This window comes from Lithobates pipiens, unplaced genomic scaffold (genome assembly GCF_037356315.1).
Source record: "Lithobates pipiens isolate NorthernLeopardFrog02 unplaced genomic scaffold, aLitPip1_a1.2 Scaffold_8, whole genome shotgun sequence".
NCBI lineage: Eukaryota > Metazoa > Chordata > Amphibia > Anura > Ranidae > Lithobates > Lithobates pipiens.
The window spans coordinates 596,678,911-596,823,089 of record NW_027507903.1 but is presented as its reverse complement, the minus strand read 5'-3'; the positions used below and the strand labels follow the sequence as shown (position 1 = coordinate 596,823,089).

Here is a 144,179-nt window from a genome sequence, read left to right as displayed (position 1 = left end):
CATACAGGTATAGTTACACTGATCCTTTCCTAACCCATCTTATGTCAAAACACACCTTTCGCTTTTCGTCCAAAGACCACTAAACTGAAAGTAGGCCTGTATTTAAAACTGATATTGGAAATACACCAACAATCTTGCTGCTTTTGTATAAGCGTTATGGAACTAAACAAGGACACCCACACAGATACAGACGTGAAGCTTTGTTGTTAGGCTTTTATCTCACTTAAAGAGGCAACAATTCCAACAATTTATGACAACATATATTGGCAGAGGTGGAACTATGATAAACTAACTGGTGCATGCAAAAATAGGCTGTATTTGGCAATGTGCACACTGGCTTGGCTGTGATTGTCTGTCACATGTGTTGGTGTGCTGGGGGTGCAATTACTTTTCGAGAGGCATCTTAAGACTTCTGCACTGGAGCACAACAAACAACACACTACCAAGCTCTACATTCCCCAAAAAAATGGTCAGCTGTGGCTTTGACCGCGATTCTGTGTTTTGGCAGCACCTTAAAAATGAATGTACATTAACGTCCAGTGTAACAACCCTTTATTTTGCCTCTAAATCAGTGTTTCTCAACCAAGGTTCTATCGAACCCCAGGGATCCTCTAGCGCAGTGATGGCGAACCTTGGCACCCCGGATGTTTTGGAACTACATTTTCCATGATGCTCAACTACACTGAAGAGTGCATGAGCATCATGGGAAATGTAGTTCCAAAACATCTGGGGTGCCAAGGTTCGCCATCACTGCTCTAGAGGTTGCTAGGCGTTGCTTGTGCAATGGGCAATTTCTGCCTCTCAGATAAGTTCCCACTGGCACCATTGATCTTTTTAGCTATCTGTAAGGGGGTAGTTCTCCCCTCCATAAATGTAAGGAGCATCTTCCCACTGACCATCACACTAATGTATCATAGATATATAAATATAGTACTTTTTAGCAGGGGGTGTTCCTGGGATCGGAAAGTTATTTCAAGTGTTCCTCTGTGTTGAATAGGTTGAGAAAGGGTGCTCTAAATGATCACATAGTTATTCTGAAAAGTTGATACAAGAAGAGGTTGTAGTGAAAAAAAAAACTTAAAGTAGAACTAAAGGCTAGGGTTTACAACGTCAGTTTTTTTTTGCCATTTGTATGGCATTTGTATTTCCCTTTCACTTCCTGTACCATGATCAAAACAGAAAGTGTGAGGAAATCCTCCCAGAGCGAATAAATCCAGAAGTGTAACCATTGCCCCCCTTGGGAGATTTCCAATCCACTCCTGTTCTGGTGTAAACCCAAATTTTGTGATTTTCTTTTATTTTCACTTTCAATGAAAATGGTAAACAGGACAAATCGAGAGGATGAAGTTCCCGTTACCTCCCTGGCTGTATGATTCAGTCTAGATTTAGGTGCTGAAAGCGGTACAATTATTTTGCATGGAAATTTGGCGTTTTATATTGTAGTCCTGTAATTCTTAGGAATAACTCTCTTAAATCTGTTCAAACCCGAGTCTAGCAGACATCCCGGGTATGATAACGTTTATAATATAATAAAGAATAATAAAAAAATATTCAATAATGTAATCAAATCCTAAAACACTGAAAAAGGGACACGTTTTGGTTGCTATGGACAATCTCCAAATTCCAGGCAGAAAAAACAGTATTTATAATATAAAAGTGCATGCAGGGCATTGCACAGACCACTACGGACAAAGGAGGTGTGTAATTTTTAATACAGCACTGTAATCTGTAAGATTACAGTGCTGTGTGTGTTTTGTGTCTTTTAACTTTTTTGAATTTGCCGCCGTTCTCCGCTCCTGTGCGTCGTAACGTCGCAGGGAGTGGAGCTCGGCGGCATTCGGCACTGTGAATCGAGCGGAGGACAGCTCGATCACACAGCGCGGGGGACATCGCTGGATCCAGGGGACAAGGTAAGTAACTCTCACTGTGTCCTTCCCTGCATCCAGCGATGCGATCCCGAGTCTGGCTCGGGGTTACCGCTCCTGTTAGTGAAATCCCAACCTGAGCCAGACTCGGGATTACCGCTAGGGGGGTTAATGGGGGCACCAGCAGCAATAACAACCTGACCAGCGTTCTAAAAACTCTCCACTCTGTCCAAAATGAAATAAAACGTTTTTTCTTTGGTTATACTTAAGCCCATAATTTTCTGCATAAAAATTCTTCATGTTCTATGTACCTAAGGAGTATGGCAGGGAATGTCCTTTGCCTACATGCTTTGTGCTAAAAAGAATCCTTCTTTCTCAGAAAGTGGAGAAGTATGTTATTTGGGTTTGATCTTCACTGGAGATCTCAGCGCTCACTCTGTCCCACACCTGATAGTGATACCAACACCAAATTTTACTTAGTAAAAATTGCCCAAAAAAATATTTACAAACATGAGAAGATACAAGCACATCAAATATTAAGTCCAGCTCAGGCGGTGCCCAAATCGTTGTGGTTGGAAAGCTGCCCCATTTCAGGGGACAAGCCCCCTTCCTCAGAGCTGAAAAGGCTGAGAACAGTGCTCGAGAAGTGAATTGGCAGCTATGAGTTAGTTATTGCATAAGCATGATAATGCAATATACAAATATATTCTTATTAGTACATGCAATGATAGCACTTTGTTGATCATGGAAGCCAAAAGCTATGTTGCTCCTTTGGTGCTTTGGCAAATGATACATTACAAGTTTAAACACCCTTGGCTCTGGGTTCCTGAGTTTGAATCTCACTTGGTATACCATGTATGTATGGATCTTGCTTAAACTGTGTTTGTGTGAGTCTCCTCTTGATTATGAAAATATACAGGTAGGTAAATCGGAGGTATGGAACACAAGGCAACGTTGGTTGGAACTAGGGCCAAATACGTGAAGGACCATAGTAGAACATGACAAAGGGTCCATTTGTGAGAAGCAGAGGAGAGAGGAAACAGAGTAAAATGGAGCTGTTGGCCATAGTGACCATTTGTATTCCATTTATTTTTTCTCACAGAATGTGGGAATTTTTGTTTCCCCTAGATAATATAAACAGGCCACAACCAAATACCCAGTACCACACTGAGATATAATACAATAAAAAAAAATTGGAAAGTAAATATGAAATAAATATTTAATAAATACACATTACAATAAATATAATAAGAATACATTTCATTTAACACAATATTAAATGCATATTATCTAGTACACACAATGACCTAAAATACATCATAAATAAATACATTAATATATTGTTTAAGGTGTCGGATTTCTCAAAAAAAGAAATGGAAAAAAAAGGAAAAAGAGAGAAGAATAGATGAAGAGGGGAAGAGAAGTATGTTGAGGAAAAGGATAGAATGCCATGGACATGTTGAGGAAAAAGGGTAGATGATACAACAGAAAGATATTCAAATACATTCTGGAAATATTCCTATATTTTCATTTTGAGAAAGTGCCACCTTTACTGAAATGTGAAGCAGCATGCTTTACTTAACTGAGCTATAGTCTTCTTCATTCTTTGTAGAAGACTAAATGTGTTTTTGGATACTCAACCAACTCTAGATGCTAGAGTGAGGCTCCAAATCTACACCAAACATTTTAAAGGTATCACGTAGTGATCAAATAGTCTTTGGTCAAAGTACATTTACTTAATGGAGGAAGCTCTTGGCCACCTCTCCAGCTTGTGTACTCAACACAATTCTCAGCGCAACATCCTCAAGGTATGAAACCAGAGGAAAGGTAATAACACGTACAGCATTCTCGTGTCTGTAAGTAGTCTAGTAGTGCTTTATGCATCTTCTAATGAACATCTCCAATTTATTCTCTTGGGATTTAAGCACTTTGCAATTCATCTAGTGAATATTCACTGAACAAAAAAAGGCCCATGAAGCTGTTTTCGTCCAGCTGCCAATCTGTGATTTCTCCACTGGTCTCAAACTGTGTATTGAGTTTTGTATTAGCAGAAATATATCGGATATTTGCAGAGAAGGTGGAAAGTTTAATATTCTCGCCAACGTTGATATGTAACTTTAGGACTGAATCTTGATTGTTCTTCAAGACTGAGAGGGACACATGTTTATTAGAACAACTGTTCTTGCTGACACATTTCAAAGTTATCTGTGAATATATGTAGTAATAGCCCTCATTTTTCACCAAAAGTTCTTGAGTTGCGTTGTCATATGAGAAGTCTTGGCCAAGAAATGTGCCCTGCAAATTATTTGTATTCCAGCGGATGTCCTTGTCAGCTATTTGTGCTGAAAAACAAAAACAGAAAATGGTGACTTTTAGAGGTTTGAGACAGTATAAAAATATTTCTCTAGATTTCTAGTGTGGCTTTCCGCAGGTACATTCCTGTGACCTTCCTCTAAATAGAAAACATGGAATTGCTTTTCAAGAGCTGTCACTGCTCGGGTGTTCATTGACTAGCAAATCAGCAAAGAGTACTGTGAATGTGTTCTCGATTTTAAACAAAAAATGAATCCCTGAGAAAGACTGTTCATATTACTAAGGGTGGGGTGGGGGGGTAATATCTATATCCCTAAGTTTAGTTGTACAGGAATGGCAGACGTGGACTAGTTGGACTAGTGAATTCTTAAAAGACAAGCTAGCCTTAGGGCTCTTGTCGATAGGTGTTGTTTTCCTACATTTGGAACAATGTGCAGTTAAAAAAAAAATACCATTGATTTAAAATGAGCGGTGCTCTTTGTGTATGTTGTATTGGGTTTCTTTGGCTAAAAAGAACGCCCAACAGCATGAGCACTTAAAGTGGATCTGTCATAAGAAAAGTATGATGACTTCTATTGCTTACCCTCTTTTAAAAATTATAGTGTACAGAACCGTGTCTGGCTTTTTTTTTTTTAGTTTTGGAGAGTGTAGGGAATAGTTAAAAAAACTAGCAGATTTTTTTTTTTTTGCGGTGTCTCAAAGTGATGGGAAGTCCCCTCTTTGACAGCTGTCGCCGAGACAGGTATGTGCATTTCCTATTATGTCCTGTTTTGGTAACAACTGTAAAATTTTGACTTCTCATCCCTTTCTGCCCTGGTGATAATGCAGAACAGAAAGAATAAAGTTGATTTATCTCCCCAGTGGGGAAACAAACTGCCATAGAGACATTAATACATTTCTAAAACTTCTATACTAAATCTAAATTTAAAAATAAAAATGTTTTGCCTAGAGATAGACTGTCAATGTACATCTAAAGAGACACCTCGATTAATTAGCTAAAGCTGGAGCGTGCAAAATCTGGTGCAGCGCTGCATAGAAACCAATCAGTTTCCAGGTATTTGTGTCAAAGCTTGACGTAACAAGCTGAAGTTAGAAGCTGATTGGCTACCATGCACAGCTACACAAGATTTTGCACTCTCTAGTTTTAGTAAATCAACCCCACTGTCACCTTGTCCTCGGAGGGTAAAGTGACAATGCCACAAAGGGTACCCCCTGAACCCCAAATGCTCCCTTGAAGTTCCTTGATTCTCTAGTGCTGGCACTGAAATTGGTGGTAACCTGCAGAGTGGTGCTGCCCAGCACATTTTACTAAAATTGGAGAGTGCAAAATCTGGTACAATCAGCTTCCAGGTTTTATTGTCAAAGCTTAGTTGAACAAGCTGAAGTTAAAAGCTGATTGGCTGCCATGCACAGCTACACCAGATTTTGCACGCTCTAATTTTTAGTAAATCAACCCTATAGTCAGGTCAGGGGAACAGGTCACATGGTTCCCCATACTCAGAAGTGGTGGGTATTCTTGCCAGAGCTGGAGGGGAGGGGGTGGGTTCAGATCAGGCAAGTATAAAGATGTTGGAGGGATCCTTTTCAAAGCACGGTAAGTCCAAGTCTAGGTCAATACATCATCTTAAAGCGGAGTTCCACCTTCGCAGTGCATGCCCGGCTGTGAAGCCACAGCCGGGCGCCCACAGTAAGAATCCCGGCACCGCAAAGAGGAAGGGGAGAGGAACAGGGCTTCGTATGCCCGCATCACTGGACCGTGGGACAGGTGAGTGCCTGATTCTACATGCAATCTATTTGCAATTATATAAGACTACACAAGTGGGGTATGCCTGTATAACAGTAGTTTACACCAGAGATATCAACATACACTCTGTCATTTATCCGAAATGCTTTTGAATCCCAGTGGTGAGCTTTTCTTCTTTTCAAACATTCCACTATATCTCAACTCCTACCAGGACCCAACAGGATGAGTAGGATACCAAAAATAATGGTGGGTCCCAATTTGTGATCTTGACAGTTCACATTCATGCTATTAGAACAACTTTCTCAGTAACTTTACAAATATGAATACAAAAAGAAACTCACCAGAATCAATTGTAAGCTGAGCACTGTTTCTCTGCAAAAGAAAGAGAAAAAAAATGTTTTGATCGTCCTAAACAAAAGTATATTTTTTTTGCACATTCTTTAAAATAGTCTTATTCCTAATAATATAAACAGCCAGTAACCTTGGGTTAGAATTATTTTGATTGCAGTGAGGTATTAAAAGCAGAATTTACAGAACAGTAAATCGATCAGCTATTCGTGAATTCCAGAAAACACAGCAGCTCAATTAAAATCAGAAAGTTAACCCTTTAACTTAATCCATTTTATCTACAGCACACAAAGACTACCTTACAGGATTAGTAAGATGGCATTAGACATTTCCTTCCTGTTCTGTGTATCTAGCTATCTCATGGATCATCAATCACATTCGCACCCCAAGACAGGCTTGAATGTAATTGGTGGCTGTGGAAAACATCATAGCTCTGGCATTCTTTTTAGATTATTCTAAGGCAAGGAATGTATTGAGGTGTATTCCAGGATTGGTAGTGAGATGGACCGGTGCTGTCCGATGTGCTTGGATGAAAGACTGATGTACTAATTTTGGATTTTTTGTATCCATCCCAAGGTTTAATTTGCTGTGTGTGTATAAAGTATTACTCTAGCTTATTGATAAAAAGAAAAGTGGAAACTTTTATTATCTTCTTTAGTCCATTAAGCCAATAATATTTTTATTTGCTATGCTCCAGGGGGAATAATCAAATGTTTGCTGTTGCTGTAAGATAAAGTTATCCATGGAACGTCTGCACAGATGCCGAAACCACTATATTTAGTTCCAATGGCAGGAGAAAAATATTTCCAATGATGTAAGGGAAAAAAAATGTTCAAAAGGACTTAGATAGGCATTCTTCACTACCTTGCAATATCAGTATTCAAGAGATTTGTGTTTCGCTTCAGACCTTTGAAAATCCAAGGCAGAATGATAATGGGGAAATGAAAGAGTGACATTATAAAGTTAATTTTCACTCTGCACAGATTGCTGTCACTGAGGTGGGAAAGTACTTACTGTCACTAAATCACATTTGTGTCCCATTTTTTGCTTGTACAAAAACTGGCTAAGTAATATCCAGTGACCCTTAAGTGACCTCATTCGGAAATATCGGTCACAGACATGGTCCCAGTCTCTGAATAAGTTGCATTTATTTAGATAGGAGCATGTCCCAAGTCAAAAAGAACATATCATAGTACTGCTAGGCAGGTTGTTGGTATGCACTGTCATCTTTATTGATGAATTTATGGATTCCCAGGCTTACAAATTGGAGTGATTGACAGTTCAACTAATACTGCAATCTCTTTCTCCTTTACACATAACTCTTAAAAACTTAACTTGAAATTTATAATAGTCATTGTTATAACATCAGAGAAGTTAGTACAGAAAAGTCTACAGTTGAGGTAAAAGTCATTTTTGAGGGACTTTATTGATGAACTTATGGATTCCCAGACTTACAAATTAGAGTGATTGACGGTTCAACTAATACTGCAATCTTTCTCTTTTACACATAACCTTAAAATACTCTTAAAATCTTAACTTGAAATTTATAATAGTCATTTGTATAACATCAGAGAAGTTAGTACAGCAAAGTCTACAGCTGAAGTGACCGTCATTTGTGAGGGACTTTATTGATGAACTTATGGATTCCCAGGCTGATTGTTGGAACTGAAGACTAAGAGATTGACAGTTCAACTAATATTGCAATCTCTTTTGGAGAGGTTAGTACAGAAAAGTCTACAGCTGTGGCGACAGAGACATCTCAAACGCTAACGCAAGAAGGTTCTGAAAACCAAAAATACACAATTGTCTCCTACGAGATGGACACTTACCAATCTGTCTCTCTGGATCCTTTCGCTAGTACTTTTCTCCATGTGAGGTCTCTCCCAGGTCACATAAAAGACACCCATTGATCCCACTACCATAGTGAGCAGCACCATTGAGATCACAAGACAATAATCAAGGCATCGGCAGGTCCTTGATGACGTTTTCTGGTTCTCCAGGTCTTCTGAGCTGACTGGATGAAGTAATATAGTCATTCTGGAGGCACAGTGATCACAGACAATGTATGGAAGTTTATGTGAGAGAACTGTCTGTGTACAGGCTTATATACACGCGAGAAAGAGAGGAAGTGAACCTGAGAGTCGGGGTTTCCAAGACATAGCAAAACCATACGAACACAGTGGAGATTTCCACTGTGTGGCAGAGACAGAGAATGAGAGATGGAGACAGCAAGATAGAAACAGATGGAGGCAGTTGGGGAAATAAAAAAAGGAAAGAAAAATTGAGGAAAAAACTTATAGCACAGACATTAGAATTATTCATTATTTTTATTTTATCATGTAGCTGTAAATTTCAGCTTACAAATCATTTAAAACTGTAAAACTTAAAATAATTTGTATGTATTATACTGTATATAGCAACCTTTCAAGATGGTATTATTTGTTTTGGATTGTTCCAATAAAGGACGAGCAAAATTACTTTTTTTAAATTGGTTTTGCAACAAAATTACTAGAATTTATGCGTACCAAAAAAAGAAAACAAAACATACACTGTACAGTATATCGGATCATATACCATGTATAGTAGGACAGTGAAATAGTCAAGAAAAGAAATTACAGGAGCGAACACCAAGCAAGTTCAAGGAGGTTTCATATCATCAATGCATAACCCATTTAAAAAAAGAGAAAAAAATAAATAAAAGAAAAACCAATTATGATTTTTAACAAAGAGCTGTATTAACCATATCAGTGTTCAGATTGTAATCACATGACTTTGTTGATAAACAAAGGGCTGGGAAACATTAGGGTTTTACTGTTGCCCCCCAATATATAATGACATGTTCAAACTTACCAGTACATTAGGTCCAGACTCCAGGACACTATCACTTCTGTCCATGGTCCACACTTGACATGTCCACTTTTTGGGTGGTCACACCCAGACACCCCCACACACACACACTTTTTGGTATGTTCCTGACACAAAGTTAATATATTGGAAACACCAAATCACAGCCACCATCCTCTTAGTTAATACTGTACCTACTTAATATTTGAGTTACTGTGCATGTTCAGTAACTCAAATAAGGGTGATGCTGTGATTGATTGGACAGTGAGTGGTTCAAGATGTGGAACTATCACATCAAATCTTGGACACTTGGCATCTTTGCCTGCTCCAAGCTAACGAGGAGCTTGCTTTTGGCAGAAGAGCAGATCCTGGATAACTGAAAGGAGCTTTCCTTTAGTAAACATAAAAAACACCAACAGATCTGAGATGCTAAGGAGCACGCTTCTACTCCCAGAAGGACAAGATAGGAGCCAAATTAGCAGCAAAACGATACCCTAAAACCTAAACACATGTCTTACCCAAGATACAAGCTCAGACGGGGGAGTTAACCCAAAACCTAGCCCTTATCATGGAAACGTTCCATGAATTCTATACCACCCTGTATAAAAACGAGCATACAAGCTCTCAACCTCCACTAGAGGAATTTCTAGATAACGTCCCTCTCCCAAAACTTTCCATGGAACACTCGGACCTTCTAGATGAACCGATCACCAAAACTGAAGTCCTCAGGGTAATAAAACAGCTTAAACTGAACTCAGCCCCGGGCCCTGATGGCTTTTCCGTCGGCTATTATAAAAAATGTGCCTCCATCCTTGCTCCGTATTTGGTCAGATTCTTCAAATATCTCAGGTCTGGCTCTCCCCTGGATAAAGCCCTAAATTTAGCCTACATATCAGTTATACCTAAACCTGGAAAGGACACAACATTAGTGTCTAATTATCATCCAATCTTCTTAATTAACAATGATCTCAAAATCTTAACAAAAGTATTAGCCAACAGACTTTCATCTTATATCGCACTATATGTTCATAAGGACCAGGCGGGCTTTATTCTGGGGAGACAGATTAGGAGAGCAATTGACATCCTCCTTAACTCCCATTGGAATGGAGGCCCTCACCAAGAAGGATTTCTACTGTTGATCGACTTACAAAAGGCATTCAACACAGTCACCTGGCCATGCCTATTTAATGTCCTCAAAAGATGGGGGTTTGGCCCACACTTTCTGGGGACACTATGAGCCCTGCACTCTAACCCCTGTGCACAAGTAAGACTTCAAGGCTACTACTCTGACCCCCTTATCATAGAAAAAGGTACCAGACAAGGATGCCCCCTCTCCCCCCTCTTTTTTGCCATAGCTATCGAGACATTAGCCATAGCAATCAGGTCCCTTCCTGACATCAAGGGAGTGTTCTGAGGAAAACAAGAAAATAAGTGCACATTGTTCGCCGATGATTTGTTATTATTTGCCACATCCCCACTGATATCAACACCTAACATTCTCCCCCTGCTTGATAAGTTTGGCAAAATCTCTGGCCTCCACGTAAATGTCTCAAAATCAATAGCACTTAACATCACTATCCCCCCCAATCTACTTAGCAATTTACAAAGCCATTTTCCATTTTCCTGGTTCTTGACACATATCCCATACCTAGAGGTCAATCTCCCCCCTAGAATAGACTCCTTATACTCCTCTAATTACCCGGGTGCTTTTCACAAACTGTCATTAGATCTCACCACTTGGGCTAAATATGACCTTTCTTGGCTAGGTCGCATAAATGCAATCAAAATGACCTTTCGCCCACGCCTCTTGTACTTATTCAGATCTCTTCCTATCCCAATTCGGAAATCACAACTACATAAGCTTCAATCCAAAATCCTGCAATTTATATGGGGTTCAAAAGGCAGAAGATGCTCTAAAAATATTCTATTGAGACCCAAATCTCATGAGGGGCTCGCCTTACCCATTTGGTGGTATTACCAAGCAGCAGAATTAGCCCAGATATCTATTGTTTACTCGCAAGGTGCAAAACTCTCCATGGAGAGATAAGCAGTTTCCCGCCACACTATTGACTTCCTAATATGGTCATCCCCTAAACTAAGACCCCCGATTCTAGCTCCGACTCTCTCCCATTCATTAGCCCTGTGTGATCAAATCCACAAAAACTCATCCTTGATCTCAGCCCTTCATCACCTGGCGCACATGTTCCATAACTCCGACTTCCCCCCCTGGAATGAACATATTAGCTTTTAGCTGGTGGCTCAATAAAGGACTAATTAAAATAGGGAATTTTTTCACTACCTCAGGCACCTTATTTATCGCATATTGCGTTAGCAAACTAGAGATGCCAGCCTCCAAAGGTTCTGTTACTCACAAATACTACATTTTTTCAGTTCGATCTGGCCTAATAAACCAGACCCCCCCCAGAGCCACGACCTATGAATCATGGTGCTCGAACATCGGGGATCAGAGGGGTGGGATCTCCATCATCTATGCCTCCCTCACCTCCGATTTGTCCAAACCCCCTTATGTTCTCTCTTGGGAAAAAGAACTGGATACATCCTGGGATCAGATTAAATGGTTCTCCTGCTTCCAACGCTCTTTTAAAGGTATACTAAACATATCCCTGATCGAAGCAAGTCTCAAAGTCTTAACCCGATGGTACAGGGTTCCCTCACTTCTCGCCAAGATCTTTCCAGATGCTTCCCCGCTGTGCTTTCCGAAAGTGCAACCATGTAGCAACAATTCTCTACGTTTGGTGGTTCTGCCCACGCATAAGGGGACTCTGGAACAAAGTCTTCTCGTTAATACGCAAAGTAACAACAGTACAGGTCCCTCAAACACCAGACATAGCACTACTTAACCTTAAAGTCAATAGAATAGACAAGCACACTCAAGCGCTGATTTTCTTCATCCTATTGGGCACTAAAATTATGATAGCTGCCCACTGGAAAAAAAACTGTATTTCCGATCACAGCGTTGAAGCATAAAATATCCTGGATCATGGCACAGGAGAAAATAGTCAGCATTATACAAGACAAAACCCATATATTTGAACTCACCTGGGAACCCTGGGCCAAATACTGTCATATTCCCCTATACCCAGGCGCTGAACCCTCTAAATGATTATGACTCTGGGTGACCCTTCTGACCCCTCTATTTTACCTCACCTCTTGCCTTCCATCCTTTTTTCTCTACTGATTAATTTCCCTTCTGATCCATGTCAACATATCTATGACAAGGCCGATCCTGACTTTGTCATGTTGTTCCAGATGTATATAGAACAGTAACGATAGAGCTCAGTTTACCCGGAACTCTTTTTCCACAAGTTGTCTGAGCTGAGTCTCAGTTCTGGAAATAATGGTAACAAATTTCAAATTTTTGCTGCGTTAACATTCCCGAACAATACTTTCTAACACTTCACTCTCTCGAGTGGAGACCTGGGTCATTCACTGAGGGAGTTGGGGGGGGGATCCCCCACCCACAGCATGATCCCTTTAGGGGTGGCTGGGGGAGCCTCCTATTACCCTCCTCTCCACGATTAGCGGAGAGCTTGTGGGCAATACACCCTCACATTCTCCCGACCCACTATCAAGCTCATAATTATAATCTAGGAACATGTTTGAACATACATTACCTGTTGATGAAATGCTCTATTGCAACTACATATGTACAACTTTTGCTGTATCCTATGAGCTAGTCACATGCTTTCGTATTGATTGTTTGGCAATGTTGGCAAATTTATTTTCTTCTATATGTGATATGCATCATATGCTAGCAGCTTCGACAATTTGCTTATCCCTTATCACTTGAAAATGTGCTTATCACTCGAAAAAAATTGCATACCCCTAGTTCATATATGAAGAAAATCCCTGAAATCATCACATTCAAGATGCAGGTCCTATAGGGTGTTAGTATGCCACTGACATGTTTTACTGTCTTCTGGTTTTGGTGTATGCTGAAAGCACTCAGTAGCTCTCGCAACACTTTCCCTATTCATTGATGGCAGAATCTAATAATTTCCTCTGACTCTACCCTGAGTAGGGATGAGCTTCGTGTTCGAGTCGAACGTACGTTCGACTCGAACATTGGCTGTTCGTTCGTTCGGCGAAATCCAAACACTTGGTCCGTTCGCGTCAAAATTCGCGTGCCGCTCACGGCCCACAATGCACTGCGATGGAAGTTGTTATTGGAAGTTATTGGAAGTTGTGTGTGCCTCCAGCACAGCACAGTATACATCTGTATATACCCCTTTATCTGTATATACCCCTTTATCTGTATATACCCCTTTATCTCTGCTGTTTTCTGGTTATTGTCTGCGTGCCCTGACCGCAGTATACACCGCAATATTCACCTCGCCTATATAGCTAGTGATCTATCTTTAATAATAGAGCTTGCAGTCAGTAGTGTTAGGAGATGCGTGCTGTCTGCGTGCTCTGTACCCAGTACATACCGCTATATCCACCTACATAGCTGTTCTCTATTTGAGCCCACTTGCCATCTGCAGGAGTTATTGGAAGTTGTGTGTGCCTCCAGCACAGCACAGTATACATCTGTATATACCCCTTTATCTCTGGTGTTCTATAAAAAAGGCATCTGCAGGAGTTAGTGGGTGTTGTGTGCCTCCAGCACAATATAAACTACCCAACTGCTGTTTTACCCAACTCCCTTCAGGCCATTACCATGTCTGGAAGGCCAGCAAGGAGAGGCAGACAGGCGCGAGCCGATAAAAGAGGGCAAGCAGGCTCTGTGTCTAGAGACAACAGTGCTGGTCGTGGACGCGGTGCATTGTCATCAGCACGTGGCCATGGGACATGCTTGTCCTTCTTTTCGGCAGCTGGACATGTTGAACCGCAACATGCCAACAACTTGGTAGAGTGGATGACCAAGCCCTCTTCATCCTCCTCATCCTCTCTCACCCAGTCTCAGGGTAGTAGCAAAGCAGCTGCCAACACATCGTCTTCCCTCCTCTCAATGTCATCATCAATGACTCCTTCCCTAGACCCACCACGTCCTCCTGAGGAGTCTCCTGAACTCTTTGAGCACAGTGTTGGGTACATGCTCCAGGAGGATGCCCAGTGTTTTGTGGGCTCTGATGATGACACTCAGCTAGAGGAAGGCAGTAGCGTGAGCGCAGAGAGAGAGGGGATGCTCAAGAAGGACAGCAATCTGGCAGTCATGTTCCACAAGCTGCAGCATACTGCCAGGTTTGCTACAGCGATGAAGAGGGAGGGGATGATGAGGGCACTGACTCCACGTGGGTGCCTGGAAGGAGGGAGGAGGAGGAGGAGGCACATGTCCAACAAGGCAGGATGCCCTCCGAGGCCAGCTTAGGGGCAGCACACCGACTGAATCACACACCGCAGAGCTCCGCCTGTGCAGAGCGCTGCCTCTGCGCGTTATTCTAAAAGTTCTTTGGTGTGGGCCTTTTTTGAGACGAGTGCATCAGATCGCACCGCTGCTATTTGCAACATATGTCTCAAGCGTATCTCACGTGGCCAAAACATCAGCCGCTTGGGCACCACATGCTTGACCAGACATATGTTGACCTGCCATGCAGCTCATTGGCAAGCGTACCTCAAAGACCCACACCAAAGAACAAAGCGGACCTCTCCTTGCTCCTCATCAGCTGGCATCTCCAACCCCACTAGACCTTCAGTCCTCTCTGAAACCTGCTCTGAGAGGAATGAAGGTGTAGAATTAGGTGTGTCACAGCCAAGTGCTTCCGGTAACTCTGCTAGCGGTACACCCGCGTCCGATTATAGCAGGCAAATGTCCCTGCCCCAGCTGCTGGACTGGCGGAAGAAGTTTACTCCCAGCCATCCACATGCCCAGCGGTTGAATGCTAGCTTGGCTAAATTGCTAGCACTTCAACTGCTGCCTTTTCAGTTGGTAGACTCGGCCCCCTTCCGTGAGTTTGTAAAATGTGCGGTTCCTCAGTGGCAGGTCCCCAAATGCCACTTTTTCTCACGGAAGGCGATTCCGGCTCTCTACCGGCATGTGGAAGGCAATGTCCTTGCCTCGTAACTGCTCCCGGGAGGAAGATTTCGATATACAGGCCGGAGTCCTTGTAGAGAGACTATTGGCCAAAGGCTATGAGGAACGGGTTTTAAAAGAAAAACTGAGGAAGGTACGAGAGATGGACCGTAGGCTTTTACTTAAGGAAAGAACGGAGGCGGAAGGGAATAGTACTAACAGTAACTTCCAGTGCCCATTTGTCACTGGATTCTCTCAGCAACACTTTTCAGTCAAGAAAATTATACGTAAGCATTGGCACATAGTTAAAAACGACCAAATTCTGGGTCCATCTCTCCCAGACAAACCACAGGTGGTCTTTAAGGGTGTGCCATCAATTAGACATAGAATCGCACCTAATGTATGCGACCCCCGACAATTAAGCCCATGTTCTTTCAGAACCTGACAGGATTTTTTAAATGTAATAAATGCTGTGTGTGTTCTATTAATAAGATAAAAGTAAAGAAAACAACAGAATTTTGTTCAGAAAATAATAAACAAATCTTCCCTATTAAAACATTTATAACATGCTCTACAGAGGGTGTGGTATATCTTCTAACTTGTCCCTGTGGACTCCACTATGTGGGTCGCACATTACGCCCCCTCCAGGTGAGATTGGGTGAACATTTGGGTAACATTCGAAGGGGTTTTAAAGGACACCCGGTCTCAAAACATTATTTGGAGGTACATGATCGTGACCCTAGAGGGACATCCCTCTTGGGGATCGATAAATTACAGCTACCCTGGAGGGGGGGCCCTAAAAAGAGGGCAATCTCGAAGCTCGAAATGAGCTGGATATACAAAATTAAGAGCCTCAAGCCCTTTGGGTTAAATGTAGACATAGAGATTAATGCTTTCATAGATAACGCATGAGGGATATGTACTACAATAGATATATAGTATGGATAGGGTGCGTCTTATAGGCACCTCTATTTATTTACTTTTCATCTTACCTTTTTTATTATTCTACTTCATTTTTTATGATTCCAATTCATTTTTTACTTTTTTGGGTCTCCTTTCGGTTTTCGGGAGGAGGGATTACTATATACTTTCTTTCCTCCCTTTTTATATTTTATTTTTTTATTTTTCATTTAAATAATAATTTTATAGGTATGAACTGTACATTGTGGGATATCTAACAGAAGTGGTTACATACTCTTTCGATATGAGCTTTGCAATTAGAGGTGTGCAGAGCATGTATAAATTCTATTATATGAAAATGTGACTTGTGTTCATGGATCGTTCTAGACTTGGATCGCGTTCGGTCTTCACGAAAATGAAGACCGGGGCGAGACCAACGATTCGAGTGACGAAGGATCCGGTACATTTTTATATTTATATTCTTATATTTTTGAGGAACAATCGGTCGTTCGAGGGCGTTGTCGGTTCAGCCGGAATGCTGGCCTCCACCTCCCTCGAATAAAATTGAGGTTTATTTTTACTCAGCTCACGACCTAGATCGTGGTTGTGGTCTCCACGAAAATGGCGACCCGAGCGAGATCAATGGGTTGTAGAGTGCTTGATAGTTTGTATGGCCTTTTAGAAAATGGTTACCGTCCGAAAGTGAGGCTTGGTTCGACCGGAAGGCCGACCCTCCTCCCTCCGAACGGAACCGAGGCTTGGTTTAATTGTAATGCTATTTAGACGTGATGGATCAGCATATCACCTGTGCCCCAGGAGGATGTAAGTTTTTACGAAACATGTCGGGCTGTTTGTGCTGATACCACCACGCTTAGAATATTCCCTAGCACGGGTGTATACTTGTTTTTATTTTTATTTTCTAACCGGTTTTTCATGCATATGTATTTTTGCATGCATATGCATATGTTTTTCATGCATATGTATTTTTTCTAGGAGTTAGACCGATTCGATCGTATCTTTTGGTCTATTGTATACTACTAGGTTTTTACTAGAATTAGACCTGTTCGGTCACTGGTCTGCTGTATGTTCAAACAGATTTTTTTAATAAATGGTCGTTTGCCAAACGGTACTTTCACGATTGGAGTCCTCCCTTGTTTTCCCTTCCCCTCTGCTCGTGGCCGTGAGGCCCGAGTAGTTTTGTATTTTGCCACAGGTTTGCTCATTATAAAACCCTGACATCAGAAGATCTATTGGGGAGCCACAAACAAACCCCAGGCGTATAGGGTGATCGGATTGCCATTACCTACGGTGTTCGTGAGAGGAAAAACGTACGCATTGGTCATAATCTGCGTCGATCGCCTTCGTAAGATCTGCACTGATCCACACGTCCGATATCGTAACGGAACGGATTGCATGCTAAAGAACCCCGCAGAGGGCTGTCTGCTCGCATTAACGACTCCATTGATTGGGAGTCCACCCATTGTGGTAAGGGTCAAACTTTTTTCAAACTTTGGAATTGTGAGAAGATTTCACTGAATCCGTGAAAAGGATTGGTCTCTCCATTTTCTGGCCTTTTGCAGAAACGAAGAGTCCATTATCATTATAAAGAGATTCCTCTTTTCTTCATTGAACTTTACACAAGATTGTTTAATTAATCTTTTTTTGGATTTTCAATTCTTTATTCTAATAATTTGCACTGGACTCTTTATTTTCACTTTTTTATGTATTTTTAGCGCAACTTTATTTATAATTTGTTGGTATTTTCTCATATCTAGATATTAGATGGTTGTGGTTGCAGCTTTTGGGTTTACCCCAAGCGCGATATTCTTTTTTTCTTGTTTTAATGTCCTTGCCTCGCTGGACAGGGCGGTCAGCAGTAAGGTGCATATTACCGCTGACTCATGGTCCAGCAGGCATGGACAGGGACGTTACCTGTCTTTCACGGCCCATTGGGTCACTCTTCTGGCTGCTGGGAAGGATGCAGGACAAGGTGCAGTAGTGTTGGAGGTTGTTCCGCCACCACGCCTCCAAAATGCTACTATTGGTTATGACACACCTCTCTCCTCCACCCCCTCCTCTTCTTCTTCCTCCATGGCCTCTTCCAGTGCTCTGTCCTCAGAACAAGCGCTGCTCCGTAGGCGTTCCAGGGGCTACGCAAGTACGCAGGCAAAACGATGCCATGCCGTGCTTGCGCTGGTTTGTTTGGGGGACAGGAGCCACACTGGGGCGGATGTTTTGTCAGCTCTGCAGGGGCAGGCCGAGAGGTGGTTGATGCCACGCCAGCTTAAGCCAGGAATGGTGGTTTGCGACAATGGCACCAACCTCCTCTCCGCCCTCCGACAGGGACAACTGACCCATGTGCCCTGTGTAGCTCACGTCCTTAACCTGGTGGTGCAGCGGTTCTTGGGCAGGTACCCCGGCTTACAGGATGTCCTGAAGCAGGCCAGGAAAGTCTTTGTGCATTTCCGCCGATCATTTAATGCCTGTGCTCGGCTGGAGTTGAACCTGCCCAAGAACCGCCTTATATGTGACATGCCCACCAGATGGAACTCAACATTGGCCATGCTGCAGCGGCTGCACACGCAGCAGAGGGCCATCAACGAGTACCTGTGCGACTACGGCACCAGGACAGGGTCAGGGGAGCTCGGTTTTTTCTCACCACGCCAGTGGGGCATGATCAGGGATGCATGCACTGTCCTGTCACCGTTTGAGGAGGCCACAAGGATGGTGAGCAGTGACAGTGCATGCATCAGTGACACTGTACCTCTTGTCCACCTCTTGGAGCATACGCTGCGTGGAATAATGGTCAGGGCACTTGAGGCAGAACAGAGGCAGGAAGAGAAGGACTTCCTTGCCTCTCAAGGCCCCCTTTATCCAGACAGTGTTCCTGCTGTGCCACCCATCACACAGGAAGAGGATGAGGAGGAGGAAGAGGAGGAGGAGGATGATTGTGTCAGCATGGAGGTGGAGGCTGGCACTCAGCATCAGCAGCAGCAGCAACAGTCTTGTAGGGATGATTTACATTCCCAAGAAACACGTGGACTTGTACGTGGCTGGGAGGAGGTAGCTGTGGATCATGTTGCCCTTAGTGACCCAGAGGACTCCGGACCGAATACCTCAGCTAACCTACGCTGCATGGCCTCCCTGATCCTGCAAAGCCTGCGGAAGGATCCTCGTATTCTTCGGATCAAGGAGTTCCCAGAGACTGGGAGGTTACAAACACCTGGTCCTGGACAACGTGTTGCTGAGGCATCGGTCAGAAGGAGCGGTGGAGAAGGTGGCCGTCTGACTGATGCTTTCAGACAATTTTTTAGTCCGCAGCCCCAAGGTATGATCGGTTCCAGCACCCATCGCCAGCGTCTGATTTACATGGTGCAGGAATACCTAGGGGCAAGGTCAGACTTGGACACCTTTCCCACCGAAAATCCTCTGACTTACTGGGTCTTGAGGATGGATCACTGGCCAGAGCTTGCACAGTATGCAATTGAGCTACTGGCCTGTCCTGCATCCAGCGTTCTTTCGGAACGCACCTTCAGTGCTGCTGGTGGCTTTGTTACCGATCACAGGGTGCGCCTGTCCACCGAATCAGTTGATTGACTGACCTTCATCAAGATGAATCAGTCTTGGATCACCCACAGCTACCAAGCACCTGAAGCTGATGTAACCGAATAATTTTTTTTGAAATACCACATCCCTTCAAGACTGCCTATGCTGATGCTGAGTGACTGTCCTGTTATGTTGATTGTCTATCCTCTTCCTCCTCCGCTGATATGTTGGAAGAACATTTCTGGTTCTGGTTGATGCCATCAGCCCAATTTTTCTGCCCCTGTTTAACAGGGGCGTTTAAGTACAATTTTTGATGCAATGCTTTGCAGCAGGGCTAATTCCTGCAATAAAACTAGAGTATATGGCAGAGGTTGCCGTGTGGTGGCACCAGCATCAGTGCCTAAGGCCCAATTTTTCTGCCCCTGTTTAACAGGGGCGTTTAAGTACAATTTTTGATGCATTGCTTTGCAGCAGGGCTAATTCCTGCAATAAAACTAGAGTATATGGAAGAGGTTGCAGTGTGATGGCACCAGTGCCTAAGGCCCAATTTTTCTGCCCCTGTTTAACAGGGGCGTTTAAGTAAAATTTTTGATGCAATGCTTTGCAGCAGGGCTAATTCCTGCAATAAAACTAGAGTATATGGAAGAGGTTGCAGTGTGGTGGCACCAGCACCAGTGCCTAAGGCCCAATTTTTCTGCCCCTGTTTAACAGGGACATGTAATTACAATTCTTGATATAATATTTCACAGGAGGGCCCCTTCCTGTGCCCACCCAGAGTAACGGTGAGGACTTATAGTGTTGTGGCACCAGCACCACAACCACCAAAGGTCAATTTTACTACCACTGTTCAACAATGGCATGTAATTACAATTCTTGATATAATCGTTCACAGCAGGGCGCTCCAGCGCCCACCAAGAGTCACTTTGAGGGCTTACAATGTTGTGGCAAAACCAACACCTTGTTCCGCCATTTCTGCAGAGCATATAGGGCAGGCCCCTAGTTTCAAACATCCAATTTACAAACATCTCCTACTTGCAAACGGAAGGAGACAACAGCAAGTGAGATGAAAAAAGATGGACGACAAAACAAATTATACAGGGGTGATAACCCTTCCCTATGTTTTCCAAAAAGCTTAAAAATAGTTTTTTTGACTGGAGCTACACTTTAAAAATGTACCAGTTGAAAATTACAAACAGATTCAACTTAACACAACAAACCTACACAGTCCCTGTCTTGTCTGCACCGCCTGTATACTGCTGTTCTGAGTATATAGGGCCTGGGGGCCACACGCATTTCCTTTTTTTAATATGGGTACGGGGTTCCCTTTAATATGCGTACAAGACCTAAAGGGGCTGGTAATGGGCAGGGAGGGCTACCCATGCCATTTTTCTCAATGATTTTCAACCATATTGCAGGAACCAGATATAAGATTAAAACCGCAAGCAGTTTTAAATGGTGTTATTTCCGTTTAATGTCATTTTGTGCAGGGACTGTTCTAAACACGGGAAACACGTGGCACTTCACAGGCATACTACAGACACCCCCCAGGCACCATATTTAAAGGAATATTTCACTTTTTTTTTTTCACTTTAATCGTCATTAAAATCAGTGCTCCCGCCAAAACGGCCATTTTTAAAAACATTTTAGGCATTGACCCATGTCCCCTGGGGCAGGAGCCAGGTCCCCAAACCCTTTTTAGGACAGTATCTTGCATATTAGCCGTTAAAATTAGCACTTTTCATTTCGAACGTTCGAGTCCCATAGACTTCAATGGGGTTCTAACGTTCCTTCGAATTTGCGGTCCGTTCGAAAGTTCTGGTGCGAACCGAACCGGGGGTGTTCGGCTCATCCTTAACCCTGAGATACCTTTTCATTGATGATATAGTGATAGCACTCCCTTTAGGCAGCACCAGGGTTGTCAGTTCAAATCCGAGTCTGGGCACTACCTGCCTGGAGTTTGCATGTTCTCCCTGTGCCTGTGTGGGCTTCCTCTGGGCACTCCAGTTTCCTACCACACTCCAAAGATATGCGGGAAGGTTAATTGACTCCTGTCTAAATTCGCTATAGTATGTGTATGTATGAATATGAGTTAGGGGTCTTAGATTGTAATTTGAGGGCAGAGACTGATGTGAATGTATAATATACAGTATCTCACAAAAGTGAGTACACCCCTCACATTTTTGTAAATATTTTATTATATCTTGTCATGTGACAATACTAATGAAATGACAGTTTGCTACAATGTAAAGTAGTGAGTGTACAGCCTGTACTGTATAACAGTGTAAATTTGCTGTCCCCTCAACATAACTTAACATATAGCCATTAACCTCCCTGGCGGTTTTCCCGAGTGTGCCTCGGGGTTAAATTTCAGTACCATTAGCAGTAACCCCGAGCCACACTCAGGATTGTATTGCAGGATCCTAGTGCAGTGTACTTACCTTGTCCCCAGGATCCTGCAATGCCCCCCTGCTGTGTCTGCGGACTGTGTCCTCCGCCCGATGACTATGCAAAATTTCACAATATACATTTTTTGCTTACATCGCAAAAAATAAAAAATAATAAATACCACCAAAAGAAAGCTCTATTTGTGAGAAAAAAATGATTTGTTTGGATACAGTGTAGCAAGACTGAGTAATTGTCATTCAAAGGGTGAGATTGCTGAATGTTGTAAATTGGTCTGGGTGGGAAGGTGTATAAGTGCCCTGTATTGAAGTGGTTAAAAAACACATTATGTGAACAAAGACACAGTTTTGGGGATTATCACTCAATTTATCACAGTCTTTCAGCCCAGAAGATTCACTTTTGCATTTGTATTCCCAGTTGCATTCACCCAAATATCACCAAATTTAATTCAGTTAAAGCTGGATTTATAGAATCTGGATATTTATAGAATCTGGATAGTCAGCCATTCATTGTTATAACTGTGCTGACCTGCTTACAAAAGATCTATATTTTCCACTTAGCTGCATTTAGTTTGATCCTTAGGGCCAATTCACACCAAAGGAATGTAGTCTGTGTTCCGATGTGTTTTTGATCCATTTTTTAAATTCATTTTCAATGTGTTCCTGGCCATTTTTCCCCCAAAACTTTTTTGCGCTTTTTTAGTTTTTGCTGTAATGCATTTTGGTTTATTTTTGGTGCGTTTCGATGTGTTCCAGTGCTGTCTCGATGCATTTTGAAGTATTTCAGTGTAGTTCCTTGCTGAAAAAATGCAGCATGTTCTACTTTTGTTGACTAACTATAATAGACTGCATTGTGAACACACTGGACTGCATGAGGTGTAACTTGACATTTGTGACTGGCTGTTTGCACAGTACCGGATCTTCTTTTGGAGCATTAGGGTACTTTCACACTGCTCCGTTCAAAAAAAGTGGTAAAAAAGTGGGAAAAATGTGTTTTTGCTGCGTTTTCTGGACTATTACTGGAACTGATCCCCTGTATGGCTCTCTCTGCAGCAGCTGGAAGCTGGCTTCTTCTCCTCTCCCTCCCATTGGACTTTAGCTGTTGCAGAGAGAACCATACAGGGGATCGGTTCCAGGAATTTCCCCCTGCTACACCGATCACCTTTCCTGTGCACCATACATTTACCATACCATACATTGCTGTGTGCCCCCCTGTGTGCCCCCTATCCCCACTTGCCTTCTCTACCTCCCTCAACTATAGGCATACAATAGGATCCTTCAAGACTGAGAGTGGGGGAAGGGTCCAGTAAATATGCAACATTTACCAGCCCTTCCTTTCCTGAATCAACACAATTAGTAATCAGTACCGATCACTCACTTTGTTCATTTATAACTGAAGCATTGGCTGTATGGGACCCCATGTTAGGGTGTCTGTATGGGACCCGTGTCAGGTTGTCTGTATGGGACCCTGTGTCAGGTTGTCTGTATGGGACCCCGTGTCAGGTTGTCTGTATGGGACCCCGTGTCAGATTGTCTATATGGGACCATGTGTCATGTTGTCTGTATGGGAACCCATGTTAGGGTGTCTGTATGGGACCCCGTGTCAGGTTGTCTGTATGGGACCCTCGTGTCATTGTCTGTATGGGACCCTGTGTCATGTTGTCTGTATGGGAACCCATGTTAGGGTGTCTGTATGGGACCCCGTGTCAGGGTGTCTGTATGGGACCCCGTATCAGGTTGTCTGTATGGGACCCTCGTGTCATTGACTGTATGGGACCCCATGTCAGGTTGTCTGTATGGGACCCCGTGTCATGTTGTCTGTATGGGACCCTGTGTCAGGTTGTCTGTATGGGACCTCGTGTCATTGACTGTATGGGACCCCATGTCATGTTGTCTGTATGGGACTCCATGTCAAGTTGTCTGTATGGGACCCCGTGTCATGTTTTCTGTATGGGACCCTGTGTCAGGTTGTCTGTATGGGACCCCATGTCAGGTTGTCTGTATGGGACCCCGTGTCATGCTGTCTGTATGGGATCCCGTGTCAGGTTGTCTGTATGGGACCCTGTGTCAAGTTGTCTGTATGGGACCACCCCATGTCATGTTGTCTGTATGGGACCCCGTATCAGGTTGTCTGTATGGGACCCCGTGTCAGGTTGTCTGTATGGGACCCCGTGCCATGTTGTCTGTATGGGACCCCATGTCATGTTGTCCGTATGGGACCCCATTTCAGGTTGTCTGTATGGGACCCCGTGTCAGGTTGTCTGTATGGGACCCCGTGTCATGTTGTCTGTATGGGACCCCGTGTCATGTTGTCTCTATGGGACCCCGTGTCATGTTGTCTGTATGGGACCCAATGTAAGGTTGTCTGTATGGGACTCCGTGTCAGGTTGTCTGTATGGGACCCCATGTCAGGTTGTCTGTATGGGACCCCATGTCATGTTGTCTGTATGGGACCCCGTGTCAGGTTGTCTGTATGGGACCCTTTGTCATGTTGTCTGTATGGGACCCCGTGTCAGGTTGTCTGTATGGGACCCCATGGAGTCTGCTTACAGTGCACTGGTGTGAAGAGTTCCATAGAATTTAAAGGGGTACATTTTTAATGCATTTTCCTTTTTTTTAACCCCAAAAAAACGCATCAAAAAGAGATCTGTGTGAAAGGACCCTTTGCCAGTGCACATACGGGTGCTTTATGCAACCCTCCGCAGGCAACCTTGTACAGATGCCTTTTCTAATGCATCTCAATAGAAGGTTGTACACTGTGGTACAGTGGCCCTGGGGACATATTTACGCAGGCTCTGTGTGCTGGACGGCCCCTGTGTGGCCCCTGCATTAAGCCATTCACAGTCAGAATCTGGAAGATAGTGTGTGATGTCAGGCAGGTGTCTGACTTTCAGGTGATCTCTGACTTTTCAAGTTGAACAGTCAGACTCAGACAAAGCCAATCAAGGTAAATAGATTTCAATTTACAGTAGTCCATACAATTACAAAAAAAATTAAAAATTTAATGTATTAATTCTCCCAGCAGACCTCTGACTGAATCTGAATTCCAGGTACCGTATATAAAAAAAAGACACAAAAACATAATGCACATGTACAGCGGCCAAACCACCGCACATACAGTATCTCACAAAAGTGAGTACACCCCTCACATTTTTGTAAATATTTTATTCTATCTTTTCATGTGACAACACTGAAGAAATGACACTTTGCTACAATGTAAAGTAGTGAGTGTACAGCTTGTATAACAGTGTAAATTTGCTGTCCCCTCAAAATAACTCAACACGGGGGGGGGGGGGGGGGGGGTGAACTATTTTCAAAATTACTGTATTTAGTAAAACTTTAATCATGGCCATTAAACCTGGAGCCAGCCCCGTTTTCTAACACTGACAAAAGTTATACTTGTGTTGCAAAAGCACTCTGTAGACAAACTTTCCAGATTTCTCATTGCCCTGCTCACAGCTTTTTCCAGATCTGTGGCCAAGTTACAGGCATCCCCAGCAATGTTCTAAATCTGGTGGAGAGTTCTGTGCTATAGTTGTCACTATTATATTACACCTCTCCCCACTGCATTGTTGTGCATTGCAGCTTTAAAATACTGCATGCTGCAGCTTGACTGTAGTTTTGTGCTAGCGCCTCTGTCATTGCAAAAAATGTTGCTGAATGTTACATGTTGCTCATGTAAGCTTTACCATGTCCTAGTTATTTCAAAAGTAGTAGCAGTATTCCAAAAATAGTTTTTCATTTCTTAAATCTGCAGCTTTTCTTTAAAATAATTCCAGGTGATCCTGCCATGACGGTCTGTGTTCAGGCACTTCCTGTTATGGGGTGACAACTATGTTGTCACCCTGTCTGTTGTGCCCATAGTGGAGATAGAAGCTGGCATGTCAACACGCATTTCTCGGACATGGTCCACCATTATTAGGAAGCCGGACCAATGACTAGAGAAGGTGTATGTAGACATGAGCACGTGTATGTAGATAGAAAATGGCTGGAGGACATCAGCAGCACTGAGAGAAAACAAAGGATATAAAAGATAAATGCAGTGTGGCTAGTAGTGGTTGCTCACATTCATCTTAATTTGTTCTGCAATGTTGAAGACATTTCGTAGCTTATCCAAGCAGCTTCTTCCATTCTAGGGAGTGTCCAGAACCTACCCCAGCATTTGTATCTATACAGGTAGCACTGACACCTTAATCCAATTTCCACACTTTGTGTCCTGCTCTTGGACAATCAGCATTTGCCTAGAGACATTCCATGGTGATTGGAATAATCCACTTACTGACTGTCCCATAGCAGATATACTGCAACAGGGTGGCTCTCCTGTGCAGAATCACATATATATATATGTAATGCTATGTTCCCCGAGACGACGTCAGATTGTGGCGAAACGCGTGTATAGAGGTTTCACGTGCTGGCGTCATTGCGCTGTAATTCAGTGGACGGTGTTGGGAAGCCCAGGACATCATATGACGCCCGACCAGGATGGGAGATCTCTCCTGCGGACGTCATATGACTATGGGCGGTATTGAAGTGGTATTGAAGTGGTTAAAGTAACGCAGTGCCTTATTGCAAAAAAATGGCCTGGTCATGAAGGGGAGGTAAATCTTCTGGAGGTGAAGTGGCTAATGTGTTTGTGCTAGCTGTGAGGATATAATTGGTGGGGTATGTTTTGGGAACTCTTTAGCCCTAGAGAAGTGGCTTGGATGAGTTTCAAAGCATTTTCAACCTTATAGAACAAGCCCAGACCAACTAATACTACCTATACCATCATCTGGATAAATGAAAACCTTGAAAATGCTACACTCAGGTGTGAATGCAGCCTTAGACCCCTTTCACACCAGGGCGTTCTGCAGGCGCTATAGCATTAGAAATAGTGCCTGCAATCCGCCCTAAAAAAGCTGCGCCATTGTCTGTAGTGTGAAAGCCCGAGGGCTTTCACACTCCAGAGGTGCGCTGGCAGGACGTCAGGGAAAAGTCCTGCCAGCAGCTTCTTTGGAGCAGTGAAGGAGCGGTGTGTTTACCACTCTTCCACCGCTGCTCCCCCTTGAAATCAATGGGGCAGCACTGTAATACCGCCAGCAAAACGCCGCTATTGCAGTGTATTGCCGGCGGTTTTAACCCTTTCTCGCCCCGCTGGCGGACGAAATGCGCTGCAAATCCGGCAGTAAAACGCTGCTAAAAATAGTGGCGTTTTACCGCCCACGCTATGGACGGTGTGGTGTGAAAGGGGTCTTAAAACACTCATGATGCATTAACTAATGCACACCTCAGTCTGCTTAAATGCCCTACAGTCCATTAAAAAATGGCGTTAAAGGGTCAATTCACCCAACAATAATATTTTATTTACAGATGGAGCCTGGTGAGCTGAGTTGGCCCATTCTCCCTGCCATAATTCCCAATTCTATCTCTCTCCAACTGGGAGTTTTGGGTATTCCCACCCACCCTTGTGTGTATGAGCTCCTCCTGTTACATTCTGCATGACATAAAATAAATTAAAAAAACAGTAGGGATGGTGGGAGTCCTAGGAACTCAGCTCAGAGGTCTCTCCAACTGAGTTTCCAAGGTATAAAACAAACTGTCAACAGGTTTAAAGCCGCACTCCAGGAAACTTGAAAATTCCCCCATAGCCCCAATGTAAGGGTTAACTGCTCATTTAGTCTAGGGGAGAGTAAAGGCAGTTTTACTTGCCCAATGCTCTGCTACTCTGGCAGATGGGGCACTCTCATGTTCCAGTGTGGACTGACACTTAATGTCATGGACCCTGGCCCCTGAATCACTATTGATTATGTTAGGACCTTAGACCACCAGAGCATGGAGACGAAGATGCTCTAGTAATGGTCTAGCAGCACAAAGAAGAAGAGGGTTGGGTATGTTAATCTACTTTTATGTGCCCCCTAGACCCAAATGAGCAGCTAATTCTTGCTGTACAGGCGTAGCCCCACTGCATGGGTGAATTTTCAAATCTCCTGCAGTTGGGCTTTCATTCTACAGTATCTACCTTGCGTGGTCTGACCCTTTGAAAAAACAATTTATAAAGCAAAAATGTAAGCTGGCATAGGCTTTCCATCTTCTGGTTGTTGATCGGAGTGTGGGAAAATTCTTCCTATAGCAAAAATTGAAACATATTTATAAAAACTGGCTTGTTGACTGTTGCCAGTTATTGGATAGCAGTATGCAAGTCACATCTAGAAGTGGCCCAGAATGTCATTCCAGAATGTCTTTCTTGTACATTGTATAAGGTGGCATCTGTGAAGGAGTTGGAGCAGGGTTGGACTTATGTTGCATAACTCTATTTCATTACCAATCATAGCCTATCCATTAGTCATCCTGTCAAGTGTGGTAGAGGTCAAACATACATTAGTAGGACACAACAAGCCTAGAGCAGACTACTAACATCCCTTGTATTGCCCAATTCAATCATAGTCTGTTGCTGGAGGCCTGCTAACATCCTTTGTAGCGCCCAATTCAATCATAGTCCATTGCTGAAGGCCATGTACAACGTGCTTGCTATACTTTGCAGAGGAAGGGTGTGCAGGTCACAGGTAGACCCGGCGGAGGTCACTCGGAGATGTAATGGTGTTACACTGAGGGCACAGCTTCTTTGTTCCCTGGTAAAAAGAAGATACAAGAGTACTCAGCTAAAACTCAATATCAGGAAATATAAAAGATCACAATTTAATAGTTACATATGAATTGAAAAAATAGAAGGGAGGGTAGTACTCTGAGCCAATCAGGGCTCAAGAGTACAGATCAGAGTTAGTACTAATGCCCAGTATCTGAAGATTACCATGGCCTCACATTGGGCCTATGGAGCCGAGATGGACATGTGTAGGGCAAGCAACCCTTCCTGCATATGCTTAACTTTTAAAGAAAACATGGACTGAGGAAGAATGGTGGTTGTCAGTACCAAGTTACCAATCTGCAAATGCTAGTTGCCCAACTGTTTGCTGATCTAATAGTTGGAGTTTTTTCTAAGCCATTTACTTAGATTAGTTGTGTACCACTCAGATCATCAGCTGGAAAACATAAATTGTTTAATCTGTGCTTACAGTGGGGCAAAAACTTATTTAGTCAGCCACCAATTGTGCAAGTTCTCCCACTTAAAAAGATGAGAGAGGCCTGTAATTGTCATCATAGGTATACCTTAACTATGACAGACAAAATGTGGAAACAAATCCAGACAATCACATTGTCTGATTTTTGCAAATTATGGTGGAAAATACATATTTTTTTCAATATCAAAAGTTCATCTCAATATTTTGTTATATATCCTTTGTTGGCAATGACAAAGGTCAAACATTTTCTGTAAGGCCGCGTACACACGGGCGGACTGTCTGTCCAACTTAGTCCGCTGAACCGTGTTTCAGCGGACAATCTGCTCGTGTGTGGGCTTCAGCGGACTTTTTCAGCGGACAGTCTGACGGACTAAGTCTTTCGGAATTTCCGTAATATTGTCCGTCCAAACTTGGTTTCAGCGGACAGTCCGCTCGTGTGTAGGCAAGTTGGACAGACTAAGTATGGCGCATGCTCAGAAAGGATTTACACGCCGAAGGTTGCATTGCAGTGTATTGGACGTCGTTTTTCTAGTCCCGTCGTACGTGCTGTACACGTCATCGCGCAAGCTTTCAGCGGACTGTCTGTTCATCGTGTGTGGTCAAGTCCGTTCATTCAAATGTTGGACGGACTGTCTGTCGGATTGTCTGACGAACTTAGTTGGGCAGACAATCCGCCCATGTGTACGCGGCCTAAGTCTTCACAAGGTTGTCACACACTGTCCTGGTATGTTGGCCCATTCCTCCATGCAGATCTCCTCTAGAGCAGTGATGGTTTTGGGGCTGTCGCTGGGCAACACGGACTTTCAACTCCCTCCAAAGGTTTACTATGGGGTTGAGATCTGGAGACTGTCTAGGCCACTTCAGGACCTTGAAATGCTTCTTACGAAGCCACTCCTTCATTGCCCGGGTGGTGTATTTGGGATCATTGTCATGCTGAAAGACCCAGCCATGTTTCATCTTTAATGCCCTTGCTGATGGGAGGAGGTTTGCACTCAAAATCTCACGATACATGGCCCCATTCATTCTTTCCTGTACATGGATCAGTTGTCCTGTTCCGTTTGAAGAGGAACAGCCCCAAAGCATGATGTTGCCACCCCCATGCTTCACAGTAATTATGTGATTTTACGGTTGCAACTCAGCATTCTCTCTTCTCCAAACACAACGAGTTGTGTTTCTACCAAACAGTTCTACTTTTGTTTCATCTGACCATATGACATTCCCCCAATCCTCTTCTGGACAATCCAAATGCTCTCTAGCAAACCTCAGATGGACCTGCATATGTACTGGCTTAAGCAGGGGGACATGTCTGGCACTGCAGAATCTGAGTCCCTGGTGGCGTAGTGTGTTACTGATTGTAGCCTTTGTTATGTTGGTCCCAGCTCTCTGCAGATCATTCACTAGGTCCCCCCGTGTGGTTCTGGGATTTTTGCTCACCGTTCTTGTGATCATTTTGACCCCACGGGGTGAGATCTTGCGTGGAGCCCCAGATCGAGGGATATTATCAGTGGTCCAGTATGTCTTCCATTTTCTAATTATTGCTCCCACAGTTGATTTCTTCACACCAAGCTACTTGCCTATTGCAGTTTCAGTCTTCCCAGCCTGGTGCAGGTCTACAATTCTGTTTCTGGTGTCCTTTGACAGCTCTTTGGTCTTCACCATAGTGGAGTTTGGAGTGTGACTGTTTGAGGTTGTGGACTGGTGTCTTTTATACTGATAACAAGTTCAAACAGGTGCCATTAATACAGGTAATGAGTGGAGGACAGAGGAACCTCCTAAAGAAGAAGATACAGGTCTGTGAGAGGCAGAAATCTTGCTTGTTTGTAGGTGACCAAATTCTTATTTTCCACCATAATTTGCAAATAAATTCTTTAAAAAATCAGACAATGTGATTGTCTGGATTTGTTTCCACATTTTGTCTCTCATAGTTGAGGTATACCTATGATGACAATTACAGGCCTCTCTCTTCTTTTTAAGTGGGAGAACTTTCACAATTGGTAACTGACTAAATACTTTTTTGCCCCACTGTATTTAAAGTTTGAATAGTAAGATTTGCAAAGTATGAAATAAGTAACATCAGGTGAAAAGTTCTAAAGTAGTGCGAATATATTGCAATATTTAAAGTGGACAGTAGTACTTACCAATGCCCTAAGCCAGCATGCCTCGCAGTGTATATGCCAGCACTGGATGGAGGCAACTGGAACAGTGTAGGCATCCTAGACACAAAAAGCAAGAACTCTGTTTAATGCGATTTCGTTTTCAAGGAATACAAACTTGCTAAAAACTAATTGTTTTTTTTTTCTGGCCTTATGTGGAGCCGGTTCCTAGGGAAAAGTATTTGTTTGGCAAGGTTTTACTTTAAAGGTGAACACCAGGCTAAAAGATAGTTACACTGATGGAACACACGCATAGTAACTGTTTCACTTATCAAATGGTTTGCATTTCTGTCAATTCAGACTTGAGATTTACACGGCTCTGCAACACAGCATCTGATATTTCACTTCTTCAGTTAAACAGCACAGCTCAGTCACCCACCCACCCCTAGACTTTGATTGGATGGTAAAGGAGCAACAACAGTGTAACCTTTTACAGAGTGGGTGTATTGGATGTTCTTCAGTAGGTTTTATTAATAATAAGGGCATTTTTAAGTCTCCATTGGGCTAGAAAATGGTATTTGGGCTAGGTCCTGGTATGGTTGTGCAGACCTGGCATATCTCATTCTCCTCCTATTATGCGGCTACCTTGGTTGGATGACAACGGGGACCTAGAGCACAGTCACAAATAAGAATGCCAAAGACACCACCAGGCAGTGCTTATAGATTGTGGTAAAGTTGATCTGTCACTACCAGAATGTATAATGAGCCCTTTCATATCCTTTCTGCTATTTTGGCTAAAACACCAGCCTGTTCTCCGATTCCTGTTGACTGTTGCACTCAACCTTAGGCAGCCTGTCTCATTGCTATACCCATGGTATGACTCTGCCTGAAGACCACCTGCCATAACCTCCACCTCTTTCCAGACTCTTGCCTGATAATAAGGTCCCCTCATTTTGGTTGCCTGTGCACTATGGCCAGAGAGCAAACACAAGGGTCAGGACCTCAGAAGGTCATGGAGTAAAATACAAACCTCCTTGCAGGTTCCCTTATGAAGCATGGATATTAGGTCTATGTGCCTCGAGAAAGCCCTTGCCTACCACACAGAAGGCCCAAACTAACCCATGGCACCAGGTTACCTTAGGCAAGCCATACATAAGCCAATTTTCTTTCCTTCAACCACAAGTTGACTTCAGTTCACCAAGCCTGCCCATAGATTGGTTAAAATGTGTCTGGTTCCTGCTAAACTGGCCAAATTTTGATCTGTCTATGGCTGGCTTTAAGGGGTGATGTTGAGGACAACATTCACACAAGACTGTCATTTCTATAATGGTGAATGCAACAAATGCTGCTCAAGAATTGCTCTCTACTCACCAGACATATGTGACAAGTGTGCGTATTTCTTAACTTCTCTGTTAGTTCTTGAATTTTCTCTCGCAGAGCTTCCAGATTCTCTTCACTGAAACCAAAATCAGAGAAAACATCAACATTTTGTATAAATTAAACAGTATTTATTTATTTGCTTGGAGTTTCAATTCAACCCCTAAAAGCGGTGTTTCACCCTGAATTTTTTTTTCCCCCATGCAGACTCCTCTAAACCTATAAAAAAACATTTGGAACATTTTTTTTTCATATACTTACCAAAATCGCCCTGTTGTTATGTAGTCCTCCTAATCTGCCACTTCCTGCTCCGCAGAGCTCCTCGTCGCTTCTTCCCTCGCCTGTGCTCCTGGGAAATGATGCGTCATTATTTCCCAGGAGTCTGTGGGCGGTACTGTGATCAAAAATCGCGTTATTTCCTGACAGGTAATGATGTGATTTAAGGTGGATCACAGCGCTGAGATGTGTTTATCTATGTTGCCATAACAACGGGGCGGGACCTTCCTCCGTCGCCGCCCGTTGTTATGGCAACTTTATAAACAATTGGCGCTACGGCCGCCGGTGAATCTTAGATGCGCGAGATCCAGAGGTGCATGCTGGTTACCCAGCATGCACCTCTCCTAAGCTTATCCAGGAAGAGTTATTGATTGGGCTTCACAGGCCCATAATCATGATGGCAATGGCCACAACAGGAGAGAAAAACTTGTGAGTATAACATTTCAATTTTAGCAACAATCATTATTAAAATTATATAATCTTTTTTAATTTAATAATTAATTATGCTCGGATCAATTAAAAAAAATAAAAAATAAATGTGGCAGGAACTCTGCTTTACCTTATTGTAATTTTGAGCTACAATTACTATTCTATACTATTATATATTCTATACTATTTCTATTCTTCACAATAGATTCTTGGCAAAGTAAAATAAACCTCAGCCTGCAGTATACCTAAAAAAAAAAAATCATCTTTGTTCAGACTTTTCTGTCCTCTGGCACTTTCACGTTACTTTTTGGCTCTTATGCTGGCCATACACGGTTATCGTTCAGAAAAAAACGTTCGCAAATTGTAAAATTTGTCGAACGTGCATGCGAGAACGCCAACATTGTATCAATAGATGCTACCCAATATTCGCCATATTAGCGATCAATAACATCAATAGTACAATTGCCCTCGATCGATTATATAAGCAGCGGAAATGCGCATGTGCTGTCGATATTTTGAACTATTTTCGTTCGATTACACTACTAATCGTTCGAAAATCAATCGTTTTTGCTAAAAGAAAAATCCAAAATGTTGGGGTTTTTTTCACCACAAAACTTGCATTTCGAGAATCGAAATGTAACCACTAATGTTTCGAACGTCGACCGATCGAGCGTAGCGGACGTTTTTACAAACGATATTCGAACCGTGTATGGCCAGCATTAGTTTAGATGGGCTGGGTTCCTGATTTCTACATTTGGTTTCCCCACTGTACAAAGTTGGACCATACAGTCACAAAAACTTGAGGTCCTCACCAAGGCATTATATACTTTTCAAGGTGGGATTGATGAATCAACTTGACTATAATATGATTTAGCTGACTATAACATGCTTTTAATGTTTTCCTGTATGTAGACATGTAGGGACATATCGCCTCCTCTATAGATATTGGCTGAAAGTAGATTTCTGAGCCTCCTAAAGCAAGGACATACTTATAGGGGCTAAAGATCCCTTACCTTGTATGCTGGGGTGGGGGTGAAGGTATGCGCCCCATCCAACAACATATTATGCATCTACAGTAATTACACCATTAGTCACAACCAAACCTCAGGGCCTAGTTATGTTTCTGGCTTCAGTGATCTAAATAATATTGGTATTAATCCATAATGACTGACAGCTGCTTCTTGGCCCTGACAGAGGACAGCGTGCCAAAACAAACTTAATGGGTGGGATTTACTAAAACTGGAGAGTGCGAAATCTGGCGCAGCTCTGCATAGATACCAATCAGCTTCCAGGTTTTATTGTCAAAGCTTAACTGAATAAGCTGAAGTTAGAAACTGATTGGCTACCATATACAGCTGAACCAGAATCCAAGTGCTCCAGTTTTAGTTAATCCCCCCAAAGTGTTTTGTAGCTTGCTTTTTCTTGTTTCTTCCTTACCTCTGTTATGGTAACATGGTAGCAAAATGTTTACCCGCCTGACATCCGCGCTATGGCCGAATGAGTAAGGGGCCGGTCCCGGCCCCTTACCATGTGATTAGCTGTCAGCCAATGACAGCTGATCACACGATGTAAACAAAAGCTCAGTGATCTTTTTTTTTTCACTCCTCGCGCCGACAGCGGAGGAGAAAAAAAAAGCTGATCACTGGCTTATCTTAAAGGGACATCGGTCCTGAAAAGGAAGAGGCAATTATGCCTCATTTATATAGTCTAACTGTGCCCACAAGTGCCACCTATCAATGCCCACCAGTGCCACCTATCAATGCCCACCAGTGGTGCCAATCAGTGCCACCTAGAAGTGCTGCCTATCAGTGTAACTGATCAGTGCCCATCACTGCCACCCATCAGTGCCCATCACTGCCACCTATCGGTGCCCATCAGTGCCGCCTCATCAGCGTAAATCAATGATGGACAAAAATTACCCGTTATAAAATTTTAAAACAAAATAAAAAAAAAAAAGTAAAAATTCGGTCTTTTTACATAAAAAAAAAAAATTGCACAGGTGATCAAATACCACCAAAAGAAAGCTCTATTTGAGGGAAGAAAATTATAAAAATTTAATTTGGGTATAGTGTTGTATGACTACGCAATTGTCATTCAAAATGCGACAGCGCTGAAAGCTGAAAATTGATCTGGATAGGAGGGGGATTTAAGTGTCCAGTAAGCAAGTGGTTAAAGCAGAACATGACCACTCCCAAATAACTCCCCTACTCGGTTACACTCCACAATTTGTTTTTTAGAAGGTCTGTTCTCTTCCAGGGACATACAGGCAGTGTGAGCACAGGAAGTACAGGGATTGTGAGAACAGGGATTACAGGAAGCGTAAGCGCAGGGAGTACAGGGAGTGTGAGCACAGGGAGTACAGGGAGTGTGAGCACAGTGAGTACAAGGAGTGTGAGCACAGGGAGTACAGGAAGCGTAAGCACAAGGAGTACAAGGAGTGTGAGCACAGTGAGTACAGGGACATACAGGAAGTGTGAGCACAGGGAGTACAGGGAGTGTAAGCGCAGGGAGTACAGGGAGTGTGAGCACAGTGAATATAGGGATTGTGAGCACAGGGAATATAGGGAGTGTGAGCGCAGGGAGTACAGGAAGTGTAAGCACAGGGAGTACAGGGACATTCAGGGAGTATGAGCGCAGGGAGTACTGAGCACAGGGACATACAGGGAGTGTGAGCACATGGAGTATGAGTACAGGGAGTGTGAGCACAGGGAGTGTGAGCACAGGAAGTACACGGAGTGCGAGTACAGGGAGTACAAGGCATGTGAGCACAGGGAGTGTGAGCACAGGGAGTACAAGGCATGTGAGCACAGGGAGTACAGGGAGTGTGAGCACAGGGAGTACAAGGCATGTGAGCACAGGGAGTACAGGGAGTGTGAGCACAGGGAGTACAGGGAGTGTGAGCACAGGGAGTGTGAGCACAGGGAGTACAGGGAGTGTGAACACAGGGAGTACAAGGCAAGTGAGCACAAGGAGTACAGGGAGTGGTAGTACAGGGAGTGGGAGCACAGGGAGTACAAGGAGTGTGAGCACAGGGAGTACAGGAAGTGTGAGCACAGGGAGTACAGGAAGTTTGAGCACAGGGAGTATAGGGAGTGGGAGCACAGGGAGTACAGGGAGTGTGAGCACAGGGAGTACAGGGAGTGTGAGCACAGGGAGTACGAGCACAGGGAGTACAGGGAGTGTGAGCACAGGAGTACAGGGAGTGTGAGCATAAGGAGTATAGGGCATGTGAGTACAGGAAGTGTAAGCACAGGGAGCGTAAGCATTGGGAGTAAAGGGAGTATAAGCACAGGAAGTACAGGGAGTGTTAGCACAGGGAGTACAAGGAGTGTGATCACAGGGAGTACAGGAAGTGTGAGCACAGGGAGTACAGGAAGTTTGAACACAGGGAGTATAGGGAGTAGGAGCACAGGGAGTACAGGGAGTGTGAGCACAGGGAGTACAGGGAGTGTGAGCACAGGGAGTACAGGGAGTGTGAGCACAGGGAGTACAGGGAGTGTGAGCATATAGGGCATGTGAGTACAGGAAGTGTAAGCACAGGGAGCGTAAGCATTGGGAGTAAAGGGAGTATAAGCACAGGAAGTACAGGGAGTGTTAGCACAGGGAGTACAAGGAGTGTGATCACAGGGAGTACAGGAAGTGTGAGCACAGGGAGTACAGGAAGTTTGAACACAGGGAGTATAGGGAGTAGGAGCACAGGGAGTACAGGGAGTGTGAGCACAGGGAGTACAGGGAGTGTGAGCACAGGGAGTACAGGGAGTGTGAGCACAGGGAGTACAGGGAGTGTGAGCATATAGGGCATGTGAGTACAGGAAGTGTAAGCACAGGGAGCGTAAGCATTGGGAGTAAAGGGAGTATAAGCACAGGAAGTACAGGGAGTGTTAGCACAGGGAGTACAAGGAGTGTGATCACAGGGAGTACAGGAAGTGTGAGCACAGGGAGTACAGGAAGTTTGAACACAGGGAGTATAGGGAGTAGGAGCACAGGGAGTACAGGGAGTGTGAGCACAGGGAGTACAGGGAGTGTGAGCACAGGGAGTACAGGGAGTGTGAGCACAGGGAGTACAGGGAGTGTGAGCATATAGGGCATGTGAGTACAGGAAGTGTAAGCACAGGGAGCGTAAGCATTGGGAGTAAAGGGAGTATAAGCACAGGAAGTACAGGGAGTGTTAGCACAGGGAGTTGCCCCTGACTGCTAGTCTCAGCACATTCAGTAATATGACTGATGGGCTGTTCATGGTACTCTTGGAGATACTAACAGGAGGAAGCAGAGTCATGCTTCTTCCACAATGACCACCTTTACACAGAGACACACTGGAGGCAGGTAAGGGAATATTGGGGAAAAGATCAGCTGCAGGGAGACTACAGCCAATACTGGTGACCTGGTTGTCTCCTGTCTGTTTATTTTTGGCCACAGCTTCCAGAGTTCTCTTTTTTTTTTGGTTCCAACTATATTTACTAAACAAACTATTTATTAAATTAATCTTTATTGGTATCCTCTGACTTCCTGTTCTGTCTCACACCCGTCATAAGATAGGAAGTAAGGGGTAGTCTGCCCACCACAGACAATAATAAACATTAAACAGCTTTTCATCCTTACCCACTCCACCCAAAAAGTTTTGGCTAGAACTGGACCTTACCTACATTTTCATTCATGTCCTCATACAAAAGTAGGAAGCAAGTAACTAGTATCTACGTCTTATTCTGAGCCTACTTTTAGGAAATAATTACTTTGCTCGGGAGGAGGAAGATGGCGTCTCATCGCTGTCAGACTCATCACTGTGACATGAAAGGCTGCTCCCGGGTGACCCCCTGCAATCTGAAAACAGGAGAAGAACATGAATTGTGACACTTTACATGTAAAGGTGTATTTTTCATAAAGGTAAATTTCTCTCTGAACAGAAATCCTTTTTCTGCTTTTAACCAATCTATGGTATAAAAATAATTTTCCCGTGAAAAAAAAAAGGATCCCTTATCCCACTGTTTTTTAAAGATCTCAGCTCTCATACCAGTATACCCACAATCGGACCAGAGCCATTTCTACATTTTAGCTATGGGCCTACTTTGTCATTACTTTAGATAACCAAGTATTACAAATATCTTTTTTTCCTTACAAACACAAGTTTCTCTTGCCAATACTGTCTTGCAAATAATAATGTATTTTCTTTGCAATCTATATGTAGCACTACCACTGTAGGGGCCACTGGTATTAGCTAGCTCTTCCCTAAAATTACTGAGGCTGCCCATCACCTCAAGCACCAGTCCATTCACGCCGGCTCCAATAACCCAGTCTAGGGGATGTCTTTTTATGATTTATTTCTTGAAGAAACTTTAACAGGAGTAACATTGCTAATTGTGCCAAAATCATTAGCACATAGCAATTAGAGGACAGTCTTCTACTTAGGTTATTGTGAATGTTGGATAATCTAAACCCCCATAGTTGAAGACCATGAGGTAACTTTCTTAACTGGCTAAGACCTCATAGCTGGTGACCATGTGGTAACTTTTTGAACAAGCTAATACCTCTTAGCTAGGGACCATGAAATACGTTTCTGAACAGGTAAAGACCTCATAGCTGGGGACCATAATGTAAAGTTCTGAACAGGCTAGGACCTCATAGCTGGGGACCATGTGATAACTTTTTGAACAAGCTATGACCTCATAGCTGAGGATCATGAGGCAACCTTCTGAACAGGCTAAGACTTCATAGCTGGGAACCATGAGGTAAGTTTCTGAACAGGCTATGGCCTCATAGCAGGGGACCATTAGGTACATTTCTGAACGGGCTATGGCCTCATAGCTTGAGGCCATGAGGTAACTTTCTGAACAGGCTAAAACCTTATAGCTGGGGACCATGAGGTAGATTTCTGAACAAGCTAAGACCTCATAGCTGGGGACCATGAGGTGACTTTCTGAACAGGATAAGACCTCATAGCTGGGGATCACAAGGTCACTTTCTAAACAGGCTATGACCTTATAGCTGTGGATCATGAGGTCACTTTCTGAACAGGCTAAGACCTCATAGCTGGGGACCATGAGGTAACTTTCTGAACAGACTAAGACCTCATAGCTGGGAACCATGATATAACTTTCTAAACAGTCTAAACCCTCACAGCTGGGGGCCATGAGGCAAGTCTCTTTGGCATCTGGGCGCAACTACTGGTAACCAATGCGATATTCAGGACACTTCACCGTCACAGGGATCTATTTAGGTTCTCTACTCACAAGTCTCCAGGACAGCTGTCACTTTCTAGCTCCCTTCAGGTACAATCCAGTGAGTGAGACAGTCCTTCTCCAGACCAGGTCCATTGTGGTGAGTACTTTTCCAGACCAGGTCCCTTGTGCCCTTAGGCAGCTGCATAGCCCCTCGGGATCTGAAACCCCTTCTGGGAAGAAGGAATCCAGCTCTTCAGTGCTTCAGACTATTTATCACCTTTCCAGCCCCCTTTTGGACACTCCTTTCTAGGTATTGGCTGGAGCATGAGAAATATTTAGGCTGGTTATCTGAATCTCCTTCCCTAAGCTCTGAAAGTTTCTTCCAGAGGCAGGGTAAAGCAATCAAACTCCCTGCCTTTTAAACCCTGAACAGACCAGGACAAATGATCACTGCTCCTTTGACTATAGAAGGAGCCAAAAAAATAAATGTACCTAGCATCCTACATTGGGAGATGCTACATATAGATTTGTGTTACATACACACAAAGTCATTTTTTTGGGGGCGAGTGTAGTAACCCAATGTTCACAACTAGTTAAATACTTGGAAGAACAAAATATATTCCATTTTTATTTTATAATTGATGTGTAAGCTGCCCCACTCTGTCTCACCTGTTTCTTGGGAGGACAGTTTCCCTGGACTGCGCATATCGTCTTCCCAGCGGTTTTCCTCCGATGTCTCGCCATCGACATGCACAACTCTTAAAGGCTGATTGACACAAAAAAATAAAACAGAATTAGTAAATGAGTTATAGACACAATGAAATAATCCTGTAGGTAGACCTTCTTCTGAAAATGTTTGAGTAAATATCTGTAGGCACTTCTTCTATATGTAAGACATAGCTACGCGTTTCAAAGGTGTATTTAGTTGTTTGATGGGAGATGCTTTGTAGCCAAAGGAGCGATGGAAACTTTTGGCTTTTAATACTGCTCACTGATTCATTGCTAGAGGTTACAGCACATCATCTCTTTACTGCAGGGGTCATGCTATACATATGGATGCCCCCTTTATTTACATGTCTATGCAGCTATTTACATATGAATGCTGGTTATTTACATGTAAACACAGGGTCTGCAGGTGAGTCATCTGTACACAACAATAGGGCAGAGCTGGGCAGCATTAGTACCAGCACTTCAAACTGAGATATCAGGACATAGCAGGAGACAATGAAATTTAAACTGGGATAATTGGCAAGTATGAGGCAGCTGATTTGGGCCATACAAACAATGACAGGGCCCAGGGCAGCTGCCCCTTTTGCCCTGCCTTAAAAACGGCCCTGGTCATCCCTTATTTCTATTACAAGGGATGTTTACATTGCTTGTAATAGGAAAAAAGTGACAGTGTAAAAAAAAATTAAAAAAAATTAAAGCTCCCAAAGCACCCTGCCTCAGCACTACTTTCAACCCTGCTGCAAGCAGTGGGCTGGCTCTTGGAAGGAGTTATGCAAATTGCAAAACCCTTGATGGATGCACGTCAAGCTGGGGGAGAAGTGGGAAAGAGACAGGCTGGGGAGGAAACAGTTAGCCGGTGCTGGGCGTCCTCCAACCAAATGAGGTCCTGCTTTGACTGAGATCTGAATAGGGAAAAATCTCCACCAAGGGCCACTAGCCCAACAGACTTGTATTGGCTTTGACCGGGGGGGGGGGGGGAGCCACCAGAGCAGTGCACATCAGATGTGTGTAGGGTCATGATATATGAATTCACTCACCTCCTGGGTGTTTCCTCGGACACGCTTACATTTTCCCACTCGTGCTAGATAGAAGAGAGACAATACGACATGAATACCATGTAAATAATGAACCCAATCAAGAACCGCGCCACCAATCGTGCTGGCCAGGGCACGCCGAAAACCACTAAAAGTCCCAGAAAGAACAGCCAGCTGCTTTGCTGGTATAAAAAGTATCATTTATATGAAACAATATAAGATGACCATATCACCCTAATCCCTACAAACAATTAAAAACCTCATATGGCGTATAACGGAGCCTTTACTAACTGCTATTATATCATCACTGGCCTCTGTGTTTCTCTATGCAATGCAGGCAGGTCATGGCTGGTGGGGGGGGGGGGGGTCTGGCAGGGTGCTGTAACAAACAAACCCCCACCCTAGGGAACACCCACCTGAACCCGAGCCTCCATGATTAAAAGCGTGAAATTCAATGAATGTGTGTGGCTGATTGTTCATTGAGGGCCTATTGGGAAAGCATGTGACAGGGTGACAATGCAGGGGAACAAATGAGAGATAGGGACAGGGTGTTTTCACCCTTTGAAGAGGAAGTGCCTGAACAAGGACCTTCATGGCAGGATCACCAGGTGTCATTTAAATATAAAACTGAATTACGCTAACATACTTTTTTAAGTTATTATACTTTAAAGCATGGGTCTTCAAACTATGACCCTCCAGTTGTTCAGGAACTACAATTCCCATCATGCCTAGCCATGTCTGTGAATGTCAGAGTTTTACAATGCCTCATGGGATGTGTAGATTTGCAACAGCTGGAGGGCCGTAGTTTGAGGATCCCTGCTTTAAAGGATGTATTTATAAAAAAAAAGAAATTACATAGCTGTTCATCCATTGAAGCTGCATGTACATTTGTTCTGTGTGAATGGGGCAAAAATCTGACTACATTCCCTGCAATTTAAATGCGTGGATGCAGAAAATTCCACATTATGGCCACTAGATGGCACTAACATGGAAAAATAAGTATGTTCCTCAGCGCCCTCTAGTGGCCATGATGTGGTATTATCTGCAGCCACATATTTGAATTGCAGAGACCACAGCCTGGAAACATTCGATGCAGAATGAATTTGCATGCAGTTTCGATGAGTGAACAGCTATGTGATTTTTTTTTCATAAGTACACCCCCTTAGTGTAATTGACATTTATAGTTAACGTTACACAGGCTCTCACCTCCCATACGTTCCTCTCTGTTCCACCGAACTTGCTGGAAGACCTTAGGAAAAAGAAAAAAAGACTTTGGTTTAAAATGTTCAAAGCCTAACTCCAGTCAAAATGATGCGACACCAGGTCAAGAAACTGAAGGAGGATATTATTGGGACATCCTGACACATACAGCAATAAAAAAAAAATGGTCAGAATTTCTAACTTCTCCCCAATCTAAAAGAAGATATCCTGTCCTTCGAGGCTGTTCATCAAGGCTTCGGCTTCCCTTACTTTCCCACTATCTTTCTCACTATACAGTGCATCCACAAAGTATTCACAGCGCTTCACTTTTTCCACATTTTGTTATGTTACAGCCTTATTTCAAAATGGATTCTACAATCAATACCCCATAATGACAACATGAATGAAGTTTGTTTGAAATCTTTGTTAAAATTTATTGAAAAAAAATAATAATTCCCATGTACATAAGTATTCACAGCCTTTGCTCAATACTTTGGTGAAGCACCTTTGGCACCAATTACAGCCTCAAGTCTTTTTGAGTATGATGCTACAAGATTGGCACACCTTTTTTCTGGCAGTTTCTCCCATTCTTCTTTGCAGGACCTCTGAAGCTCCATCAGGTTGGATGGTGGAGCGTCTGTGCACAGCAATTTTCAGATCTCTCCAGAGATGTTCAATCGGGTTCAAGTCTGGGCTCTGGCTGGGCCACTCAAAGACATTCGCAGAGTTGTCCCATAGCCACCCATTTGTTATCTTGGCTGTGTCCTTAGGATCGTTGTCCTTTTGAAAGATGAACCTTCACGCCAGTCTCAGGTCCAGAGCGCTCTGGAGCAGGTTTTCATCAAGAATGTCCCTGTAGATTGCTGTATTCATCTTTCCCTCGATTCTGACTAGTCTCCCAGTTCCTGCCACTGAAAAACATCCCCACAGCATGATGCTGCCACCACCACCATGCTTCACTGTAGGGATGTATTGGCCGGATGATGAGCGGTGCCTGGTTTCCTCCAGACATGATGCTTGCCATTTAAGCCAAAGAGTTCAATCTTTGTTTCATCAGACCAGAGAATTTTGTTTCTCATGGTCTGAGAGTCCTTCAGGTGCCTTTTGGCAAACTCCAGGTGGGCTGTCATGTGCCTTTTACTGAGGATTGGCTTCCGTCTGGCCACTCTACCTTACAGGCCAGATTGGTGGAGTGCTGCAGAGATGGTTGTTTTTCTGGAAGGTTCTCCTCTCTCTACAGAGAAATGCTGAAGCTCTGTCAGAGTGACCATCGAGTTCTTGGTCACTTCTCTGAGGCCCATCTCCCCGATCGCTCAGTTTAGCCAGGTGACCCGCTCTAGGAAGAGTTCTGGTGGTTCCAAACTTCTTCCATTTACAGATGGAGGCCACTGTGCACATTGGGACCTTCAATGTTGCAGAAATGTTTATGTACCCTTTCCCAGATCTGTGCCTTGATACAATCCTGTGTCCGAGGTCTACAGACAATTCCTTGGACTTCATGGCTTGGTTTGTGCTCTGACATGCACTGTTAAGACCCCTTTCACATCGAGCCGCCTAAGGCGTCAGCGGTAAAGCGGCACTATTTTTAGCGCCGCTTTACTGACGCTTTAGCGGAGCTATTCGGCCGATAGCAGGGCGGTTTTAACCCCCTGCTAGCGGCCAAAAAGGGGTTAAATCTGCCCACAAAACGCCACCGGAGTGGCGTTTTGCTGACGGTATCGCAGCGCTGCCCCATTGATTTCAATGGGGAGCAGCGGTGGAGGAGTGGTGAGTTCACCGCTCCTTCACCACTCCAAAGAAGCTGCTGGCAGGACTTTTTGTGACATCCTGCTAGCGTACCGCTCCAGTGTGAAAGCCCTTGGGCTTTCACACTGGAGTGAATGGAGCTGCTTTTTTCAGGCGCTATGCAGGCGATATTTTTAGAGCTATAGCGCCTGAAAAACGCTTGCAGTGTGAAAGGGGTCTTACTGTGGGACCTTCTATAGACAGGTGTGTGCCTTTCCAAATCATGTTCAATCAACTGAATTTACCACAGGTAGACTCCAATCAAGTTGTAGAAACATCTCAAGGATGATCAATGGCCAGGGCTTTTTTTCATCGTGGGGGAACGCAGTTCCAGCACCAAATGTATGTAATAGCAAGGGATGTGCTGAAGGGTCTATTAATGCTGTCTGATGGGGGATTTATGGTCGCTGGTGGGGATCTGTTTTTGTGTGAGGGTCTATTATTGCTTGTGGGGGATCTGTTGTTGCTGGGGGGTGTCTTATGATGCTTGTAGGGATCTACTGTTGAGGGAGAGGTCTATTGTTACTGGCTGCTGGAGGGTCTATTAATGCTGACGGCTGTGAGATCTGTTGATGCTTCTGGGGGGGAGGGGGGGGGGGTCTAATGTTGCTGGGGTGGTATTTTGTTGTGGATGGTCCATTGTTTCTGTGTGGGGGGTCTATTGTGTAGAGAACTATTGTTGCTGGGGTGGACTCTATTGTTGCTTTTCTTGTTATTAGACAAGAACAAATTCCATACAAATTATTTAGCAAATTATACTTTGGGCAGTACTGGGAGGTGGGTAGGGGGTGGAATTAAGGGACGGTGCTTGGGGGTGGGTAGGGGACGGAGACAAGGGGGGACATATTCGCTGAGAAAAAAAGCCCTGGTCATGGCAAAGGCTGAGAATATTTATGTACATGGGATTTTTAAATTTTTAATAAATTTGCAAAGATTTCAAACAAACTTCTTTCATGTTGCCACTATGGAGTATTGTTTGTCGAATTTTTGAGGAAAATGATTAATTTAATCAATTTTGGAATAAGGTTGTAACATAAGAAAAAGCGAAGCGCTGTGAATACTTTCCGCATGCACTGTAAGTGCCATATAGAGCTTCTAAATCATCTTCCTCACTGCGCCAACACCTACAGAACTTCCCCTTCCAGTAGCGACTTTCTGAAAGTCAGCCTTTGCTTAAAGCAGAACTCCAGCCAAAATGATATGATAATAATTGTAGCGGCCATAACCCTTGGCAGGACGGCCTTGACTTTTTGGGCTTACCGGTTACCTCCACTTGGCTTGTTCTTCTACGACTAAGGCTTTTGACGAAATGCGTCAGCTTTATTGTTTTACTGTCACTCTGATGTACCAATAAACGACACTTCAAGGATTACAGTGTTGCCGGCTCTTCTTACTACTGCTGCATTGGAGTGTGTTGGGACATATTGAGCCTTGGCACCTGTGAGTGGTCCTGGTGTATGGATTGAGTTGTCCCTGCAGAGAGCGCTGTTACTTTTCTTCTTTTCCATAGGGGTTCCCAGGGTTGATACCCAACAACTTTGGACGCTGACACCGATAAAGTCCTTTTGAAAGGTTTTATTTTGCAGGGGTAACATCCAACAACACAGTCTCGTATAGAAACAGAGGGCAAGGGTGAAGAAACTCAGGCACCTTGAACTGCAGACATAACAAAGTCTCTAATACCACCCAGAGAGTAGCCACTCGCAGCTGGGCACTTCAAGGCTGAACAAATCTCTAGCCAGAGATTATGGCAATCAGCACTTTGATTCAGAACTTGTGAAATCTCTGACCTTGAACAAGTTGTAACTGAAAGTGAACAGTAACCTTTTTCCTCAGTACCTGGAACGTTCTCTGTCTCCTTGGTAGTACTGGAAAAAGCTGGATTCGTCAATGTCCTTCACAACTCAGCAACCAGGCACTTCTCAGGATGCCAGCTTGTTGGCCCTCCTTCGAAGAGTCCTCCCCCGGTCACCTCCACGAGCTGCGGTGCCTCTCCAACCCGAGAGCACACCAGGACACCTTGAATCCTCCCTCAGTTACTGCGCCTCGGACCAGCCGGTTCCGAGACTCGGGAACAGACGGATCCTTACCCCAGACCAGGCGGGTCTACCTGGGGTAACCAACAGAAGCATGTTGTGGAGCGTCAAACGCTCCCGTGACCGGGACCCCTCACGGGGCTACCCCGGGCCAGGAAACAGGAACAGACCGCTAGGGCCTCACGAACGAACTACCCATAAAATGTGACCTCATCATCTTAAGTACCCTTCCCCAGACTCCTCAGTAGGGCCCTGCACACCCACTGATTGGTTCCGAGGAAGCTGATACCTAAAGCGTCCAACCAGGCCTGGTTCTGGCCTGTCATGTGCACCTCACTGTACACATGACCAGGCAGAACTCAAACACAGCCCAGCCAAACTGATGTCAAAGTTAAACCTACATAATTAACCCTCAGAACCCCTTTACTGTTCTGAGGAAAAAACTAAATTTACAATCGAATGACGCTTTGTCCAAAATGTCATCTGCTACATAATGAATAGTCCTTTAAGCCCTGGTTCACACTGCTGCGGGATTGAAATAGTTCAGCTGAACTCACACGATTTCACACCCGCATGTCAGTCCAACTTCGAGTTCCTTGCATAGACGTCGATTGAATTCGCACTCAAAGTCTCCAAAAGTAGTACAGAAACGACTTTTGGGAATTGGCACTGATTCGGACGGTGCTATTTCTGGCAATAGCCGCTGATTTGGCATGCGATTTGACATGTCACATTGCATGCCAAATCGCATCAATAGGAACCTGGGCTAAAAGATAAAATAACACCAGCTTTTGCTGCAATGTTCACCTTTGATCCAGAGATTTCCTCATGCAGCACCTTTTTTCTGCCACTAGATGTCCGCGGTCTGATGAACAGCATCATTCAAACAATGTCCCAGTGGTCTTGACAGTAAAAGGAGAAGCATCACAGTAATGGGCTCATCTCTCTGTCACTCTGCTCTCTCCTCCTATCAGCATGCAAACCGATTGACTCCTCTCACACCCCAGCCTTGCTGTACAGGGATTGCAGGAGGCTGATACCAGTCACATTCAGGTACTTTACACTGCTTGAAATGTAGAAAATACATTTAATGATGTATTATCGAATACAGAGCTGAATTCATTTGTCTTTGTTCACCCTTAAAGCATATCAAAACTCCAAGAACAAACGTAATATATTGCTCTACACGCGGTTGCAGCATGGCCCCATACATTTAAAGTGGTTGTAAACCTTGAACGTGAAATATGAACAAAGCATATCCCTCTATAGTGTGTACTTGTCTTAACTAAGAGCACTAAGTGTCATTTATTTCTGCTGCTTCGTTCCTCTGCTACCAGCATAAATCACTTCTGACAAGTTTTCCTGACACCAAGAGAAAAAAAGGTGACGAGAGGGACCTCCAGAACAGCCTGTGATTGACAGCCTCAGCTCTGTTCTTGTGTGCTGTGTGAAGGGCTCTCGGAGCTCTACTCACTGAGCTTTGCAGAGTGTAACTTCAGCTCCCCGTCCTCTTTTCTATGACAAGATTTATATAGTCAGCACTTTAAACAGATGTAGAGAAGAGGGGGCTGCAGATAAACAACGAACGCCAATATACTTCCTTACTACGTCCTTATCGTTGTTATGGCAGCAGCCAGCTGCCATAACCCCAGTATCCTTGTGTTTGGCTGGCTACAAGATAAAAGTGGTCTTTGCAGCGGATTCCTTCCCCTCCCGCCGTGCTCCAGTGCCCTCCGTCGTTTACTGGAGTCGTCGACAGCGGCGATACGTTCCTCTCGGTGGCTGAGTGAGCGGAAGATGGCCCCCCACCCGTCTCCATATCATTGCAGGGTGGAAGCAGCGTCAAAACGTCACTTCTACCCATAAATCTTAAAGGGCCATTTTTTTTTTAATAATTTTTTTAAATGACAATTTTTTATTTAAATTTTTTATTGCATTTTGGTCTAAATATGAGATGTGAGGTCTTTTTGACCCCAGATCTCATATTTAAGAGGACCTGTCATACTTTTTTTTCTATCACAAGGGATGTTTACATTCCTTATAATAGGAATAAAAGTGACACAACTTTTATTTATTTTTTAAAACAGTGTAAGAATAAAAAATAAAAGGTAAAATAAATAAGAAAAAAAAATGTAAACACGCCCCGTTCCGCCGAGCTCACGTCCAGAAGCAAACGCATACGTGAGTAGCGCCCACATATGAGAACGGTAGTCAAACCACAAATGTGAGGTATCGCCGCGATCGGTAGAGCGAGAGCAATAATTCTAGCCCTAGACCTCTTCTGTAACACAAAACATGCAACCGGTAAAATTTTTCTTTTCCTATGGAGATTTTTAAGGGTAAAAGTTAGTCACCATTCCACGAGCGAGCGCAATTTTGAACCGTGACACGTTGGGTATCCATTTACTCAGCGTAATATTATCTTTCACAATATAAAAAAAAATTGGGCTAACTTTACTGTTGTATTATTTTTTAATTAAAAAAAGTGTATTTTTTTCCAAAAAAAGTACGCTTGTAGACCACTGTGCAAATAAGGTGTGACAGAAAGTATTGCAACGACCGCCATTTTATTCTCTAGGGTGTTAGAAAAAAAAAATTGTATAATGTTTTGGGGTTCTAAGTAATTTTCTAGCAAAAAAAAAAAAATGTTTTTAACTTGTTAACAACAAATCTAAAAAAGAGGCTCGGCCCTTAAGTGGTTAAATTGTATCCAATCAGACAGGCCCTTAAATAAATATAAATAGTAGATGGTAGATCTAAATGGGATTGCACAACCTGATTGTATGGTGTATGGCCAGCTCATGGCTGAGTTGGCGGTCATTAAAGCACAAAGCGCTGGGAAGGCAGAGGGGTTAAATCTGACCGTGTTTGGTGTAGTATAGTACACTCCCTGAGAAGTGTACAATAAAACCTTGACAAAAGCAGAAATGACATTTGAGCACATGACATTTTAAAGGTCATGTGATTCCCGGTAGAAAAGGAACAACTTTCTCGTAAAGATGGAATTCACTTAAAAGTTGTTTCTGCTTTATGGTCACTTACAGCATATGCAGATTTTTCCCTAGGAGGAATACCTTGCCATATCCGTACTTATTTACTATTCCGCCAACGAGACCAAGGGCTCTCTCTCATGTGTGGCTGTGCCTGCCGCCCCTCTGAAAAACGATCTGTGATAGTTCACTTTTAAGAGGAAGTTTTGGTAGTCATTGGTTAGGTGGCTAAAAGGCCTAAACCACACTGTGCTGCAATCCCATACACAGAAAACCGTCTCCTTGGGTGACGACTGCGACATGCCCAACCGCCTGATTTTACTGTACCTGTAAAATAACTAGTAAAGCCAAAGATACAAGCAGCTGAAGTTATATCCAGATCTTTATTGTTATCATAACAGTTGGGCCTGACCAACCAACAGAATATGGTTTTGAAAGCTTTCAAGTGCAAAGGAGGGATTTGGAGTCTTCTTGACCCCAGATCCCTCCATAAAGAGGACCTGTCACGTTTACACATTTTGCTGTCACAAGGAATGCTCCTGAGACTTGTCACCCAATTGGCCAAGAGGAGAAGCGTACCTATTGGCCACCAAGGAGGAGGAGGGAGATGCAGGGGAAGCAATGACATGACATCACTTCCGCTTCACCTGGCGGTGGCATTTTTTTGAAAATCAATATATTCAAAAAAATGCAGATCTTGGCGTTTTGACCTCACAGAAGGCGATTTAGAACTAGCTTCAGGCCTCAATGTTGAATATGCAGGAGGACCCTTCGCGTTGTTCTTCCTAGCAGAATATGGTTTTGAAAAACGTGTAAACGTGACAGGTCCTCTTTATGGAGGGATCTGGGGTCAATAAGACCCCAAATCCCTCCTTTGCACTTGAAAGCTTTCAAAACCATATTCTGCTAGGAAGAACAAGGCAAAGGGTCCTCCTGCATATTCAACATTGAGGCCTGAAGCTAGTTCTGATTCGCCTTCTGTGAGGTCAAAACGCTAAGATCTGCATTTTTTTGAATACATTGATTTTCAAAAAAATGCCACTGATGACAGCCAGGTGAAGCGGAAGTGATGTCATGTCATTGCTTCCGGGTTACCATAGCGGAGACCCGATCAAAGCCGGTTCTAGGTCTCTGGCAGCCGGCGGACACGTTGGCTGGTAGCAAGGGCCTGAGAGAGCTGCGGGACGTGCGCCCCCTCCCGCTGCCTGTAATAGCAATTGAGTGGCTAGTTAGCCCTTCAAATTGCTAATACAAGAAAGCCGACCTTCGACTTGAGGCATCACCCCGGTACAACCACTTGAAGTCAAATGACGCACCAGATATGTGATTTAGCAGCAATTGGTTAAAGGACCAATAGGAAGACTTAAAAGTTGAAGGGGTTGGAACCACCCTCAGTCACATTGAGCACACTAACATAAACATTCTCCAGCAGTGGCTGTAATGGAGGGTGCATGAGCACCGCCCGCCCCATCTTCCATGCGTCCGGCACCCCCTAATCACACATGGATTCTAATGGGGGGTGTTTCTTTTTTAAGCACGGGAATAGAGCCTGAGAATAGAATAGGCTTCAAAAAAGGGTGGGCTCAGGGCGCAGAGCACTGTGCCCTGAGCCCACCCAGTTATGTGACAATAACAAATTGATATTCACTATTGTCTTCTTGATTCTCCTCCCAGCCAATCAGGAAGCGGCTCCTGAGACTCGTCACTCGATTGGCCATAAGGAGAAGCGTTTCTTACGGCCGCCAAGGAGGAGGAGGAAGGAAGAGACGCAGGGGAAGCCGCTGTAAAGCACCAGGAGGCGGAAACGCAGCCCACCACCCAGAGGAAGCGCTGCCCACAACCTAGATGGGGTAAGTGCAGGGCTTGGGACCAACTGACTGACTTGGGGGTGCCTGGGACCGACCCGACTGACTGACCAAGAAGGGAGGATATCACCAGCCACCACTGTTTTCCAGTAAACTATTTGTTAATATTACCACCCCAGCACCTCCTGTGCTCTCAGTGATGCTTCCCTAAACTCCTGGTCTTTACAGGAAAAACTTACCAGTGGGCAGTGCAGTCTTCAGTCAGTCTGTTAGTTGGGAGGAGGGAAGAGCAGGTGTCCTCCTAGTCTGGTTTTGTTTCTATTGATGTGCACTCAGATAACTGCATGTAATGGTGACTCCATAGAATGCTGTCAAAGCAAGTTCTCTGAGAAAGAGGGGCTGCCCTTCGAAACACGTTAGCCATATTGGATGCTGATGGGTCTTCCCTTGCTACAAGGTAATCTGGCAACAGTCGCATTGTGTTAATTTAATATGCCTGTTGACAACTTAGAGTATATTACTTGTTTTTATTTACTAATAAAGTATATAGAATGGTAATGCGCTAGGCTGGTCGCCCTCTGTCTGTTGTTTTATAGTACCACCCTGAAACAGGCATCAGTCATGACACAATCATAAACTGGAACATCGACAATGATTAAAAGATAAAAAAACTGCATTCGCATTGGTCAGCATGTTCATGTAGCTGAGCTGACAAATGAACACTTGCCACTGTGAGCATAATGATGGATGCTCACTCTGAGGCTATGCTATGCAATGTACAATGTACAGGCCTTCACACCAGCAGCACGGGGCATTAAGTCAGTTCTGGGACATGGTCATCCAGCACCCAAGGCAAAGATGCCAAACTGGGGTCAGGGCACCCGATCCCTGCAATAAACCATTGCGTCTAGGGCAGCCGTCCCTCCTGCCCACCCCTTGTCCCAGCCCTGTATTAAGTCCCCTACGTGCAGAGGGATCGGGAAGGGTGACCAGGGTATGTGGATTTACTTCACCTTTTCAATTTACATGAAAATGTGAGCTTACCCTTTAAATCAGTGATTCTCAACCAGGGTTCCGTGGAACCCTAGGGTTCCTCCAGAGGGTTCCTTCAGCATTGGGCAATTTCTGCAAGTTCCCACTCACAGCATTGATCTTTTTAGCTATCTGCAAAGAGGTAATTCTTCCCAATGACCACAAGTGTAAGGACCATTCTTCCCACTGACCATCACACTAATGTATCATGAGTTGTAGATTTCTAATTTTTAGCAGGGGTTCCCCGAGACCAGAGAACTCTTTCAAGGGTTCCACTGTGTTGAAAAGGTTGAGAAAGGCTGCTTTAAATGCTGCTTTATGAATATCCATCCCCTGTGCCTATAGGTTTAATTTACTAAAGGCAAATAGACTGTGCCTTTTGCAAGTGCAGTTGCTCCAGAGTTTAATAAGTGAGGAGGTGCTCTGCTGACCTCCATTATCCAATAATGTTCCCTCTTTGCATGTTATAGGGTATGCTTTGCAATGTGAAGCTTCACCACATTTACTAAGCTTTGGGGCAACTGCAGAGTTGGAGTGCACAGCCTAATTTGCCTTTAGTAAATCAACCCCTATATGTCCAAATGTTGGTGGACGACACATCTCAATGAGCTTTTTGGACATCCCTTTTGAAAACCATGACCATTATGGAGTAAATATGGAGCAAATGCAGCTTCCCCCTCAACACTCCACTCTTTTTTTTTTTGGAGTTTGGGGGAATTTGTACCCAATCTGCTAAAAGACTATTTGTGAGGTCGGGTACTAATGCTGGTTGAGAAGACCTGGCCCTCAATAGGTGTTCCAATTCAGCTCCCCTCTGTGGCTAAAACAGCCTTTACTCATCTGGGAAGGCTTCCAGCAAGATTTTGGAGTTTATCTGTGAGAATGTGTCCTTATACGGCCACTAGAGCATTTGTGAAGTCAGGTAGTGATGTTGGTTGAGAAGACTTGGCTAGTCATTGGTGTTCCATTTCATCCAAAAGGTATTCAGTAGAGTTGAGATCAGGGCTTTGTGTAGGCCACTCAAGTTCCTCCACACCAAACTCATCAAATCATGTCTTTATGGGGTTGGCTTTGTGTACATGGTGGAACAGAACACTCATAGTGGAACAGAAAAGTTCCTTCACCGAACTGTTACCACAGCGTTGAGGAGCACAATAGTCTAAAATGTCTTTGTATGATGTAGTATCAACAATATCCTTCATTGAACTCTTCATTTGGAAGATTGTACATATACTCTTGGCCAGCCTTTCCCAACCTTTTTAATATGGAGGAACCCTTAAAGAAACTTTTGTCCAATATACCTTGGTGCGATGTACAAGCATTCTCATGTCGTTGTGTCCTGGCATACCTGTTTCCTGTCAAGCTTTTGCCCATCTTCCAAAGTCATCAGCGGTGACTCGCTACGCGAGTTTCGTCCCGTCATCGGAGACTGAAAAAAAAAAAAAAAACAGGAATAATGATTAACTTCCTATTGTTATTGCTTCATCTTTGATCCATTTACACTCACACAAGTGAGAAGAGCAGTGCCAATACACAGCCAGATATTCTACAAAGAAAGGTTTTGACCTTTCAGACAATAATCTCCTGGATTATAGGCCACTGTTGATCCCTGAGGATATTGCTTTGGCACTGGCGTGCAGTCACTTTGGCACAGGAAGGGCACATCCCCAAACAGTTCCCACAAAGTTGGGAGCATAAAATTGTTCAAAATGTTCTGGTATTCTGACCCCTTAAGAGTTCCCTTCACTGGAACTAACCCCTGAAAAACAACCCCACACCATAATCCCCCCCCTCCATCAAATGATTTTGACCAGTGCACAAAGCAAGGTCCATACAAACATGGATGAGCGAGTTTGGGGTGGAGGAATGTGACCTCAACCTAATAGAACACCTTTGGGATAAATTACAGCGGAGACTGCGAGCCTGGCCTTCTCATCCAACATCAGTGCCTGACCTCACAAATTCGCTTCTGGAAGAATGGTCAAACATTCCTATAGAAACACTCCTAAACCTTGTGAACAGCCTTCCCAGAAGAGTTGAAGCTGCAAAGGGTGGGCCAACTCAATATTGAACCCTACGGACTAAGACTGGGATGCCATTAAAGTTCATGTGCATGCATCTACTTTATTTTACTTACATCTACTTTATTTTATTTATTTTATTTTACTTCGCTTGCGTTAATTATAATTTCATTGAGTGGTGTGGGTTTTTTAAGATTTGATTAGCCAATCATTCCCTGCCTTTTTTTACTGTTCCGTTGTTAGTTTCCCCTTCCAAGCAGAGACCTGGGAAAGTCATTGTCTTCTTACACTGTCAAAGACTGGAAAAAACATCCTCTGTACTACAATTATCTGAGGGAAAATTGCATTGGCTTCTGGGCTTTATTGTGGATTCTGCCAAGTCAGCAAGTGACCATTAGTCTAGAACAGTGATCTCCAAGCTGTGGCCCTTTGCTTGCCTTTATACGGCCCTTGAGGCATTATTCATGCCACTGACCCCATCAATGAGGCCTAATTCCTGCCACTGACACCATCACTGGGGCCTAATTCCTGCCACTGACACCATCAATGGGGCCTAATTCCTGCCACTGACACCATCAATGGGGTCTAATTCCTGCCACTGACACCATCAATGGCGCCTAATTCCTTCCACTGACACCATCAATGGGGCCTAATACCTGCCACTGACACCATCAATGGGGCCTAATTCCTGCCACTGACACCAACAATGGGGCCTAATTCCTGCCATTGACACCAACAATGGGGCCTAATTCCTGCCACTGACACCATCAATGGGGCCTAATTCCTGCCACTGACACCATCAATGGGGCCTAATTCCTGCCACTGACACCATCAATGGGGCCTAATTCCTGCCACTGACACCATCAATGGGGCCTAATTCCTGCCACTGACACCATCAATGGGGCCTAATTCCTGCCACTGACACCATCAATGGGGCCTAATTCCTGCCACTGACACCATCAATGTTGCCTAATTCCTGCCATTGACACCAAAAATGGGGTGTAATTCCTGCCACTGACACCATCAATGGGGCCTAATTCCTGCCACTGACACCATCAATGGGGCCTAATTCCTGCCACTGACACCATCAATGGGGCCTAATTCCTGCCACTGACACCATCAATGGGGCCTAATTCCTGCCACTGACACCATCAATGGGGCCTAAATCCTGCCACTGACACCATCAATGCGGCCTAATTCCTGCCACTGACACCATCAATGCGGCCTAATTCCTGCCACTGACACCATCAATAGGGCCAAATTCCTGCCACTGACACAATCAATGGAGCCTAATTCCTGCCACTGACACAATCAATGGAGCCTAATTCCTGCCACTGACACCAACAATGGGGCCTAATTCCTGCCATTGACACCAACGATGGGGCCTAATTCCTGCCACTGACACCATCAATGGGGCCTAATTCCTGCCACTGACACCATCAATGGGGCCTAATTCCTGCCACTGACACCATCAATGTTGCCTAATTCCTGCCACTGACACCAACAATGGGGCCTAATTCCTGCCATTGACACCAACAATGGGGTGTAATTCCTGCCACTGACACCATCAATGGGGCCTAATTCCTGCCACTGACACCATCAATGGGGCCTAATTCTTGCCACTGACACCATCAATGGGGCCTAATTCCTGCCACTGACACAATCAATGGGGCCTAATTCCTGCCACTGACACCATCAATGGGGCCTAATTCCTGCCACTGACACCAACAATGGGGCCTAATTCCTGCCACTGACACCATCATTGGGGCCTAATTCCTTCCACTGACACCATCAATGGGGCCTAATTCCTGCCATTGACACCAACAATGGGGTGTAATTCCTGCCACTGACACAATCAATGGGGCCTAATTCCTGCCACTGACACCATCAATGGGGCCTAATTCCTGCCACTGACACCATCATTGGGGCCTAATTCCTTCCACTGACACCATCAATGGGGCCTAATTCCTGCCATTGACACCAACAATGGGGTGTAATTCCTGCCACTGACACCATCAATGGGGCCTAATTCCTGCCACTGACACCAACTGGACCTAATTTCTTTAGAAAGTTTGGAGCCCCCTGGTCTAGAAGGTACTGTATGTAATTTTAATGACCAGCATTTGAAACAGAACACAACATAAATAATAACCAAATACACAAAAAGTAAAAAGAAAAAAAAAAGTAAATGAAACACCCTCTAAATAAAACACACATAAAAAAAGAAAACACCCTCTAAATAAAAGAGCTGCAGTGAATTTTGCTGAAATCGTCATACTCATCACTAGTGGCCAACTTTACTAATGTACAAATAAACTCTAAAAAAAAAAAAAACACAAAAAAAACAGGCAGGTTGGATTTGTATGGCAGAAAAACCCCTATTGGTCTATTTAGTCACAGTGGCTTTGCCCGGCTAGTCGCGTTAAAGTGCTTGTAAACGGCCCTTGAGGCATTATTCATGCCACTGACACCATCAATGGGGCCTAATTTCTGCCACTGACACCATCAATGGGGCCTAATTCCTGCCACTGACACCATCAATGGGGCCTAATTCCTGCCACTGACACCATCAATGGGGCCTAATTCCTGCCATTGACACCAACAATGGGGCCTAATTCCTGCCACTGACGCCCAACAACGGGACCTAATTCCTGCCACTGACACCAACAATGGGGCCTAATTCCTGCCACTGACACCATCAATGGGGCCTAATTCCTGCCACTGACACCAACAACAGGACCTAATTCCTGCCACTGACACCCAACAAGGGGACCTAATTCCTGCCACTGACACCAACTGGACCTAATTTCTTTAGAAAGTTTGGAGCCCCCTGGTCTAGAAGGTACTGTATGTAATTTTAATGACCAGCATTTGAAACAGAACAGAACATAAATAATAACCAAATACACAAAAAGTAAAAAGAAAAAAAAAAAGTAAATGAAACACCCTCTAAATAAAACACACATAAAAAAAGAAAACACCCTCTAAATAAAAGAGCTGCAGTGAATTTTGCTGAAATCGTCCCACTCATCACTAGTGGCCAACTTTACTAATGTACAAATAAACTCTAAAAAAAAAAAAAACACAAAAAAAACAGGCAGGTTGGATTTTTATGGCAGAAAAACCCCTATTGGTCTATTTAGTCACAGTGGCTTTGCCCGGCTAGTCGCGTTAAAGTGCTTGTAAACCCTTACATATTGTCAGCGACGTTACTGGCCTCCGGCGATACCCAGAGATGAAAGAAATCCTCCTACACACTGTAAAGTCCCGTACACACCATCAGACTTTTTCACAACAAACATGCAAATTAGCTGTTTTAAGGCAACATCCGACCGTGTGTACGCTCCATCGGACAAACTTTTTCGGTTTTCATCGGACGTTTGTTGGCTGTGCGAACGGACAAACTCTTTGACAACATAAGTCTGATGGAGCAAAGTCCGACCGTGTGTACACAAAACCATCGGACTTTTGTACAAAGTACAAACACGCATGCTCAGAACCAATGCAAACGATCAGAGAACAATACGGAAGTTGACCAAAGGGTGGTGCTGGAGTAATTGAATGTCCTCTTTTGAAGTGTCGTCGGTATGTTGAAACGTCACTACGTTCGCATTTGCTGCCTAAAAAGTCAGATCGTTGTGTATGCAATGCAAACTTACGGCCAACGCCCTTTGTACAAAAGTCCACGGGAAAGTTTGTACAAAGTCCGATCGTTGTGTATGGGGCTTTAGTTATACCTGTTTATATTCAGTCTTCTCTTCTGTACATCCATTCAAAGTGATGAATTTTAAAGCTTTTCTGAGCGTTCAGAAAAAAAGAAGGCGGAGAGCTGAAATTACACTCTGCACAGCTCAGTGAGGAGAGCTCTGAGAGCCGATTGGATGAAATGAAAACCCCCAGCCTTCACAAAGCAAACAAGAACAGAGCTGAGGCTGTTAATCAACTGGAGCTCCCTCCCCTGTCACCTTTTTTTCTCTTGGTGTCAGGAAAACTTGTCAGAAGTGATTAATGCTGATAGCAGAGGAAGGAAGCAGCAGACAGAAAAGACACATGAATGTTCCGCACTGAGACAAGCACACACTTATAGAGGGATAGGCTTTGTTCATATTTCATCTCTGGGGTTTACAATCACTTTATCATACACTAAGCCGCACATGCCAAGCTCAGTGTAGTACATTTACGGCACCACTCTGTGCCACAGTGATGTGACTCCTGTGTGGATGCGCAGGAGTGATGTCATGGCAGCCTGGCCAATCAAGTGGCCAAGGAGTCCAAACCCGGAAGGAAGACCGAGAGGAAATGGAGCGCCTATGACAGTCAAGAGCATTTAAAACGCCAAACGCAGCTAAACGTGGCTAAACGCGGTAACTCGTATCTAGCCCGCATTTTGTTTACAGGTGTTTTTCATTTTTGGCTATTTTGAAAAAAATATGTAACTTTTTTGTCAAATGCTTCTAGACGCAAATGCGGCATGTTTTTAGACGACCGGGTTTCTAGCCGTCAAGTTAAATCATTCAGGAGAGGCTGAACCACGTCCCGTGTACATACAACCTAAACTTTAAAAGTGGTCAAAGTTGGCCAGACGAGTCACAGAGGATGAGGATGAATGGAGAGTCTCTGTCCCCCCATGATGGAATGTTGGACTAGCACTCTTTCCTCCTGACTTGGAAAGGGTTTCATTGAATGATAAAAGGCTTGTTCCCTATTCTGGAAGGAAAACAGAACAATGGTAGATAACAAGCCTAGTTATTGCTCCGCAGTTCTGCAATTTCCAGCTAAAATTCTACTACCCTGGGAATATCCCAAAATTTCCAGTAATGAGCAACTGCCCATGGAAGTCCTCTCCTTTATCGTACTCCCTGATTATTGCCCCGGTATAGCGATAATCTGTGTTTTATTTTATCACATTTAGCAACTGGATTTGAAGATCAACTCACTCTTTACTTTTTAATTTTTTGGGTGTTGATTGTATAAGTTAGGACAGCAAAAAAAATAAAAGTATTCTGTCAGCTGGGAGGTTCCCCTCTGCCAGAGCACGATAGTACTGTGGCAGCAATTCCCGCATCAACACTGACTGTGTAGATTAGGGTTGCCACCTGTCCGGGATTCACCCGGACAGTCCGGGATTTGAATCATGTGTCCGGGTTTCAGTCCACCTGAAACCCGGACACATTATTCAAACAGGAATGTGGCTTGGAGCAGGACCTGAAAGGAGGGTGAGGGGGCACTATGTGTGCCACATTACTATTCTCTTTGGAGTGCCCAAAGGTGTCCCAGGTTGTTACAATCCTATAGTTCATATTAAAAAGAAAAATGTGCCTGTGCGCTGCTAAAGTGTTCAGGTTTGGAGGAATCGAGCGTTTTTCTCTCCTTCGATTCGTGGTGGAAGGAAAGAAAAAAAAATCGTACAATCTATAGGCTGCTTCAAGCGGAGTTCCGCCCAAAAATGGAACTTCCGCTGTCCAGATCCCCCCTCCTCCGGTGTCACATTTGGCACCTTTCAGAGGGGAGGGCGGAGCAGATACCTGTCTAATACAGGTATTTGCTTCCACTTCCGGCAAAAGATCGCCGCAGTTTCCGCGGCAATCTATGCCATGTCCAGCCCCTCCTCCATCCCCTACTATCTTCTGGGAGACACACGGCCCCAGAAGACTCGCGCATGCACAGTAGGGAACCAGAATGTCAAGCCGCAAGGCTTCACTTCCTGATTCCGTTACTGAAGATGGCGGCGCCTCCACCCAGGAGCTGAGGGGAGGGTCAGCTTCGGGTGAGGACATCGCGGGCGCCATGGACAGGTAAGTGTCCTTATTTTAAAAGTCAGTTGCTAAAGTATTTGTAGCTGCTGACTTTTCTTCTTTTTTTTTTCCCTTGGAACTCCACTTTAAGGTTACATTCGCATGGCCAAAAAGTGCCAGGGGCAGCTTACATAGTTACATAGTAGGTGAGGTTAAAAAAAGACACAAGTCCATCAAGTCCAACCTATATGTGTGTTTATATGTCAGTATTACATTGTATATCCCTGTATGTTGTGGTTGTTCAGGTGCTTATCTAATAGTTTCTTGAAACTATCAATGCCCCTCGCTGAGACCATCGCCTGTAGAAGGGGATTCCACATCCTTGCCGCTCTTACAGTAAAGAACCCTCTACGTAGTTTAAGGTTAAACCTCTTTTCTTCTCATTTTAATGAGTGGCCACGTGTCTTGTTAAATTCCTTTTTGCGGAAAAGTTTTATCCCTATTGTGGGGTCACCAGTCCGGTATTTATATATTGTGGGGTCACCAGTACGGTATTTATACAATGAAATCATATCCCCTCTCAGGCGTCTCTTCTCCAGAGAGAATAAGTTCAGTGCTCGCAACCTTTCCTCATAACTAATATCCTCCAGACACTTTATTAGCTTTGTTGTCCCTCTTTGTACTGGCTGCATTTCCAGTACATCCTTCCTGAGGACTGGTGCTCAGAACTGGACAACATACTCCAGATGCGGCCGGACCAGAGTCTTGTAGAACGGGAGAGTTATCGTTTTATCTCTGGAGTTGATCCCCATTTTAATGCATACCAATATTCTGTTTGCTTTGTTAGCAGCAGCTTGGCATTGCATGCCATTGCTGAGCCTATCTCCTAGGACCCCCAGGTCCTTTTCCATCCTAGATTCCCCCAGAGGTTCTCCCCCCAGTGAGTAGATTGCATTCATATTTTTGACACCCAAATGCATTATTTTACATTGTTCTGAATTGAGCCTCAAGAATTGGTAGATCTCTGAATATTGCCTGCCCTGCAACCAGCAGCAACTGTCAGTGGCGGCAGTCAGATTTATACTTTGTACAAATCAATGACCAGCACCACTGCTGTTCTTATGTAATCACTCGTCATTTTTTATTTTTTTTATATAAAACAAAAGAGAACAAAGGGAGCCACTAAGCCCTTGTACACACGGTCGGAGATTCTGACAACCAAATCCGTCTGAGTAATTCTGACGGATTAATTCCGGAAGTGATGTTGCATACACACGGTCGGACTAAGTTGTCGGAAAATACGATTGTACATAACGTGATGACGTTATTTAGTTACGACGGGACTACGTTCAGGCTAGTAGCCAATAGCTTTGGTCTAGGAATTTGATCTGAGCATGCGTGGCACTTTGTCCTTAGGAGTAGGCTACACATGATCGGAGTATGTCTGATCGGAGCATTTTGTTGGAAAATTTTACCGGCAAGTTGGAAAAGTTGGTCCGTCGGATGTTCCGATGGAAATAGTCCGATGGAGACCACACACAGTCAGAATATCCGACAAAACAGTCTGATAGGACACATTCCGTCTGAATCTCCGACCGTGTGTACAAGGGCTAAGACTGATAAGTTGCTATAGAGTATATTTTTATTTTTGGCTATATATACTGTGTAGCGCCGGTACTCCTAACGAGTCCGCGCTATATGTTAAATTTAGTTTTTGCCCAAAACTGTAATGAGTATTGGAACTAAGGCCGCGTACACACGAGAGGACTGTCCGCCCAACTTAGTCCGCCGAAACACAGTTCAGCGTACAATCCGCTCGTGTGTGGGCTTCAGCGGACTTTTTCAGCGGACTGTCTGACGAACAAAGTCTTGCGGAATTTCCGTAATTTTGTCCGTCCAAACTTGGTTTCAGCGGACAGTCCGCTCGTGAGTAGGCAAGTTGGACGGACTAAGTATGGCGCATGCTCAGAAAGGAATTCGACGGCGAAGGTTGCATTGCAGTGTATTGGACGTCGAATTTCTAGTCCTGTCGTACGTGCTGTACACGTCATCGCGCAAGTTTTCAGCGGACTGTTCGTTCATCGTGTGTGGTCAAGTCCGTTCATTCACAAGTTGGACGGACTGTCTGCCGAACTTAGTTGGGCGGATAATCCGCCCGTGTGTACGCGGCCTAATTGTGCTAAACTGTACTTTGGCATCAGTTTGGCTGGGCTGTATGGAAGTTCTGCCTGGTCAAAGGTCGGGTTGTACACCTGTGGGAGGCTATAGAACACAGTCTGGTTGGACGCATTGGGTACAAATCTCTGTCTCAGAACCAATCAGTGGGTGCGTTGTCTCACTGCCTAATCCGGGAAAGGGTACTTAAGGTGCCGAAGTCATGTGATTCCGAGGTTCCGGTCCAGAAGTTGTTGCTGGCTCCATGGTCCTGGTCCTCCTGACCAGCCCCTAGGGGCCCTCATGGCCTGGGGTGTGGATCCAACAGTTTCCGAGCCTCGGAACTAGCTAGTTCGAGACACAGTAACTGGAAGGAGGATTCTAAGGTGTTCCGGTGCCGTCTTGGGTTTTTGGAGAGGCCCAGCAACTCTACATGTGACCAGGGGAAGACGCTTCGGAGAGAGAGCCATGCATAAGGCTGGCTGCTCAGTAAAAGCCTGGAAGCTGAGCTGCCATGGACATTGATGGAATCCACAATTCTTACGGTATCGCCGGACCGGCTGAAAGATTCTGGTACAGTAAGAAAAGTTCCTACTTCTACCCTTCCAGTTGTAACTAAGTTTCCAAGTTTCCAACCAAGTCTGTGTGAGAGACTTTGAAAAGCTAGAATTACCTGTTGGCTGCTAAACCAAAAACTACCAAATGATTTGGACCAGTGGACAAAACAAGGTCCATAAAGACATGGATGAGCAAGTTTGGGGTGGAGGAACTTGACTGGTCCTGACCTCAACCCAATAGAACACCTTTGGGATGAATTAGAGTGGAGAATGCGACCCAGGCTTTCTCATCTCACATAAGATGTGGACTATTGCCCCTTACACACAATCGGATTTTCTGACAACAAAACCGTGGATCTTTGTCCGAAGGTTGTTGGCTCAAACTTGTCTTGCATACACACGGTCACACAAATGTTGGCCAACAATTACAAATGTGTACAAGACATATGGCGAGCCAATAAAAAGGAAGTTCAATAGTCATGCGCCACCCTTTGGGCTCCTTCTGCTAATGTTGTGTTTGGTGAGCACTGATTCCGAGCATGCGTTGACTTTTGTGCGATGGACTGTCCCACAGCAAAATTTGTTGGTGCAAAATTTGAGAACCTGCTAGCCAACATTGTGGAAAGTCCAACAACAAATGTCCGATGGAGCATACACACGGTTGGACTTACCGCCAACAAGCTCACATCCAACATTTGCTGTCGGAAAATTTGATTGTGTGTACGATGCGTAAGACTGGGATGTCATTAAAGTTTGTGTGCGTGTAAAGGCAGGCGTCCCAATACTTTTGTATATATAATATGCTGCAGCATATCAGACCCCAGATGTAGTGGCTGCATTCGTTTTCATTTTTGAAACTTCCTAACCTAGGGTGACAACGTTCACTCATGTGAACACAGCCTCTGACCAGAATTTTTGCCAAGTTTTGGCCACAGTTAATCAGCTAGTATGTATGCAGCCATGGCACAGAATGTTGTGTTACAAGTCAGCGTTTACCCCCTGCATGCAACAAGCTATCTTCAGCAATGTGCCCATGTGAACATAGCCCAACACATTCCTTCTTCCTGGACTTATAATTTTATTTTACAGATCACATCTCACCTGTGAAATATTCTGAGATGACTCCGGAACAATGTCAGACTCACTGCAAAGACATAAAATGCAAGTTAAATATATTCTATTACCGTAGGTTAAAAATAAATATTTTAATATTTTCTAGCATTAATAAAAAAGTAACCAATAAAGCATGCGCCGTAGAGATCGGTGCCTGTCCTTTTGCAAATATCTCCTAAACCGTATAGGTTTAGGAGATATTTCATGGACCTACAGGTAAGCCTTAATCTTAGGCTTACCTGTAGGCAGGGCTGGACTGGGACAAAAATTTGGCCCTGGATTTCATCCAGACCGGCCCACTTTAATTTTGAGTGACCTCAACAGCATCCCCCTTACATCAGAGTGTCCCCATCAGCACCCCCTTCACATCGGAGTGTCCCCATCAGCACCCCCCTTCACATCAGAGTGTCCCCAACAGTGTCCCCCTTACATCAGCGTGTCCCCATCAGCACCCCCTTACCTCAGAGTGTCCCCATCAGCATCCCCTTACATCAGAGTGTCCCCATCAGCACCCCCTTACATCAGAGTGTCCCCATCAGCAACCCCCTTACATCAGAGTGTCCCCATCAGCACCCCCTTACATCAGAGTGTCCCCATCAGCACCCCCTTACATCAGAGTGTTCCCGTCAGCACCCCCTTACATCAGAATGTCCACGTCAGCACCCCCTTTCATCAGAATGCCCCCATCAGCACCCCCTTACATCAGAATGTCCCCATCAGCACCCCCTTACATCAGCGTGTCCCCATCAGCACCCCCTTACATCAGAGTGTCCCCATCAGCACCCCCTTACATCAGAGTGTCCCCATAAGCACCCCCTTCACATCAGAGTGTCCCCATCAGCAACCCCCTTCACATCAGAGTGTCCCCATCAGCACCCCCTTACATCAGAGTGTCCCCATCAGCACCCCCTTACATCAGAGTGTCCCCGTCAGCACCCCCTTACATTAGAATGTCCACGTCAGCACCCCCTTACATCAGAATGTCCCCATCAGCACCCCCTTACATCAGAATGTCCCCATCAGCACCCCTTTACATCAGCGTGTCCCTATCAGCACCCCCTTACATCAGAGTGGCCCTATTAGCACCCCCTTACATCAGAGTGCCCCCCTCTCCTCCCGCTAACACGTGTACTCACAGTTCTGAAGGCAGCTTCTCGTTCCTCTCCCCAGTCATGTGATAAGTGATAAGGGGAGAGAGGAAGGAAAGTCTGCCGGCTGTCTATCTCCCCCTGCAGTCTGGAGGGAGCAGAAAGCCTAATCCTCTCTCCATCAAGTGTCAGCAGCTGTTCCTTGGTGACAGGAGTGAAATCACGATCACTCCTGTCAGCGAGTAGCAGCTCCAGGACTGCGCCTGACCGGCCCACTGAGCCATCAGCCCACCGGGAAATTCCCTGTAGTCCCGATGGCCAGTACATGCCTGCCTGTAGGTCAAAGTGGTCTGTAAGAGTTTACAACCACTTTAAGGTTTACATACACTTTTATCCACATGCACAGTTATAGGTTGTATTAACCTTTCTCACCTGTAGGTGGCAATCTTTTTTTTTACTCCATGCAAATCCAGTTAAACATCAAAGCAATAATAAGCATTCAACAAAAACACACAGCACAACGTCACAAGGAATTTTTTTTTCGGAAGTTTCTTTTTTTTTTTGCAATTTCACAAAGTAGTAAAGAAGCTTGCTGGCACTCTTGATATATTTTTAAAAATAACCTGATACACCGATATTTAAAACAGGAATTGTGTTTTTCTTTCAGCTTTTGCACTTTGCTTACAAGACAGGGAATGACAATGGTTTCATGGCCATGAAGATGTATGTTTGTGTTATTTCCTGTAAATGATGAGAGTTGGTAAATTCTGAGTCACTCTCTGTATTATGTGTCAGTAAGGAGAGTCAATCTGTTGCCTGTCAGACAGGAAAGTCTGTCTGTGGGTGAAATGGACTCTGATCTCTGGCAGATAACACTCTCACACTCTTCTAAATGATGGATAAAACAGGCAGTCTTTCCTTTCTGGCAACGCAGAGACTGAAGCATGCTAATGGCCATACGCAGAATGAAATTTGGCCACTTCAGCAGGGGCGGGCTGAATTATGAGCCATACATGGGTACTGTGGTTGTACAGGAGTCGATCGGTTCCTGCTTGATCTGTATATTCTGACTGCAGCAAAGTCTCCCCACTGTCAAAATACAGGGGGGAGGATACCCCCCATCCACTTTGAATGTGCGGATAGGGGAATCGGGTCCGATTTTTTTGGTTCAACCCAAACGGACTCATCTATGGGCTGCTGGACTCCTTGTCTGACAGATACTGTAATTAAAACAGACTCTCTCGAGAGTCAGAAACTGGCACTACCCTGTAAGGCTATATGCAGACGGACTCTCTGGGCTGGCAGGTAACCCAGACTATGTCTCTTGGCTGAAAGGTACCCCAGACTGACTCCTTCAGCTGCAAGGTGATCTAGACTGGTCCTCTTAGCTGAAAGGTAACCTAGACTGATTCTCTTAGCTGAAAGGTGACCCAAACTGACTTTCTTAGCTGGAAGGTAATCCAAGCTGACTCTCTTAATTGAAAGGTAACCTAAACTCTCTCTCTTAGCTGAAAGGTAACCTAGACTGAATCTCTTAGCCAAAGGGTAACCCAAACTGACTCTCTTAACTGGAAGGTAACCTTGTCTGACTCTCTTAGCGAAAGGGTAAGCCAAACTGACCCTCTTTACAGAAAGGTTTATGCAGTCTGACTCTCTTAGCTGAAAGGTAATTTAGATTGACTCTCTTAGCTGAAAGATAACCGTAGACTGACTCTCTTAGCTGAACGGAAACCCAAACTGACTTTCTTAGCTAAAAGGTGACCTAGACTGACTCTTTTAGCGTAACGGAAACCCAAACAGACTCTGTTAACTGAAAGGTAACCTAGACTGACTCTCTTAGCTAAATAGAAACCCAAACAGACTTTCTTAGCTGAAAGGTACCCCAAACTGACTCTCCTAGCTGAACGGTAACTAAACTGACTCTCTTAGCCGAAAGGTAACCCAAACTGACTCACTTTGCTGAAAGGTAATCCTGCCTGACTCCCTGAAAGGTAACCCAAACTGATTCTCTTAGCTGAAAGGTATCCTGGGTTACCTTTTGGCCAACAGAGTCAATCTGGGACACCTTTCAGCTAAGAGAGTCAGTCAGTGTGCTGTCTGTTTTGCAGCCCATAGATGGATTTTCCTTCATTCAACCAGGGGGTTGAACAAAAAAACTGACCCAATTCCCCAATCCACACATTTGATATGGATGGGGGAATCCTCCTTGCTGAGCTATTGTATTCTGACAGAGGAGAGACTTTCCCACCATCAGAATACATTGGTCAGCACTGCTGGCTAAAGCCTGTGGCACTGATCAAGTGCAGAAAATCCGACAGGCAGTTGTACAGAACTAGATTGGTAGATCAACTTCTGTACAACCCCCCCTGTCCATACATGGACCACAATTTGGCCTGTTTAGCAGAGACAAATTTTGACCCATGTATAGCCAGCTTTAGGCCGGAGAGACAACCTGTCTTGCTAGCAAAGTCAGCCCACTTTGTGGGTCATTCTATATGACCTGCCAGACTATAGAGGCAGGTTACCTATACACCAGTAGAATAGTGTTCAGACTATCTTTCCAAATTCTGAGAAATAGGCGCATTCACCCTTCCTTGTCTAGTTACCTTGCCATCATTGAGTCAACTCATGTTGTTCAAAGGCCTTTAAAATTTTAGTGCAATTCCAGATGTAGTATACAGGTTTTAGGTGCCTAAAAAATGCTTGTCGCATTATGCATAATTTTTCACAAACAAAAATCACATTCACAGTTAGTTGTCAAGAATTGGGAATTCTAAGGATATTGGGGCAGTTTTTTTTTTTTTGGGAGGAAACCGATGGGTCCTGTGATCTACTGCTTCCTCCTTTGTGGGTGAGCTGATCCCCTCACTATTTAAATTACTGTAAATCTTCTGTTATGTCATTATATGATTCGCTGCTATTTGATTATTTGCAAATATTTTTATTTATTCTGTAGACTATCCTCCTGAAGAAGCGGTTCACCGCGAAACCAACCCTCTTCAATAGAAACCTTACGGGGCTACCCGTCGGTAGTTTATTAAATTGTGGTGTATATGATTTTAGCAATATGAAAGTTTTGATGGATTTCATTTTTTTGCCCTTATTAAATTACTTTTAATTTTTTATAACAAAGTCTTCTATGAATTATTTATTTAGTACCGCAATAGTCCCCTCAACAAACATTTTTGGGTGTGTATATCAAGGGAGCAGCCTCAGCAACTGCCCCAATATCCTTAGAATTCCCAATTCTTGACAATTATCAATTGGGATGATGGTACTGTTATATGTATTACGTATATTTTGTATCTGAGGCTATACTCAGTCTATGGCTACATTCACAGTTAGAATTATAGAATTAGGAGAATTATACTCCTTCAAATAAGAAGCCCCTTTAAATTTTCTTGCCACCATGAAAAAAATGTTCATTGATTTAACCCCACTAACCATTAGAAAAAGTAATGAGCTTTTCCGAAAATGAAAATTTTCTTACAAGACTCTACTGGTGTATGGCCAGCTTTAGACAGGACAGCGAGTTTATGTTGCCAGAAAAATCAACCTACTGTACTGCTTATCAAGCAGCAAAGTCCGACTTTCATGCAGGGGAGACTAACTTGATGCTATTAGTCGTCCAGGTGAGCCAGAGTTTGACATGACAGAGTCAGTCTAGCAGATAGGCAAGACTGAGGGTTGAATGAATGAATGAATGAAATACTTGTATGGCGCACAATGCGAACTGAATCGCCTCTAGGGTTATCTGTCCATCGGGTGGTTCCGTCTCTGCTTTAGCTGTAGGAATCATTTAGTGCTCTATACATTACCTGTCTGACATGTGAGATAAATGCTCCATTTCATGCTGAAGATGATGGGAAAGTTCCTCTTTTTGTAGGTGTTTGTGACACAATGGACAAAACAATGGTCCAGAGAAAGAAGTTTTCTTATCTGAAACACATAAGTGGAAGACATAAAAGGATAAACAGTGAGGGAGGTGACCATGGGATTCTGTATAAGTACACACAACAAGAAAGTTGGGCAGAGATCAACTTCTGTGGAACAAGCATGGCAATGTCATGTCAAATTTGAATGCATCTATTGCAAGCTTAACCTTACTATAATGGCGTCAAGTATTTTTTTCTCAGTTTGTTTTACATTCCAAGATTTTAATTTTGCTTTTCATGCTACCTCATGGCATTGAGTGGTTCTGCTAAGTTTGTTAACCAACTGGTATTCTTAAGTCCTTCTCCAGTTCTTTTTTGGCAGCTCCGCATTGAATTTCATTTGCCTTTTAACAGTCAATTTTGCAGTTTTGTTAAAATCCTTCTATAATGTCACTACACTTCATCAGTGTACATAATAACTAATTTAGACTTGCCTCCCTTGCTCTGAAAGGCTATAACAGCCTCCACTCTTCTTGGAAGGCTTTCTACAAGATATTGGAATGCGTTGGTGAGAATGTGCCTCCATAGAGGAAATTTGGGAGGTCAGCTGCCCATGTTGGACAAGAAGACCTGCTTCGCAATTAATGTTCTAATCTAATTTATCCCAAAGTTGTTCATTAGGGCTGAGGTCAAGGCTTTTATAAAAGGTACACTCGAAAAATATTTATGAGGTCAGCTACTGATTTTGGACAAGATGATCTGACTCGCAATTGGTGTTTCCCTTTATCCCAAAGGTGTTCAGTAGAGTTGAGCTCCAAGCTCTAAAAAAGTGCTTAAAGTAGAACTTCAGTCCCCCAATATTTTGTTCCTAGCCCGCCTTTCCTATCATGTATGTACACTCTTTGGAGATGTGGACCTGAACTGTTTGACATGGCCATTGCAGGAGGCATGTGGTACCCTATTTCTTGCAAGGAAGTGCTGTGGTGCAGCACTAAAATTGTCCCAAACCTTATAAAGAAATTAAGGAAATATTCTCCAATTGTGGGAGAGGAAGAAGAGATTGTAATCAGGAAAAAGTTATTTTAATGGTTGTAGGTTGGCTTGAAGTTCTTCCACATCAGGATCATCAAGCCATGTCTTTATGGACTTGGCTATGTACACAGGGGAATTGTCATGCTGGAATGGATAAGGACTTTCACCAAACACAAGGTTGAAGCTACACAATTGTTCAAAATGGCATTGTATCTGTAACTTTAACATTATCCTTCAGCGGAAACACCTAAACTTAATTATTCAAGGGGATTTCCACAAACATCGGTATAAACACTTTCAGTAAACATCCTGGCCTAAACAGGGGCTGTTAGTCAAATTTAGTTCTTCTGGGTGGTAGACAACCTAGCTGATTTAAAGTCTGCTTGTTCATTTGGTTTTTCTCTAAACTCAGTGAAGCATTGGTTTCTTCCTTCTACCAATAGGTGTCACTGGTACCTCTGGTATTTGTATGAGAAGCTACAATAAAACTGACTTATAAATATTCATACTTCCCCTAGCCAACTAGAGAGAGCCAAGTAATATCTCAACCCCAAGTAAGATCTCTCACACCCAATTGGGTGTGTGAGGAGCAGCTGAGTGATTAGGCCTGAATCCGGAGGCCTGTACATGTGCTTGGAGCAGAAGTGTGCCAGTCCAGCGAGCCCTGGACTGACCTCTGAGATGGTGTTCCAGAGGTCACTCTGCCCTGGATGAGGAACTTTTGGAGAGCCTGGAAAGAGCCTGAAAAGAATTCTAGACCATCAGGACCAATACAACTGCTACTGGAAAAGATCTGGTTCCTAATAGAGATCATTACTATTGAGCGGGTACAGATTGCTGGAATCAGCTTAAAGGCTCTTTTCTGTTCTGGAGTCTCTTCTGTTTGAGTTATTGAGTCTGCATGCCAGTAACGGGTGTTCTGAACTCCTACCTATCTCAGGTGTTTTAGGTAAAAGTCAATAAACTGCTTTTTGTTTTGCATTTTAATGTGACTGGCACCTATCTGTTCACATCCCACAATAGCCTGAGTAATCTACACCCTGAGGTGAAATGTAAGCCCGCCTTGTCTCTGGGGGTACCACCATGCCTCCTGGAGGTCAGGTAGGTGCTGCACTTATATAGACCTTTACATCTAAAAGGCAGTTATGGATTATAGGGGGACAAAATGTTACACACAAAAGATGAGCTATCAAGGAAATCAGTAAAAGATTGAAGACTGGGGTTTCAAGACTTGGCGTAGCAAAATTACTTCAGTGTTTTGTAGCTTGTAGCTCGAAGCTCCGAAATGCCAGAGATGAAAAAATCAATTATTCTTTATGGAGATGGTTCACATCTCCACTACAAGTCGCCTGAAGCTCAAAAAAGCTTTTTTGTAGCGCAAATAGGGCAGATTGGTGCATTTTTTAAGCGTTTTTTTTTCTCATAGAAATTAGAAAAAGAATGCCCTAAAAGGGATTGTACGGGTAAGAGTATGCGTAAGGGATGAAAACAGAAGTAGCAGAGTATATAAAAAATATAAACAAGTTTTATTACAAAATAGAATTTACAAAATACATTTTAAATATTCCTAAAACCATAGGATATGTATTACATATACAGTTGCTTGTTTGTTGGATCACATATAGACTCCAGAAGGGTCAAGCAGGTGATGTGATCGGACAAATTCCCATAGAAATGCATGAAAACGCTTGATTTGAGCATTCTTGAGTGTTTTAATGTGTTTTGTTGCGCGATTGTGAACGTTTTTCTACTCAAATGCAATAATAAAAGTAATAAAAAAAATATTAAAATAAATAAATAATAGAAAATACCCTAACCTCAACCCCCCCAACCCTAATCTTAACCCCTAACCCTAATCCTAACCATATTATTAACCCTATTATTAAACCCTAATCCCTAACCCTAACACTAATATTAACCCCTAACCTAACAAAATAGATAAATAAAAAATAATAATAAATAAATTAAGCCCTAACCCTTACCTTTAAACCCTAACTCTTAATCACTTACAAAAAAAGTAAAAACAATTAATAAATAATAATAAATAGATAAAAAATAAAATCTGATGAAAAAGCTGAATAACATAGCAAAAAATTATGAAACAGATTATATTTTTCTCTACTGGCTAATTAAAAAACGCCAAATTTATAAAACACTGTACACAAACGTTCAAAAACACGTATACAAACCATAAAAAAAAAGCTCAAAAATGTGACGCTCATTTGTGAATGCAGCCTGAAGGTATGTTCTTTAACCGCTAACCTAACCATTGTTGAAGCAGAAGTGTGGCTACTACTAAGGCCCCTTTCACATGGGCGGATCAGTGCTGATCTGCCCCGTAGATATCCGATTACTCAGCGGGGATCGCCGGGCCAATCTCCATTGAGCAGGCAGAGGACAGGTCCGTCCCTGCACACTGCGCAGGGATGGACCTGTCACAGCGCCCATCTCCCCTATGGGAGATCGGGTGACGATGGACACTGTGGTCCGATGATGGATGGAAAAATAGGTTTATCCTCCGTCACACTTTTTCGGATGGGAGCGGGTTGGATGTCAGCGGACATATCACCGCTGACATCCGACGCTCCATAGACCTCTATGGAGCATCCGTTCAGGTCTGCCTGAAAAACTGACAGGCGGACCTGAACGGATCGTCTGTGTGAAAGGGGCCTTAGTGAGGCTGATTAATTCCCTGGCAAAATCTACCTTAGCCTGCACAACAACAGTGCTGGGATCCTGTGATCAGTTCCTAATATGAGCACTATTTGCATGGAGTTTGTGGGCCTTACGCTGACATGTCCCTAGTTCAAATTTAGTGTTGCGGCTAAGCTGTAGTCAACCTGAACTCAAATTTTTGTGATTCTCTGGCAAATCATTAGGAGGTTTATTGGTAGGGGTGCATGCTTGGGTGAACTTGCAGAAGGGTCTTTGCCTCCTGGGCTCTTGGTAGGATAGGAGGTCCTTTGTCTTTGCCCCCTGGGCTGCGTCCAGGAGAGGAGGCATTGTTGGAGGTCTGTGCCTCCTAGACCTGCATCCCAAGGAGATCCTTTACTAGGCCTGGGTGTGTGGCCTGCAAGACTTTGTTTTACCTTGTTGGAACATCTGGAGAAGTGTCCTGCTGAGTATTGTCCTGGAGAGCTGGGTACAAGCTGTTGCAGCTGATCTTTGCATGGGGTCCTATCTACTTTCTTTGAAAGGTCCATAGTTTGTATTGACTGTTGCTGGTAGAAAAGTCTTGAGTTACATTTTTTTCTTATCCTGTGACCTATCTCTTAACAAACTCTCTAAAATATTCTAAAATGACTGGTGTCCAATTTCCTTTACCCCACAAAGAGCCAAAGATTCCGCTTTCAGGTTTTAAATGCTAGTCCACCAAGCTGTCTGAGGTTTCTCATCATCTGCCCAAGGGTAAGGAGGTGCTACTCTAGCTTTGAGCTTGCTTTACTTTTCCTCATACTGCCCATACTGGTTGGATTGTTGGTGTCTGAATAAATTGGTCCTAGTTTGAATTTTGTGTATGGGATGAGAGATCAGTACACGTCTGAACATTGGTGTGTGCAGCCTATTGCATTAGGGTGTGCACCCCAGAGTACAAACACGCATGCCTGTATATGAGCAGAGCAGTGGATGGTGTCAGTAGAGCAAAGACTGGTGTCAGTAGGGCAGTGGATGGTGTCAGTAGTTTTTTTTTAATTACCATTTTTTTAGGAGCCCCATTATGGGACTTTGCTTTAATATCAAGGGTCTAAACCAGGGGTCTCAAACTGGCGGCCCTCCAGCTGTCGCGAAATGACAAGTCCCACGAGGCATTGCAAGGCTAACAGTTACAAGCATTACTCCCCCAGGTCATAGGTATGATGGGACTTGTAGTTCCGCAACAGCTGGAGGGCCACCAGTTTGAGACCCCTGGTCTAAACAGACCCCTAATATCTCCCTTTTGAGACAGAGAAAGAAACTGAGGACAGATATTTCCCGATCCCTTTCTCTGCAGCCTGCAGTAAACACAGTTAACTATGCTTCAGTTAAGAAAGAAGACCGTAGCGATCAGTGCAGATCACTCACTGTGTTTATTCAGAAAGGAAGGCCAGTTCATTAAATATTTACCAGCCCATTCCCTGCTCCTGAAAGGAGAGGAGGGAAGCTGGCAGCACGGCAAAGGGGAGATGAGAAACAGGGGTAATCAGCACTGCATGGCGTGAATAGGGTGTGTCCAGGCACACCTGACACACCATGTGTACATGCCTATGCATCTGAATCTATAACCTGTTTGTCAAACTCAATGAATAGTCACAATACTACAGCTAGCCAACATGCCAAGCAGTGGAGTTGGCTTACTAGAGGTGTAGTGGTGCTATTAATTTACAGCATGTGTACGGTAATATATATATATATATATATGTATATATATATATATATATATACATATATATATATATATATATATATATACACATATACATATATATGTTCACTTTGCAAAGTAAATGTTGCTAAATAATCATGGCCAAGATGAATTTAAAAAAAAATAGATTTTTGCTAGCGTACAACTGGTGGATTGGGGTGACCTCATCTCCAACTTATGTACTAACATTCACTTTGCTAAGTGAACACATTCTATGTCTTTACATAATCAACCCGATTGACTTTAGATAATCAACCCTGTCAACTTTTGACAATCAATCCCATTGAATTTAGATGATCAACCACATTGATTTTAGACAATCAACCCTGTCAACTTTAGACAATCAACCCCGTTGAATTTAGATAATCAACCCCATCGACTTTAGATAATCAACCACACTGATTTTAAATAATCAACCCTGTTGACTTGGTGACATTAAACTGCATCAAGCAAGACTTATGATGACTTTAAAGTGCAATATTATCTTTGTGTACAGACTTGTCATCCCCAAATACAAAAAAACAAGGAGTTTATTCTTCATGTAAGGACCATTGGCAGAGCCAATACAAGAAATATTAGCATTAGTAGCTGAGCCTAAAGTCTCCTCTGCCAGATACCCTCTAATGCTAATTTCGAGCACACTTGGTGGGAAAGCAGGCGGAGTGCTCCTGGTAAGGTTATGCAATGCTGCTCCCATTGTGCCCTATTGCAGTCAGTCTGCAGTATATCCAGAGGAGAGCAGGCTTTACTTCATGAGAAAAGTTTCAGGAGAGTCTGTAGAGTACAATGGAGTGTTTGAGAGATAAACTGGGGATACATTGTCCAGTCATAAAGGAATGGGGATCCCTGGGTGAGCAGCAAGCTATTGTCACCGGGGACAGGCTGAGTAATGATGTCTCAGCCACACACACTGATTCAGCGTGAATTGCTCATTTTACGCCTAGCTGGAGGCCGCATTCACATAATCACTTAACACCCTGCTCGTACCCCCCTACCCCTCCTCCCTGCTATTAGTGTCAGCAGCAATTAGCACTGCATGGGGGGTATGACCTCTCCTGACACCCAACCCCAACCCACTCTGCATTCCACTGAACAAAGAACACGGCCTATCCATCCATTATCCATCTATCTATCTATCTATCTATCTATCTATCTATCTATCTATCTATCTATCTATCTATCTATCTATCTATATGTTATCTATCTGTTATCTATCTATCTACACTATATTGCTAAAAGCATCGGGACGTCTGCCTTTACACACACGTGAACTTTAAAGTGGAGGTCCACCGATTTTTTTTTTTTTTTTAAAAGTCAGCAGCTACAAATACTGCAGCTGCTGACTTTTAAAATAAAGACACTTACCTATTCTGGGTGCCTGCGATGTTGGCACCTGAAGCCGATCTGTCCTTCGGCTGTCGGGTGTTGCCGCCGCCATCTTTGGTAAGGGAAGCCTTGTGGCTTCCCTTCCTGGTTCCCTATTGCACATGTGTGACTCGCGATGCGCTGTCCCACTGGTCCCTGCTGTCTTCTGAGACCCATGTGTCTCCCAGAAGACATGGGGTGGTGGAGAAGGTGCCGGAAGTGGCGTAGATACCTGTGGGTGGCTTGGGTATCTATGCCCGGAAGTGGAAAGTGTATTAGACAGGTATCTGCTCCCCCCTCCCCCCTGAAAGGTGCCAAAATGTGACACCGGAGGGGTGGAGGGACTAGAAAAGAGGAAGTTTCATTTTTGGGTGGAACTCTGCTTTAATGGCATCCCAGTCTTAGTCCGTAGGGTTCAATATTGAGTTGGCCCACCCTTTGCAGCTATAACAGCTTTAACTTTTCTGGGAAGGCTGTCCACAAGGTTTAGGAGTGTTTCTATGGGAATGTTTGACCATTCTTCCAGAAGCACATTTGTGAGGTCAGGCACTGATGTTAGACGAGATAGCCTGGCTTGCAGTCTCCGCTCTAATTCATCCCAAAGGTGTTCTATCGGGTTGAGGTCAGGACTCTGGGCAGGTCAGTCAAGTTTCTCCATGCCAAACTCGCTCATCCATCCATCCATCTTTATGGACCTTGCTTTGTGCACTGGTGCTCAGTCATGCTGGAACAGGAAGGGGCCATCCCCAAACTGTTCCCACAAAGTTTGGAGCATGAAATTGTCCAAAATGTCTTGGTATGCTGATGCCTTAACAATTCCCTTCACTGGAGCTAAGAAGACAAGCCCAACCCCTGAAAAACAACCCCCCACCATAATCCCCCCTCCAAATGATTTTGAGGGATGGCCCAATACTTTTGGTGATGTAGTGTGGATGAGTGAGTTTGGGGTGGAGAAACTTGACTGGCCTGCACAGAGTCCTGACCTCAACCTGATAGAACATCTTTGGGATGAATTAGAGTGGACCTTATACCAGTACCTAACCTCACAAATTCCCTTCTGGAAGAATGGTCAAACATTCCCATAGGCACACTCCTAAACCTTATGGACAGCCTTCCCAGAAGAGTTGAAGCTGTTATAGCTACAAAGGGTGGGCCAACATAATATTGAACCCTACGGACTAAGACTGAGGTTCCATTATAGTTCATATGTGTATAAAGGCAGGCGTTGCAATACTTTTGACAATATAGTCTATCTCTCCATCTATCTATCCTAGTACAAATTATTAAAAATGTTTAAGGACTTCTTTAAAGCTGGCCATACATTTGATCTCCCTTATGCTGTGTAGACACAACTAGACTTCGACGGACTAGGTCCGACGGTCTTCCATATGGACTTTCGGCGGAGTTTCAACAGACTTTCCGAATGAACGGACTTGGCCACACACAATCACACCAAAGTCCGATGGACAAAGTCCGACAGATTCAAACGTGATGACGTACGACTGAACTAGAATAGAAAGTTCATAGCCAGTAGCCAATAGCTGCCCTAGCATTGATTTTTGTCCGTCGGACTAGCATACACACAAACGGATTTTTCGATAGGAACTGGGTCCGGCGGAGTTCCAGCGGAAAAATTTGAAACATGTTCTATTTCTAAGTCCATCAGACTTTTGGACAGCAAAGGTCCGATGGAGCCCACACACAATCAAATTGTCAGACGGATGTTCCGTCAGACCTTTGCTGTCAAAGTCTGGTCTTGTATACGCGGCATTAGATTTACCTTCAACTATGTAGTACAAGGGCCGGCCTGATTGCATACAAATTGAAAGTGTTTAGGTTTGACCTCATATTATATGGCTTTGGTAAATCTATCTGTCTGTCTATCTCTGTCTATCTGTCTATCTATATATCTATCTCTTTGGGGGAAATTTACTAAAACTGGAGCACACAGAATCTGGTGCAGCAGTGCATAGTAACCAATCAACTTCCAACTTCAGCTTGTTCAATTAAACTTTGACAAATAGCCCCCACTGTCATTGGGGCGACTTGTCACACTCTATCGCTGGTAATTGCTCTGTTTAAATCGCTGTGACGCTGACTTTGCGGTGCCGCACTAATTTGAAAACTTAATTCCTCCACTAATTTTGGCGATTTCAGGTGCGACTTGTATAGGCAGACATCTGTGCATGAAGCCTGTGCATGAGTTATAATAATTTTAGCATTTTGATTTTGATTCCAACTAATAATTTTGCTCATCTACTCATTCAAACTTCCAGCTGGTCTGATTGGTTCTCCCCCATTCTTTTATCCAACCTTCATCCAAAGCAGCGGCCAATCATCTGATACAGTCAGGCAATCATCTGTAGCAGTTGGACAATCATCCAAAGGAGTCTGAATTGCTCATATGAAATATTTCTGATGACCGTGTATGGGGGAACCTTAACTGGTTTCCCTCCACAGCCCAGTTCCAGTAACAATGGGAATACTGGATGTGCTTCCATCCTGCAGGTGTGTGTAATTATCACAGCTATTCACTCCCTGTTTCCTGCAGGCTGTCACAGTCTGTGCATACAATCTCCATTATAATGGGAAGGGGTCTTGCAGCTGAGCGGGGAGGGGAGCTGGGGTCTATAGAGCTGCTGACCCTGGCTGGTTTCTACTAATAGGGGACAGATAGGACCAGCAGGGACAGTCCTGTATTACCCTCCCTCCCTCCTCTCTCTGTTTGTTTAGCATTGTGATTCTCTTGCGTTGCCCCTTCTCACTTTCTCCCTTTTCCTATTCAAAACTGGCTTAATCTCTCCCTGGCTCCTTTGTCCCCGCTCTCCTGGGAGCCTTTGTGCAGCATCTGGCCAACTGGTGACTACTTTTCCTCTGGGCCCCCCTCCCAATATATCGATAGAGACCCCTCTGCTTTCTCCCGGCTCTCTGTGTATATTCAAATACATTCATTACAGCCAGCTAACTGCTTCGAGGAGGCCTCCACCTTCCAACGACGTCTATTGGCTTCCTTTAAACCCTTCTGGAAGCATTTTAAAATTATTTCTGGGGTTTAGGAGGTGGGGGGGTAAAGTGAAAATAATTTTTTGTGTGAGCATTAGAAATATTTTTTTATATTGTAGATTTACATATAAAATATAATATATATATATATATACACACACACACACACACACACAGAATAAGTTAAAATCAAAAATAATTGTATATATATATATATATATATATATATATATATATATATATATATATATATATATATATATATATACATATGTGTAAAAAAATAAACAAATTATATAATTATTTTTGATTTGAACTTAATCTATCTATATATATATATATATATATATATATATATATATATATATATATATATATATATATATGATTTTAACTTAATCTGTGTATATATATATATATATATAGATATATATATATATATATTAATTTAATTTTTTTTTCATTTTATATATATTTTTGTTTTTTATACAGTGTTTATTATGAATCCAAACATAACAAACAAAGACAAGGAGACATTATCCATCATCTTATAAAATCATGTATGTATTATATTACTAATAATATACTTATTTTTTGTACTGTATTAATTTTATTAAAATATATGACATTTTAATTAAAATATGGGTAATGTTTATAACACAGTGCTTTAGCAAACAAAATGTCATTCGGTGAGGGCTCGTCTTCGCATTGTGGTACGTATGTCACTGCAACACCTAATAATTCACATAAGATTTATTACTTAATGGGCTTTAAATTTGAATGCCATTGCGGGGCACAACAGGGGCTCCGGTACGTCCCTGTTTACCGTTTCAGGTTCCAATTAGGTCCGGATTATTGGCTGAATTTGGACCGGAAAGGGAACCACCCCGGAGATGTGTGAAGCGGCTTCATAGAGAGCCAGTCACAGCTACTCCTGTCATGCGAATTGGATGCGGTGGAACCCACACTGAATTCGCAATAGTGTGAACCCAGCCTGAAATACTATTTCATATTAGACATGTCCAATTCAATAAGTTACAAATTCGTTCTTAGGCAAAATTTGGCATATATTCGTACATTCAGAGGCATTCGAATGAACGAAGATCCATAAGAACAAATAAATGATTTAACCCACGAGTTTAACAAATCGAACACGTTCGGATAATTTCGTTTTTCGTATGCGGCATCTTCTGGATCTTCTTGCCAGCTATTTTTTTTTCCCCCAAATGATAAAGCTTTGAAGCAGAAAGGAGGTAAAGTCAAAGTCTAAAAAGTGTTGTGTATTTTTTGTAAAATTGATGGGAAAATCCGAGAACAGATGGGATGATTTTTTGAAGTGTATCTTTATGCAGATTTTCTTTTGGATAGAATTAAGAAATTGGACACTTTTCAAGTTTTTTTTTTTTTTTTTAGCAAAATCAGGCTAAATCCCCCTTTAAAAATGATGATTTTACCTAAAGAGTAGATGATGCTTGGAACTGACTTTCAGCATTAGTAGTGACCTGATCAATGGTGAATTTTAAACATGCTTGAGACAAACACGGCTGTTTACAAGAAAAGTGAAAGCAAAAAACAACAAAATATCCCCCCAAAAAAATCAAGAAAAAAAATGATCAAAATAAAAAACAAAACAAAAATAAAAAAAATGGCAAGACTTGATGGACCACTTGGTCTTTTTCTGCCATCACTCTTCTATTTTCTTTCTCTGTTTCTCTTAAAAAGCTGTCACCAGAACAACTTTCCCTATTAGAAGGGTTTCCCTTGTGTCCTGTTTTGGTGACAACCATATCATTTTGGATTTCCCATCACTTTCACTCCCACTGACAATGGTGACCAGAACAAATTGAGAGGGTGATCAGGGACACAGACAGCAATAAAAAACAAATGTAAGGATTGTTAATTGACAGATCTCCCTCTGGGTACCTGGAACGTACTGTACCCTGGAATGCGCGGCAATTGGCATTACCGCTTAAGTACATGTCTGTTTCTCAGAATGCTAACTGATTATACTAAATGTTGTGTCATACTTGTGGAAAATGCATGGCACAGGCCTTAAACTGTTGTTAAAATAGATATAAATACTACAACTACTACTACTTCTTCTTATTCGTATTATTGTTATTATTATTATTATTTTATTACTGTCAAAACTCTTAGAGTATATTTAAAACAAAAACAGTTTTTATTTTTGAGGGTAGAGAGCCATCATGGAATATGGCTATATCACAGCATGCATTATAAGAAAACAGTGATTACATGTTATTATTATTTTAACTATCAGATTTAAAAAAAAAATTGCAATAAAACAATGTCTTTAATTGAATTTCTATTTTTAAAATAAATTATGTTATATAAAAAAAAATAGTATATAAAATATTTTTTTTATAAATAAATTTTTATAAATAAATAACATGTAGTCACTGTTTTCTTAGATTGCATGCTGTGATGTAGCAATTGTTAAAGGTTTAACAGACTGAATGATGGTTCCGTACTGAAATAAAAACAGCTTTTGTTTTAGATATACATGTATATATGTCCTTCTGTTAATTATAATTTGTTTTAGATATACTTTAGGGTTTTATGCAGTGATGATGATGATTTTATTATTAGTAGTAGTATTATTATTCATAAATTATCATTAATGATTAATTATAGATAACGTTATTAATTATTAGCAATATAGACATGTTATTATTATTATTCATATTATTATTATTATTATTATTATTAATAATAATAATAATAATAATTATTATTATTATTATTATTATTATTTTAATAATACCTAATATTATAAAGACAAGTGTTACCATTGAGTCATTGATCTTTTTGTTCCTGACCCAATGATAGCTCAGTTGTGGTGACAGTGGTCACAAGGACAAATGGCGTGGGGATACGGACAGCAATAAAAACCTAGGAGGGGTTTTAACCCCTCCCCACACTATCAATTCATTTCTTGCCTTTAGATGCATTTCAGCTTTTTCTTAAAATATAATCACTTAACAGGATTTAGACAGTTTACCTGGCTATATAACTAGCTCAGACAGTGATATACAAACCTATATACCGTATATATAGTGGCTAAATATAACGGCCAATAACCTTCTACCAGGACCAAAGAAACAATGGGTCATAACACTGTGATTAATACAAGGGTGGAGATGTACAGAAACACATTCTCTACAGGAAGTTGAATTAAAAGGAAACTTATATTTAATAAGCAAGGCGTGTGGGTAAGTCCAAGTCTGGTCAGTCTGTGGGTTCTCATTATAACCAATGCTGCATTTACCTCAACCTCAGGACGTGTTTTAGTTGCAGTTAGTGATCTAATCAAATCTTCCACAAACTTACCATAAAAACAAGTGAATGTTTAGAAACTGCAAAAACTGAGAAGTGCAGAGCTGTGATACAAAGGTGGGGTGATAATTGTCTGGATAGAAAGCAGAAGAGAGCCAGAGAGGAAGGTAAATGGCAAATTTCCAATATTTCAAATTTTTGTTTTTATGACCAATGCCCAAGACTGAGACCTCCATTGGTGTTGCACAGAAAGCAATACGGCAGTGCCAGGTCACTGTACTGAGAACCTTTATATCTCTATCATTGCTGTCCTGCAGGAGCATATAGCTGGCTATTAGCTGTAGAGGAAAGTTTGATATACAAGTGTCTTCTTCCTTCAAGTTAAAGTGTCTTCAAAGTGTTGCAGAGCGTTTCCATAAAGCTTGTTCACATAAGCTGGCCTTATACCTGTTGAATTTCGTTAGAAAAGTGTTGCTTTCAGAATGTTCGTTTGATAATCTAAGACAGTGTTTCTCAACTCCAGTCCTCAAGGCGCCCCCAACAGGTCATGTTTTCAGGATTTCCCTCAGACGAAATGGCTGTGGTAATTGCTAAGGCAGTGAAACTGATCAAATCACCTGTGAAAAATAATGGAAAACCTGAAAACATGACCTGTTGGTGCGCCTTGAGGACTGGAGTTGAGAAACACTGATCTAAGATTTGAAGGGGATGATTGGACAATTGGCTTCAACCAGAGTGAGCTGAAGGACAAGGCTGGAAAATGTATTCAACAGCCAATAGCCAGCTTTGCCCTCTTGTAGGACAGCAATGGGAGTAAACGAATTTCTAATCGTTGAATTCGCTACATGGCCAGAAAAATCATAACTAGTCTTAAGCCCCATACACATGACCAGAAATTCTTGCCAACAAAAGTCAGATGTGAGGTTTTGGTCAGAAATCCCGACCGTGTGTATGTTCCATCAGACTTTTGTTGGCAGAGTTCCAGCCAGCAAAAGATTGAGAGCAGGTTCTCTATTTTTTGGTCGGAAAAAGTTCAGATCGAAAATTCCGATCGTCTGTACAAATTCTGACGTGCAAAATTCCTACGCATGCTCGAAAACAATTTGATGCATGCTTGGAAGCATTGAACTTAATTTTCTCGGCTCGTCATAGTGTTGTACGTCACAGTGTTCTTGATGGTTGAAAGTTCAGAGAACTTTTTTGTGACCGTGTGTATGCAAGCCAAGGTTGAGCGGAATTCCGGCAAAAAAAACATCCAAGTTTTTTCCGACGGAAAATCCGCTTGTGTGTACGGGGCATTATGCGCATGCAATTGGATTAATTTATTTGGAACTAGGATATTTGTTCTATGAACATTGATACATTGACATGGTACATACAGTAAATGAGGCATTGCCACCATCAAATGATCAGATGAGTGATTTTTATACTTTCATATCCAAACTAAATTCTACAAGTGTAAGGCCAGAATTAGTTGTGCTTAACATGCAAAATCATGGCATTGGAAAGTGAAGGGAGGATGAGGCTTATTATGGGGAACAATAGCAGTAAGCCCTTGTACACACGGTCAGACATTCCGACTGAAAATGTCCGATCAGACCGTGTTGTCGGATAATCCGACTGTGTGTGGGCTCCATCGGACTGTTTCCGTTGGAATATCCGACGGACAAAGTTTTAGAGCTGGGCTATAAAACTTTCCGACAACATGATCCGATCGGACTTTGTCCGACTGTGTGTAGAGAATTCCGATCGGACAAGGTGCCACGCATGCTCAGATCAAATTCCTAGACCAAAGCTATTGGCTAGTAGCCTGAACGTAGTCCCGTCGTAACGAAATAACGTTGTCAAGTTACGTACGATCGGATTTTCCAACAACTTTGTCCAACTGTGTGTATGCAACACAAGTTTAGGACAAAATCCGACGGATTTTGTTGTCGGAATGTCGACCGTGTGTACAAGGGCTTAGAATAATTTTTATATGTCAATGTCCCTTTTCAGGGGGGAACCTGGAAATTGTTTGGGAAAATTCAATAAATGTGTATGCCTGGTTGTACAGAAGCAACTAAATTGCAAAGGATTTAATAACTTCTCATAATGTGTTCCCACTTGGGAGATAAACCCTGTCTATTCTTCCTGGGCACCACTGTTATAAACACAAGTCATGAGCCGATCATTACTAAACTAACCTTGCAGAGGTCAGCAGGTATTCTCAGCAGGGAGACTACTGAACTCATAGTGTAAATATCCACTCTTTGTAAGCCATAGAATAGGCCCTGTAAAGGTCTATGAGGGCCTGGCATTGGAGTATGGATGCAATTGGTAGAAATAATTGCATCAAGAATTTGGAGGTACTCCCATGATGAGCTGGGGCTAAGGAGCCAGTGCTATCTGCTGGTCCTTGCGCTTATGTCGTGTTCAAAACAGGTTTGCTTTAAGTGACCTGCCACATATCAATGAAAACAACTGTTGGCATGTGGTGTATGTATGTCTATGACATTAGTATAATGTGCGAGGCATACATTGTCTGGTCTTTCACCTAACCTGTAATATGGAAAGTTGCATGGGCGTAATTTTTGCCAAAACATTTCACTGCTAAATGGTTGTCCTCTTTTCAACCTCAGAAGGTTGGGTGGTAACATAATCTTTTGAAAATCACACGCTGAATTCTTTTAACTCTTACCAAAGTCCCTCTTGTGGATTCCATGACTTTTATAAATATGTCCTCCTGCTGAATGTAACTGTAAGCCCTTGTACACATGGGGTCGGAGATTCCGATAACCAAATCCATTGGATTTTGTCCGTCGGATCTTGTCCGAAACTGTTGCATACACACGGTCGGACAAAGTTGTCGAAAAATCAGATCTTTCAGAAAGTGATGACGTAATTTCGTTACAATGGGACTACGTTCAGGCTAGTAGCCAATAGCTTTGATGTAGGAATTTGTTCTGAGCATGTGTGGCACTTTGTCGGATCGAAATTCTCTACACATGATCGGAGTATGTCCTATCGGACCAGTTTGTCGGAAAATATTTCCAGCAAGTTTGAAAATTTGGTCCGACGGATATTCCGACGGAAACAGTCCGATGCATACCACACACAGTCGGATTATCCGACAACACGGTCTGATAGGACACATTCCGACCGATTTTCCGACCGTGTGTACAAGGGCTAAGAATGAGCGTCTATATTAGAGGTTTTGGCTGCCATGCAGACCCAGGAACCCAACCTCAAAGGTCCCACCACCAGAGTTCCTGAGAGATATATGAAGCCAGTCAGTGATTTACCTAAACTGCAGCTACCCAAAATTGAAACACTGTACACATTTTTGGAGAACTGATCCTTTAAACAGCAGTGCCTCAAAAAAAATGGTTTTGATAGACACTAGTAGGTTCAGTCATGCTCTACTCTGTCCTTTTGTATCACCTGCAGACTTCACTGGTGAGTTTAAAATCTGTAGTTTTGTGCCTCTACTACAAATTATTTGTTTAATCTATATTAAATATTATTGTACACTTTTACTGTAAATAAACAGCCTACCTTTTTTTGAGCTTGAGCTTGTTCTCAACTTTGGGGAGCTCCTGTGGGAAGTTGGGGGAACCACATGTCCCTGGGACATGTGAGGGGCTTCCAGGCCAGTCTCCATCGGCAGGTAATGGATCTGTGGTGGTTCTGAGTCTCCTTTCAACCTTTTGGCATTCAGAAACCCAGCCTGTAGTCTCTCCATACTCTCTGGGAGATGAAAGGCAGCAAAAGGGTGCAGCGCACCATAGCCTAGAACACCGACCCCTGGTCGAGGGTGTCCATATTGGTGGGAAAGCGAGAGAAGCTGGGGTGGACATGCTGAATTCAAATGATCCTGAGGTGGATAGAGAAGAGGGTATGCTGAACTCAGGTAAGTCATCTGTGGAGGTTTGGCCATTGAAACAGTGTAATGAGGAGGCTGTTGAGTTAATCCCAGTGGACCTTCCGAGGATGTAGCCATGACCAGGAGAGCTTGAGATGTCAATGAATTTATAAGCCCCGGTGTGCTGTCCATCCTTAGACTCTTCAGCAGACCTAAGACAGTGATAAAATGCAATATCAGTAGAGGAAATTTATATCAAAGAAATACTGGGGCTTATTTCTGACCACCTCCTAAAAAAAAATAGATGTCTGGCTGTCACTGATGATACTACTTTCCCAATCAATGATGAAAACCAAAAATGCAGAAAGGAAAGATTGATACACTTGTTTCAGGTATTTGATTTTAAAAGTAAGTCTTTAGGACAACAAAATGCCTGGCAACAAGCATCTTTTAAAGCAAAGAGACCTACAATGGCTGTTTCCATATGATCTTTACAGAGGTTTCTTTTCACAAGCCAACAACTCTAGAGATGTGAACTAAATTGGTACAGTACATATTAGAGCAAAACGCTAACCAAGAAACAAGGAATCTTCTGTTAAGACGGGCGATGACATGAAAAACTGAATCATGTACAAGCTGTCCATTAAAGTATATGTAAATCTGAACACTAAAATATCACATAAACATTAACATTTTGATGTCACAACAAAAGTTGTTTATAATCTTTATAAATCTGCAATTTTTTAATGAAAATAATAAAAGTCCATGTTCAGGCATTTCCTATTATGGGGTGACAACGCTCTGTTCCGATTTCCTAATGAAGGCTAATGAAGGAAATAGCTAATGAACGATAATGATATATAGTTATATTATAACAATATAATATAATTTAACTATTTATCAATATCCTTCATTAGCCATATCACTTGTCAAATCAAGGATTCATCTGATCCTGAAGAAGTAAGACTATTACAAAAATCATTGATCCACTACGCCATCTAGGAATAACGATTTTGCACTAGCTACACTGTATTTAAAAGCCAACTTTTTTATTTTCTATGTTTTAATGATATTTTAACGTTATAATTAAGATGTTGTTTTTATGGATATATACTATATTACGAAAAGCATTGAGACACCTACCTTTACACACACATGAGCTTTAATGGCATCCTAGTCTTAGTCCGTAGGGTTCAATATTGAGTTGGCTCACCCTTTGCAACTACAAGAGCTTCAACTCTTCTGGGAAGGCTGTCCACAAGGTTTAGGAATGTGTCTTTGTGAATGCTTTAGCATTCTTCCAGAAGCACATTTGTGAGGTCAGGCACTAATGTTGGAGAGAAGGCCTGGCTCACAGTCCGCTCTCTAATTCATCCCAAAGGTGTTCTATCGGGTGGAGGTCAGAATTCTGCGCAGGCCAGTCAAGTTCTTCCACCCCAAACTCACTCATTCGTTTTCTTTATTGACCTTGCTTTGTGCACTGGTCCAAATTATTTGGTGGAGGGGGGGATTAGGGTGTGGGGTTGGGACCTCAACCCGATACACCTTTGGGATGAATTAGAGCGAAGACTAGTCCAACATCAGTGCCTGACCTCACGAATGCGCTTCTTTAAGAATGGTCAAACATTCCCATAGACAAACTCCTAAACCTTGTGGACGGCCTTCCCAAAAGAGTTGAAGTTGTTATAGCTGCAAAGGGTGGGCCAACTCAATATTGAACCCTACGGACTAAGATTGGGATGCCATTAAAGTTCATATGCATGTAATGGCAGGCATCCCAATACTTTTGGTAATATAGTGTATGTCCTCTCTATGGCACATTAAAAGTCCCTAATTACACTCTTCAACTCGATTAGTCGTGAGATTGGAGAAAATATATAATACATTTAGTGAGTTTGGGATGGTGCCATAAGAGGCAATTCTAAGATGGTTTCACCTAGGATATAATATGGTACAAATCCAATTTGACACCATGGAGGACGGACTCCTAGTTTTCAATGAAGCACAAATGCCATGATGTTACCATACTTGTAGTCCAGTGTTTACTTCCTCCTGCAGAAGCCTGTGCTTTGCACCCATGATGTACTGATTGTGGTTGCAATGCTCCGCAGGCTTCATTGAAAAAATTGAATAAAATGTTGATTTTAATTTATTATTTTAATGTGGATGCACTTATTCTGCATTTTGCAAAAGGTGGACCACGTGTTTGGCACTCAAGATATGCGTAATGCTCTCAGTACACCAGAAAATCCCTTTTAATTAGTCTCTCCCAGCAACTGTTATATCCGCCCATGGAAGAATCATTGCTCACAACAATGCGTCATGGCTGACAAGCAAGAAACGGTCGCTTGTACCACATTTTATCACCTTTTTTTTCTCACACCATTCCTTTCATTAAAATAGTAAAATGTAGTAAAACACAGAATGAAACTCAAATCTGAAGTGTCAGCTTTCCCTGATGGAGACTTATGTCACACTATCGATAGTGAAAACTTTATCTGGGTATCTTTAGCAACACGTTGTGTGCCACAGGAAGCCAAGGTCACGCGACCTGCCAACTGAAAGGGGCATCTCTGTGCGGTGGGGAGATTACTTTTATTTACTGCTTTGTGGTGGCTGCCTGTTGCTTCATTCATTTTTTAAGGTGTATTGAATATTTTCTGTAAGCATACATAGATGTTATTACAGTGTAATTATGCATGCTTAGTGTACCATATTGTCATTATTGTATTACATACACATGTCTAGAGCAGCCTTTCTCAACCTTTTTACTCCAGAGGAACCCTTGAAATATTTAGGATCTCTGGGAACCTTTGTTAAGAGTATTCTATCAGGGGTTATTGGGAAATTGTCCCTTACATTGGTGGTCAGTAGGAAGAATGTACCTTCCACTGGTGGTCAATGGGAAGAATGTCTCTTGCATTGTTGGTCATGGTCAGTCAGAAGAATGCCCCTTACATTTTCGGTCAGTGGGGAGAATGCTCCTTACATTGGTGGTCAGTGGGAAGAATTCCTCCTTTACAGTAGTTGTCAATGGGAAGAAGGCTCCTTACATTAGTTACAGAGGGAATGTTTCCCCTTAGCCCACATACACACGGTCGGAGATTTTGCCAACCAAATCCGTCGGATTTTGCCCGTCGGATTTAGTCCGACGGATTGTGTCCGAAACTGTTGCATACACACGGTCGGGCCAAGTTGGCGAAAAATCCGATCTTTCAGAACGTGATGACGTAATTTCGTTACGATGGGACTACATTCAGGCTAGTAGCCAATAGCTTTGATGTAGGAATTTGATCTGAGCATGCGTGGCACTTGGTCCGATGAAAATGCTCTACACATGATCGGACTAGGTCCGTCCGGCCCAGTTGGTCGGGAAATATTTCCAACATGTTGGAAAATTGGGTCGGACGGAGATTCGGACGGAATCAGTCCGGTGCATACCACACACAGTCGGATTATCTGACGACACGGTCCGATAAGACTTATTCCGACAGATTCTCCGACCGTGTGTACAAGGGCTTACAGTGGAGGTCATTGGTAAGAATGCTCCTTACAATGGTGATCAGTGCAAAGAATGCTCCTTACATTGGTGGTCAGTGGAAAAATCTCCTCTTACATTGGTGGTCAGTGGAAAAAATGTCCCCTTACATTGGTGGTCACTGGGAAGAATGCTCATTACAGTGGTGGTCATTGGGAAGATTTCCCCTTCATTGATGGTCAGTCAGAAGAATGTTTCTTACAATAGTGGTCATTGGGAAGGATGCTCCTATTACGGTGGTGATTAGGATGCCACCCTAACAGATAGTTAAAAAAGATCATTGGGGTCATGCTGCTGGTTCTGCCAAGTTGTGATATGGATCTGAAATTATAAAGGCATACTCAGGTGGGAGGTCAGTTAGCCACATCTCAAGGAAACCCTAGCAACCTCTGGAGGAACCCAAAGGTTCCACTGGTCTAGAGTCTCTGTAAAATGTATATTTTAATGAAATCACACAATTATTAAGATAACACCTTGGCTTTATTCAACCAGACTTGATATGCATTTTGAGAGGGGACAGTGAAGCACAGGAACAAAAAAGGAGTCAAACTGAAAAAAAGGCACTTTATTTGTGTTTAATGACAAAAAAGAGTCAGAGTACTAAATTGGCTAATCTGGCTGTTGTCATTTGCATATATATTGTCAAACTATACTCAGAAACAATATATATATATATTTTTTAAACATTAGCATGTGCTGATGGGTTTATTTATGCCTAGTGCACACTAATGCAGTGGACACATGACTGGACTTTGACGGACTAGGTCCGACGGTCTTCCCGACGGACATTCGGCCAGGGCCGTCTTTAAGGCAGGGCAAAAGGGGCAGCTGCCCTGGGCCCTGTCATTGTTGTGGGGCCCAAAGCAGCTGCCTCATACTTGCCAACTATCCCAGTTTAAATTCCCTTGGCCCTTGAAGTTTTAGTCCCTTGCTTTGTCCTGATATCTCAGTGTAAAGTGCTGCTATTAATGCTGCCCAGCTCTGCCTTATTGTTGTGTACAGATGACTCACCTGCAGACCCTGTGTTTACATGTAAATAACCAGCATTCATATGTAAATAGCTGCATCTGGCAGCACAGATATGTAAATAAAGGCGGCATTCATATGTATATCATGCCCACTGCAGTGAGGAGATGATGTGCTGTAACCTCTAGCAACCAATCAGTGAGCAGTATTACTGTACAATAATCTCTAGCAACCAATCAACAAGCAGAAATCATGTGCTGTAACATCTAGCAACTAGTCAGTGAGCCGTAATGTGTGATGTAACCTCTAGCAACCAGTCAGTAAAGGTAATAATACACTGTAACCTCTGGCAACCAATCACACACGACCGGACTAAGTCTGTTGGAAAGTCCGTTTGTTTTGAACGTGATGACGTAAACAGGACTAAACAAAGAAGTTCAATAGCCAGTAGCCATTAGCTGCCCTTGCATCCTAGTTGGTCCCTCGGACTAGCACACAGACGAACAATTTACCTGATTTTTAGATTTGAAACGTGTTCTATTAATAGGTCCGTCTGATTTTTTTTTTAAATAAAAAACAGTCGGACTAGCCCACACACGATCGGAATGTCCAATGGACTGATCCCGTTGGACCTAGTCTGCCGGAAAGTCCCGTCGTGTGTATGCGGCATAACAGTCTTTTTTTCGCGCAACTCTGCGAGTGGCATGGAAAAAAATCTGACAGCTCCAGTCGGAGACACTGTACTAACCATGCAAGGTTAGTTCAGTGATCTTTCCGGCTAAGCTGTTGTGTTCTAACAGGTGGACACCCCCCCCACAGCCCCCCCCCCCCCCGCCGAAACACTCCGATCAGCGATCTGTGCCATTGGCTGAGAGTGCTGATCGGGAGTCGGTCACCTACTGGTTTTCCAGCATGCACGTCTGACAGAAGCCAGCTGACATACACATGGGCTGAATGTTGGCCAATTTTGTTTGCACTGGACGTTGTCTCCCGACATTCGGACTGTGTGTATGAGGCTCCAGCCCAACTAAAGCCCCATACGCACGATCGGACTTTGTACAAACTTTCCCATGGACTTTTGTACAAAGCGCGTTGGCCGTAAGTTTCTATTGCATACACACGATCTGACTTTTTAGGCTACATACACGAATGTAGTGATGTTTCAACGTACTGATGACACTTCAAAAGACACTCCAGCGCCACCTTTGGTCAACTTCTGTATTGTTGTCTGATCTTTTGCACTGGTTCTGAGCATGCGTGTTTGTACTTTGTACAAAAGTTCGATGGTTTTGTGTACACACGATCGGACTTTACTCCATCAGATTTATGTTGTCAAAAAGTTTGTCCGTTCGCACAGCCAACAAAAGTCCAATGAAAACTGAAAAAGTTTGTCCGATGGAGCGTACACACGGTCGGATGTTGCTCCAAAACAGCTAATTTGCATGTTTGTTGTCAAAAAGTCAGATCGTGTGTACGGGCCTTTAGACTTATGAGTTGACCATGCAAGGGGGAGTAACATGTTCACTTTAATTTCCCCCTCTCAGGTTGTATATACTAACCTTCAGAGCCCATTTACACTTTTACATTCTGGTTTGTTTGCATGCTTTTGTGTTGGGGTTTATTTTGTGTTATATGTGAATCTGTTTATTTTCTGTATGCGTGAATTTGATCTTTTTTATTTACTGTACTGTGACTTTAAGTATTTTTTTTTTTTTTCCACTGTCGGTTTTTTTGTATGTAAAATTCTGAATGGGAAGCTGTATTTTTGCCACAAGAACAGATCCAATAACTGTTCCAAAGCTAACCCATTGCAAAAAATCTAAAAGGGATAAGCACATTGATTGTGGCAAAATCGACTCGAATGGATTAAAACTTTCAATTTCACACATTAATCGTCTTAGTAGAAATTTGCTTGCAAGTTTTATTTTATTTTATTTACAGTAGTTAATTTTTTCACCTGTGTTGTATTTGTCTGTGTTTTTTTTTTATTTTGTTTCCTTTTTTTTTTGTTTCCTTTTTTTGTGCGTAGTTGATTAATTTTTTCTATTTTTTTTCCCCTGTCTATTTGTTTTAGATGTGAAATATTTAAGCTAATGAGGAGCCTTTTTGGTACAAGAACCGTTCCAGGATAGCTGGAAGTAGCTTTCCTAATCTTCAGGATCCAATTAAAGCGCAACACTTTCTTTTAAAATAAAACATTTTTTATTGCACTTTAGATTCGCTCTAAAGAATTTTGCCAAAGTGGTAAAAATGTCCTAATTTTCCCTTTTTATCCTGTTTTAACTGCATGAATATGTGAAATACCCCTGTACTTATGGGGGGAGCATGTGACTCTCTCTCCTTCCTCGCATGAGGTGGAGCTGGGTTCTGAGACAGCCAATCGGCAGGTCGAATGCTGTCACATGTGGAGGGTAGAGAATCATTAGTACTGACTGTCCTAATCCAAGCTCTGTCCAAATTGACTTGCAGCTTACACCAGGCCACTTCGATTCAAGAGTAGGGATGGATAGAAAGCATTAGCAGTGGAAGATGCATTTTAAGCAAGTTTGATGAGGACAGAACTTTAGCTGCAGCAACATAATGCACACATTATCAGTGGCGGCTGGTGTTCCATTTTGGGGGGGGGGGCAAATAACACCCCCCTGTCAGATCTGTACTTACCCCATCCAAGTCGCAGGTGGCTTCAGAGGCTTCCTTGGCTTCTCATCCCAACCAATCTGGTCTTAAGACTCACTTCCTGTCCTGATTGGCCAGGAGAAGAGGCCGGAAGACAATGTTGATTTGCTAATGTCACAAGTGGGTGAGCTCGGGGAGCAGTGCTTGCGCCCCGAGCCCAACCTTTTGAGAGCCAATTAGAGCCTCAGGCTTTAATCATGTACTTAAAAAAAAAAGCTTGTAGAAATCAATGTGCCCAATGCCCCGCAAGGCACTGGAGATTAGAGGCTGGCACATCATGGAGATCGGGGGGGGGGGGGGCAGCATCCCTGTGCCCCTTATGGACCGGCCGCCACTGCACATGATGCATTGATTTTCTATGTGGACCTGTACTCCCTCAGGAACACTGACAGGCAGAGATCCACCAGTCCTCGCACAAACACAAGGAGCTCCTGTTACTCTATCCCAACAGTGACAATGAAAAATGCACAATATATACTTCTCTCCTAACAATAATGATGGATTCAGACCTATTAAAGACATTACTAGCAAACTGGAAAATCCCTGTGTGCGATACAAGTGCCTTTGACTACCTGAACATTAGCTTATGTCATAATTGCAAGTCATGATGAGAATTGGATGAAAAGTCTTCAGTGCCTGGGGCATGTGATCTCAGCAGTTTTTCTGCAGGGATTCTTTATTATGTACAGTATAGCCTGATGTAGCAACATACCTGATAACATGGGAGTTTTGCAAGCCTGAGGTTTTGAAAAAAATGGCAACCCTAACAATACACAGATACAAAGCCAATTGGCAACCCTGCTATACAGACAACAAATAGGCAACAATGATAAAACTCAAGCAGCTAGCAGACAACCCTGACAGTACACAGGTAGCAAACAGACAACATTAACAATAAACGGGCAACAGACAATGCTGACAATAAACGAGCAGCAAACAGACAATGCTGACAATAAACGGGCATCAAACAGACAACGCTGACAATAAATAGGCATCAAACAGACAACGCTGACAATAAACGGGCAGCAAACAGACAGCGCTGACAATAAACGGGCAGCAAACAGACAACGCTGATAGTACACGAGCAGCAAATGAACAACCCTGGCAGTACATGGTCAGCAAACAGACAACGCTGATAGTACACGAGCAGCAAATGAACAACCCTGGCAGTACATGGTCAGCAAACAGACAATGCTGACAGTACACTAGGCAGAAAACAGACAACACAGACAATAAATGGGCAGCAAACAGACAAGGTTGCCAAAACACAGGCAGCAAATGAACAACCCTGACAATACATGGGCAACAAACAGGCAACCATAAAAACACATGGGCACTAAGCAGACAGCCCTGGCAATACACAAATAACAAATAGACAAACATGACAATACACATGCAAGAAATGGGTAACCCTGACAATACATGGGCAACAATCCTGTCAGTACACAAGCAGCAGACACCCCTGACAATATCCGGGGGCAACCTTAACAATACATGGGCAACAATTGGTCACCCATGACAAACACAGGCAGCAAAGAGAAATACCTGACAATACAAGGCAACACATGGGCAATCCTGACAATACATGCTCAACAAATGTGTAATGTTAACAATCCATGAGTAGCAAATGGGCAACCCTGACAATACAGAGGCAATAAATGGGCAACCCTGGCAAGCACACCCAATAATCAAATAATTGTGACAATGCACGGGCAGCAAATAGGTGATCAAGACAATCCACAAATGCTGAGCAGTCAATTGTGACAATAAACAATAACAAGCTTGACAGGTAATTGTGACAATCCATGGGCAACAAATGGGCAATCAAGACAGGCAACAAAGGGGCAGCTGTGACAGTATACAACATCAAACAGGCAATTGTGTAAGTTCACAGGCAAAATGGGACAATACACAAAAAAATGAGCAATTAGGAGAATAAATAGACAACAAATGGGCAATCATGGTAGTCAATAGGCAAGAAACTGGCAATACATAGGCAATAAGATGTAAATGAAACTTGTGTTTTTTGTACATTTTAAGGGAAACTGGATAACATTTTAAGGGAAACTGGATAACAAATCACCACTAAATATCCAATATTATATATTAATTGTGAACAGCAACAGTAGCTGATAGAGGAGTGTTCATAACTGGATAGAACTGCATTATATGTAATAAGTTGTTCACTTCCTGCTGAAGGTCAGGGGGAGCATTATAGTAATGGCGTTTAATGATTACAATAAACATCTTTATTAACTTCTAACTCTTTTTCTTCTTCTAACTTGAAGCTGATTTTATTGTGTTCTTTTTTCACCTTTCAAAAATACATAAAATGTTGTCACATGTCTCTAGCTGTAAAACCACAAGAAAACTCAATCAGGAATCTGCTGTCTCATCAGGAATGGTCAAATCTCATCATGCCAGTCTGTTAACTGTGACTCAGAATCAGAAGGAAATATTTATTACAAACTGCATTCAGTTCTTTTCCTTTTTTTGAATACAAATACAATAAACCTTAACCCTAGTACTACTACTACTTAACTTCTGGTGTAAACTTTGTCCACTCAGAAAGTTATAGTGAACTAATGTACTGGCCAGAGAAGGCAGAGAACCCTCAGTGTTGAGCGTTCCTTAGTGGTAGTGACCTGGGGGTGCTCTGAGTATCACTATGGGTTTGGGACCCCACTCTGAGCAATGGCACTCAGCCACAACACCACAGCTTTTTTCTGCACATTGACTCATGGGCTAGGCCTTTTGGCTGAGACTGGGGCAAGTTCTGTTCCCAAGCTTCAAGCTTCAAGATTAAGCCAATCTATACAGCAGCCATTCTCAACCAGGGTTCCATGGAACCCTTGGGTTCCTCCAGAGGTTGATAAGGTTTCCTCAATCTTTGGCTGATGGACCTCTGATCTGAAATGCTTGAAAAACTCTGGGTGCAAAACCACTTTTTAGCTGTCTGTAAGGGTGGCACTGTGACCACCTCTGTAAGGGCGGCAGTCTTCCTACTGACCAACAATGCAAGGGGTTATTTCCAATGATCCTTAATTAATTCACTTTAGTATGGGTTCTCGGAGACCTAAAAATGATTTCAAGGGTTCCTCTTGAGTAAAAAAAAGGTGGAGAAAGGCAGGTATACAGTATACCCTGGCACCTTTTTTCCCTTTCTCTCTCCTTATGTGCGTGTATAATATATATATATATATATATATATATATATATATATATATATATATATATATATATATATATATATATATATATATATATATATATATATATATATATATATATATACACACACACACACATATATATATATATATATATATATATATATATATATATATATATATATATATACACACATACACACACACATATTATATTTTGATGTACTTTTGAACAATATTCTTAAAGTCTCTAATGGTATTATTGATCGTACTGATGATATTTATTTGTTCCAAATTCGACCCGTGTATGACCAACATGGCCAGAAGTAATAAACACTTTTTATTATCCTGACTCCAAAAAGTGAAAACTGAATAACTGTTGTAGGTTGCTCTAATTTCAAATATAAATAAATACACATATGAAATTATTAGTGATCCCAACAATCCTCCAAAATGTACTCCTTTAAAAACACAACAATTATAGATCAATATAGTAATCACCTACAGAAAAGTAATAGGAAAAAAGTTTATATACATTTATTTACATTTAAAAAAAAGTGTGTGTGTGTGTGTGTGTGTGTGTGTGTGTGTGTGTGTGTGTGTGTGTGTGTGTATTATATCCATATACACACACTTTTTTATTGCAAATAAATGTATATAAACGTTTTTCCTATTACTTTTCTGTAGGTGATTATTATATTGAGTGTTTTTGGAGGATTTTTTGGATCACTAATAATTTCATATGTATATTTATTTATTATGTGTATATACCTTTGCACTATCCTAGACCCGTTCTTGTACCACAAATGTTTAACTTTTTTTTTTGTATAAAAATAGAAACGAGGAAAAATGTAAAATATTAAATAACAAAAAAAGAAAGCAGAAAAACAAACAAACAAAACTGAATAATAATAAAAATAAACATAAATATACCTGCCCCCCCCCCCAAATAAATAAATGAATGAAGCAAACTAAACAACCCTAAATATATCCCCCAAAATAACCCTCTAAAAAATAAAACACTAAATGAAACAAACTAAACAACCCTAAATACACCATCCCCTCAAAAAAAACCTTGAAAATAAATGAAATACACTGGGCAACCCTAAATACACCCTCCCCCCAAAAAAATCTTTGAAAAAAATACACATAAAGGAAACAAACCAAGTAACCCTAAATGTACCACCTAAAAATCCTCCAATAAAATAAAACTAAAGGAAAAAAAACTATACAACCCCAAATATACCCTGCAAAAAAGAAAAAAAAAAACACACCTTCCAAAAAAATAAAATAAATGAATGTAACAGACATCCCTAAATACACCCCGCAAAAAGCATCCTCTAAAATAAAAAATAACTAAAAATAAAATAACTAAACAACCCTAAACACAGCCCCCCCACCAAAAAAAAAAAAATCTAAATCAAAACAAACCTAAATACACCCCTTCCTAAAAAAAATTGTTTTACAAAAAAATACCAGTTTTGTCACTGCAGACGAGTTACATGACCATCATCATTTTAAATAATATATTATGTGCATACATCCCAGATCCTAGATAATGAGATAAGCGTTGGTCAGACTCTGCACATAAATTGTAGGATGCTCTTATTTGCACATGTTTATCATTTGCACATGTATACAAAGCCCTATTCACAAAGTCCATCACTTGTTTCTCAGCCTTTCATAGTATGTTAGGAAAGCAATGATTCTACGGCCAAAACTCTGTTTTCGAAAGCCGCAGTAGATAAAAGTGCAATCTCCAGAAATATTTACAATGAAAATGATCAGGCTGTTGCGCAACCCAGTTTTTGTTTTAGTGCAATCCTGTAGTAATCTTTATGCAATGTATGACTAATGTTATAAGGGATCTAGCTGGTTGGCAGATATGGTCATGGTTTTTATTTTCCTTAGAAAAAAAACAAAAAAACATCAGCAATAATACGAGGTACAACCAGGGAGACACCCGAATGTCTGTAAGATGCTTGATGTGTTTGATTGTCTAAGGACATGAAGATTTATTTTATTTCCCAAGAATTGTATCCCTTTGATGGTCTTAGCTTAAAGCAGATCTGCCCCTCCTCCCCCTGTTTTTAAAAAAAAATGTATTTCACCCCCACTTACCTTAAGGTGGTATCGGCACATTTCAGATACTCACCCTTCCAGCGGATCCAGCGATGTCACGCTGAGATCCTCTAATGCCTGGCAACAGCTCTCTCCTGTGCCGCCATGTTCTTTCTGATGTCATCAAGAGGTCCACCGGCTCTTCCTGGTTCAGCAGGCGGGCTTCCAAATGGCGTGCCAATAGGCCTTCCCCCTTCTCCTTTTCTGAATGGAAGGCCATGCCTCCTGGGAATAGTGATGTGCATACCCCGGGAGGCACAGCGGGTAGTGTGAACATCATTCGCCTAAGGCGACTGACGTAAATGGGGAGGCGGGTCTGGACATTTTCCCCCAAAATCCCCCCAAAAAACAACAAAACAGTGCCATACCTTCAGGGGATGGAAGGAGGGAAGTAGTGGACGAGGGTTAAGGTCCACTTTAGGCAGGGTTTCTCAACCGGGTTCCATGGAACCCTAGGGTTCCTCCAGAAGTTACCAGGGGTTTCTTGAGCAATGAGCAATTTCTGCCTCTAAGATAAGTTTCCTCTGACACCATTGATCTTTTTAGTGATCTGTTAGGGGGTAATTCTTCTCAATGATCACAAATGTGAGGAGCATTCTTCCCACCAACCATCACACTAATGTATCATGAATTGTAGATATGCAGGGGTGCACTGAGACTGCAAAGTTATTCCAAGGGTTCCTCTGTATTAAAAAGGTTGAGAACAGCTTCAAGGGTTTTTTTTTTTTTGAAAGCCCATGGCGTGTGAAACGCACTCAAAAACTTCACCTGGTGCCAAAAAAATGTGCACACACATAAAGAGGTGACACAAAAAAGTGCAATGGGTACAAGAGCCCTCTAAAATCAGAGGGCCTTGCCCTGAATCCCCCAGGACGTTAGGCTCCTGATGGGGACAAGGGTACTTACACTTGGTCCATCTGGCCGAAACCAGACGGACCCCTTTCTCTGGAGGGTCTGCCGAAAAAGACCCACCCAAGTTCTCGGTGGGGCTCCCCCAAAGGGAGACCCCATGAGAGAGGGTGAACTAAACCAAAAGGCCATGCCCACCACCCCCCCAAGACTTTCAGGGCAAGCCCCGAGGACCTGCACCCTACCGGTCACACAGTGCAACAAAGCGTGTACAAACAAAAAAGACAAAAAAAAGTGACACACAAAGGAAATAAATAAAAGAAAGTGGGGGAGAAGGAAGTAGAGGAGAGTGAAAGGGTGGCCATTGTGCAATACAATGGCCAGGAATAAAAAATTCCTCCGGTCCCAGCCAAAAGGCCCAGCCCAGGAGGCAGGTGCTAAAAAAAGCGTGTATATGGTGCAGTGACCGTGGTGCCATAAATCAAAGTAGCCCTCACTCACAGTGCCACTCCAGGGGCACATACACCATAGGCTTTCAGTACCAACCCTGACCAACGACCCAGACCACAGGAGCCCCCATCCCAGGCAGGAAGGCCTGAAGTTCTGAGAGCTTGATGAGCGCCCTTTACCATCAGGCTCCACCGTCGCTCCCATCACTCCTACCTAACCTAAGTACTAACCGCTCCTCCTGGGAATTTCTAGTGTCCCAGCCCACCTCTGTGTGTTCCCAGATTTCCCAGGTTATAGCGTTTACAAAATAGGAGATAGTTTTATGGCATTTTTATTAATAATTTTTTTTTTTTACTAGTAATGGCGGCAATCAGTGATTTTTATCGGGACTGCAACATTATGGCGGACACGTCGGACAATTTTGACACATTTTTGGGACCATTGGCATTAATACAGCGATTAATGCTATAAAAAAATGCATTGATTGCTGTAAAAATGTCACCGGCAGGGAAGGGGTTAACACTAGGGGGGGCGATCAATGGGGTTGTGTTCCCTGTTTGTGTGTTCTAACTGAAGGAGGGAGGGGACTGTGTAGGGGAGATGACAGATCGCTGTTCATACTCTATATGAAAAGACGATCTGTCTCTTCTCCCCTCCGAGAACCAGAAACTGTGTGTTTACATACACAGATCCCGCTTCTCCGTGTGTCAGCGGCAATTGTGGGAGCCTGGCGGTGATCGTTACCGCCGGACACACGCATCAGCTCGGGGGGGGGGGGGCGTGCAGCAGGTGCAGCCACAGGGTGAAGCGACGTTACATAACATAACGTCGCTTCGCCCAGCCGTGCCATTCTGCCGCAGTAAAACTGCGACAGCTGGTCGGCAAGTGGTTAAAGTATACTGAAAGGCAAAACTTTTTTGTTTTCGTTTTGAATAGAGTGGAGATGGATTAGAACCCCTGTCCTGTTTTTATTACTGTCTGTGGCCCCGATTAGAAAGATTCACCCTTTTTCTTTGTCCTGTTTGCCATTATCGTTGAAAGTGAAAGTAAAATGAAATCCTAAAATCTGGGTTGTCCCCAGAAAAGTAATAGAGTGTAAATGTTCCAATGAGGACACTAGGTCTGGTGAGCTGGGGGGTCCCCAAGGAATTTCCTTAATTTGCTGGGATTTCCTCTCACTTCCTGTTTGGCTGTGGCACAGGACAGGAAGTGATGGTAAATCTCTCCAATGGGACAAAGATGCAAAAAATAAACCTTGCAGGGGTTATAACTCTCCCTTGCTTTATCCAAAATAAAAATAAAAGTTTTTCCTATAGTTCTACTTTAAGGTTACTTAGAAAAAAGGTAGAAAAAACAGAAATCTGTATGTCCAGGGGCAGACTGGATACTGTGAATGTATCTAAATGCATGCAAACATATGTAAATACAAGTAGATTTAGGGGGTTTATGCACAAGGGTGTATTGAAAATACTCATATTAAGGCTGGATCTTGCTGCAACGTACAGCCCCCCTAGTAATCAATGGCTGTATTATGATTAAGGCCTGGCTCACACCTATGCGCTTTTTTGCAGAAACACACTACAGTCCATTTAACATGTTTTCCTATGGCACACATTCACATCTATGCTTTTTTCACCTGCTGCGTTTTTTGGAAAGGGTCAGGGACTTTTTGAGCCCAGGTTCACGCTGATGGATGCGATGTGGGACACCGCATGTAAGTCGCACAGGAATTGCAGCACATTCCTGTGTGAATGACATTTATACGCGGTGTCTCTGGGGTGCGATTTGAGCCAGGGGTTTGTATGGATCCAATCGCACCACATTCGCAAACCAAACTCGTGCAGGACTGCTTTTTTTGTGCGCACCAAAATCGGATCCCATTGGTTGTTCACACCTATGCAATATGATACTGCAAATCTCACTGCATGCTTGCAAACCGATTTCGGGGTGAGGTTAACTTAACATACACTCCGCATGAGCAGGTTGCGATTTTTGATGCTGTGTGGAATCCTCAATTTGCTGTGAACTTGCACCGCATCCAGTGTAAAGAGAGGCAAAAATGCAAAATGGTGCGTTTTTGGTTCAATAGACTTCAATGGAGAAGCTGCAGAAAAGCATGTAGTGCACTTTTGCTGCGATTTTACAATGATTTCGCCGCAATTTCGCATTTTGCCTTTTTTAATCTAAATTGGCCAAATAAAAAATAAATAAATAATAAATAAATAAATAAATAAAAAATGCGAAAGTCATCAAAAAAAGTGAAAAAGCATCAAAAACGTGTGGGCAAAAATGCAAAACGCACTGCAGAAATGGATCAAAAGCAAGCTGCATAGGTGTGAACCAGGCCTTACACTGCAAATACTTGCATGCATGTAAATCACTCTGTGAGTACAAGATGCGTTTAGGGATTTACGCTTGTGCGCTTGTTTACGCAAGTACAACCTGGACCAACATACAGCCTTCCATTACTATGGGCAGCTGTGTATATCGTGAAAATACACCCGCAATTTACGATGTGCAGCCTATTGCACCTGTGTAAATGAGGCCTGTAAATTATTTTTTAACACTTAAAATAGATTTGCGCATTTATAAGCGTTTGCACACATATTGGCATAAAATGCTAATCTCCTCAACGCAGGATTTGAATTTTTTATTTTTTTACGCCGTTGAACACTGCTCTATATTATGGAAATAATTGCCCCTAGATGAATAGACACATGTATATTATGGGGCTGCCTATAAATCCATAATAAAAATAAGAAGTACAAAAAAATTAAAAAAATTAAAAAAGTGCTGAAAGTGGCTTTTTTTTTGCGTTCCTATGCATGAATCCTTAATTGCAGGAGGAGGTGATCATGGAAATTTTTTTTTTGTTTTTCCCAGATCAATTTCTCTGCACTTAAATAAAAGGAGGCTTGTGTGAAGATAGTCCAACTGTAAGAAATGGAAGAAACCATCATGCGCTTTAACTCATACTAAGCACTCAAATTTCACCTTTTAAGCCAAATAGAAGTATAATATAATAATATGCAAATATTATTTGCAAGGTGCAATCCTACCCAACTAGTATGTTCAACAAAAAAAATAAAAAAATTCTGATTTGCAAATGCACGACCAGTGAAAACATTCCAATTTTTTGCTATAGAGATAAACACTCACCGTCAAAAGCTAGATGACCTTGGTGCTACGCAGTCCTTGGCAATTCCTCGTTGATTTAACAAGAGCTTAATGCTAATTCTGACCAACCTTCATAATTTTTGGTCCTTGTTGCTTCTTGGTTTTTCTTTTCTAGTTTTAGCTGTTGCCTTTCTTTTAAAAAGTTCCAATATTGCTAATTAATTGGTTTTGACTTTTTCCTTCATCAATTAGCTACACTGCCTTGTCTCTGCTATGTAGTTGGTCGCACCCTTTAGCTCCTACTCTTGTCCTTCGTCCTAAGCCTTCTGCTCTGTATGTCCTTTTCTGTCCTCTCCCTGGGACATTAAGACCCCATCATTCATGCCCTCCCTGCTACTCCGCAGCCTTTTCGCAGTCCCATTTGCATCTCTATGGCACCTGCTTCCTGCCTCTGTGAAGCTTTTCACCCTTGAGAGGGGTCACTGACAAATTATCAGAATTAATTCATTGCTCACTTAACAAAGACTTTTAACGGCTTTCAACCACAGAGGGACCACACTGGCAGAAGGGACAGGCCTGAAGCCTTGCACAAGGATTATCCCAGGAGGGAGAGGAAAAAAGAAAGAGGGGGTCCCCTCGATTTACTGACAAAATCAAAGGGTCTGAAGTTTCGAAATGTAATGTTTGTGTCAACATTTTTTATATTTGAGTTGAAGTCTAACTCCAGCTATGGTAAAAAAAAAAAAAAAAAAAAAGAATAAAATATCCCAGATATTGCCCAAAAAAGGTCTTGTTGCAAAACACACATCTTCTCCTGCAGACTCGCCCATTATGCCACCCAGCATTGGTCCTCTTCTTGCTTGAATGCTGCACAGCTTCATTCAACCCATTATGAGTGCAAGGAGTCATGGTCTTATGCAGATATTGGCTCTACCCAATGACATTGACCTAATACAGCAATGTGACCTTTGTAGATGTGCAGCTGCAGGGTGGGGAATGCCCCAGCCAAGGCTGATTGGTGTGCCATTGACAGCTTCCTTTGAGGTTCGGCCAAACAAGGGTTTTGGACCAAATCCAAGCTCATCTATATTTGGTGCTGCTCTATGTACCATTAAGGACTGTCCAGTTCCACAGAATAGGCAACAAGGAAGAGGACATGGCAGCATCATGAGACTGGCCTAGGAGGATCATAAAAAACCTCCCATAGGCATCCCATTTCATAACCATGAGCATATTTTGGAGTGTGTCTGGTATTTTGTGCACATTTATCCAAAAAACATTTATGAGATCAACCTTCAGAGCTCTTGTGAAGGCCACTGAGCTCCTCCACACCAAACTCATCCAATCAGGAGGCTAATTTATAACCGGGAGCAGATAATGTTAACCCCTCTCCAAAGCCGAAGGTGTTTCGTAAACATATTGCGGCCATGGTGAACTTGGAATGCCAACTGACGGAGCCCATTTAGCCAATGTGATCATGCCGCTACAGCACACACATGTAAAAATCTTCATTTTTGGCAATAAAATTACTTGAACCCCCAGAACATTATATATTTTCTACAATGTCAAATGGTATTTGTACAACTGTTTACTAAATGCACATTTTCAGGAAAAAATAAAACAACATGATTTTTAGTGCAAACACACACACACACTATAATACCTATTTTTTGTAAACTATAAAAGACGAGGTTGTGATACCACAAAAAAATATGGTATTCAAATAACAATGGTACCCAAAAATCTGCATAAGTGACACTTTCAAAGCCTTTACAGCTCATCAGTTTAGAGTTAAAGGATAGGCTCATCTTTTGTAACATTACACCCATATTCAGGGTTATACTGTAGATGCACCGGCCATTGCTCCCCCTGATCACCCATTCTGATAGCTAGCTGTGGCCTGTGAATGGGTAAACTACAAGTACTGATATCCTTTGCGGCTGTCGGCTTGTAGTTCTCAATGAACTACCATGGCGCTGTTGAGCACTTCCTGTTACAGAGTTATATCCAGACAGATACACAGATCTGCTGATCATGGGTGCAATGCTTTACAGGTCCATTGCATGAAAAAAAAATAAAAAATTTTTGACCTGCAAAAAAATGTGCATTTATTAAAATTTTTTTCTAAAGGTGACTTTACCCTTAAACCAGGAGCTCTTCTGATAGAATTATTGTTCTGGTGCGACAGTGGTTTTTATATTTGTGTGCAAACCTCAAGCTTGCGTTTTCGTTTGCATTTGCGCATGTGTGCGGGGCAACGGGAGTTATGGCAGTTCTTTTACAAAATTTTTACTACTTCTATTTCTATAATTTTTTTTTTTATATAATTTATTTATACTTGATAAATCCCCATGTAATAGTAATGGGAAAGTGTCAGGCACTTGTTTTGGAAAAATTAGGGGTCTAATAGACCTGGGCTCCCGGTAAGAGTGAAAGAGCCTGGCTTTGGTAGGGAGGGTACCGTGTCTACCGCCAGGGGCATTGCTTGGTCTACAAAAGATCTGGGGCTAGAGCCCATAGCAGCGTAGTAAAGAAAATCATACGCTTGGACAGGCATACACATGTATATACAGTAATATACCTGTGTGTGTGTGTGTGTGTGTATATATCCCCAGAGAGCCCCCCACTTACATCAGGGTCCCCAGAGAGCCCCCCTTACATCAGGGTCCCCAGAGAGCCCCCCACTTACATCAGGGTCCCCATGAGAGCCTCTCCTTACATCAGGGTCCCCAAAGAGCCTCCTCCTTACATCAGGGTCCCCAAAGAGCCCCCCACTTACATCAGGGTCCCCAAAGAGCCTCCTCCTTACATCAGAGTCCCCAGAGAGCCTCACCTTTGCATCAGGGTCCCCAGAGAGCCCCCCTTAAATCAATGTCCCCAGAGAGCCCCCCACTTACACCAGGGTCCCCAGAGAGCCTCCCCTCCCCTTGGGGACCCCTGAAGAGTCTCGGGGCTATGGGCCCCAGATTCGGGGCTATAGCGCCAAAAGCCACCCCCTAGCAACACCACAGTCGTCCGCTGTGTGAAAATGATCGACCAGCAGTCGGCTGAACGACACACACGCACAAGCTGATGGCTTGTGATTACCGGTTCAGCTGAGCTAGTTAGTGAAGTTGTCTTTATTGATCAAACTTCATACAAAGGGGCACAGCAATGCTGAAACAAAAAAAGGGCCTTCCTCAAACTGTTCCCGCATTGGTTGAGGAGCACAATTGTCTAAACTGTCTTTGTATACTGTATCAGTAACCGAACCCTTCACTGGAAATAACTGAACACCATCACTTGGAGGGGTGTCCTCATACATTAGTACCAACAGTAGGGGTAATAGCAAGCCATTTAGCTTGGCAGTACCCACAGACTGTATAAGGGAATTACCAGCCATAGAAATATTCCTCACTAGTCCGCCCACGTTATACTGAACGAACACAGCCGCAGGTCTTAATATGTTCTACTGAACGAACACACCTGCAGGTCTTAATATGTTATGTTGAACGAACACAGCTGCAGCTCTTAATATGTTACACTGAATGAACACAACCGCAGCTCTTAATATGTCATACTGAACGAACACAGCCGCAGCTCTTAATATGTTATATTGAACGAACACACCTGCAGGTCTTAATATATTATGTTGAACAAACACACCTGCAGGTCTTAATATGTTATACTGAACGAACACAGCCGCAGGTCTTAACTTGACAGGCGTGTGAGTGCAGGTGTATGGTCATGAACACAAGCAGTGTACATTCGAGGCCATTCACCCGCACCTACATACCTGTCATAGGCTGCAGCTGGGTTGGTACAACCACTGCATCCCCATTGAGTAATTGGTGGCTGCAGACACACAAACAAACCACTCATTCACACTATATGGGCCAGAGAACCCGTGTGAATGAGCCATTCATTTTAAAATGATTTTTTTACCATTTCACAACACTGTTTGGGGGGGGGGGGGGGGGTGCTTTGGTGAATTATGAGGGGTCTAAACAGACCTCTGATGTCTCAGTTTTGAGACAGAAGAAGGGACTGAGGAAATAGATCCCCAATCCTTTGTTTGCTGCCTCAGCTGCATTTCAGATTGAATGAACAGGAGGCGCTCTGTACAGAGGCTCCTGATAATTCACAGACTGAAACCTAGTAAACACAGGTTAATATGCTTCAGTTATGCATGAACCCAGAGAGTAATTGGTAGCAAATATGCACTGTGTTCATTCAGAAAAGGAAGGGGCTGGTAAATATGACATATTTACTAGCTCCCCCACTAGCCATCCTGAAACATCCCCCTAGCAGCCAGCTGGAGGGAAAGGAGGTAAAGCTGGCAGCACTGCGGGGTAAAGAGGCACACTGAGGGGCAGGAGGGAGAGGAGGAGAAGGCGGCTTTCAGCTGCTGCAGAGGAAGCTACAGGAAGATGTCCAGTAATTTCAACGTCAAGTTCCAGTAATTATCACCCCCCCACTCTCTGTTTGCTAATTGCCTGGGCACCCTTGTTAAACATATGGGGCCCGGGTCCAGTATAGTAGGGCTGGCTGTACCCCCTTATCGGCGAGCTTGCTAATAATGAGAGCTTATGATCTAAAGCAGTGGTCTCCAAACTGCGGCCCGGGGGCTGAATGTGGCCCTTGGCTTTCCTTTATCCAGCCCTTGAGGCATTATTCCTGCCACTGACACCAACAATAGGGCACTATTCCTCCCACTGGCACCAATAATGGGACATAATTCCTTCCACTGACACCAACAATCAGGCACTATTCCTCCCACGGACACCAACCAGGGTGGCACTAATCCTCCCCCTAATACCAGAGATTGGGCATTGTTTACTTCCACTGAGCACAGACTGCCCCACTAAAGTCTGAACGACAGTAAACTGGTCATTTGTTTAGAAAGGCTGGAGACCCCTGATCTAAAGGTGATGTTATCACTTGGACTCTAAGGGGAAGAGATCCAAAAGGTAGTAACTGTGTGGAGATGAGTTGATGGAATAAGTAAGATTCAGTTGCCAGCTAGAGGCAGGATAGGCTTCCCTGAAGAGATGCGAGGACCAACTAAAGGCAGACAGAGTAGGATATAACTGTACAGGTTGAGGTAGGGCGTTCCAGAGGATGGAAGAGGCTCTGGAGAAGTCCTGGTGGCAATGGGAGAAGGTGACAAGGGGGCTAGAGAGAAGGAAGTCTTAGAGGTAGCTGAGAGGACAGTTTGGGTGCTAATTTGAGATCAGGTTGTAGCTGGGTGCAGAGTTGGGGATGGCATTGGATATCACTATTACTAATTTGCATTTCATTCACTGGCGGGAGCAGAAGCCAGTGGACGGAGTGTCACAGAGGGGTGATGGACACTGAATGGTTGGTAAGGGAGATGAGTCTGGCAGCAACTGAAGGGGGAATAGTCTGTGTAGAGGAAGGCCAACAAGGAGGGAGTTACAATGGACAAGATGAGAGATAACAAGGTAGACAATGAGAAGCGTGGTGCTTTCATTGGTTAAGAAGGGGTGTATTTTGGAGATATTATGCCGTATACACACGTTCGGACTTTACGGCAGAAAAAGTCAGACGAAATCTTTTCATTGGATATTCAGATCGTGTGTGGGCCTTATCTGACTTTTTCTTCCCGAAAATTCTGGCGGACTTAGAAATAGAACATGTTTTAAATCTTTCTGACGGAATCAATTCCTATCGGGAAAACTGCTCGATGGACCAAAAATGCCGCATGGGCAGCTATTGGCTACTGGTTATTGAACTTCCTTTTTGTAGTCCCATCGTACGTGCTGTACGTCATCACGTTCTAGACGATCGGACTTTGTTGTGATCGTGTGTAGGCAAGACCGTTTCAGCGGAACTCCATCGGAAAAACTGTCAGTTTATTCTGATGGAAAAACCGGTCTTGTACACGGTGACGGCATTGCTGAGCTGAGCGTTACATAGTTGGTAAGGTTGAATAAAGACACCAGTCCATCCAGTTAAACCTGTGTGGGTGTGTGGAGGTGTTTATGTTACTATTATTTCCCATATCCCTATATATTGTGTTTGCTAAAATGCCCATCTAAGAGTTTCTTAAAACTATCAAGACTTCCCACAGGCACCACTGATTGTGGAAAGGATTTCAACATCCCTAGTGCTCTAAAAGTAAAGAACCCCTGTGCACTTTAAGGTTAAACTGCTTCTCCTTCAATTTCATTGAATGGCCCAGTGTTTAATTAAGCTCCCTAAAATGCAATACTTTTTTCCCTGTACTAGAATCACCATTGAGGTATTTGTATATCAATATCATATCTCCTTTCAGGCGTCCCTACTACAGGGAGAATACCTGTTTATTGCTTGTAGTTGTTCCCCGTAACTGAGGTCCTCCAGTCCCCTTATTGGCGTTATTTCCCTTCTTTGGAGCCTCTCCAAAAGATTTGAACAGTGATTGCATATGGGTCAGAAAAGAAAGGTCAGAGTCCAGGATTACACATAGCATTTGGTATGAGGGGTGGGAAGAATACTTGTGCTATCAATGGAAATGGGTGTGCGTGTGTGTGCGTGTGTGTGCGTGTGTGTGTGTGTGTGTGTGTGTGTGTGAGGGGGTTAAATGAATGAGTTTAAGAAAGTGATTTGCCATGTCAGTTAGTAGATTGGTGATGCACATGGAGCTAAAAGGGGTGAACAGAGGAGCAGAGAGATAAACTTGGTTAACAACAGCATAGGGATGTTGGAAGTCATATGATGTTATCAACTAACCAAGAGAAGAGGTGTAGATAGAGAGCGGACGGGTCCCAAGGCCAGAGCCTTGGGTGATCCATAAGGAAAGAGGAGGAGGAGAGAAGGAGATGGAGTTGCAGGTGACACGGATTGAGCGCTTAGATAGGTAGGAGGAGAACCAAGAAAGAGCAGAGTCTTGAAGGCCAAGGAAGTAAAGTTGTTTGAAGGGAATCTGGTGGTCAACTGTTTTGAAGGCAGTGGACAGGTCTAAACCCTTGTACACACAGTCGGAGATTCCGACGGAATGTTTCCTATCGGACCGTTTTGTCGGATATTCCGACTGTGTGTGGTCTGCATCGGACTGTTTCCGTCGGAATATCCGACGGACCAAGTTTTCCAACTTGCCGGTAACATTTTTCAACAAAATGCTCCGATCGGACATACTCCGATCATGTGTAGCCTACTCCGGTGGACAAAGTGCCACGCATGCTCAGATCAAATTCCTAGACCAAAGCTATTGGCTACTAGCTTGAACGTAGTCCCGTCGTAACGAAATAACGTCATCACGTTATGTACAATTGGATTTTCCGACAACTTAGTCCGACCGTGTGTATGCAACATCACTTCCGGACCTCTTCCGGAATAAATCCGTCGGATTTGGTTGTCGGAATCTCCGACCGTGTGTACAAGGGCTAAGAGTAGCAGTACAAAGTAGTGGCCATTGGTTTTAGCAGTTAATAAGTCATTTGTGAGTTTCAGAAGGACTGTTTCTGTGGGCAAAAGCCAGACTGTAAGGGGTCAAGAAGGTTGTTATTCGTAAGGTAGCAGCTCAGATGATTGTAGACTAGTTTAAAAGTAAATAGGAGCAAGGAGATGGGTCTTGGTTTCTTTAGACTGTTGGGGTCCAACAAGGGCTTTTTAAGTATGGAGGTGATTAGTGCATGTTTTATAGTGGAGGAGAAGATACCAATAGACAAAGAAAGATTGAAAATGAGAGTGTACAAGAAAGGAAGAGGGTTACCGGAGTAGTTGTAGGGGATTGAGGTCCAAGGTTCAGGTGCTGAAGTGGATGTCAGAGAAAAGTTTAGCCATGTCCTCTGTAGTGAAATGGTCAAATAAGGAAAGTATTGTGGTAAACTGGTGGTAAAGCTGGTAAGTTAATTAAAGGAGATAACTGGGCAGCAGCAAACTCAACACTAATCACGTCTATCTTGTTTTTAATGACTGCCATTGTCTTGGGCAGTGGGAGAGTTATTTGTTGGTGGTGGGGGGTGAAGTAGAGAGCTAAATGTAGAAAAGAGCTGACAAAGATTGGATGAGAGGGAGCGAATGAGAGTGATAAACTATTTGGCAGCACAGACGGACTAATTATATTTTAGGAGAGCAAAACATAAACAGAATGAACTTCAGCTTTAAGATTGCCCTGAAAGTTTTCATTTGTGACATTTTCCTGTCCGCATACCTCAACAACTAACTAATCTCTGGCTCCCTCTGCTGGTGGCATACTATTACTGCAAATGTACCACTATAGAAGCTTTACTAGAGCATCTCACCAGAATATCGTTGGGCGGGGGGGTGTTAAAAAGTGGGTGCAATTTTTTTTAGAGTAAAGGAAAATCCCCTATTAGGGCTCATTTTCAGATACAGCTAACACAGCCACTTCTCTGAAAGGCAATCAGATCTGGACTGCTTTTCAGAGGGCATTTGACATGCGGTGAAGAGACAATATGTTGCCTCCTCACTGCCTTTTTTTCCCCATGTATTCCATGCGGGTGCAAGACAGTTGAATGGGTGGTGTTACTGGCTGAAAGCAACATTTGTTTCATGGGATGTTTACAGCCCTGAGCAGCTGCATTCCTTTGTTCTGGTGGGTGGTTGGGGAGTGATAGAACCGCAGCTCAACCACCTGATTTTACTGCTCCTATCCACATGTGTGAACAAGCCCTTAGGGCCAATAACATCTAGGCAATGCGTTAATGTGCATTTGAATAGGCTGCCTCATCGCATGGACTAATAGACATGTACAGCATTAACATCCCCCCCCCCCCCCAAGGAGCCACTGGTTAAGAATGGTTCTCTGTTCCTTTCCTCAACCTCCATAAGAACTTCAGCCCCTCTGATACCCTAGGTGTACAAAGCATGCAATACCACAGGACATCACTGAAAGTAATATCTGGTAACCAGTAATACTACCATGTCCAAGAAACAGGCACTGAACCAGGTAGTAAAGGCAAACTTGATATATTGTCCCCCTGATATGGTAGGTAAAGAGGCAAGCATAAAAACGGATTACCAAAGGCAGTAACACAATTTAGCATACAGAGTGATTAGTAATAAAGACTATGCATACGATGACACTTGGCGTCTGGGTTTCAGAAAAAAACAGTAGCAAGATCACCTAAAGTGCAGCAGTAGGCAGTAATAAAGCTTGATTTTCCAAATACAGGAGACTATACTACCGAAGTACCTAAATAGTGGCTATGCTAGGCCTAGACCGACAAAATGTGCACTGTCTGTAAAAATGAAAGAAAGGGGAGAAAGTATCAAAAAAGACTTGCAGGATGCTGGAGGGACAATCCTTTATGTTGTTCTTCTGCCGGCTATCATTGGGGCCCTTTAAGAAGCAGTTACACATTTAACAACTATTTTAGTAAACCAGCATGCAATATTGTTGCAGTAAAGATGCAGTAAAGGTGTGGTATAAGTGTGGCAGTGTATTCAGTGACAGTTCAGTGTAACTGCAACATAAGATTGTTATAGATACAGTGTGGGTTTAGTAGAAGTGTGGTATAGGGCTGGTGTAGCTGCAGTATGGGTTGTATGCACTTGGTGTCCTGCTCTCAGTGGCTCAGTCTCTACTAGCAGTGTCAATAATGGGCAGATAGGCCTCTCACCAGTCCCAGATAATGATGCAGGGACTTCTCATTGTAGAAGGGGGACTCCTCAGTCACTCCCCAAAAGCTTTGGTGGACACTCCAGCGTCTCCTCAGCAGTGGTACAGGATCTATAATGCAAGTGGTGCTGCGCTGCACCCGGATGTCCTCACTCTTAGGTTTGCATCCTCACTGGCAGGTGAATGCAAAGATAGAGGTGCTCTGCTCTCTCTCTCTCTCTCCTCAGTGCTAAGAGAGCAAACTTTCCAGAAAAATGTATTTAAAAATCCTCTCTCTACGCCTCCTACTCTGCAGTGTCTATTGGGATCTGTCCAAAGAGCCTATGGGTCCCATAATATGGCTGCCAATCTACAAGCCCCTGGATTCTCAGCTTTCCACCTAGAAGTCTATGGTTTGGCTTGGCTTTAGCTCTCCCCCTGCTGGCCAGAGGAGAATGGTGCATAAAAACATCAGTATCTCAGTAGAAAGTGAAAGTAAACTGATTATAAAGGGGGACATGTCTCCTTTCCCATGTTTCTGTAGTAGGGTCGCCACCTTTTCTTCAAGTCAAACCCGAACACTTTAGCGGCGCACAGCAATTTTTTTTAATAGTATAAACTATACATATATTTTTCTATTAAATGACATTTCTAATCATATGAAGTTAATAACAAGAGTTCCCCTTTACATCAGAGTCCACAGAGTTCCCCTTTTACATCTGAACTCGTAGCGTTCACTTTCACTGTAAGGGGGGACTCTGCAGACTCTGATGTAAGGGAGAACTCTGGGGCCTAAAACATAAGCGATGCTCTGGGAACCCTGATTTATGGGGGAACACTGGGGACTCTGATGTAAGGGGAAACACTGTGGCCTCTGGTGTAAAGGGGAACTCTGATGTAAGGGTTGCTCCGATTTGCCTTAGTGTACTTACTCAGATGTGGGAGAGAGAAGGGGGAGAATTCAGTCACAGATAGGGATGGATGGTGAGCTCAGAGGTGTAAATCAAGCCCTCTCTCCTCTCCCGCCTGTGTGTGTTGGGGGGTGGGGGGGGGTTGGGGGGTTGTCAATGCTAGCTTTGGGCAGTGAGAAAGGGTGTAACACACACTCTAAGACAGCAATCCTGCTGGTAAGCCATAGTCCAGTCTAAACAAAGTGTCCGGGTTTCAGGCAGTCTGAAACATAGACTCATGATTCCAAACCCGAACTGTCTGGGTGAATCCTGGACAGGTGGCAACCCTATTCTGTAGTCCAGTACCTGGCTACACATGCATGCTAACTATATATCGCAACACAATTCACATGGCGTACTGTGAAAGGATAGATTACTAAACAAATGCATTGTGGTGTGATGTGCTATTGCATTGGGGTGCCGTAGCAAATTAGGGGATTCTTCCATTCATATCTAAGTGATGTATTAAGGTTAATAAACATGCATAAACATCTAATGTGTCACCCATTAAAGTGTCTTATGTTAAGGCAGTTCACAAATTTTAACCGGAGCTGGCAAAGCATTGCAAAGCAGAAAAAAAGCTAGCCATGACACTATTTTTCTCCAACACTGCACACAACAGACATATAGTACATTGTGGTGTTCTACAGTGCCAATATGTTGCTTTGCGATAGCACATTGAGGTGCTATTAAAAAAAAACAGCAATGTAATTCAATGTTGTACATAAGTTGTCGTGTGTTGTGCTAATGCTGATGTAGCACCCTCCAAGTATAGGATGCTAAGTAAATTTTGTTTTTGGCTTGCTCTGTAATCAGAGGAGCAGTCATCATTTGTCCTGGTCTGCTCATGGTTTCAGAGGCCCAGACTTTAATTGGGAGAAGCTTCCAGAGCTTAGGGCGGGAAGATCAAATGACTGGCCTCAATATTTACTATGCCCTGGCCAATCTGTGTGGAGGTGTGCCCAGAAGGTGGTCTTGGCGGTGGTAAATAGCTTGCAGCCTTGAGGAGATTTTCTTTTCCCCACCAGTGATTGATCTGTTAGCTTCAGGGGATTGCTTGCCTCTGAAGCACTTCTGGACTGAATGCTGGACCTCTGTACCAAGGGATAAAGTCTAAGTCCTTGTACACACGGTCGGAGATTCCCACAACAAAATCTTGTCCGAAACTTGTGTTGCATACACACGGTCGGACAAAGTTGTCGGAAAATCCGATCGTACATAACGTGATGACGTTATTTTGTTACGACGGGACTACGTTCAGGCTAGTAGCCAATAGCTTTGGTCTAGGTATTTGATCTGAGCATGCGTGGCACTTTGTCCGATCGGAATTCTCTACACACAATCGGACAAAGTCTGATCGGATCATGTTGTCGGAAAGTTTTATAGCCCAGCTCTAAAACTTTGTCCGTCGGATATTCCGACAGAAACAGTCCGATGGAGCCCACACACAGTCGGATTATCCGACAACGCGGTCCGATCGGACATTTTCCGTTGGAATGTCCAACCGTGTGTACAAGGGCTTAGGAGGTAGTTGCTCTAGGACTTGTGAGCAGAGACCCTGATTGACTCCCTAAAACAGCATAATCAGAGAGCCCTACCTCGTGGTCCCCAGCTATGAGACTGTAACTGTTTTGGAGCTATCTCATGGTCCGTAACTATAAGACTAACTATTCTGGAGCTATCTCATGGTCCTCACCTATTAGACTTGAACTATTCTGGAGCTATCCCATGGTCCCCAACTATGAGACTTTAACAATTCATAGTCCACAACTATGAGACTTTAACTATTCTGGAACTATCCCATTTTCCATAGCTATGAGACTTCAACTATTCTGGTGCTATCTCATGGTCGCCAGCTATGAGACTTTAAATATCCTGGAGATATCTCATGGTCCCCAGCTATGGAACTTTAAATATCCTGGAGATATCTCATGGTCCCCAGCTATGAGACTTTAAATATCCTGGAGATATCTCATGGTCCCCAGCTATGAGACTTTAGCTATTCTGAAGCTATCTAATGGTCCCTAGCTATAAAGCTTTAACTATTCTAGAGCTCTCTCATGGTCCTAATCTATTAGACTTTAACTATTCTTGAGCTATCTCATGGCCCCCACCTATGAGAAAATAAACCCGGAGTGAATGGACTTTTTCTTATATGACTGGTAGCCTCTGCACTGTTCACAAAGGAAATACTTAAATACAGCGGCTCCTTCAAGGGTAGCACTGCACAAAGTAAAAGATGCATTAACCTTCTGATACCACAAGGCATAGACCTGAATAGTTTTTAGACAATTGTCACTGGAACGTGTGTCCCCATCATTAGGTTTCCCTGTCTAATTCTGTTCTAGTGACAAATGTAAAAGTTTTGATTTCCCATCATATTCTGTCCCGGTGATAATGCTCGCCAGAACAAACGGAGAGGGCGATTCTACCTACTGGTGCCACAGACATGGGGTTCTAACCCTTCAAAACTCTACAAAGTAAAAGGTTTTGACTATCGACGTAAAGTATCATACAGGCTCAGCATCACAAGTGGGGGGTACCTAGGGAGGTCTTCGTGCACACGCAGCCTGCCTAGGAACACCCACTACTCCAGACTAACCTCCATCCATCCATTTAGATTCTGAATATCTCCTCCCAAGAGCCAGTCCACTGCTTGCATCATGACCAAGTGATCTTGGGGGGGGGAAGTACTGCTGTACAGCACCCTGCTGGCTCCTCCCACTAGCCATTATCTGCCTACAATGCATAGAGAATCACAGAGATCCAATTATGACATTACTGGGTCCAAAATAAGGTATGTAATGAAAACAGAAATATTTTATTTATACATTTGATTAGCATGTTGATGAGGGAGGGGGAGAAAGGGAATGCAAACTATAATCAGATTAGACTTCAGCTTTAACTTGTGATCTTATAATACAGGCAAAGCATTTCCTGGAAGTAATGTTGAAACTCCAGGACTGTCCCCAGCAATTACTGTAGACACAGTTATCAAGTGCAGTAATTGGATATTTTATAATGTCTTGCATTGGCTTGATCTTTATTTTACTTTTAGGATTGAATATAAACGTAAATAACAAATAACGATAAAGTGCTATGATTGTGTATATTCAGTATGCTTTTGGAAGAGATTTTAGGCTACATTGCGTTATCATTTATTCCAAGGATGGGTGTATTTTAATAGAAAGAACACCAAAGATGCCAAAGGTTTTTGATTCACTGCAACCCGAATATAGTAAGACACAAAACTATATGCACCCTTGTAGAAGGACTGTGACATAGCGCCCTCTGCTGGTGCACTAACACAGTAGACATGCAGCCGATTAGCGTAACTTTACTGCATATCAAGGGTGGTTCCTGATATCACAAACACCTGTTCTGTGTACTTTCTGCTATAATAATATCCCCATTTTTTTATTAATTTTTTTCAAAAAGCAAATTTTTTCTCTGTTTAGGCCGATATGTATTCTGCTACATATTTTTGGTAAAAATAAATAAAAAAAATCGCAATAAGCGTACATTGATTGGTTTGCACAAAAGTTATAGCATCTACAAAATAGGGGATAGATTTGAAGCATTTTTATTATTATTTTTTTTTTTACTAGTAATGGCAGTGTTCTGCGATTTTTATTGTAACTGCGACCTTATAGCAAACACATCGGACAATTTTGACACATTTTTGGGACCATTGTCATTTATACAGCCATCAGTGCTATAAAAATGCATTGATTACTGTAAAAACGTAATTGGCAGGGAAGGGGTTAACACTAGGGGGCAATCAAGGGGTTAACTGTGTTTTCTGGGAGGTGATTCTAACTGAAGGGGGAGGGGACTGACTAGAGGAAATGACGGATCGTGGTTCCTAATAGGAACACACGATCTGTCACTCCTGTCAGAACAGAACACGACTTCTGCGTTCTTTCCCTCATGCCCGCGATCGCTCGTGGCAGTCGGTCATCGCGACCGTCGGCCACGAGCATCGGCACCCAACAGTGCAGCGGGCGCACCTGCTATCACGATCCTGCGACGTATAGCTATGATGGTTTGTGGGCTCATGCCGACCTGCCACCGTAAAATGACAACGGCTGGTCGGCAAGCGGTTGAAGAGTCATTGTAATCATTTGATGAAGATTTTTCTTTTGCTCGTTCACTTTGCAAGTATAAAATTGATAAAAAGAAAACAGTAAAATATATACACTGAATTGCCAAAAGTATTGGTACACAGTGGCGGCCCGTGCATTGTTGAGTGCGCAGGCGCCACCCTCCCTATTCATGTGCCCGGCTCCTTTCAGGACACCGGACACATGAAATACTATGGCGGGGATAGGTGGGGGTGTGTATTTTGAAGCTCGTGATTAGAGCCAGAGGCTCTAATAGGCTTCAAAATAGGGTGGGCTCAGGGTGCAGAGCACTGCATCCCGAGCCCACCCTATTGTGTGGCATAGTAAATTAATTTTTGCTATTTTCACGCTAACGTTCCTCCTTGCCAATCAAGCGTCTCCAGAGAGTCCCGGAGCAGAAGGAGAGGAAAGGATTGGCGTAGGGACGGCATGACAGGTGTGGACAAGCACAGTCATGCTTTTCAGAGAAAAAGTTGTCCCCTTTAAGAAAGGGGGAGTTGCCGAAGCAGGGGAGGCGCTCGCGTTAGGAAGCTATGAGAAAGGAAGTGGAGTGACGTCATTAGTGAGCGGCGGAGGAGAAGATTCCCACCCACCCTCCCGAGTATGGTTAATTATAATAGGGGCAGTAAGGACAGCTTGTGCAGTGGTTGGGGCTTTGGAGGAGGAGAATATGGATGTTATATGCAGATATAACATGGTTGGTACCCATCTGTGGTATGGGGTTAACATGGTTGGTACCCATCTGTGGGATGGGGGTTAACATGGTTGGTACCCATCTGTGGGATGGGGTTAACATGGTTGGTACCCATCTGTTGGGATGGGGGTTAACATGGTTGGTACCCATCTGTGGGATGGGGGTTAACATGGTTGGTACCCATCTGTGGGATGGGGGTTAACATGGTTGGTACCCATCTGTGGTATGGGGTTAACATGGGTGGTACCCATCTGTGGATGGGGGCTATCAGGTACCTTCCGGTTAACGAGGGGTTAACCAGGAAGGGGTAAAAGGTAGGTCACTGCGAAAGTTGAGTACCGTCTCCAGGTCCGGGGGCTTGCGACCGGAGGCCTAAAGTTAAAAGAAGTTTGGCGCAGTGACCATTGGTGGGCGTTTCCCTCAAAAGACCCTAATAGTATATAAAAGTTGGTTAAGAGTTATTTAAAATGTTATTTACTTCATTGTTAATAAAAGGCCGTCAAGGCCATTTACTCCAAAATCTCGTCATGTCATTTGTGGGGGGATTTGGAGGGGTTAAATATTAAGTTTAACGGGTGGCTGAAGTGACTGTGGGTTAGGTCCTTCACATGTCATGATTGGCCAAAGCATTAGGGGATCCTATTGGATGCCTAACGCTTTGGCGGAAGAGGAGACACAGGGGAGGAAGCCTGAGGAGCTGAGCGGACACAGGAGCCGCAGCCACAAATGGCTGCATTTGATGGGCACATGTGGCTGCATATACTGGGCACAAGTGGCTGCATTTGACCGGCACAAGTGGCTGCATATGACAGGCATAAGTGGCTTTATATGATGGGCACAGTGGCTGCATTTGACCGGCACAAGTGGCTGCATATGACAGGCATAAGTGGCTTTATATGATGGGCACAGTGGCTGCATGTGATGGGCACAAGGGGCTTCATTTGATGGGCACAAGTGGCTGCATATGATGGGCACAAGTGGCTGTATTTGACAGGCACAAGTGGCTGCATATAATGGGCACAAGTGGCTGCATATGATGGGCACAAGTGGCTGTATTTGACAGGCACAAGTGGCTGCATATAATGGGCACAAGTGGCTGCATATGATGGGCACAAGTGCCTGCATTTGACGGGCAAAGTGGCTGCATTTGATGGGCCCAAGTGGCTGCATATGATGGGCACAAGTGGCTGCATGTGAGGGGCACAGTGGCTGTATATTATGGGCACACGTGGCTGCATATAATGGGCACAGAGGCTGCGTTTGATGGGCACAGTGAGGCTGCAATTGATGGTTATTAAAGCGGGAGTCCACCGGGACTCCGCGTTTTTTTTTTTTTTTTAAAAGCCAGCAGCTACAAATACTGCAGCTGCTGACTTTTAAAATAGTGACACTTACCTGTCCAGCGCGCCCGCGATGTCGGCACCCGAAGCCGATCTCTCGATCGTCTCTCGGGTGCTGCCGCCGCCATCTTGGGTATGGGAATCAGGAAGCGGCTTCATTTCCCGGTTCCCTACTGCGCATGCGCGAGTCGCGCTGCGCAATAAGGATGGACCCGCTGTTTCTGGGATCTGTGTGTTTCCCAGCAGGCAGCGGGGGACTTTCGGAAAGGGGCGTAATCTACGCCCCTTTCCGCAGAGAGCTATCCCGGAAGTGGGTGCAGATACCTGTACTGTACAGGTACCTGCACCCCCCTCCCCCCTGAAAGGTGCCAATTGTGGCGCCGGAGGGGGGGGGGATTCCAATGAGCGGAAGGTCCACTTTAGGGTGGACCTCCGCTTTAAGCAATAAAAAAACAGTTCAATACAAGACAAAAAATACATGTAAGTTAAGCGGAACATCAGGTTTGCTTTGCATGTGGATACAAAAGACAAAAAAAATAAAAAATTACAGCTGACAAAACAATCTTATATTACTCATATAAAAATGACAAATACACAGGCTAGCTACAACTAGAGGGATGTGTGTTGTTGTTTCTGTACAATCAAAACATAGAATGGAGTTATAGTTACTCACATTGTTATTTGAATGTCATTCAACACATAAAGTCCATTTCCTCACAATGAGATCTGTTTGTACATCATTCATTGGATGAATGTCACATATGCAGGTATGGCAAATTTCCCCTTTTGTTTCCTGTATTAGAATTATTCCCATAATCTTCAGCTCCATCTTGTGGCCAAATACAATATAGTTTTCTGAACTACATCAAATGAAAAAATATACAGTTTGACCACTAGATGGAGCCGAGGATCATAGGAATAAATCTAATACAGGAAATATGAGAAACATTCATCCAGCCTGCGTGTATGTGTGTGTGACATTCCTGCAATTTATTTGTTACATTTTATGAATAAATTCCTTTGATTTCAGGTTCGAAATCAAAAATTGATATCCAAAATAGTCTAAAAGAATTCCCCAAAATAACTAGCTTAGTAAGCCACACTTTAAATAAATTATTAAATGTATTTTTTAGTGGGAAGCCAGAGTTCTACTTTAATCACTTCAATACCAGGCACTTTTACCCCCTCCCTGTTCAGATTATAGTGCTGTCACACCTTGAACGACAATTACTCAGTCATGCAACAGATAGATAGAGCTTTCTTTTGGTGGTATTTAATCTAATTTAACTACTTCAGTACTTTCACCTTCCTGCCCAGGCCAATTTTCAGCTTTAAGGGCTGTCGCTGTTTAAATGACAATTGCGCGGTCATGCTGCGCTGTACCCAAACAGAATTTTTATCATTTTGTTCCCACAAATAGAGCTTTATTTTGGTGGTATTGGATCACCTCTGCATTTTCAATTTTTTGCTAAACAAATAAAATAAGTTTTTCTTTTGTTTCTGTTATAAAATTTTGTAAATTAGTACATAAATAGGGGGAACTAATGTGCAGGCCACACGAGGAAATGAGAAATCAACCTAACAATGTAGCGGCCAACATAAGAGTGTTCTCACACCAAACAGTAATGGAAAGACAAAAATTGAATGTGGCGCTTACTTAAAATGGCGTATAAGCTAATTATAGACTGATTAGCAAAGCATAAATCCTTTGGAGATTCCAGAGGGATAAATCCAAAGAGATAAAAGTGCCACATTAATTTAATTTTTTCTTTCCATTATTGTAAATAAGTATGTTTTCTCCTTCACTGATGGGCACTGAGGTGGCACCAATGAGGTGGCACTGATGGGTATTGATAGGCAGCACTGATGGGAACTGGTAGTCGGCACTGATATGTAGCACTGATGGGCATTGATAGGCGGCACTGATGGGCACTGATAGGTGACACTGATGGGCACTGAAAGGCTGCACTGATGGGTATTTATTGGTGGCACTGATAGGTGTCACTGATGGGCACTGATAAGTGGCACTGATAGGCTTCACTGATGGCAACGGGCACTGGCAAGCATTGGGGATGGGCACTGATTGGCATTTCTCTGGTGGTCTAGGGTGGCATATCTGGTAGTACAGGGTGTGGTGGCAATCCCTGGTGATCCTGGTGGCATCCTGGTGGTCCTGGGTGGGCATCCAAGTGGGGGCTGCGTTGATAAATAATCAGCACAGACCACCCCCGTCAGGAAAAGCCAATCAATAGCTCTTCGTGTTTACATCATAATCAGCCGTGATTGGACATGGCTGACCATGTGGTAAAGAGCCTCCTTCAGAGACTCTTTACCGAGATCGATGTTGCGGTGTGACTCATGAGCGCCCCGTGGGTGTGCGAGATCAGTCATTCTGGGCGGGAGACAAGTGGTTAATTTACCATTTTTTATTTTTTGCTAATTAACAGAAAAAGACTGGTGGACACAGCAGGTGGCAGATCAAGCTGCAGCGTGGCTGCCAGAGTGTGCAGGAGGCATGACATCCTCCCGGAACCAGCAGACTAGCCACTAGAGGGCACAAACACCGTTTAATGACTTGGCAGTCTTGAATTGGGACGGGAGGCAAAAATAGGCTTAATGCAATATGGAAGGTGAATGGCTGAAAATTTGCCCAAGGTAGCTATGCATTCAGGAGGTATGTTGCCTACACATGCGTAGGTAAATGCCAATGCGCAATAACTTAGGACCTTGCAAGAGTATGCACACATACAGTCATTCCAATGTAAACTATATTGTCAAAAGTATTGGGAGACCTGCCTTTACACGCACATGAAATTTAATGGCATCCCAGTCTTACATAGCCTTCCCAGAAGAGTTGAAGCTGTTATAGGGTGGGCCAACTCAATATTGAACCCTATGGACTAAGACTGGGATGCCATTAAAGTTACTATGCGTGTGAAGGCAGGCGTCCCAATACTTTTGACAATATAGTGTGTCTGTATGTTGCACCTGTGGTTCCCAGGGTGCTGAAAAACTCCTGGAATTGTATGCTGGGCATATTTTCAGCCTCTCACCTTCCATATGCATAAATTATTATTTTGTATAAAAAAAGAATGTTGAGGGTCTCTCATGCTTTACATTTAACAAATAACTTTGCTGTAGTATGTTTATGTATGAATGTGAGTTAGGGACCATAGACTGTAAGGGACACGTCACAGGTCCCAGAAGATTGCCTGTCCACTTTGAAAGTGCATCGCGACTCGCGCGTGTGCACCTGGCCGTGAAGCCGCAAACTGTCACAGCTGGGTGCCCACAGTTCCTATGACAGCGGCGCGGAGAGGAGGGGGGGTGAGCGAGGCTCCGTGCCCCCCGCATGGCTGGACCATGGGACAGGTGAGTGTCTGTTTATTAAAAGTCACCAACTACACTTTTTGTAGCTGCTGCCTTTCAATAAAGGGAAAAAAAAGCCTGGAACTCCGCTTTAAAGATTAGTAAATTCGCCACCAGAGGGCACAAATGCTTTTCAATGATTTGGTCGTTTTTGAGCTTGAATTGTGATGAGAGGCAGTAAGGCTGAACTTTTGTGTAGTCCTCCATGATAGGTAGATCCTGGTTACGTCATGAGGAAATATGAGTGCCTACATATACATATATCATTGCCAAACATACACCTACCAGCCATAACATTATGACCACTGAGAGGTAAAGTGAATATCATTGATTATGTCATAACATTGGTATTTGAAAGTGGGTGGGATATATTAGGCAGCAAGTGAACATTTTGTCCCTGAAGTTGATGTGTTGAAGGCATTAAAAAAGGGCATGTGTAAGGATTTGCGTGACTTTGACAATGGCCAAATTGTAATGACTAGACAACTGGGTCAGAGCAACTCCAAAACTGCAGCTCTTGTGGTATGTTCCTGGTCTGCAGTGGTCCTAGGGTTGACGCCTGTCCGGGATTCACCCGCACAGTTCGGGTTTTGAATCATGTGTCCGGGTTCATAATTCATATTCATAATAGAAATCCGGAAACGATATTCATAATGGACTGTGGCTCCCCAAGTAACCGAGTACTACAACCGCCGAGTGCATAGGGGTGTGTACAGGACCCATTCCTATACATAGACAGGAGAGGAGAGATGGCTTGATCTGCTCCTCCTCCCACCCCTTCAACTCTGCCTGCCCCACACTCCAATCCCTGGTGTTCGGGTTTGGCTTGAAGAAAAGGTGGCAACCCTAATGCCGCGTACACACGACCGGACTTTTCGAGGGACTAGGTCCGATGGTCTTTCCGACAGACTTTCGACAGAGTTCAGACGGACTTTCCAAATGAACGGACTTGGCCACACACAATCACACCAAAGTCCGATGGATTAGAACGTGATGACATACGACCGGACTAGAATAAGGAAGTTCATAGCCAGTAGCCAATAGCTGCCCTAGCGTCGGTTTTTGTCCATCGGACTAGCATACACACTAATGCCCCGTACACACGAGCGGACTTTTCGACATCCAAACTCCGACGGACTGAGTCCGGCGGACTATCCGATCGTGTGTGGGCTGCAACGGACTTTAGCGAAGCTAAAGTCTGACGGACTTTAGAAATGAAGCATGCTTTAAATTTTCCCGACGGAACTCCGCCGGACCCGGTCCCCTTTGAAAAATCCGCTCGTGTGTGTGCTACTCCGACGGACCAAAACCGACGCTAGGGCAGCTATTGGCTACTGTCTAGGAACTTCCTACGTCGAATCCAGTCGTACGTCATCACGTTCGACTCCGTCGGAGTTTGGTGTGATGGTGTGTGGTCAAGTACGTTCGGTCGAAAAGTCCGCCAGAACTCCGTCGGAACTCCGGCGGAACTCCTTTGGAGTTCTGTCAGACTTAATCCCTCTCGTGTGTACGGGGCATAACAGATTTCTCGGTCCTGCGGAGTTCCGGTGGGAAAATTTAAAACATGTTCTATTTCTAAAGTCCGCCAGATTTTTGGCAAGCAAAGGTCCGATGGAGCTCACACAAGATCGAATTGTCCGACGGACTCGTTCCGTCGGACCTATGCTGTCAAAGCCCTTGTACACGCGGTCAGACATTTCGACAACCAAATCCGTCGGATTTTGTCCGTTGGATTTTGTACGTCGGATCTTGTCCGAAACTGTTGCATACACACGGTTGGACAAAGTTGTCGAAAAATCCGATCTTTCAGAAAGTGATTACGTCATTTCGTTACGATGGGACTACGTTCAGGCTAGTAGCCAATAGCTTTGATGTAGGAATTTGATCTGAGCATGCGTGGCACTTTGTCCGATCGGAATTCTCTACACATGATCGGAGTATGTCCTATCGGACCAGTTTGTCGGAAAATATTTCCAGCAAGTTTGAAAATTTGGTCCGACGGATATTCCGACGGAAACAGTCCGATGCATACCACACACAGTCGGATTATCCGACAACACGGTCCGATAGGACACATTCTGACGGATTCTCCGACCGTGTGTACAAGGGCAAAAAGTCCGGTCGTGTGTACGTGGTAAGTGGTCCAAAGAAAGAAAATTGACAAACCAGCGACAGGGTCATGGGCAGCCATGGCTCATTGATGCACGTGGAGAGTGAAGCCTGGCCTGTGTAGTCCGATCCAATAAAAGAGCTATTGTACTACTCAAGTTGCTGAAAAAGTTCATGCTGGTTCCAATAGAAAGGTACCAGAACACACAGTACATTGCAGTTTGTTGTGTATGGGGCTGTGTAGCTGCAGAGCGGTCAGGGTGCCCATGCTGACCCGTGTCCACAGCCAAAAGGGCCTACAATGAACATATGAACATCAGAACTGGACCACAGAGCAATGGAAGAAGGTGGCCTGGTCTGGTGAATTCAAGAATGGTTTGAGGAACACAACAAGTTTGAGGTGATCCCCCCCACCCAATTCCATCTGAATATCCAGCAAGGTTCCTTAATCTTCCTGTAGTGCCCATGCTTTTCGGCCCCATCCTACCTCATGCGCTTTCCTCTTTGGATAGCGTGGCATGTACACCAGTGCAGGACCAACAGGAATTTGTGGCAGCGAGAGCTTTGTCCCAGCATTCAAATGCAGTGAGGTTCTGCAGAGCTCCTTCTAGAGACAAACCTGTAAATATAGAGATTTCTATCTCTATATTTGAAGAATAATAAAAATATAGAAGAGCTCTTCTCCATCTTTTAGATAATCCATTATTTTCTTTGAGTATTCCACTGGTGGTTTTCCCTTAAACTCCATTTAATCCGCTCTTTTTCACTGGTCTGTTTACACCTGAGCGTAAATCAGAGGCAAGCACCGAGCTAACTATGGTAAAGATCTGATGTCCCAATTATCATTATTTGAGCACATTTGTCACAGTACACCTCTTTCCCCCACACTTATTTCTATCCTTTACTTGCAGTTGAATGGCCTCAAAATTTCTAATAGCCATACTTACCTTTCTAAGTGGAAACAAGGGTGCTAAAGACAGGTAAGAAATCTGAAATCTGGTCCGTGAAGGCTTCCTGCTGCATCAATATACTCACAGTTGAATCAGCCTTTAAAACCATCTTGAGATGGCACGTAGTCTCGTCTCATTTGGCACAACTCTACCCGTCCTCTCCCAGCAACTGTTTCCGAAGCTTCTCTGTTCTAGGGAACGTTCTCCACATGTGGTGGACCTACTATGATTTCTAAGTTTTGGACAAAAGTCGTTAAATTCTTACAATCATTGCATGAGTGGTTGAGCGAGGTGCGGCGGCAATAATTCACACAGTCAGATGCAAAAAAAAACTTGTATTGAAGCAATGCAGCAACCGTTCACAATAAACCCGGTGGGAAGACTGCCCAACCAGGTGCACTCACAGTTTCCAGCAACGTAAACAGAGCGGGTTCCAGCCGGACTGCCAGCAACTGTTGAGAGGGGTAAAATGCAGCCTGGCCATCTTGTGCCCAATCAGGAAAATGTATAGAAGAGGTGTATCCCTACACTTTCCCTCCTCGTCAGAAAACTTTTCCTTAATTTCCCCTTCCTTCTGCATGGTCGCTGCGGTTGAGCACCACCTGCATAGCTCCCAACTGTCCCTGATTTCGAGGGACTGTCCCTGATTTGGAACAATGTCCCTCTGTCCCTATTTCCTCCTCATTTGTCCCTCATTTAGGTCTTACTTATATATAAAATGCACTACTTCTCTTTCAAAAAGTGTTTCCTAGTACTAAACCGTTCATCCAATTCCTAAATTGTTGCATTTGTAAATGTCAAAAGCCAATATAAAGGAATAAGTGTTAAAAAATAGAAACTTGTGGGTTTAACTAATCTTTTTTTTTTTTGTGTAACCCCCCTTTAAGGGAGCGTGGCATGGTGTGTGTCCTATGCCTACATACTTTTGCTAATGGGTGTCCCTCATTCCTATCTAAAAAAGTTGGGAGGTATGACCACCTGCAGTGGAGACAGCAGACTGAACTTGCCCACAGCCGCCGCTTCTCCTGCCTGGCATAGTGCTGCTACTCAGACCCCGGCACTCTGACCAATCACCCCCCCAGCACTGGAGGAAACCCATACACAGCGCACCCCCTCAACCCTGCACTCCTTACGCAGCACACTAAAACTAAATTTTCAGCTACAAAAGTCAGGAAAATTTTCGAGATGCAAAAAAAACCCCACAAATAACTTCAGGTGAAATACAGGACTCTCTGAAAACATGTGGTGTGGCTGTTTGAAGATACACAATAAGGAGGCACTGTAAGAAAGATGGGCTGCATGGTTGAGTCACCAGAAGAAAGCCATTACTACGCAAAGTATCCCGCTTACAATACGCCAAACAGCACAGAGACAAGCCTTAAATTTTCTGGCACAAAGTCGTTTGGAGTGATGAGACCAAAATTGAGGTTTGTGGTCACAACCATAAACACTACATTTGGAGAGGAGTCAACAAGGCCTATGATGAAAGGTACATCATACCTACTGTGAAACACGGAGGTGGATCGCTGATGTTTTGGGGATGTGTGAGCTACAAAGGCAAAACAATTTGGTGAAGGACAGAATGGAGATCTGTCAATGTAAACAGACAGATTTCCGTGCAATCAGGGATGAGGAGAGTGATCTGTTGTTCATACTAAGTATGAGAGCGATAACACCAAATTTAACACACCTGCTCCCCATTCGCACCTGAGACCTTGTAACACTAACGAGTCACATGACACCGGGGAGGGAAAATGGCTAATTAGGACCAAGTATTGACATTTTCACTTAGGGGTGTACTCACTTTTGATGCCAGCAGTTTAGACATTAATGGCTGTGTGTTGAGTTATTTTGAGGGGACAGCAAATTTACACTGTTATACAAGCTGTACACTGACTACTTTATATTGTAGCAAAGTGTCATTTCTTCAGTGTTGTCACATGAAAAGATAGAATAGAATATTTACAAAAATGTGAGGGGTGTACTCACTTTTGTGAGATACTGTATATATATATATATATATATATATATATATATATATATATATATATATTGTATGTGTGTGTGTGTATATATATATATATATATATATATACACACACACATACATACATTATATATATATATATACATACACACATACATACATTATATATATATATATACATACACACATGTATATACATGTACAGTATGTGTATATATATATATATATATATATATATATATATATATATATATGTATATAATGTATGTGTATGTGTGTGTGTGTGTATATATATATAATTTTTTTTACAGACACAGTCCAGCAAGCGAATGGTTAATCACTTCGGAAGAAACTTAGGCCAAGCTGACGCAAAACGGTGACCCACAGCCCAAGTTCAGGATACATGTTTAGAGAAACAACACTAAACAATGGACAAGAAACAGCGGAAGGAATAAATCAAACAAACCATTCACTGTTACAAGGCAGATGTTCAAGAAAACCTGCGATCAGCATTTCCCACATCGTCCACTAGATGGCAGCACCACGAGGCATCAACTATAATGTTGGGTAAGAACAAGGTTTTGGTAAAATGGAAACCGGTGCCATTGCATAAGAAAAAACAAAAAAACAAAATAAAAATAATAGCTTTTTGAAATTAAAGCGGGAGTCCGCCGGGACTCCGCGTTTTTTTTTTTTTTTAAAAGTCAGCAGCTACAAATACTGCAGCTGCTGACTTTTAAATAGTGACACTTACCTGTCCAGCGCGCCCGCGATGTCGGCACCCGAAGCCGATCGCTCGCTCATCTATCGGGTCCTGCCGCCGCCATCTTGGGTATGGGAATCAGGAAATGGAGCCTTTCGGCTTCATTTCCCGGTTCCCTACTGCGCATGCGCGAGCCGCGCGGCGCAATCCGGACGGTCCCCGCTGCCTCTGGGAGCTGTGTGTTTCCCAGCAGGCAGCGGGGCACTTGCTGAAGGGGGCGGGCGCTTGCGGAAAGGGGCGTAACGTACGCCCCTTTCCGCAGAGAGCTAGCCCGGAAGTGGGTGCAGTTACCTGGATTATCCAGGTAACTGCACCCCCCTCCCCCCTGAAAGGTGCCGATTGTGGCGCCGGAGGGGGGGGGGGGGATTCCGATGAGCGGAGGTCCATTTTAGGGTGGACCTCCGCTTTAACGTCTAGTAACATTGACTTCAGATTGGAGAGAACTATGACTTTCAATAGGCATTTAATAAATCTGAACTCTGGCCTTCAGCTTCAGTCTTGCAGAGTTGTACAGACTCCTCTCCTGTACTGAAATGGCTTGCTCTGGTTTCACTGCACACTGCGAGAGTCTCACAATGTGCATTGCTAACCGCAACAAGTCAGATTAAAGCTGCCTCTTTTCCTGGCTGGAGGACATCCAGCATTACCTAGCGCTTTCTCCCCCAGGCGTAGCCCTGGCCGGCCCCTTAGGGTTGGGTAGGGTGCTGTAATGTATACAGGGAGCTATGCACAGACTCCTCCAACCTACCATGATCTGCCTGCTTTGCATAGAGAAGCACAAAGAACTGGTGATGACATCACTGGGTATAAAAAAAGGCATCTAATGAAAACAGAAGGATTTTATTTAACAAACTCATTAGCATGCTGATAAGGGAGAAAAGGAGGAACCAGGGAAGGTAAAATAAATGTACCACTCCACGTACATCTACTGTGGCAGGGCAGCCCTTAAGCGCAAAATCACGTACCTGTAAGTGATTCCTCTTTTCGGCTCTGGGGGCGCGCGCTGTCGAAGACCCACTCCTGCTGTGATTGGACACAGTGAGAACCAATCAGCGGGTTGCTGGGACCCGCCGATCGTTCACAGGAGAGGCAAAACGGTGGTCTGCCTATGTAAATAAGGCAGATCGCCGTTCTGCCAGAGAGGAAATGGAGATCTTGTATTTCTGCTAAGCAGAAACACGGATCTCTGTTTTCTCTAGTCACAGCACCTACCCCATACAGTTAAGAAGCACTTATAGGGACACACTTAACCCTTTGATCGCCCCTGGTATTAACTCCTTCCCTGCCGGTTTATTTTATACCGTGACAGTGCTTTTTTTTAGCACTGATCATTGTTAGACATGTGCAGAACAAAAGAAAATTGTTTAGTTTCGTTTCATTTTGATTCGTTATTTACATAAATTTGTTTAGCTAAATTAGTTTAATTCTTTTAATTTGTTTTTGTGATTTGTTTCGTTTATTCGTTTTCAAATCGATTCGGAAAGTTTTCAAATCAATTTCGAATACTTTTCGAATTCGAATACTTTTCCAATTTCCAAAAAGAATAAAATAGAAAAGAAAATAAAGGAATAGAATAGAAATAAAAATCTATTCTTTTCCTATTTTCTATTCTATTTTATTCTCTTTGGAAATTGGAAAACTATTCAAATTTGAAAACTATTCGAAAATGATTGAAATTTCGTCCAAATTCGAATTTCGTTATTTCGGATTTGTTTAAATTCGGTACTATTGAAATTTGGAAATTAACGAAAATGTGTCTGAATTTTAATTCGGAACTAAACAAACCGCACATGTTTAATCATTCTATTGGTGTCACTGGTCCCCAAAAAGTTTCACTTAGTGTCAGATTTGTACGCCGAAATCCCTCTAAAAATCGCTGATTACCGCCATTGCTAGTAAAAACAATAAAAAAATTAAAAAATTAAAAGTCCATAAATCATCCCACAGTTTGTAGACCCGATAACTTTGATTTTTAATTTTTTTTTTATTGGATATGTTTTATAGCAGAAAGTAAAAAAAATATATATATATATTTTTTAAAACGTCTGTTTTTTTTGTTTATAGCGCAAAAAATAAAAACCGCAGAGGTGATCAGATACCACCAAAAGAAAGCTTTGTGGGGGAATCAATTTTATTTGGATCATGCAATTGTCAGTTAAAGTAACGCAGTGCAGTATCACAAAAAAATGGCCTTGTCATGAAGCATGAAGGGGGGTGAGGGTAAACCTTCCAGAATTTAAGTTTAACCACCTGACATCCGCGCTATGTCCGAATGACGGCCACAGTGCGGATGTGAATTCCTGGGAGGCCGTCATATGGGTCCCGGCACCTTACCATGTGATCAGCTGTCAGCCAATGACAGCTGATCACATGATCACAATAAAAGCTTGGTGATCGCGCTGACAGTGGATGAGAAAAAAACCCTGAACCCCGGCTTATCTTAAAGGGACATCAGTCCCGAAAAGGAAGAGGCAATTATGCCTCATTTATACTGTCCAACAGTGCCCACAAGTGCACCCTATCAATGCCCACCAGTGCCACATATCAATGCCCACCAGTGGTGCCAATCAGTGTAACGATCAGTGCCCATCACTGCCACCCATCAGTGCCCATCACTGCCACCTATCGGTGCCCATCAGTGCCGCCTCATCAGCATACATCAATGACAGACAAAAATTACCCGTTATAAAATTTTAAAACAAAATAAAGAAAAAAATAATAATTTTTTTCAATTCGGTCTTTTTACATTTTTTAAAAAATATAATAAAAATCGCACAGGTGATCAAATGCCACCAAAAGAAAGCTCTATTGGGGGGAAAAAATGCTAAAAATGTAATTTGGGTACAGTGTTGTATGACCGCGCAATTGTCATTCAAAGTGCGACAGCGCTGAAAGCTGAAAATTGGTCTGGGCAGGAGGGGGGTTTAAGTGCCCAGTAAGCAAGTGGTTAAACATCGGCTTTAAAGACAGCAGGAATAGTTGATGATAAAATAAAAATTTCTGAGATAAAATAACTCAGAACATAAGACTTTCACTGGTTAATTTTTCTTTTCATGCAGAGTTTTTTTTTTCCAGACCTTTCTATGTTTACGAATTGACCATTTTTGGAGGGAAAACTGTCATTAGATAAAGTTGGGTGTGGAGTCAAAATATCTCATCCATCTTAGTGAATCGGGGTTGATGGAGTCGATCTCATTACAATGAATGATCCCCCTGGACTTTCATGTCTTCTCCATGCTGCAGATGTTCTTCCCTCATTCTGCTCTTGGGCGAGCGAGTCAGTCAGATCCCTCCAATAGTATATTCTCTATCTAAAGGAATAATTAGTGGTGGAGGTGTGACAGGAACAACGTGTTCTGACTCATTCGAGAAGACCTAACCCCAATCCCCGAAATCTCATATAGTCTTTAATAGGTTCATGTCCTTCCAAAAGTTCTCTTCAATATTTGAGGAAATGCCAGTTGCCTGGCTGTCTTTGGCTCCAATACCACCCTCTCCCACCTGGGGTGAACGTGACAGGGTGACAACACAAGAGCACAAAAGAGAGACAGTTGTCATTTTATAACAGAAAGTGAAATCGCAAAGTATTCCCCGCTGAGGCACTTTCTGTTATAAAATGACAATTGTCTCTCTTTTGTGCTCTTGTGTTGTCACTCTGTCACATTCACCCCAGGTGGGAAAGGGTGGAATTGGAGCCAAAGACAGCCAGGCAACTGGCATTCTCATATGCAGGTTAGCAATGCCAACTCCCGTAGTTCTGAATCATCGATCAATTCTTTGTTTCATCAAATTATCAAGGCAGCATAAATCTAGAGAGCCGAAACGAAAGGCTTTTAATTTAGGAGGTAAGACCATGAATATACAAAATACCTAAAACATCTCACAGCCAAGTTCATGAAGGGTTGAAGTTGAATGTTTGTCTACTGGGTCATTCCTAAGTTGAAGGCAACCATTACTGCAAGAAATACACAACCAAAAAGAAGACTAGATGCATGTGTCTTGGGCCCTAGTGTCTAGCTGTGCCCTTTCTGCTAGACCAGCATCTCTCAACCTTTTAATCATGGAGGAACCCTTGAAATAACTTTGTGGTTTCAGGGAACCCCAGCTGATGGTCAGTGGGAAGAATGGTCCTTACACTTGTGGTTATTGGGAAGAACTACCCCTTTAAAGATAGATAAAAAGATCATTGGTGTCAGTAGGAACTTATATGAGAGGCAGAAATTGCTCATTGCTCAAGGAACCCCTAGCAACCTCTGGAGGAACCCTAGGGTTCCATGGATCCCTGGTTGAGAAACCCCATGCTAGACAGTCACTGCAATGGCCTTCTCCCTATGTAGACAGGTATTGGTGGGCTTTCTTGCTAGGAAGCCTAGAATGTGTTTCCTTGCTGTCTTTACCTCACTGCCCCATCTCTCTTTTACTTTTTGTTTTTCTGTGCCCTTGCTGCTAGACAGTTACTGCAATCAGGGCCGGTGCTACCACTAGGCAAAATAGGCAGCCGCCTAGATCACACTTCTGCCTAGGGCACCCCCGCCACTGGTATTCCTACTCTCTTCTCGCTGCAGCAAACAACTAAGTCTCAGCATCAGCAAGCAGTCGCCACTCCGTTCACACATAGTGTCAGAGGCGCAGCGGCGGCAGAGGACTGCCCGGGCTCCGAAATGAATGGAAGCAAGAAAACATCAATTGATGGGTGCTGGTAGGCTGCATTTGATGGGTGCTGGAGAGCTTGCATTGATGGGCACTGGTAGGCTGCATTTGATGGGTGCTGGAGAGCTTGCATTGATGGGCGCTGGTAGGCTGCATTTGATGGGTGCTGGAGAGGTTGCATTGATGGGCGCTTCATTAAAAAGGTGGGGTATACATGGGCAGGGCAAAGGGGGCGGAGTCAGGAGTGGAGCCAAGGAGGGGGGCTGCAGAATGAGGTTTCACCTAGGGTGTCAAAAATCCTTGCACCAGCCCTGACTGCAATGGACTTCTCTGTATGTAGACATATGGTATCTCACAAAAGTGAGTACACCCCTCACATTTTTGTAAATATTTTATTCTATCTTTTCATGTGACAACACTGAAGAAATGACACTTTGCTACAATGTAAAGTAGCGAGTGTACAGCTTGTATAACAGTGTAAATTTGCTGTCCCTTCAAAATAACTCAACACACAGCCATTAATGTCTAAACCGCTGGCAACAAAAGTGAGTACACCCCTAAGTGAAAATGTCCAAATTGGGCCCACTTAGACATTTTCCCTCCCCGGTGTCATGTGACTCGTTAATGTTACAAGGTCTCAGGTGTGAATGGGGAGCAGGTGTGTTAAATTTGGTGTTATCGCTCTCACTCTCTCATACTGGTCACTGAAAGCTCAACATGGCACCTCATGGCAAAGAACTCTCCGAGGATCTTAAAAAAAAAAAAAAAAACTGTTGGTCTACATAAAGATGGCCTAGGCTATAAGAAGATTACCAAGACACTGAAACTGAGTGGCCAAGACCATACAGTGGTTTAACAGGACAGGTTCCACTCAGAACAGGCCTCGCCATGGTCAACCAAAGAAGTTGAGTGCACATGCTCAGCATCATATCCAGAGGTTGTCTTTGGGAAATAGATGTATGAGTGCTGCCAGCATTGCTGCAGAGGTTGAAGGGGTGGGGGGGGTCAGCCTGTCAGTGCCCAGACCATACGACACACACTGCATCAAATTTCTCTGCATGGCTGTTGTCCCAGAAGGAAGCCTCTTCTAAAGATGATGAACAAGAAAACCCGCAGTTTGCCGAAGACAAGCAGACTAAGCACATGGACTATCTTTCTCATTCTCTATCCCCCTCTCTCCCCACTCTTGCCTTACCTTCTCAGCTCCACACCGTGTGGGACAGCCAGGGACTGCGAGCTCCTCTGTTGTGGGTGGGACTGGAGAAAGGAATGATGTCACGTTGAGGCGTGCCATGCTTAGCACCTCATTGGCTGGAAGCGCACAGTCCAGGCAGCACAGATGACCGTGTCCTTGTGAGGCCTGCACACTTGCACAGTGAGTGACAGACAGCACTATGTTGGCGGAGCCGCGGAGTCTCGCGGTGTGGTGCCGGCCGTGGCTACCGCCAGGCCCAGGGAACAACGTGAATGATCCATCCATCTGGGCCCTGCCCATGGTACACCTGCTATTCTCCCTCGGCACACTATATTGGGAAACACTGATGTGGACAAGGAAGGTCTTGGTGGGAAATATGCTACTTTGTCCAGTTGGTGAATTGCTACATGTCCAAGAGATTGATTTGCCTTCATTTGGGCATGCTTGTGTCTGATTGGCTCTCTTCTGTCACCCTATGTGGGTAAGGTTTTCTGCATAATTAGAATGTATTCATCTGAATAGCTGGCTGGGCATGTTGCTACTTCACTTCTGTTTATAAAAGTAATTATCCAGATGTTGTGATGAAGTATATAAATGTACACAGGTGGATAGCTTTATTTGTTCTTCAGGATCCTTTTACAAGAGGCCTCTAGCGATTCTTCCCTAGAACGCTATATACACTATATTACCAAAAGTATTGGGACACCCGTCTTTACACACACATGAACTTTATTGGCGTCTTAGTCTGTAGGGTTTAATATTGAGTTGGTCCACTCTTTGCAGCTATAACAGCTTCAACTCTTCTTGGAAGGCTGTCCACAAGGTTTAGGAGTGTGTCTATGGGAATGTTTGACCATTCTTCCAGAATTGCATTTGTGAGGTCATGCACTGATGTTGGACAAGAAGGCCTGGCTCGCAGTCTCTGCTCTAATTCATCCCAAAGGTGTTCTTTCGGGTTGAGGACAAGACTGTGCAGGCCGGTCAAGTTCCTTCACTCTTGAGAAAAAAAGGCCTGTCTATACTCATTCACCAGGGGTGGGGGGGGGGGATTTATCTGGAGGTCTATTCTGAAAGGGGATTCAAGATTTTCATTCCCCCCACATCCCTTTTGGGGGACAGGATGTGTAGATTAGGCTTTGCCACCCCTTCTTGCAAGGCACCCTTCCAATGTATATGGCATGTGTTGGACCCTGGGTAGCCAGAAAAGAAAGGAGGGTTGGGGAGGCAGCAATCCCAAGCCACTATAGTTTTTCTTTAAAATTGCACGTCAGCTGGCTGAAACTTGACTCAAGCAGAGAAACACTAGAAAAAAAGTGGAAAGAGAGTGCTAACTACAATGCGTTTAAACAAAATCCAAACTAGTGTTTACCTATGACAAAGATAGTGTTAATTATTGATTATCTTGCATATAAATGAATTTAGAAATAGCATTATGAGGAGGAGGACGGGTGTGGCAGAAGAAGTGTTTATAAAACCTTAACACCTTGATTATTTCATTGTAAGTTATATTAAATAATTCACGTTCACGCATACACTTCAAAGTGAACCAGTGTTTTGTCCATGCAAGCCAGAGCAACAGATTCACTTTAAAGTGGAACTCCAGTTACTATTTTTATTTATTTTTTTGTTTAATTTTAGCTGCCCTGTCCTTTGTTAAAAAAAAATTCCAAGTTCTACTTACCCTCTTCACGCTCTTGCACTTTCCCCAGCTTCCTCCTTGGTCCAGTGGCAGCAGTCCTCTGTACTCTCGTGTCATTCTGCCCATTTTCTGTGTGCCCAGCCTGTCATTTACATGCCCCCTAGGGGGCACATCATCACATTGACCTGGCTCTCAGTACTCTAGGAATCCAATAATCACGTGTGGTGTAATTTGAGTAAGCCCCTGTACACGCGGTCGGAGATTTCGACAACCAAATCCATCAGATTTTGTCCGTCGGATCCTGTCCCGAAACTGTTGCATACACACGGGCGGACTAAGTTGTCGAAAAATCCGATCATTCAGAACGTGATGACGTAATTTCGTTACGATGGGACTACATTCAGGCTAGTAGCCAATAGCTTTGATGTAGGAATTTGATCTAAGCATGCAACTCTTGACTTACCATCCCACCTCTTGACCACTTGTGCTTTCTACTGACAGGAGGGCAACTTAAAGCAGATGTAAAGTCAAAATTAACAACAGTTGATACTTTTTGGAGACTTTTTACTGGTGAAAGAGCATTGCCACTGTACAAAAACATGGCAATCTGAATACAATAATTATCATTAATAACACTGTAGTTAATATTATTATTAACAGGTATTGGATTTCAATCTGAAAAAACAGAAGGCTATGATATACTGACTTATGGGACAATGCCTTGCAATATGTTACTTTTTGATATTTTATGGTTACTTACTTTAAGAAATCAGAGAGTGGATAGAGTGTTGCTGCCTAGACCTACATATTTTTTATCAAGAGTAATGGAGGCAAATTAAAATTCTTTGTTGCATCCTAGCATTCCTCTTTATGGGACTTTATCACGGCAAATGTTCGTAATTATATAAAAAGTATACATTTTATTTAAAATATGGTTTAAAAAAGCCATCATAAACATCACGAGCATTAATGTCAACCTCCTTCGGGACCAGATGTCAAACCAACCCTACAACTCAGGGCCTAATCTCTTTGTTATATTCTTCTGTTGAATAATAATAATATTGGATTGCAAACTCTCTCTTATTGCGCAGACCTTGGCTCCGCTCCACTTCCCGAAGACTGCCGTAAGATGTGGAAGGCCTTGTTTAAATCTTCTCGCAATGTACTGGCTCTCGAAAATTCCTTTCAACTTTAAAACACGATTAGTATTTTACACCAGCTAGGATTGTAAAATTTTACTGTCGTACCCGTCCAACTGTTTTTGAGGTAGCCCAGATTTGGGTTATTTGAAACATAGAAGTTGTGCTCATAAGTTTACATACCCTGGCAGAATTTAGGATTTCTTGGCCATTTTTCAGAGAATATGAATGATAACACAAAAAAAATTTTTTCGCTCATGGTTAGTGTTTGGCTGAAGCCATTTATTAAAAACCAACTGTGTTTACTCTTTTAAATCATAATGGCAACAGACATTACTCAAATGACCCTGATCAAAAATTTACATTTTGGCCTGATAACATGCACACAAGTTGACACAAAGGGGTTTGAATGGCTATTAAAGGTAACCATCCTCACCTGTGATCTGCTTGCTTATAAATAGTGTATGTGTATAAAAGGTCAACGAGTTTCTGGACTCCTGACAGACCCTTGCATCTTTCATCCAGTGCTGCACTGACATTTCTGGATTCTGAGTCATGGGGAAAGCAAAATAATTGTCAAAGGATCTGTGGGGAAAGGTATTTGAACTTTATAAAACAGGAAAGGGATATAAAAAGATATCTAAAGAATTGAGAATGCCAATCAGCAGTGTTCAAACTCTAATCAAGAAGTGGAAAATGAGGGGTTCTGTTGAAACCCAACTACAGTCAGGTAGACCAACTAAAATTTCAGCCACAACTGCCAGGAAAATAGTAAAGAAAAGAAAAACCCACAAATAAAAATACAGGACTCTGAAAACATGTGGTGTGGCCATTTCAAGATGCACAATAAGAAGGCACTTGAGGAAAGATGGGCTGCATGGTCGAATCGCCATAGGAAAACCATTACTACCCAAATGCCACAAAGTATCCCACTTACAATACCTCAAACAGCACAGAGACAAGCCTCAAGCCTTCTAGCACAAAGTCATTTGGAGTGATGAGACCAAAATTTAGCTTTTTGGCCACAACCATAAACGCTACATTTGGAGAGGAGTCAACAAGGCCTATGATGAAAGGTACACCATTCCTACTGTGAAACACGGAGGTGGATTGCTGATTTTTTTGGGATGTGTGAGCTACAAAGGCACAGGAAATGTGGTCAAAATTGTTGACAAGTTGAATGCAGTATTTTTCTCAAAAAATACTGGAGGAACATTTGAATTGATCAGCCAGGAAGCTGTGCATGGGACGTACTTGGACATTCCAACATGACAATGATCCAAAATACAAGGCCGAGCCAACCTGTCATTGGCTACAGCAGAATAAAGTGAAGGTTCTGGAGTGGCCATCTCAGTCTTCTGACCTCAATATCATTGAGCCACTCTGGGGAGATCTCAAACATGCAGTTCATGCAAGACAGCCCAAGAATTTACAATACTGGAGACTTTTTGCCAAGAGGAATGGGCAGCTTTACCATCTGAGAAGATAAAGAGCCTCATCCACAAATACCACAAAAGACTTCAAGCTGCCATTGATGTTAAATGGGGCAATACACGGTATTAAGAACTGGGGTATGTAAACTTTTGATCAGAGTCATTTGTGTAGTTTCTGTTGCCATTATGATTGAAAAAGCATAAACACAGTTGATTGATGATAAATGGCTTCAGCCAAACACTAACCATGAGTGAAAGAAACATTTTTTGTGTTCTCTGATTAGAAGGCTATGGATCAGGGTGTATACACTGGCCGATACGGTCCTCCATGTAAATTTGTTATGAAAAGAACCATAGAAAGCACACTTGCATAAACATATTGTGGATTTCACCCGTCGGGAACTAACCCTAATCATTCACATTTTTATGGCGATAAGGCAAGCCATAGCGCGATCATGGAAAACACCACTTCTTAGTTTTAAAGAGGTTAAAAACCAGGCTTCACGGAACATTTATCAATGAATGGCTGACGACGGTCATTGAGGACACGTATGCCAAATTTCAACAAAATTGCCAACCCTGGCTAGATCACTTCCCTCCTTCTCAAATAACTGTCCTATGTCATACTATGTTATAAGGCAATTGCCTTTCATGCCCTACATTCAGGGAGGAATATTTGTACACTCTGCATCTATACCTTCTGTTCCCACACTGATTACCGTATATACTCGAGTATAAGCCGAGATTTTCAGCCTCTTTTTTGAGGCTGAAAGTGCCCCCCTCGGCTTATACTCGAGTCATCGCTGTCTGCCTGCTCGATCAGCGTGTCGAGCAGACAGACAGCGGACATTCTACCATTCAAACGCCGCGCCTCCGGACGGACGAGGATGAGACGATGTCCGTGATAGGCGGAACACAGGCTGCTGGGAAATTCAGTGTTCCGCCTATCACAGGCGAAGGCGGAGGCGCGGCGTTTGAATGGTAGAATGTCCGCCGAGGCGCCGACGAAGAGCGGCGATCCTGGCAAGGCACGGGACGGAGGCAAGGCAAGGCACGGCACGGGACGGGACGGAGGCAAGGCACGACACGGGACGGAGGCAAGGCACGGCACGGGACAGAGGCAAGGAGGCAAGGCACGGGACGGAGGCAAGGCACGGGACACAGGCTCGGGACACAGGTAGGCTGGACACACACACACACACACACACACACACACACACACACACACACACACACACACACACACACACGGACACGGACACACACACACAGGGATGGATGGAGACACACACACACAGGGATGGATGGATGGAGACACACACACACAGGGATGGATGGATGGATGGAGACACACACACACAGGGATGGATGGATGGATGGACACACACACACAGGGATGGATGGATGGATGGACACACACACACACAGGGATGGATGGACGGACACACAGGGATGGACGGACACACAGGGATGGACGGACACACACACAGGGATGGACGGACACACAGGGATGGACGGACACACAGGGATGGACGGACACACACACAGGGATGGACAGGCATGTCTCACCCTCGGCTTATACACGAGTCAATAAGTTTGCCAGTTTTTTTGGGGGTAAATTGGGGGCCTCGGCTTATATTCGGGTCGGCCTATACTCGAGTATATACGGTATGTAATGTTTCTGTTCTTCCTCTTATTGTTTAAAATTTCAATAACATTTTAGTAAAAGAAAAAAAGCCATTAAAGGACTTGATAATTCCTAAAAGATATATATCAACATTTCAATGTACTTAGTTGTTTGCAGGGTGGTACTGCCCAAAAGTCATACATGACTGCACCTCAAAGGTTCAGTTACAGCTTTGTTATGCAGTGGGAAATCAAAAGCACATTTAGAACATTTCAAATAATATCTTCATCGGGGATATAGTGCCACCCTGTAATGTGAAGAAAACAACGATTAATTGTGAAAACATACCCACTCCATAGACAAGATGTAACTGAACCTTTGAGATACAGTATGTGCAGTTATGTATAGTTTTTGGGCAGTACCACCCAGCAAACAACTATGCACATTGAAATATTGATATATACCTTTTAGGAATTATCAAGTCTTATGATGTCTTTTTTTAAACCATATACAGCTCCATAAAGAGGAATGATAGGATGCAACAACATGTTAAAGGGACGATGGCACCCCCTGCCCAACACTAACTGAAATATCTCTATGCATTAAAATATTCTTTAGTTGTTATTTTGTAAGCCCTGAACATGATAAATGAAAAATGTATTGGTAAAAAAGGCCCCTCGTAGCCCCCTTCCCTTCCCCATACCTCTGCATTCCTCCCCCCTCACCCCACACTACTCTCTCTCCAATGAAACCTTTATTTCCTGTCCTTCACCTTCTCCCTCTATGCTTTCTCTCCTCTATGTCGTCAACCTTGCCTTTATGACCTTGATGTGATCATGAGCACACAATCCCATGCACTCTATACAAACTCATCACTCATCTGAGATCTATCATGCACCTATTTTGGTGATGTGATAACTCTAAACTGGTCTTCTTAAGACCTGGAACACCATGCATATGTTCTTGATGTTGACACGTGTTGCCCTTATAATGTACTCCATGTACCCCTGCCCCCTTTTCTAGATTCAGAACCCTCTGTGACAGTGCTAGCTCTGCCACTGTGAGAGAATAGGTAGAAGACACACAGGATTCTCAAGGATACAGCAAGTATTGTGCTTGAGCCAAGAAGACCGGGGTTTCAGTTTTTTCTGGGTTATGTAATCCTGGAATGGGGTCTGGAGCTTGGAGACTTCCAAGGGATTTAGGTGGGAAGAAGTCTCTAATCCTGTTTCCAGTCTTACTGGAGAGCTGCAGGTTGTTTGAGTGAGCAGGTGTGCATTCTTGCTAGAAACAAGTACCTGACCATAGCTCAGGGCTCCCACCAGGAGCAGGGGAATCTTTAATAATGATTGGACCCCGAACAAAAATTTTCTTGGGCCCCCCCCCCCATGCAATTTCACTCTCCACCTGCTCTGAGACATACAATACTTAGGAGCTAGACTTTAAATCAGTTTACTGTATCAGATCAGGCAGCAATTTCAATTGGTTGCCAGCAGTTACAGCATAAAATTACTGCTTACTGACTGGTTGCTAGAAGTTACAGCACATATTACCACTCACTGATTAGTTGCTAGTGGTTACAGCAAATGATTTCTTCTTGTTAATTAGTTGCTAGAGATTACTGTACTGTAATACTGCTCACTGATTGCTAGATGTTACAGCACATCACCTTCTCACTGCAGGGAAGCATGATATACATATGAATGCCACCTTTATTTACATATCAATGCCGCTGGCCACAGCTATTTGCTTAGTAATGCCGCCGCTATTTACATATGAATGCCAGTTATTTACATGTAAACACAGGGTCTGCAGGTGAGTCATCTTTACACAACAATAGGGAGGAGCTGTACCAGCACTTCACACTGAGATATCGGGACACAGCACAGGAGTAAAACTTCAAGGGACAAGGAAATTTAAACTGGGATAGTTGGCAAGTATGAGGCAGCTGCTTTGGGCCCCACAACAATGACAGGGCCCAGGGCAGCTGCCCCTTTTGCCCTGCCTTAAAGACGGCCCTGACTGTTGTGTTCTCCATCCAGGAGACAAGTGTACTCACATTAGGAGAGGTGGCCTACTCAGGAGACAGTACTCTGTGTTGGAGAGATTTCTTACCCACAGGCCTGGGAATGTCAAGATAGCTGAGCAAATCTGGAGGCCCGAGAGAGCTGAGGCAACTAAGTGACTCCCGGTGACTGAGAAAGTCTGTGAATCTCAGTGGAGTAAGAGAGAGCCTGAAGTGCCAGGAGATCCCACATTGATAAGTCAGAGAATGGGCCCTTGCAGCTAGATGCTGTAACTAAAGGCCAGGAGAGCTCAAATGGCTGGAGAGCTGAGTCTCAAGGATCCTGACTAGGGCAGCTGTGCTGCCCAAGAAAAAGCCAGGTGGCTTGGCATTTTAATTGGCTGTTTTTAATATCAAACACAGGTTTGTCTTAAAACACTATTCGATAAATTTGGATCAACCAAAAAACTTCATATTCCCTATTAAATGGGAAGGCGGGGTTAATATATACACAGTTTTTGCTATCATTGTCATTTTTGGTGTGATTTGTACATTATGTACTTTCAGCTCATATTTTGCAGTTTTGTGGGCTCCGCACTTTTAATCTGATGGAGTTCATTCCACACATCAGAGACCTTCTCTAGTGGAGAGTTCCGTTAGCCACGATGTGTCTAGTTATTTGGTAGAAGGAAACAGCATTCAAGTTGTAGATACACTTAAGGTACTTATCATGGGATCTCAGGGTCATTTCCTAGAACAAGGAACATGAGATTATGAGGAAACTGTCAGCAGGTCCCACAGCCTGCACAATTTATCTCATACTACACTCTGCTTCGTAGTCAAATTACAGAACCCCCAGAGCTAGAATGCAAAACAGTTCATTTGGAGGTTAACTGTTTATCTTTCATAACTGCATGTGTTCAATAGATTCTATCTATCTATCTATCTATCTATCTATCTATCTATCTATCTATCTATCTCTCTATATCTCTATCTATCTATCTATCTATCTATCTATCTATCTATCTATCTATCTATCTATCTATCTATCTATCTATCTATCTATCTTGTCCTCCCCTCTGTAGGTGGCACAGCTGCCCTCTGTGCAGAAGGAAATGGAAGTTGAGAGGAGCTTTGTTCTGGGGAGCAGCTGTCCAATTGGCTGCTGCTGCTCTGGCTGACCTTTGTGGTCATCTTTAGTGAGGGCAATGCTAAGAAATAGTAGGGATGGTCTAAGGGTTCGGCCGGAGCATAAGTTTTGCCCGAACTTTGGTTGTTTGGATGTTCTGCGAACACCGAACAATATGCAGTGTTTGGGGCAAATTTGAAAGCCGCCGGAACTCCCTTAAAATCTATGGGACATTAACATGAAAAATCATGGTAATGGACTGAGGGGGATCACATGCCGTTTTTTTCAATGACTTTTATCTGTATTGCCGGGACCGACAATTCATTATAGCTACTAGTAGTTTTAAAATACTTTTTTTCCTTTAGAAATGTTATTTTGTGCAGGGACTGTTCTAAACACGGGAAAAATTTACCACTTTACAGACATACTGTATACACCCCACAGGTTTGAAATTTTAAAGGAATATTTCACTTTTATTGTTTCACTTTAAGCATTATTAAAATCATTGCTTTTTGCATTGGTACATGTCCCCTGGGGCAGGACCGGGGTCCCCAAACACTTTTTATGACAATACCATGCATATAAGCCTTTAAAATTAGCTCTTTTGATTTCTCCCATAAACAATTCATTATAGGCGTGAGTACTTTTAAATTACTTTTTTTCCTTTAGAAATGTAATTTTGCTCTCGGACTGTTGAAAAATGCGCCACTTTACAGGCATACTATAGACACCCCCCAGGTATGAAATTTAAAGGAATATTTCACTTTTATTGTTTCACTTTAAGCATTGTTAAAATCACTGCTCCCGAAAAAAAGTCAGTTTTTAAAACTTTTTTCTGCATTGATACATGTCCCCTCGGGCAGGACCCAGGTCCCCAAACACTTTTTATGACAATAACTTGCATATTAACCCTTATAATTAGCACTTTTGATTTTTCAAGTGCGTGTCCCATAGACTTTAACGGTGTTCGAACACATTTTATGCCTGTTCACATGTTCTGCTGCAAACCGAACCGGCGCGTGTTCAGCTCATCCCTAATAAATAGCACTGTCCCACTGCAGTTGGTGTGCATTTGCGAAGTGGATAGTGTAAGGATAGGATTCCTACTGGCTAGGGTCAGAGTATCTAGCACTAGGGAAAGGTTCAGGTTGAAGAGGAATAGTGCATGGATACCATGTTTGGCTTCTTCATCTGGGAACTATCAATCAAAATTTATCAGTCCAG

At 43.2% G+C, this 144,179-nt stretch overlaps 3 protein-coding genes across 3 annotated transcripts; 1 reads left to right on the top strand and 2 right to left on the bottom strand.

The window, feature by feature from the left end:
• Nucleotides 1-3,127: 3,127 nt before the first annotated feature.
• TNFSF9 (TNF superfamily member 9) lies at nucleotides 3,128-8,328 on the bottom strand. Its single transcript, XM_077470489.1, has 3 exons — nucleotides 8,100-8,328; nucleotides 6,264-6,294; nucleotides 3,128-4,207 (listed from the first exon to the last, which is right to left on the bottom strand). Exons 1-3 carry the CDS (start codon nucleotides 8,304-8,306, stop codon nucleotides 3,786-3,788), a joined length of 660 nt encoding a protein of 219 aa, XP_077326615.1. The 5' UTR covers nucleotides 8,307-8,328; the 3' UTR covers nucleotides 3,128-3,785.
• Nucleotides 8,329-25,075: 16,747 nt separating this feature from the next.
• On the bottom strand, nucleotides 25,076-102,712 carry LOC143961253 (E3 ubiquitin-protein ligase RNF220-like). Its single transcript, XM_077470488.1, has 12 exons — nucleotides 102,348-102,712; nucleotides 85,112-85,630; nucleotides 68,419-68,539; nucleotides 63,501-63,543; nucleotides 53,281-53,361; nucleotides 42,291-42,333; nucleotides 41,088-41,131; nucleotides 39,991-40,087; nucleotides 37,897-37,984; nucleotides 32,456-32,540; nucleotides 31,130-31,204; nucleotides 25,076-28,544 (listed from the first exon to the last, which is right to left on the bottom strand). The coding sequence occupies exons 2-12, from the start codon at nucleotides 85,608-85,610 to the stop codon at nucleotides 28,473-28,475; spliced, it is 1,248 nt and encodes a 415-aa protein (XP_077326614.1). The 5' UTR covers nucleotides 85,611-85,630; nucleotides 102,348-102,712; the 3' UTR covers nucleotides 25,076-28,472.
• Nucleotides 33,135-37,357, top strand: XAF1 (XIAP associated factor 1). Its single transcript, XM_077474086.1, is given in 7 exon segments — nucleotides 33,135-33,166; nucleotides 35,404-35,594; nucleotides 35,635-36,321; nucleotides 36,405-36,671; nucleotides 36,674-36,958; nucleotides 36,961-37,245; nucleotides 37,248-37,357. Coding segments are annotated over 7 exon segments (1,857 nt in total).
• Nucleotides 102,713-144,179: the final 41,467 nt, after the last annotated feature.

Coding starts and splice junctions, on each gene's coding strand:
- LOC143961253 (XM_077470488.1), bottom strand. CDS start 85,610: ATGGACAGCACACCGGGGCTTATAAATTCATTGACATCTCAAGCTCTC. Junction 68,540..85,111: donor AAGCTCAAGCTCAAAAAAAG/GTAGGCTGTTTA, acceptor TATGTGTTTCAG/ATAAGAAAACTTCTTTCTCT. Junction 40,088..41,087: donor TCCGAGGAAACACCCAGGAG/GTGAGTGAATTC, acceptor TGTGTCAATCAG/CCTTTAAGAGTTGTGCATGT.
- TNFSF9 (XM_077470489.1), bottom strand. CDS start 8,306: ATGACTATATTACTTCATCCAGTCAGCTCAGAAGACCTGGAGAACCAG. Junction 6,295..8,099: donor GGATCCAGAGAGACAGATTG/GTAAGTGTCCAT, acceptor TTTCTTTTGCAG/AGAAACAGTGCTCAGCTTAC. Junction 4,208..6,263: donor TCAGCTTACAATTGATTCTG/GTGAGTTTCTTT, acceptor TTTGTTTTTCAG/CACAAATAGCTGACAAGGAC.